Source organism: Xenopus tropicalis, chromosome 3, assembly GCF_000004195.4.
Source record: "Xenopus tropicalis strain Nigerian chromosome 3, UCB_Xtro_10.0, whole genome shotgun sequence".
NCBI classification, from domain to species: Eukaryota; Metazoa; Chordata; class Amphibia; order Anura; family Pipidae; genus Xenopus; species Xenopus tropicalis.
Genome location: NC_030679.2, coordinates 59620140 through 59760801, shown reverse-complemented (window position 1 = coordinate 59760801; position 140662 = coordinate 59620140). Strand labels below are relative to the sequence as shown.

At 37.4% G+C, this 140662-nt stretch overlaps 1 protein-coding gene across 1 annotated transcript; it reads left to right on the top strand.

Moving 5' to 3' along the window:
* Positions 1-74935: 74935 nt before the first annotated feature.
* On the top strand, positions 74936-138317 carry tspan8 (tetraspanin 8; the record flags this gene model as incomplete). Its single annotated transcript, NM_001011430.2, is given in 9 exon segments — positions 74936-75074; positions 112408-112520; positions 129441-129503; positions 129737-129868; positions 130747-130821; positions 131244-131339; positions 133198-133326; positions 134834-134917; positions 138034-138317. Coding segments are annotated over 8 exon segments (693 nt in total). The 3' UTR covers positions 138088-138317.
* Between the last annotated feature and the right edge of the window lie 2345 nt (positions 138318-140662).

The following is a 140662-nucleotide window of genomic DNA, read 5'->3' as shown; positions in this document are numbered from 1 at the left end:
GGAGATCACGGGCATCCAGTATGGTTTTACGGCTTTGACCCTTACGCACAGAGATTGTTCCAGATTCTCTGAATCTTCGAATGATGTTTTGCACAGTTGATGATGATAGATGCAAAATCTTTGCAATTGTTCGCTGGGTAACACCTTTCTGATATTGCTCCACTAACATTGTGGGAATTGGTGATCCTCTACCCATCTTGGCTTCTGAGAGACACTGCCACTCTGAGAAGCTCTTTTTATACCCAATCATGTTGCCAATTGACCTAATTAGTGTTATTTGGTCTTCCAGCTCTTCGTTATGCTCAAATTTACTTTTTCCAGCCTCTTATTGCTACTTGTCCCAAGTTTTTTGGGATTTGTTGACACCATGAAATTCTGAATCAACATATTTTTCCCTTAAAATGGTACATTTTCTCAGTTTAAACTTTTGTTCCATGATTTATGTTCTATTCTGAATAAAATATTAGAAGTTGGCACCTCCACATCATTGCCTTCAGTTTTTATTCACAATTTGTTTAGTGTCCCAACTTTTTTGGAATCTGGTTTGTAATTCCAATCATAAAAATTACATTCTCTATTAATAAAAACAGTGAAACCTCAATTTTGCATACTCTGATTTAAAGTTTTCCCTCATTTTATACTTTTTTTTTTTGGTCCTATCAATATATAATGCATAATGTATTTTGCTGATTTTACATTTTCCTGGATTTTATACCATTTTTTTTGGGCCCCCTGAACAATGTATGTCTTTATTAATAATTAATATTTTATCAGCATACATACATCAGACCAGAAGTATGGTGTGCCAGCCCCCAGAAAATATAGCAGAAAAATATCTCCTTTCTGTATTAAATTACATTTCTTGTAATTAAAAGAGAATAAGAATCCAGATTTACCATAATTAACATTTAGTTGCAGTAATACTAACAATCATAAAAATCTGTATGCACAAATGTCTATTACACCAAAATGGAAGGCGCATACCTCTCTAATCAAAATGTTTTGGGAAAACCAGATAAACCAAGTGGTTCACACATACAAACTTCTATATGTTAAGAGAGGGTGCCCTGTTTAATATAAAAAAAAATTGGTCACCCTGCCTGTACAAGCACATAATACAGCCCCAGTTTGCCCCAACACCTGCTAAACATGTGTGACCAAACGGTCTTCAGTTCTCCTCCCTCAGAGTTTAAAAAAAAAAAAAAAAAATTAAATCAATGAACAATTTATGTTTGTGTGACAGGAACTACCACCGGTGAGGTTGGCAGTAGGGAGCATTTCAAGTAAATCATGATGCAAGATGGATCAATGGCAGAAGCCAAGTAAAGTAAGCACAGTGATTTCATGAAAAAAAATGAATAATAATACTGAAATTACGTGAAATAAAGTGACAAGACCTAAGAAATAACCAGTGCTAAACAGGTAGGCAAGCTGAAGCAAGTCTTTAAGGTGGCCATACACGCACCAATATTATCATATGAAACCTACTAATGGTCGCAGGAAAGGTTGTAATCTAATGTGTATGGCCATCTTTAGGCAGGCAAAAGGACTGGGGTAGGTAGAGTTCAAGCATGTCAAAAGCAGGCCAGGATCAGAACAGGCAGAGTTCAATGCGCAGTCGGGAACAGGCAATGGTCAAAAGGCAGGCAGCTTTTAAGAAACAGATGTCCAGGAGTCAGGCCAGTCTTATCCAGAAAGCAATATAGTCAAAAGCACAGAATTGGGAGCAAGGAACTGGGGTGCAGCTACCAAACAGGAACAAATACAAGACTGGAGTCAGAACAAGAGAGGCACCGGGAGACACAAAGAGACAGACTTAATAAAGCCCACAATGATCAGAATATAGGCACCTGGCTTTAATGAGAATGAGGGTGGAGACAGAGAAAATAGCAGAGGTAGCAGGTGTCCATATGGACATTCAGAACAAGTGAAATCCAAATGCTGAATACCATGTAGGCACTGTTGGAATCCCTAAGAGTCCTGACATTGTGCTCCTTTATCATGGTAAGTGTAAAAAATATATACAGGTATATGTACATACAGATGTACATTCTGTGTATCAATATAATGGAAATTGAGACTAGTCATTAACTCTGATACAAGCACCAATATTTGCATTATACCAATGTTTTTAAGATAACCTGAAAGTAAAGTATTTATTTACTCTGTTTTTCAATAAAGTACTGGTTAAAAAACAAAAAATCTGTATTAGTAAAAGAGATTAAGCCCTGTATTCAGACCAAAATACTGAATCCTGCATATGCGCATGCTTGTAGCTAGCATACAGAATACTAGGCCCAGACCTTTGTGGCCTCACCACAAATCTGGGCCAGGGTGTGGGAGATTCAATATCTCCGATATGTCCTGTCCCCAGTGCTCCAGTGTGTCTGTAGGGATAAAAAATTTTAGAAGCGGCTGGGCGGCATGCCTCCCTGAGAAACATGCCGTCCTAGACCCAGGCCTTTGTGGCTTTCCCACAAAACCAGGCCTGGTAGCCAGTGCATAGGTATGGGCATCAAGGCCACCGTTCTAGTGCATGCACAAGAAGACACAAAACCTGCCTTAATAACAGCATCCACAAAATGGTGCCTTCCTGTTTTCTGTGATTGTAAATTACATGACTGAAGGAAACAAGATATAAATAATCGTATATATATAGTGTAAGCATTTGATCATGTAATATCAATATTGATCAAATTAAGTGGAATAAAAAACCGTAAAAAGTCTGTAGGCTTTTAAGGAATTATACATCTTAGACCAAGAATTTAATTGCAGGATGCCTAGTTAGATCTTTGATCTTTGATAGGGTGTTTATGATATTTAAGAAGGAAACATGCATTATCTTTTTATTCTTGAACAAGAGCATATATAAGGAAAAAGTTGATGCCATGTTTTGTCGCTGATAAATTTACATGAAAACAAAAATGACATTGTTTTATTCATTTTCAGTGAGGCCAAAAATCTCAACTGTTTTCATAAACTGGAAAAAAATAAAGTTGCTTAAAATGTTCAGTGGAAATGTCTATTGATTTCTAGATACATTCACAGCTTTAAAGGACAAGTCGACCCAAAATATAATTTTTTGCCTAATAAAAAGTTTTTGACTTATTTGTATATATAGTTGCTATTATTAGAAGTGTTCTTTTCTATTCTCTGCCCTGGTGCCTCTGGCATTTGAAACATTGTAACACAAACCAGCAGATTGACAGACCTGACTTGCTGGAAGAGCCTGGCACTTGCAACATAGTTTAAAGTAACAACCAGGAGTTCAGCAAATGCTGCTTTCAATAATCATTACATTTACAAATAACTTTTAAAGCACTAAAAAATGTCAATAAATTCACATTGGAAAGTTGCTTGGAATTATGTTGTCTTTCATCAGGCAAAAAATTATTTTTTCAGTTGACAGGCTATAATGTCTTAAACCTTAGTAACTCGCAGTATCGTAGTCTTCACCTTGCTTAAGGTATTACAGTTGTTACAGAGTAAGCCCCACCTTCTACCTGTATTGTAGGTTTTAATCTTGTAGATAAATAGAGATAATTGTTAGGTTGCTCGTAATGCTATTTTGTGGAGCTCCCAAGAAGTTTTTTCTTTTGTGTTTTGTTTGTGTTTTTATTTATAAAGCGCCATAAGGGTACGCAGCCCTGTACAATCTTACAAAATACAAAATTACACACAGGGAGGAAAATTGTTATAATAAATAAATACAATAAATATATATATAAATGCACAGGGAATAAGTGCCATGTGGTATGAGACACCGTAGGAAGGAGGTCCTTGCCCGTAGAGCTTACAAGTATTCTAAGTATTCAAGACTGATCCTTTCACAGTGTTGTTTCCCCTGGCTGCATATGTTTTATGTAGGTTGCATGTTTAAAGGGCTATCTCTCTAGGTTTCTTTTTACGGTAATTAGAAGCTTGTTACAAAGACGCCAGTAAGTGGGTGTGGTTGGTCTTTTAAAGATTTGGGGAGGATCCTTCTGATGGGGAGCAGAAGGGAGGGGCTATCCCGGTAAATACTGACATGAAGTGAGTCTAGTAAAGGAAGATCACGTAAGTATGAAACAATCTTCCCTTATCTCACATTTATGTAAAGAACACATTTATACATATACAATTATATAATTTTCCTTTCCCTGAACAAAACTTTTAGGATGTTCAAAAACAATTAAAAAATGTAAATGATTCAATTAAATTGTTAAAACACAATTTCTCAGATGAGTGCGTACTCCGAACACCAATGGAAGTGGTTAAGAAACAAAGCTTTATTTCACATCAATCCTGACGCATTTTGTGTCTTTCAACACGTAGTCATAGGCATTGAACTAAGCTACTACTACTGAGCTACTACCAGTACATGAAAATACAGATATAAACAGTGTTTGTGTATGTGCAATTTTAGAAATTGTCCTCGAAGAACAGTTTTTATACTCCTTGGCAGCCATGGCAAACCAGTTTGTTAAGGTGAATTAACTGTACATTGTGTCCTCTGGATCACCAACTAACATATTATGTATACTGTGTTATGTATATACTTTATATTAAGAAGCCCAAAGCTTAGAGAAGTGTTCTGGTTTTTCATTAATAATTTGCAGCAATATGTTTGAATTTTCCCTAACTTCTCTCATATGAATTTGATCTCTTTGGCACTTGCACTCTTATAAAGGTAAAAATTAATGATTCAATTTCAGGTTCAAATTGTTTTTGACCTTGACAGACATCTATCATATCATGCAACTTAAACTGTAATTTAAAGATGACATTTTAAAATTACTGTGAACCATTAATTATTCTGAAATGTAGAATTATTTATGTAATCTCCCTTATATATTTTGGAAGTTGCAATATATTGGAACAGCAATATGTTCCTAGTTACATACAGTTCTCCTGGTCACAGGTATGAGGGTATGAGGTGCAGACTCTAAAGCACTGCAGTGGTTCACAAATTATTTCACTGTCCATGGTGCTGGACAGCTGACATCTGAAACCTCCCCCATGATTGCTTAAGAGCCCTTGGTTAAGGATACTGTGAAAAAGTAATTAAGTAATACCAGAGTACCCCAAAACTCTGCAGTAATATAAGCAGCCCAGGCAGCTAAAATGTTGTAGCAACCTTACTCCATGGGTTTTTATTTTTGCCCTCAAAGACTTAAATATATTTTGCTTCTCTTTAAGCATCTGACACATTTCCTTTTTTTAAGAGATACTATATTTTATGTATAGAAGTAATGGTTAAGCACAGAGTACAGAAGCAGCCTGAGCTTTCCCACAGTGATATATAATTTAACTGCATAAGTTGTAGTGAACAACATGATATTTTTTACACATCTGTTTTAAAATTGTCATAAATAAATAATAATATTTGTAAATACCATATTATTAGTGTATAAAAAGTCATGGAAATGTTGGTTCACTTCACTTCTTTAATTTGAATTTTGTAATGTCCTAACAAAAGCAGAATCCCAGAGGCAGAGTGGCATATGTAGCTTTTCACATAGTGCACATTTGGATAGCTAGTGATGCCAAGCAAAGCTGTGTGGCAAGAACAAAGAGTAAAACAAAGACTAATCGAAAAGTAATACGTTAGATTTGGACAAGCAGCTAAAACTAATTCTAGAAAAACCAAAGGTCAAGACAGGCAACAACATTTCAAGTTCTAAATCAGACATAGGGCATACTCAGAAAGAGCAAGATCGGTAACAAAAGCCAGTCTTGGCATAGACGGATGCCAGATACGGGCTTTAATAGCTCTAATAGATCTATTGACACACATACCAAAACATAAATTTATGAAAAGTCATGAGTGAAGACAAATGCAAAAAGAAGGTAATGCGTTTTAATGTGCTAGTAGTGATTGAACTTCAGGGGTAAGTGACCTACGAAATCTGAGTCTTTAGGGGACTTTTTCTTGTCAGTAATGAACTCTTGCTCTTCATCTACTTTTTTGTTTTTGGGCTTTAGATGCTGGAAGTAATAGATGTACTGCATTACCCTTCATTTTAAAAACTGGGGCTGATTTCTTCCAGAAAGGGTCATGCAATAAAACTAATTTTCAAGTACTTTATAATGGCAGTTTTTGCTAATACCTTTAAGAGGGACTTGGCTGATTTCTTGAACAAGCATAGTATCCAAGTATTGTGATAATAATATCTACAGTTAGGGGCAGATTTATCAAATCACGAGTTCGAATCCCGAATGGGAAAAATTTGGATTGGAAACGAAAATTTCTGAAGATCGCAAATATCATGAAAATGCTTATGAAAAAATCGTATTAGTCACGATTAGATCGTATTGGCGATCCGAAAGTCACAAAATTTTCATACCGTACAATTGTAAACAGCAGTAAAACCTTTCCGTTTTTTTTGGGCAAGCGTACGAAAAAGTCGTGCGACGTACGACAAAATCGTGCGGACGCCCGAAAAATTTGGCAAAAATACGCTCGGAGCGTGTTAGTTCACTCTACAAAGAGAAGATTAGAGCTAGGCAGATCTTGTGTCGATATCACAACAACCGGACTGTTTGCTGTCTCCCTGGTGCGAGGGTTCAGCATGTGGATAATTGGATAGGTAAATTATTTGGTATGGCTTGGCATGACCCAGGTATATATCACAATAGTAATGGTAGATAGAGCACCCTGAAGAGTGTGTTCAGGAATCTAGGATAAAGTAAAGGTTTTCCAATATAATTTTTTTCAAATTTTACCTGTGCCATGTGCAACTTTGGGAAGACAGCAGTAGCTTAGGGAGCTAAATGTGGCTAAAGTCTTGGTTTCTAGAGCACTGAGCTAAGTTTTCCTTGGAATACAATTTATATAGATGTCAGTCATCGTATACAGGCCACATCAATTGTGGATTCTTTTGCATGCACTGTGCTTTTCCTTGTGTTTCAGTGCATGCACTTTGCTGTGATCATGTCTACATGGGGGTCCTTTGACATATTCTTGCACGCATTCTGATACATGCAAACAGAACAGAAATAGACGCCAGGGCCCTTAGTCCAGTGCAAGCAGATTGTCCTTCCACTGAATATTACCTTCTTTTGATTCGATAACCTGGCCTGACTTTGACCCTTCTGCTGATCCTTGTGGTTTAACTTTGTCTTTGTTTTCTTCTTATCCTGTCTGCTGCTTGCTTTGACCTGTGAGTATTTAATGGCCTTGTTTTCTACCGCACAATTTAGGCTTCCTGAATGATATTTTACACTGGAGCCTTAAACTTTTCCTATCTTGGCAGCTCTGCTATTCTACACCTAAGCTCACCTCAGAACTGGAATTAATTGCATGTACAGAAAATAATGATATACACGTAATTGGTATCACTGAGACCTGGTGGAACATAATGTGACAGAGCAGTGAATGTAGATGGTTACACCCTTTTTATGAGGGACACAAGGATTAAAGAAGGCAGAGGTGTTTGTCTTTTGTCAAGTCAAATTTGAATTTAAGGCATTCAAGGTAACTGGCAGAGCTAAAGGTTTTTTCAGTTATTAAGAGCTCAATATAACAAAAATTCGTAGTCTTTTAAAGGTTACAACTTTTGCGTATTTTCCGCGACTTTTACGTAAACAGAAAGATCAACAAAATCGTATTGTTGCGCAGAGTACAAAAGTTTCGGATTCATTAAAGCTTCGGTATTGTGACTTTCCTTGGGCCAGGTTGGAGCTGCATTGGTTGGAGTGCCATTGAGTCCTATGGGAGGCTTCCAAAACCATGCACAGAAGGATCAAAGTCGGAAAGGTTTCCTGCATTTTACAATCATTCATATACGAAAAAATTGTACTTTTTTGACCATTATACGATCAGATACGATTTTTTCGTATTTTCCAGTACGAACTTTTCTTACTTTAAAAAGCATGATACAAAAAAATTGTATTTGTTTTAAATAATTTATTTCTAGAATTTGAGTAAACTCGAGTCCACAGGTCTGAACTGAAAAAGTCCACATGAGAAAAGTCACAAAGATCCTACATTTTTTACTTGTTACATGAAAACGCCAAATTTTGTTGCACAAAAAAACAGTGCCAAATATCTAAAACCTCTAAAATTTCGAAAGATCTTTCAAGGAAAGGGAAGGGACATCTTCCATTGACTTTTACACAATCTTGACAACTTTTAGCTGGTGAATTGTTGGATTTGGATTTTTAGCTGTTTTGTTGCATAGTAAATCTCGATAAAATTGTGACTTATTTTCCCTTGACTTTTAGCAATAAAATAAAAAAAAAAAATCCGATGGTTAGTAAATGGCCTCCTTAGTGTCAGAGGGAGGTCCATTGGCTGATTAGAGTAGGGAAAAAGCATACATTTTGAACTGTTATTTTTTGTCTGTGCACACAACTCAGGAACCAGGTTATTAAATTGCTATGTTCTAAGCAACAAAACTATAGGCCTGTTAGATCATCAGTTGGACATCAGTGTTAGGAAAGCTTTTAGAAGGGTTAAAGGAGAACTAAACCCCCCTTTAAACCCCAGCCATCTTCAACTGGCCTCCGCTGGACCACCTCCCTGTACATTATATTCCATTCAAAACTGTTCCTATTTATGAATCTGTCATAAATATGCAAAGGGGTGCCCAGCTGAGTTCATAGGTACTCTGCTACCTGTCCAGATCCTCTTCTTTCACTCTGCTTACACAGAGTCTGCAGGAGCATGCACAATTGAAGCTGCTCCTGGACCTAGCTTCAACTGCCATTGCTCCTGCAGGCTCTGTGTCGGCAAGTTCTCAGAAGAGAATCCAAACAGGCAGAACATGGTGCCTGTGAACTCTGCTGCACACCTCTGCATGCTTATGACAGGTTTACAAAATTGGAACAGTTTTAAATGGAATATACTTTTGGGGAGGTAGCTGGGAGGGAGGCCTTTGAGGGGGGCTGAGGTTTGGGGGAGTCAGTTCTCCTTTAATAAGGGATAGGATACTTAAATACATTTTAAATAACAATGCTGTGAATTTGTGGCAGCAGGATTTTATGCATAATGGATCTTTCCAGATTGTAGGTATCACCTATCACCATACTAAATTGTGCTATTGAACTATACGTTTCATGTAGGATGCTGTTTTTTGCAATTTGACCAAATTGGAAAACTGGGTAGGACACTGGCAAATGAGGTTTAATTTTGATAAGGTTATGCACTTTGGTAGAGATAACATAAATAGAAGTTATAACTTAAATGGTAGTGGTATCCTTAACTGAGATGGATTTATGGATTTTTGTGCATAAAACGCTGTGGTAACTTAAGGCAGTGTCACCCAGTGGCTACTAAAGCAAGTATTGAATAAAAAAGGGAATTGGGATGAAAACACAATTTTACTTCTTTATAGGTCCCTGGTAATGCCTCATCTTAAGTGACAGACCTAGGGGTACTGGTGAATAATACATTTAGCTGTAGCAAGCAATGCAAGCCAGAGGCATCAAGGGCCAGCAAGGTTTTTAGCTGTATTGAAAAGGCTATATAGATTTGTGGAATGAGAAGGTAATTCTTCCACTTTTCATGGCACTGGTAAGGTCTTATCTTGAATATGCAGTGCAGTTTTGGTTTTCAGTGCTCCGATTGGGAAATTATTGAGATAGAAAACCCAAAGAAGAGAGACTAAGCTGTTTACACTTAAGATAAGGCACTTAGGAGGGTCCATAAGTATGTACAAATATATATGGGGACAATATAATACACTCTGATGCTTTAAAGCTTTATTAATCAGTAGATCCTACCAGCAGATATGAGGACATTCATTGACATTATAAGAAAGGAGGTTCCATCTTTACACGTGAAAAGGTATTTTACAGTGAGAGCTGTGAAATTGGGGAATTCTTTCTCTAATGTGGTTGTACTGGCATATACATTGGATAGCTTCTAAAGATGGTTTGATGTACCAAGAAAAAAAAGGTTTACCAACATTTATTTAGTTGATCCAGGGACTGGTCCATTTTCCATCTTAGGGGCACATTTACTAACCCACGAATGGGCCGAATGCGTCCGATTGCGTTTTTTTTGTAATGATCGGTATTTTGCGATTTTTTCGGAAAATTGTCGCGACTTTTTCATTACCAATACGATTTGCGCGAAAAAACGCGAGTTTTTCGTAGCCATTCCGAAAGTTGCGCAAAATCGCAATTTTTTCGTAGCATTAAAACTTGCGCGAAACGTTGTGCCTTTTAAGTTAATGCTACGAAAAACGGCGTGACTTTTCGCGCAAGTTTTAACGCTACGAAAAAATCGCCAGATTTTGCGCAACTTTCGGAATGGCTACGAAAAACTCACGTTTTTTCGCGCAATCGTATTGGTAACGAATTTCCGAAAAGTCGTAAAGTCGCCGAAAAAATCGCAAAAAATACGAAAAAGTCACAAAATGTTCGTTTTCCAATCGGAATTTTTCCAATTCGGATTCGAATTCGTGTCTTAGTAAATCAGCCCCTTAGAGTCAGTAAGGATTGTTTTCCTCTCTGAGGCAAATTAGAGAGGCCTCAGATGGATTTTTTCATCTTATTCTAGATCAACTAGCAGCTAGGCATGTTTCATGTAGACAAAGACTAAAGTAAATTGATTTGTGTCTTTTTAAAATTACATTATTACTATGTTACTGTGTTACTATGTTACATGTGTGTACATGTACTAACAGACATAAATTGGGCAAGAAAACAGAATAAGAATGGAGGGAGTGGCCAAACTATTCTGTTGGGGAAACTTTAAAAGTACGGGTTCTGGATGCTGTACAACATTTGCCTTATGCTGTGTGCACTACTGCTTCCTTTGACAGGATAATGGGATCTCTAAAGCTTATGAATAAAAAAAATCTTTTACTAGGATGGCTAGATCTGAGATCCAGCCATCTGTTTTCACTCATTTCTGTCGCAGCTTGCATCTTTGAGAATTTAGGGTTTTTTTTCCTACACTTTCTACTGAGATTTATGTGTACCGTAGATTAATAGGGTATACGATTCCCTTTAAACATCTGGATGTGAGAACAACACTGTGAATATAAGAATCCTAAACAGAAAATGTAATTAAAAACCTTAAGACATATACATTCTCATATTTTCAAACATTTCCCTTTAAAGGGCTACTAACAGAGAGTAGAAAACCTGCAAATTTAAATACTGTATGTACTGTTAACCTACACTTAATTCAGAAGTTTGAATATCCTTTGTATAAATAATCAACAGTTTGAATACCCTTTGTACAAATAATATCCTATTAAGCAGTAGAGGGAGCCACGCAGGACTGCAGAGCCCACTTTGCACAGCAGAGAATACAGCATTTAGCATTCAATGAGTTTAGCACTTTAAATGCTAAAACAACAATCAAATGTCATTCATGGTTTTCTAAACCTAACATTTGTATATAAAATAGTTAATGCCAAGTAATGTTTTTTTTAGGAAAATATGAATTAGGCTTGGAAATATCAGGCAGATAGAAATCAATTTGTTTACATACCATTATTCTAAACACATGTGAAACAAATAATTAGTGTTACATATTCATGACATTTACATTGATTTAGAGGCATATTTCACGACTAAGCTATGTGCTATTATAGTGCTTATTTATGAAAACTCAAATGGGTTAAATGAGATTGTATAAAGTTGTGAAAAAATTAGCTCACATTTATGACTTTTCATTAATTTTCAATGAGGCTGAAAACTCATGGGGAAAAAAACAGAAGAATGACTTTAAAACTGCTCTTTCAGGTGTTGCCATCCGCCAAATAAATTACAATTAGGAACACAAACTTGTAAATGCATAACAAGAAAAAACATATAAACAATTATAACCTGCTTGAACAATTTAAATAATGGGTGGGTAGAGGGGAAACATTTTTATTATAGAGCTGTGTCCCCACTCAGAGTTAGTCCCCACTGTGCACAAGGTACTGAGTTATGATAAGTTCAAGGGTTGCCATGGCCCAACACTAACCCACTGAGGGTGATTGCTGGGCAGATTGTCTCAGGGGCTCAGGGGTTGTATGTTTTAGATTTGCACATCTAAAGAGATGGGGGGGGGGGGAGAAATAAAAGGGAGAAAAGGAAGCACTAATATCCTGGAAAGTTTAACCTTAAGATGCTGGCATTTAGCCTGGTGATTTAATATTTAGGTTTAGGAGACCAAAGGAACAGACAGAGGTCCTTGATTACTAATTTGTGTGGCAACTGTTCTGCAGTAAGCAGAGTGATGAACAAGCACCCCTATATTTGTTCTTATTTGGTTTTAGCCTCTCTGTGGAGATATTTGATTTTTAAGAGGAAATTTAGGTAAGTACTATTTTGAACTAGCATTTGGTATTGGATGGGGGTATTTGTAACACATTACAAAATCAAAGAATGAGAGAACCATCAGCATGGTTTTGACATGTTCTGATATTGTCATGCTATAATTGATCCAATAGGCATAGTCTGGGCTCCTTTTGTATTGGAATGCCAACTGAATCATGGAGAATGTAAAGCAATATTTGCAGATTACCTGAAAAATGGCAATGTCCCCAAATGTTCTACATCTTTCACATCCTATATTCTAGCGATGACTGATTTTTGAAACAAGTCCACTTGGGGACAGGTAGGTCCTATACATGATATATACTTGTATGTTATTTGTTATGGGATCTTCTTAAGTGTCTTCCCAGTGCTTTGTAGGACATTGTAGGATTTTGACCTTTTTTGTTCTTTAGCCACTCCAGCCTGTATTTGGCACCAACCATTATCCACCTGACTGAACAATATATCAAGTTCCTATTAATGAATAGCAGTGCCATAGCACAATGCTACTACTATTACTCTTTTATTGTATGTATGCCTCATTACAAAAAATTGAGCAAGATGCCCCACGTCTTATTTTAGAATGGAGCTCAATAAGTTGTCCGTCACTCTCTATGTAGCATTGCCTGGAATAAGCAGCACTCTGTAGTGGAGGTGGCCAGCATGTGGGTGTCCTTTCAAAATGATTAGTAATCTAGGGAGCACATGGGAACACAAAACTCCGACATTGCACCTTGCCTCTCACAAGTTTTGCTTGCTTATCACTTGCTTGCTGTTTAGGATTGCAACCTGTACCTCCCTGAAGGTGCTCTATTTGGGTAATCTGCTTGAGACAGACATTAAGTACAGGGTTTGCTTCACTCTGTTCCTTGTCCAAGATGTTTGATTTCTGGCAGTATCCCTTTAATTTCACTTTAGGCTCCTCAAAGCCCAGGAATAAAATGATCTTTTTTGAAAACGTATTCACAGTTTTGTGGTAAACAACATGCTATGAAGAGACAGAAAAGCTACAGAAAAGTGTGTGCACTGTACATATAAATGTATATATATATATATATATATTTACTGCCATACAGAAGGTGCACTCCATAAAAGCATACATAACCTGGGTGCCAGTGTGATTCTACCCATTTTAAAAGTAGAGGTTTACTTAATCCAATTTTTTGGTCCCACACAAAAGCCATTTCAAAGAAACCACAACAGGGAATACTGTATTACAGTACCTACAATTGGGCATAGGCAGACACACATATGTCTTCTATATGCTGCACCTTTATAGGAGCCCCCTCACTCTACACCTCAGGTGAATCAAATTGTTGGTGCGAATGTGCAATCACCAGTGTTCCTGATGTGTTGGAAGGGCATGGGTTATGGTGGTTATGGCATTTGGTATATAATTGTGAAAACACACATTTTTTTACACATTAAACAGAAACATGTTACTGCCATCTTGACAACACTTTACCTGTTTTGTGGCATAGGCACTGTTCTGGAAAGTATAAACATTCAGCTCTGTCATGCACATTTGGATTTTTACTGTTCGATATTTATAACAAGGGCAGAATTCCTCCTCATAAATTTTATGGTCTCAAGCCAAATTATCCAAATACAGCTGCAAACTTACAAACCTTTTGATTTTATCGAACACATACGACACCTTTAATGAGAGCAAAACTCGGTTTAACTGAGTTGTCTTTTGAGAACGTTCAAGACAACAGATCTTTTCTCATGAGCATAATTCAACTTGCTTCTTTCTTGTCAAGATAAAACACATGATGCTGGATGGCGCATTCCAACTGATGATGTGTAGTTGACCTTATGGTGCTCTCAGATTCTTTCATTCTTTGTTTTTAAACTGCACTTAGATTCCTTCAGAACTGAATAAAAATGTTATGGAAGGCATAGTATCAACAAGTGTTTCTCCATAAACTGAATTTGAATGCTGGGACTTTATGTACTTTAGAGATATGATATTTATTGCTGCTCAGTGCCCACTGATTATGTTAAATTGGATGAGGCTCATTTACAAATATGGCCCTCATACATGACAGTAGCTGCTTCTTCTTTCACAAACAGCTCATTGAAATTATCATTGCATTGTATTCCAGTTGTTCTTGTTACTACAAAATAAAATTGTATATAACTAAATTTAATTATAATTTTATAAGGTTTTTAAAATTTAATGCACATTTTTAGGAAAGATAGCTTGGGGAAGAGAAGCATGCGGTGACATTTTTCCCAGTATGTATATATAAGCTGATATTATCATGTACCGACTGCGTGTAAATATGTTGTTACTATACCAATGTTTAAATCTAATGATATCCAATTAAACATTATTTTATGCATGTTCTGTGTCTGAAAGAACCTGAACAGTCCCAATACTGGCTAAGCTATGAGATGACATTTATTAGAACTATGAATTTAAAGGAACAGTAACACCAAAAAATTAAAACTTTTTAAAGTAAATGAAATATAATGCACTGTTGCCCTGCACTGGTAAAACTGGTGTGTTTGCTACAGTAACACTACTATAGTTTATTTAAATACCCTGCTGTGTAGCCATGGGGGCAGCCATTCAAGCTGGAAAAAATGAGAAAAGGCACAGGTTATATAGCAGATAACAGATAACCTTTGTATAATACAATAGTGTTTTATCTATTATCTGCTAAGTAACCTGTGCCTTTTCTCCTTTGAATGGCTGCCCCCATGGCTACACAGCAGTTTTATTTATATAAACCATAGTAGTGTTTCTGAGGCAAACACACCAGTTGTACCAGTGCAGGGCAACAGTACATTATATTGGAATTTCTTTTATACACTTGAATTTTTTTTATGTTACTGTTCCTTTAACACTGTATTTACCGCTAATCCTACAGAAGAGATAACAAAGGGAGTTTGCATTTACAGTAATTTGTTGTGATGAGTAGGAGTCTGGTTGGCTTTGAAACAGTTCAGGTACCTCCAGGTGATTTTGTCGGCAGCCTACATTCCTAAAATAAAAACACACAGAAGCAAAAGTGAGTATTAATTTTATTTCAATAAATTTAGATTAGTGTTGATGGACTAACAAAAATATTTAGACATGCTCATCACATCATAGTTTCCCTTTACCATAGCACACAATTGTACATACAAGTTAGTTTCTTGGTAGCTGTAGAATCTAAAATATTTGGAACTATATTCTACGAACATGATGTTATTATGATTCATTTATTCTTATATTGTTTTTGAAAACAGTTTCATGAAGGAAAAAGTAATTGCATGTTTACCTTACAACCATGACTGAGAATAAATTAGTGTAAGGCTGGTGCCAGACAGGTACCTTTTAATTCTATGAGAATGCACTCGTTGACTTCATCCACATCTGAAACAATAAGACAAATGCTGTGGGAAGAAGTAAATTGTTTGCTACTGGGAAAACACACTGGTGGTTAGTGATGGGCAGAATATATGAAGCTTATGCAGCACTGACTCCTTCATGGGTCCCAGCAGTCTGCATACTCTTCTAACTCCCCTACATATTGTTTGATTATCACAAACTAAATCTAAAGGTAAGGTCAGGCCTTGCCTCAGGACTTTGGCTAACACATATAAGTTGAGTATAATACTGATGTTGAATTTTGTTGGAAACACCCACAAGAAAACCCAGGATATCTTTGCTATATGCATCACATTGGATGCATACTAATACACAGAGATTCGCAGCAACCAAAACTGGCAATGCCTGCTTATGTTTGGCCCACAGTCAGCAATTACTCTGTTCTTCTTTGTTAAAGATTTGGGCCAATTCATTCCCATTTAGTTTACGCATTGAATTCTTGTTACTGTGGCCTTCATGCATCACTAAGTTTTAAACTACAGCACACCACATTTTCTCAACATGAACTGTGCCCTGCATCGCATTAATGCTGATTTATCTGGGCCCATTGTCAGATGTGATTGAAATCTCACAGTTTACACACAGATTTTCAAGCAAAGGCCCAATGTGAAACCAATTATCTTTGTGATACTATTGTTCCTGTGTTACATGAAAATAACGAATTGTGCACCACTGGATGCTTATTGTGAATCTAATTGCTGTTATTATTTATTAGCGCTGAAAATGACCAACAGAAACGGTGAATAAAATCTCATCTTGCCTTTAGTATAGGGCTCATGCTGAAAATATATTTACGCATGCAGTGCAATATAACTCTTCTGCAGTTTTACTGCTTATCATACTGTAATGTATGTTAAAATGTGGTTGTATAGTAAATAATTTGAACAGTCTAGGTATTTAGAAGCCTCTAAGGAGTTCTATGACCATATCATTTCACAAAAGCACAGGCCAAGGTAATTAGGCCCTCCGCTCTCTGCAGACTTCCTATATCAGTGTAATGTTTGGTACAGTAGCAATCTTATTCCTTTCAAACACAGGTTTATACTACAGACTGTTTTTAATTACATAAGATAAACATTTTAATATGTGACCCTCCATACTCAAAATCTCATTCATATTATTGTATTATTAATAATAATAGTAGTAGTAGTAGTAGTAGTAATTGTAATGCATATGAATTTATGTCCATTAAAACATAATATACATATTTAGTGAAGTGAAACATACAGTTTTGCTCATCACCAGTTATAACTGTTACCTGAATTACTATTACACATACATTTAGATCTGCAGATTTGCAATTAGCCCAAAATGTATGCTGATTGTGATTCAGACGCCCTCTCTGCGTTCCTTTGGGTACCATCACGGGGAAACCTCAAAACTGGGCTAACAGCAAAAACGAAATTGTGTTTGATTCTGAAAACATTGTATAATGTTTTGGATACAGGGAACTCTGAAAAAAAGCAACTGTGCTTAATTATTAGTTTTTAACAGGCAAACAGGGTCTTTCAATAAAAAAACAATCTTTATTCCAGTTGTGCCATATGATTTCGGCTCTTGTCTAGAGCCTTTCTCAAGATATATATATATTAAAGTAGCCGGAATTATGGATCCCACTCTGTAGTAATAGAGAAGGCATAACTCTGTCAGTGGCTAACACAGTATATTGTTAGAATAATTGTTAGAATCATAAAATAATTGTTATAATAATAATTTTTAATGGAAAGTTGAACATGTGAATTGCTCAAAGGTTAAAAATGAACGAAGACTCAAAAAAAGCACCAGGGCCAGATGGCCTAACATATAAATATTACAAGAGTTTTTTTAAACAACTATCTCCGAAAATGTGTAAATTATATAACAGCTATTTACAGGGCCACCCAATTCATAAAGAAACATTAAAATCATATATTACAGTCATACCCAAAGAGGGACGAGATCATACGAAATGCTCAAACTATAGGCCGATCTCCTTGCTAAACTCGGACTTAAAAATTTTTACTAAAATCCTAGCGAATAGATTAAACAGTATATTACCGAGGCTGATTCACAAAGATCAAGTAGGGTTTGTGAAGCAAAGACAGGCAGGAGATAATACTCGAAGGGTTATTGATCTAATAGATATATTAAACAAGGAATCAACAAAGGCATTGATACTGAGTGTCGATGCAGAAAAGGCATTTGATCGCCTAAACTGGACCTTTATGTTTTCGACTCTAGAGGTAATGGGCTTTACAGGGCCAATAGTTCAAGCTATTCAAGGTTTATACTCACAACCAACCGCCCTAGTAAAATCCGCAGGATTAACTTCTGGTCAATTTGTCATCAATAATGGTACAAGACAGGGTTGTCCTCTGTCGCCCTTATTGTTTGTCTTAAGCATTGATCCTTTGGCAGCTAGGATAAGAAATAACCCTGACATACACGGAGTACAGCTAAGGGACAAAAACTTTAAGGTATGTCTTTATGCGGATGATGTTCTGTTCACATTTACACGCCCCCTCACATCTCTCCCAAACTTACATCAGGAACTAAACTTATATGGATTATACTCAGGCTATAAGATTAACAGTGATAAAACTGAAGCACTCCCTTTAAATGTACCTCCCACCGCCCTGAAACTACTCAAACTGAATTATGATTATAAGTGGCGAACAGATTGTCTTAAATACCTGGGTATCCACATAACTCAGAGGTATGATACATTGTATAAAACAAACTATACACCATTATGGAGATCCTTGACAGCAGAGATAAATAAGTGGGGGAAAATGAACCTTTCGTGGTTCGGTAAGATGGCCACACTCAAAATGACGATCCTGCCCCGGTTACTATACTATTTTGAGACCTTACCAGTAGCGATTCCTAGGCCAGCCCTTCAAAGCTTCCAAAACCTATGCTACAGGTATATATGGAGTGGAAAGAGGCAAAGGATACGTAGACAAGTGTTACAACGACAACGTGCACAAGGGGGATTGAGTGTACCTGATTTTTATAACTACTACCTAGCAACGCAGATGAGACAGGTAACTCAATGGTCTTCCAAACCTGCGTATACTAAATGGATGGAAATAGAAATGTTAGCCCTAACACCAATACATCCAAGCTCACTGATATGGGCGCAGAAAACCATAACCCTTAGTAAAATTGCACCATCTACACTTTCATTTACTGTCAAAATATGGTCCAAATGTAAAAACAAACTAACCTCTCTGAATAGAATATCCCCACTTACCCCATTTCTATATAATGAGACATTTCCACTGGGTCTAGATACGCATTTTGTCCAGCTTTGGAAATCTTTATGTGAAAATCTCAGATCTCACCATATTTGAGAAGTTATGTACTAGGGTAGGCGAAAGGAAGGGACATATATCCCAAATATACAATATGCTTAATTCCTACCCAGTAGAACAAACACCCCACCCATACATGCAGCAATGGGAGAAAACCCTATCTACCTCCATCACCATAGAGCAATGGGACCAGATTTGGTCCAACGCAGCAAAGTCCTCTATATGTACCACCATAAAGGAAAATATTTATAAAATCTTGTTTGGGTGGTATCACACACCGGCCCTATTACATAAACTTTTCCCAGATGTCCCACCCAACTGCTGGAGATGTGATGCAGTACCTGCAATGCTGTATCACATTTTTTGGACATGTCCGAAAATCATTCCCCTATGGACCATGGTAAACCAAGTGATAATACGAACCCTATGCCTAGACCTACCAAATGATCCCCTGACTCATTTACTGGGTTGTCCAGTCCAAAATGTAGGTAAGAGAACACAAAAAATATTGAATTGTATATTTACAGCTACCAGATGTCTAATTGCCGCTCACTGGAAAAAAACCCTGCCTCCCTCCCTCCAAGATTTAGTTAACAAAATTGAGCAAGTCAGGAGGATGGAATACTTAACAGCTTTATCACACGGCAGGTCCCTGGCAGAAGAGGAGGATTGGTTTATGTGGAAGGCTTACTATGCTGAATTACAAGGCCAGGAGCGATAGATAGAAATAAATAAATAAATAAAAGAAATCTGAGACGTGGACATACTCAGGGATGGGTCTTGGGATCTGGAAACCAAGAGCATAGCAAACTGAAATGAAAACCAAAGCTAAAATCTAACTCAACTAAAAATAAAAAGGGGAAACTAAACTAAACTAAGTGTATACTATTCCTGAAAAGGAATAATAAAAGGTATCTCAAATAAATACATAAAGAATCTTGTACCACATATTGTTACCAAGTTTTCTAAAGATAAGAAAGTTTATTGGTTTAGCTATTCTTAAGAAAGCATAACTTTGTATTTAATTGAACATATATATGTATGCTTTATTTTCTGAAAACAATGCACCTGTGTTTAAAATGTGAAAAACAAATAAAAATACAGTTGAAAAAAAAAAAAATGAACGAAGACATGGGCCTACTGGAATACATAATTCAATATGTTTTGAAGTTAGTTCAGTTGAAGCAACTATTTTTGAAATTATCATGAGCAAGAACTTTGATGATAAAGTACTTACTTTAAACAAGTGTCTTAAATAGGGTTTCTATCTGGGGTCGGTATTACAATATTACTGGCAATGTACTTTCTGGTAAATTTTTAATCTCAAGTTGTTCCCCCAATCCCCTCTTGACTGCTCCCCTTCCATGCCCCCAAAACTGCCAACTCACCAAATCTTGCCTGGTTTGTTCATTTATAGCCCAGCCCCTCCCCCTCACATAATGGCACTGTCCACACTACATTACAACTCCTTCACCTTTTGGCTCCTGGAGAAGGTGGCAACCATCCATGGTGACAAATTATCTTAAATTTTGTAAAGGGATCACATTCAATACTGCATCCTGGAGAATGGCAATATAGTATTATATTATAATCATAGTAATCGGCATTGTTTTATGGAGGACAGATCATGTCCTTCCTCCTGACATGGCTTTATCTCATGCATTTCTCTTAAAAAGCAGTATTCCAGAAATGCTTCATGGTTGAAATTCTAGCTATTTTTCCAACAAAGCATTCTATCAAGATCAGTATGTAGCCTTTAAATTCCCTTCTTCTAGAGTTGAGATAAGTAAGCCAGCAAAAGAAGGGAAAACCAATCCACAGACTGATGTATGGCTCACAATTGCTATTGACAGTCTACCATAGACTACCAGATAGAGTTACTGTGGTGCGCAGCAGACTATAGATTAATGTCAAGTGAAAATAAGACTCTTTTACATAGTTTTAACTTAAAGTAATAAAAGAAGTAAATTGTGCATAATGAATTCTAAGGACTGCTAAGAGGTGGAACATTATTTTTCCACAAAAAAATTATTCAGTAAGATATTTAATTACATTAAAAATACAAAAAATTACTATAAAAATTGTTCTTCCACTGGTGGATGAGGTCACAAAATACTTTCAGAAAAACTATAAACAATTTATTACTATGTAAAAAAAAAATATTTGCGCAAATGGCTAATATTTCACATTGCCCGTATTTTTTCACTAATGACTTTTATTACATTCCCCCCCAATGATGCATAAACATTCCTGTGAGAAAGCCCACAATTTCTTCTGTTAATGAATCCTTTTAATAATATCACTTTAGCTTCAGCAAGTATTCTAAACAAAATAACCGAAATTTGCTTTAAAAACAATACATAAACATATATATATTCTTAAATATATATATGAATTTCTACTATACTATACAACACTATCAGAATGTGCTGAAATCAGGATATTGCCTTGCCCGCAACCACAATCCATCAGTAATGAAAGATAAAAGTTTTTGCAAGCATATGCTTAACTATGAAAATCAATCCATATGGCAATAAAATATTTTTAAGTCGCCCAAAATGTGAATTGACATATTTGAACATGTGTTTATAGTGTGGTGGCTGGAAACTTTTCTCTTTTTTCACGATCAGAAGCATCCATTGGCAGTTATTTAAAACAAAGACATTCAGAGCTTTAACCACTGAAAAACATAATTAAACATTAGTTCAGGTCATGAAGAAAATTAGAGTAACGAGTTTAATGTGTGGTACCTTGAGTGCTGCCTTAAGACATGCAGTATGAGAGTACAGGGAAAGATTTTGAGTTACATATTCTCTTCCTGAATTTGTGACATGGCTGAACAGGTAGATTTATCTGTCGGCTGTTTCCACTGTACATCTTATGCCTCCTTTTCTAATTGGTTTCCATATTTTTTAAATCGTCCTCTCCTTGCACCTTGCCCAACCTGGCTTCTAGCTATTCTGATCCTGCTCAAGCCTGTGATCATTTGCTGTTCTGGTGTTTTTTTACTCCTTCCTGTTTGCTTCCTTTCTCAACCTTGGCCTGACCCCGACTACAAATTGAATTCTCCTTGTCTGTACAGTATTGTATCTGTGTAGTGTTCATGTTCTCTGTCACCTCTGCCACAGGAAGCCCCAAAAAGGGTGTTAATTGTTATACAAAATTGTTTTACAAAAGAGTAGTTGTCACCAGCTGTCTTCCAGGGTTCCAGTTACAGATACTATAACATTATACTGTGAGAGAAATGGCAATAACATTATAAAATTCAGATAGCTACACCTCAAGAATATTTTACAGAAAATCAGGTCGAACTGCAACCCAAACAGTAAGAAGCACAAAATAGTTAGAAAGAGGTAATGCCTCGCCTGCACCTTCCACAATGAAGCAGCACCTGAGGGTCTAACAGGACTGGCCACATGGAATAATGGTAGAAGTGCTTTGACAATATGGCAGACACTTCGAACAAGGTATCGAAGATGTGAGACAAATCGGAATCAGGAACAGGCCAAAGGTCAGAGACAGGCAGGAGGTTACGAGGCAAGCAGCAAATCTGGGGAGCAGAGTTCAGCAAATAAGTTAAATAGAAGGGAAAGGGCTCAGTATCATGCTGGTAGGCAACTATTACTTTATGTGTCCATTATTCTGCTCCTTTCTCATCTGTTATTCCATTTTTATTTATTTAAGCTATTATTTTTGCTATTTTCCTTTTAACTATATGGTGCCAACATATTCCACAGGGCTTTACAGAGATTATAAATTATGTCTGTCATGCCAGAGCAGTATTTCTCTGGTATGTCCAGGGTTAAACCTGACAACATTTGGCTTTGGGTCCACACAGAGACCCTTAATGAAATATGCAACAAGGGACTGTGGGAAGGTGATACACTTATCTGGGTTAGAAGACAATTCAGAGCCAGACCATTTGGGCAGGGAAGCTGGGGCAATTAGTTTATTTTTATCTGTTGATCAAAGAAAGGGAATTGTGGACGTAAGAGAACAGCTATGAGAAATTATGAATTATAAAAAGGGATCCATATCTCCTTTGCTTTAGGGTTCACATCCTCATAAATCACATATGGGTTATGAGGAGGTCACATGCTTCCTAATGATACCAAACAGGGACAGCCTATACCCACCAGTTTGGAGAGATAGTTTCTGGGGGACTGGAACATGAGACACCCCTCATGTTTGGTTTCATCCTGATCACCCACATATGAATTACAGCAAGCCCATATTTTCATAATTATATTGGATACTGGCAAGTGCCAATATTATATGACAAGAAACTGGCCTGAGAATTGCAGCCCTCTACAGGGGGTCATAAATGACAAGTTCCTGGGCACTCCCCCCTCATGCATACAGTAATGAGGAAGGGTCCCAGCAGGGGATAAAAGGGCAAAAGACCCAGTGACTAACAGCTCATACCTGAGGTCCCAATTGAGTTGGGGTTGTGTGCCCAGGTTTCCAACTCTTGCCTCAGGAGGACACTAAGGAAATGTCCTAACTGGTAACGTAAATAGGGTTTCTCTGTGTTTTATTACCTTTTATTTTATTTACTGTTTGCAATGTAATGTGTATGTGTCTTTTTGGAATGTCTTTTTATATGCACTGGTTACTTTTGTAATATAAAATTTAATAAGTCTTGTCCTTTGGCTCTGAGAAGACCCCACGTAGCTTGTATGAATGCTTGGGCCTAAATGTATTAACTTCTTGTCTGTGTGTAGAGGGAAAGTTGTCTGTGTATATGCTAATTAACTAGTTGACTGCTAGCAGGAGAGTGTGTTTGACTGTTACTTAACCCTTTGGCTGCTAGAGTGCTTGTTAAATTAGTATAAGCTAACCCTAACTACAGTGAGATTAGGAAATATTAGGAAATAGTACCTGTTGTAGAGAGCAGGGAGATATTTAGATTAGGTTTCTATCGCCTGTTAATGATAGATGGTGGCAGCGAACAGTTAATTGGGGCAGTGGTGTGTTTGGGGGCATCTGACGTTAGTCTAACCTGCGTGAAAGGTGACTGAGTGTAACCCCTTGTTTCCCTGTCTTGGTGTCACATGCGTCTGAGAGTAGCGTGATCATGACAATGTCCCTCTCTGAGAAGTTATGAAAAAATCACTCAGTACATGAACTGTTTTCCCCTTCTCATCTTTTATTTGGTGTTCTACCTTTCTCATTATCTGTTCTTTCCTGCTATTCTTTCTTTTCCCCTTACTTTTTTTCCTACATTTTTACATCTTTTTTTCCTTCCGCTCTTTTTAACTTTATCCCCATTCATTTTTTCTCTTTGGTACCATGTTGCTCTTCTCTCTTACCATTGCTCGTTCTGTAGCCCCGAGGCAACATCTAGAAGATGCTCCCTTTCTGCTCTTTCTCTGTCCAGGTGTTTTCTCTGTTCCCTCTTCCCATTTGTCTTCTAGGGCAACAATGAGTAATAAATGATATATGCCTGCAAAGCCTTACCCAAGTTTGCCTGTTACAGTAATATCTCCTTAGCAACCGACAGGACTATGCACTTTTCCAAAAGCAGTGTACTGTCCAGTACCACTGAGCACTGCATTGGAGATGTATGCAGTACTACTGGCTTTGACAGGCATTGCAGGCTTGGAATGACTATTATTACTAACAATAAAAATGTGCAAAGGGGTATAGGATAAAAATTTGGGAGAATGTGTCACCTTTGGCATCCTCCCAATTTAGACTCTTAAGCTTTGTGTCCCTGTACCTTTTTAATCACTGCATAGTGTTATCTCATGCTTAAGTACCAGACACAACTCAAAATTGGCTTTTGCTGAGTGAATTGCACCAATTAAAAGCAGGGAGTTTAATTTAGGAACATAGTACTAAATGCTTAATTTACTGAAATGGGAAAAGAGTATATTAACCCACAGAACTACATTGCAAAAAAAAAGCAAACAGCCCATCTAGCCTTTTCCTTTAATATTTAATTTTTGTGTTTTGTTTGTAACATTTTGGTGTTGCATTTTTTGTTTGAGTTACATTTTCATAGATAAAAACCTAAATGAATATTCTATGTGAGGAGTATGAATGTTATTCTTATTAAATCAAAAGAATTTTAGCAACCCCATTAGACATTATTGTTCCACCATCTCAGCATATATCCAAAATGAGGGCAGTGGTTTGGTTTCCAAGACCCTAAGTTTGAACTTTGAAGCTTACATACTGTATATATCACACTTTTAATCATATATGTTATGTATACTACAATGGAAATGTAATTAGGAGTTCTAGACATTGTGGTTTTGTTTAAGTTTGATAAAATGACTTCCCACATGCAAACATTTTCTTGGCCTTCAGTTTTGCTCCTTTTGCAATGTACATAACAATGTAATATATTTATTGGTCTGAAGCAGACAGTAGCTATCATATAATTAATGTCATGACTCTGATATCATTCTAGGGTTGCTACATGCTCTTAAATTTTGTGTATGCATAAGTCTCATCTGAGTGAGCACTGCACTCTCCAGTAAATGTAAGCAATACTGTTATCCCATATCATCATATAACAGTAGTAAATACATTTATTGATGTCAGTTTAAAGTAAATACCCATAAACATCTCTGACTGATGATTTCATGTCAATACTTTTAGGCCTTATCTATTGCACAATTAAGGAAGTTTAAGTTTAGAGAATTCTTCAAATTCTCTACCACAGTTCTACAAAGTCAAGATGTTAAAACCCTATAGTCATTGGGAAGGGGTGATGGTGCAAATGCATATTTATTCTGTTTAATGGAACCCTTGAAGTCATAAAATTATCTCTTCCAATGCTACAATAGTCCTCATAGGTTTTGATGGGCTGCTTTTGATGCCTTAATAGGAAACTAATCTATTTAAAGGAAATTAAGTGGCTAATGCATAAGGTTAAATGTACCCATAAGAAGGCAAAACATTCCTGTTAATTTGGCTCCAAACGTATGACCCATGGCTCCATATGTTTTTAATTTTGGCAGTTCCTCTTCATGGTGTTGGTGGTATGACACATGTCATTGTTCCTTGGGTTCCTGTAGATGCTTACAAGGAATGCTCAAACATATATTAAACACATTACAGATCTAATAAATATCACCACCAGGGGCATAACTAAAGATTCTATGAGGATATGGAATTTGAGAGGATATGGAAGCATTCTCAGTGGCCTTAAGGTTGGTAAAGCATTACATTACATTATTCGTAGCCTAGCAATATGTACTGATTTATTCAATTATTTTCTTTAAGTAAAGATAAAAATTTCAGCCACAGACGTGATTTTTTGTGTATGATGATGATTGCTTAAGAGCAAACTATAATTTTGCTTTTGTTGTTAATGGGAAGAAGCCTGTAGTATCTCATGGCTCTCAAGTAGTGCAGAAAAAAATGCCTGGCGTGTAAGGTAAGTGGTAGGTGGTATGACCTGGCACCAAGGTGGCATGATTTAGCTGCACATAAACCCATCTTGGCTTTATATGCAACTAAAAATGGCAGATGGCAGAGAACTGTTCTGTTGCAGATATCCATGATTTATTACATTTTCAAAGTTTCTTTGTACAGAGAAATACCATAACAGTATATCAGTTTAGGTATTCTCCTAAAATACACACATTTAAATGAAGTGCCCTGTACATAAAATATTGTTTTGCAATGTTCCATAAACTTCTTGAAGTGTCTTCAGCCCCGGTTCTTATGTTTTTTTGGTGTTTAGAGTTTGGCAGTATGTTTTGTAGTAAGAATAATAAAAATGCACATTTTGTGTTATTTTTTATCCCACAGAGCCATATAAAAAGAGTAGCATTGCATAATATCTATCAAAAGAGGCACAGAATTCAGGGCTAACATGGTATTGTTGTACATGGTCTTATGTTGTGCCAAACATATTTTTTGTCTAGTGTTTTAATTGCAAAAAGCTATGGTTTGTTGTTTCGTAAGCTAGCAATCCAAACAGGGCTCCTTGTGAGGTAGATAATCATATGAGAAGTAAACAACCCCCTTTTGTTAGCATGACACCAATATGCTAAGGAATAACCTGCGCACTGGTAATCTAATTATCTACCTTGTTGCCAAAGTCTAAACCATACAGGTCCATACAAGCCCTATTCATTGAACTTATAAAGCCTTTGTACCATCAACGTCACTAACAGATACTTCTCAATATTTTCATCTACCAAATCTTTTTTAAACTTTTCCTAATCAGTTTTGTGGTAGAATTAAACCAGGCTTTCTTTATAGTACCTCCCCCTCCAGTGTTGTAAATGCTACATTCTCATTCCAGCAAATAGCTGCAACAGCAGCAATATAATAAGCAATATTATAATGTTTTGCAACACAAAAATGTGTCTTTTCTGAGAGATGAAAGATTATCAGAATAGCCTAGGAAAATTAAATGCAAAGATAAACATATTATGACATATAGCTTTGAACACTGCAATTAGTCCATAAAACATAGATTTTAATTTATGGGAGTACATATATATTTAGACAGTTATGTATAATCTATTTTGGATAAAAGAACTATATAATACATGTTAATTTGAACTACACTATTATTTTCCATGGCTTTTAAATTAGAATATTTAGACCATAACTTTTCATCAGCAGTCTTAACTAGTGCATACTTCAGCTTTGAAATATGTTTTTAAATATAACCATTGCATTTAAATAAGAGATTACTTTTAAAATGTAGTATTTTACTGTTTATTATTTATGCTAATGCTTTCAGCCTTTTTTGTTTTAAATAAACTGACTAAGCCATATCGAATCCAAAGAATGTGGCACAAGTCCTGAGATTTAGGAAGAGATTCACACTTTTGCAAGAAATTCAAATTGGATAGAGAATTTGGTGACTGATATATAGTATGATATACATTTTTACAACATGACAGCTTTGTAGGTCCACTGCTTGCTCTGGACACAAAGGCTGGGAAAGGTCTAGCCATCTAGCTTATGTCTATGGTATTATTTGCTCATGTGGCTTTAGCTGCAAGGCAAGAACAGCACTGCCGGATATTGTTTGCACCTTTTTTTACATGGATCAGTGCCTTTTTCACTGGAGCAAGGTACAGGTGTAACATCTGGGGCATCCTTTCCATACTACATATTAGGGCTTAAGTAAAGACTGTATCCCAAAGAACTGTGATCAGAAACTATGTGAAGTACATATCAGCTAATGATCTGGTTATGTGACCGATCAGCTCACACACAGGCCAAGAGTTGAATGATATGATCCACGTGTAGGGTAAGAGGCTTCAGTGGAATGGAGATGCTGGGCTTGTCCCTTCTAGTTAACTGATGCTCCTTTGTACTGACTTCATGTTTAGACCAACTTCAATTTGATGGGATTACTAGAAGACCCTAGTTATGCTACTTTTATTGGTCAGTTTAAGCAAAATAACCTCCTTAAATTAACATTTCAACTGCCCATCCATACCTCTTCATTTATAATCTCATTAAATTAACATTTTCACCCCTTTTGCTTTTAACTCAAGCAACGGCATTACTGCTGACCCCCCCTCCTTTGCTTGGTAGTATATACTATTATGTTTTATGGTTAATTTAACAGGCTACAAAGGCTAATGCCATTTTTTCAAACATATACTTTTCTGTTCATGTCTAATTGAGTTGTTACAAATGCTTAACATATTACTTTCAAAACATAAACAACCCCTCAAAAAAAAAAAAAGATTTGATTAGAAACAAGCAACATAGAACCTTTTGTGTAACCAACATTCACAGTCTCTGTGTTCAAACAGAGGAAAATATGATTCTAATCGAACACTGTTTACGTTCCTTGACGATGTATGCAGAAGGAAAGGAAACCTTTTCATTTGTTTGACTGGCACTGCAGTAGCCAAAACTAACAGAAACAAGCCTCTTGTAAACTTGGCAAACATGACATCAAAGGCTTGGAGTGAACATATATGTGCATTACTACAGCTTAACTACTAAAGTCATTTGTTTCACTAGATGGAAGCTTTGGGTTAAAAAGCAAAGACAGCCAAGTCTGTATCACATCCGCACACAGTATGGACAAAGGGAGTAAGACAAATCTCCATTTAGCCTTTTGTGGTAATGAGGATGATAATGATGACATTTACAAAGAGAATTTTTTAAAAATGATTGCTTTTATGCAGGTAAAATTACCTGTTGTGATTTTTTACAATAATGAACTCTTTAAGAGCTCCATCTTCATATGTAAAATTTAGGGATGCACTCAAACCACTTTTTTTTCTGTTCGGCCGAACCCTGAATCCTTTGTGAGAGATTTGGGTGAATACCGAACCGAATCCTAATTTGCATAAGCAAAATAGGTTACAGAAGGGTTAAATGTCGCACAGCGAAAAATTTTCCATTTCTGTGTTTACATGACCAGTCAGCGTGGATTCAGCCGAATCTAAATCCTGCCGAAAAAAGCCAAATCCTGAACCGAATCCTGGATTTGGTGCATCCCTAGTAAAATGTGACTCTCTAATAGAAACAGTCAGCTATGGCATGGCACTGAAATAGGATGTTCTTCTCTTAACAAAAGATAGGTAACTAGTATAGAAAGGGACAGCAATAAAGAAACACGTGCCAGTGCCATGTCTTCTTACAGCAGCACATTTCTTAACCCTACTTTCAAATATATATATGTCAGAAAATTCTTTTGTAAGTCTTTTGTAAAATTAAAAACTCTAAATTCCTAAATGACTGCCTGGCTTTCATCATTCCAAATCTGGATCACTTCTTGGACAAATTTGCAGAATGTTTTACCAAGAGCACTAGCTTGTTAATAAAAAACACTTAAAAAAGTATTCTTGCACAGGTAAACTGATGGGGCAGAGCAGATGATGCCGGCAACATTATCAAAAGTAAGCGTATATGTAGGGTTTCAGTAACTATCTTGATAATCTTACATTCAAAATTGATATTTTATGAATATATTTATTTTGCTAAAACAACCTACATTGGCCTCAATATCCAAAATACTGTAGTTTATTTAAGCCAAAGATTATATGCTGTTTCTGCAATTCTCATCCAAGTTTTAGGGTAGGAGAAAAAAAATTGTTATCAAACTGTAAAATCAACCTTGGCTAGTCACTGTGTGCCTGTATTAGAGCTAATTGTTGTAAATGCCAGTAACTAACACTAACTAACTAACACAAAGTTGCATGTACACTGTATGAAACACCCACTGATACACTATATCAGGTTTTATTTTCATTCAGCTTTTATTGTTTCCTTGTTCTCACACCATCCCAAATATCCACTGCCCAATATCCCTTCTAGGCCTTAACTGGAATTCGAAATAGGCTCTAGCATTAAAGTATCCATAGGCCCAAACAGCCCCCACCAACCCACTAAATAATGACCTATAGCATCTTACAGCAACTCCTCTGGCATTTGCTAGAATCCACAGATTGGACAGTTTGTGCCTGATCCCTTCTGACTTTCCTGTCTCTATGGGACATTGTATAAATTAAAGATACCGTAGAATATTGCTCTTTCACAAAAGTTTCTTACATTTAGGGCAATTGCAAGAGCTATATTTTTTCTCATTAAATGGTCTTTGTTAACACACAAGAGACATGTGCATGGCTCAGACAAGCAAACAGTAGCTGTTTGACAACTGACTGACTGCATGCAACTAAGGCAAAATCGAAATCACAAAGTAGTAGTGGAGTGTATACCTGAAGCATGGTATGGTGATGGTAGCATCTTTTTGTGGGGCTTCTTTTTATCAATAAGACTTTGGAATTTTGTTAGAATGAAGGAGGAACAGTGGACATTGCAAAATACAGGAAATTGCAACAAGCAAAAGGCTAAAGTAAGGCTAGAGTAGCTGAGCAACATGAATGTCATTGCCTTACAATTGCCTAGTTCAGGGATCCCCAACCTTTCAAAAATAAGCACCTGCTTTGAGGCCACTGAGAGCAACATCCAAGGGGTTGGAGAGCAACATGTTGCTCACGAGCCTCTGGTTGGGGATCACTGGCCTAGTTAAATGCCTGGTCTCAATCAAATTAATGGGGTTGGGGGGGGATTTTAATACAGTAAACTTGTCAGTACAGGTCCCCCTCCCCAGTGAACACAACTGTTTGCTTTAGAAGATGGATTTACAAACTATTTGTGCATTTTCAATTTGGATCTTTTAATAAAGAACTAGTTAAGCATCTAAATCCTTTTGCAATGCGCTTAACCCTGAATGTATATTTTATGAGACACTGCCCATGCATGCAAACTGTTGATTCTTAGCATGCTTATAGGAATATATAAAGAAAGAGGACTTTGGGGGGGGGGGTGAAGATACAATATTATTATTGTTATTTGCATAATCTAAACTTGAGTTCAGAACAGTTGCAATTTTTCTTATTGTGAGCTTTGTAACTAAGTTAAGAAATATTACCAAATGTTGAACATGCTCTACAGACCTGCTTCATTCTTTCTGTAACCTCTGGGGAGTCTGTGATGGATCATTTATTGTAGTGGCATACTTTAATGATCATGTATACATTAGGAAGACTTTCAAAAGCATTTCTCAGTTGACAGAGGCTTTTTCCTGTGATCACTGAAAGATGTTTTGAAGGGTTTATGTTTTCCTATTTTCCTGTGACTGACTTGCAGGAAACACCTTGCCAAGTGATAGTCTCTGAGACTCAAAAGAGGCTCAAGAGATTTTCTAACGCTGACTCTGAGATTTTAAAAGCTGCAGCAGTCATAACATCTATAAATGATGCATTTTTTATACCAGATATTTTCAATATGGCTGCAAAAAATAAATGCTGCTTTCCTCTTAAATGTCCCCACTTTAAGAATATTTTCTATTCACCTTTTAGCTGAAAGCTATAAAATTATGAATTTTCTTTTATGCAACTGCTACTTAATAATTTCCTACTATAATAACACTGAAGAGAAGGTGTTCCCTTCTGGTGGGAATCAAATCACCATACTGATATATTGCTTATTCTGTAGAAAAATAATCACATACAAGAGACATCTACATGGCTCAGACAAGCAAACAGTAGCTGTTTGACACAAACAGACTGACCCCAAGCAACTAAGGAAAATAATGGAAATCACAAAGTAGTAGTGGAGTGTATACCTGAAGCATGATATGGTGATGGTAGCATTTTTCTGTGGTTCTGCTTTTTATCAATAAGACTTTGGAATCTTGTTAGAACAAAGGAGGAAGACTGGACATTGCAGAATACAGGAAATTGCAACAATGAAGCTAAAGTAATGGGGAGGGGTATTTCCATACAGAAAACCCCTCAGTACAGCCCCCCTCTCCACTGGGCACCCCCTGTGAATGGAACTGTTTGCTTTAGAAGGTGGATCTACAAACTGTCTATGAAGATTCTCATTCATCCAGGTCATGATATACAGTATCTAGTAGAATTAAGTCTAAAACAACTGGACTTTTCTGAGTTTTTCTTGAAAACGTTTCACCACTCATCCGAGTGGCTTCTTCAGTTCAAATGACTGGTAGGGAATTCCCCGGTATTTAAACTCTTGATGGTAGTAGAGTCACAGACATCCAATCACAATGGTTCCATTGAACTTGTTCAGTTAGGTGTTAGCTGAAACTGACAGGTGTAAGAAGGTATGATCCAACCCACATATGTACAGCAGTCCTGAGGGGGTTAATTCCCCTTGGTAGTCTCACCTGGGAAATAATGGGTTGTTAGAGATCTGTTAGAAACCCATAGGGAGAGTGGGCAGCAGTGTGCTTCTTGTTTTTAAAAGAGAAGGACTCAGGAAAAAAGCTATTGTAACTCTTTGGAGTTATATTTTGTTTGTTTCCCGCCAGCCATGAATCCCAGTAGGGGACAGAGAGGAAATAACCTGTGTTATAGTTAGCGACTAAATATGGCAGCTTTTTGTTTTGTTTGATTTTCTTTATGCACCGGATATTACCTATACAAATAAAAAAAAACCCATCACAAAACTGTTTTTAGATTTGTATTTGGTAAGTTAAATTATTAAAAGGCAATAAGTAAATTATATTTCTTTTTAAAGCCTTCTATATATTGTTATTACCAACACCTGCCTTGTATTTTCATATCCACTGTGTTCTTTCTGTTAACAAAATCCTCATGTCAGTCTGCAAACCACTAATAGTATGGTATGGCCAACTAACTGGGAGTAAACTGATGTTGCCACTGGTAGCATAGTCAGTGAAAAGTAAAATAGCTAAAGAAAAAACTCCTTAGCTTGTACTTGTTTGTAGGCTATACAGAGAGAGAAAAAAGAATCTAATTTGCTAACAGTATTAGTACACAGTGCTTAGTAGCATAGCCACAACTTCCACACCAATACATGTTTGGAACCTGTTACCCAGAATTCTTGGGAATTGGGGTTTTTCTGTCATTTGGATCTCCATATTAATAAAACTTTAAGAAAAAATTTAAACATTAATTAAAACCAAACAGGATTGTTTTAATACCAATAAGGATTAATTACATCTTGCTTAGGGCCAAGTAAAAAGTATTGTTTTATTATTACAGAAAAAAAATGAAATAATAAAAAAAAAATTAGAATTATTTGTTTATAATAGAGCCTATGGGAGATGGCCTTTCTGTAATTCTTTCTGGATAACAAGTTTTCTGATAACGAATCCCATACACGTACACTTATCACAGCATGGCAGGCCATGACACCGAGTATATTAAGTATCCCAGTATCCCAAGTATTCTCCCTGACATGAGAGTTAATGGTTAAACCGTTGCTGATTAAACTAGACCCAATTATTCCCTATTACATTCATCTCTTCTATACCAGAGTGGGAACTTTATAATACATAAATAGATTTTTAAGGAACATGTCATGGTGTATCGTGTTCACTGTGTGCAAAACCTCAACCAAAAGTACTGCACCTATTGTTTTTGGTGGCAGATTACTGTAGTAAGAGCTTACTGTAGGGGGTTTTCATCACAATCGTGCAAACTCCTATTACTATTTGAGTATCAAAGGATAATTCAATGTCTTTAAAGTTTGGTTGACAACAGAACTGTCCCAAAAGCTGCAGAAATGTAGCATTCTAAATGAGTTTTGTCTGTTTGTATATCCTAGACTAAAGGAAAATTTACATTGCCATTAGATGTGTCTGGGAAGAGGTAATTAGAAAACAATACTAAGGCAACCCCCCCCCCCCCCACTGAAATTTTCATGACTAAAATAATAAGAGATAACTGTTGCTGTTTTCAAAACTTCAATACCAGATCATTATAGAGTTTCCAAAGAGGTTATGTTTATATAAAAGTACTGTTTCAGTGAATTGTGTAAATATAAGAAATGCACATGCAAAGGGAGAATATTCTTTGTATTTATAGTCTGCTCAACATAATTTAGGTTTACACATGCTTTTCCAATTCTGCTTGTTTTTCTACTTGTGACTTAATTGCAGTATGCCCCATTACTTTCAACTGTGCAATACAAGAGATTGTTTAAGGCTGCCAATGAGCCAAACATGTTGTACTCTTACAACAATGTTTAAATAGTTGACCCTAATTGGCTCAGCAGTCCTTAGAGAAGTGAAATAATTTGCCGTTACGAAACCTTGAATACACAGCATGTGTTATTCCAGTTGTTAAGAGAGAACAGTTTGTATCCTACAAAGTTATCCCATTGATACAGTTATAAATAACCACTATAGCTCAGGAATACAGACCGGTTTCCATTTTAGGATGCTCTGATATGTTTGCTTAGCTGAGGCTTATAGTACAGTGACCTTCACGTTGTCATTTACAAAAGTAATGTAATCAACAGACACAGAGAAAACGATAGATGTCTAATACTCTGTCATTGTTGCTTCTGTTTTTCTTGTGATATTTTATGAAAATATTTTGTGCTATTTAATTGATACTTGATTATCAATTGATATCTGAGACCATTATATACAGTAGTTATCTGCAAATTAAGGCTTTGCCAAAAAGCCTGTAAAGTTGTATATTTGTAAGCTTGTAATTGTTTTGCTAGTTTCCAGATACACTGGAATTCAACAGAGCTTGAATACTACTAAAATAATTGCCAAAGTCATCCCCAGTCTGGCCAGTCCTGCACTCAATTTTAACTGATTCATTACGAATTCTGCTGCTTCATTACACATTTAAAGAAGGGAATCAGTTTTACCTGAAACTTGCCGCTTTCAAAGTTAAAACCTCCAAAGGGTTGCCCTTTTATTGGCCCATTGGGATCACCTGACTGTAGCTGTAAAGCTACAACATGGAGCTGGCCACTGCTCCCATATAAACTGTAACAAAAAAAGGGAAAGTTGTGCTCAACCACTAAATTTAAACCATAAGGTGGGGGTGCAATGAGGTTGTGGCCACAAAATTCATATAGACAACAACAAAAGGTCCTCTGCACCCATTATCAATATATATATATATATATATATATATATATATATATATATATATATATATATATAGAGAGAGAGGACATTAAGACATTCTGTGCATTGAGCTACCAATATATGCCCTCCCCTTTAAGCAAAACAGGGATTGTTTGTCTGTATATAGCAATATACTTCAAGCTGGCCAACTACTCGTAATGTAGGACTGGCCAGACCGGGGATGACTTTGACATAGTTGACCAGCTTAAAGTATACTGCAATATACAGACAAACAATCCCTGTTTTGCTTAAAGGGGAGGGCATATCTTGGTAGCATAATGCACAGAATATCTTAATGTCCTATATATATTGATAATGTGTGAGTGCAGAGGATGTCTTGTTGTCGTTGTTGGTGTGTGTGTGTGTATATACTGTATATAACATAAATTTATGCAAGTGGAAGGTGCTATTTAAAGAGTAAGAGGGATGTTGCTACCATTGTATCCAAGGCAGCTTGGAACACTGAAGATGTTAAGTTCTGATAGCAGATATTTGTGCACATAGCTATAGATAAAATGTCAGGATTTGTCTTTCAAGTGGGTAGATTTAATCTCATACTCAGTCACATTTTTATCATTTAAAAAAACATGGAGTATACACTGTTTTGTGGAGGGCTATTCCAGTAAGTGGAGTAAACTGCTAGAGTAAATTAGTACAGGTATGGGACCTGTTATCCAGAATGCTTGGTGCCATGGGTTTTCTGAATAAAAAGTCTTTTTGTAATTTGAAACACCATACAATAAGTGGCAGATTTATCAAAATGTGAGTTTTGAGCTTAAAACAACCCACATTCTATTCATTCCTATGGGATTTTAGGAGCAAATTTATCAAATGGTGAACTCTCTTATTTCATTAAAATGGAGTCTAAGGTAGGTGACCTTTTCTTAATTTAGAGCTTTCTGAATAATTGGTTTTGGAGTTGGCACTCAAAGGCCCTGTGCTGAGGTTGAGTTCCATTATTTATATATGAATCATCCTTTGTAGGCAGCATTTAAATTGATACAACTTTGATTCATAAAGAAAATGTATTAACATGTGTACTGCCCTACCGCACCCAGTGACCAGTTGCTGATTGGCACCCTGCCCTTTATATTTGTAGGTTAGTATTTCATAGTTACATAGGGTCGAAAAAAGACCAGAGTCCATCAAGTTCAACTCTTTCAAGTAAACCCAGCACACACAAACCTATACTGACCTATCTATACACTCACATACATAAACTATATATACCAACATCAATACTAACTGTAGATTTTAGTATCACAATAGCCTTAGATACTATGCTTGTTCAAGAAATCATCCAGGCCCCTCTTAAAAATATTAACAGATTCTGCCATCACAACATCACTAGGAAGGGCATTCCCCAACCTCACTGTCTTCAGAGTGAAAACCCACCTACGCTGCTTCAAATCAAAGTTCCGTTTCTCTAATCTAAAGGGGTGTGCTGATCATTTTTATTCCAGCTCATTAATATCCTTCTTAAGGACTGGAGCCCAAAACTGCACTGCATACTATAAAGAGGCAAAATTATGTTTTCATCAGTCAATGCCCTTTTTTTTATACAAGACAGCACTTTATTTGCTTTAGTAGCCACAGAATGACACTTCCTGGAATTAGACAATTTGTTATCTATCCCAATTAAGGATCCTCCAACACACTACCATTTAGTGTATAACTCCTATTTATATTATTTCTGCCAAAGTGCATGACTTTGCACTTGTCAACACTGAACCTCATTTTCCATTTTGCTGCCCAGTTTTCCAATTTTCTCAAATCGCTCTGCAAAGTGGCAGCCTCCTGCATTTAAAGAGTAAGTAAACCTTTTTTTTTCTATGAGTAAAATTACTCTAAACAGCACCCAGAATTACTTACCTTTGTCCCAGCATTCTCTCTGACCTGTTTCCTCAGTCAGAAGGTATTCTTTATCGTTGCTTCCTCGTGCAGAGTGAAGCCCCGCCCCCACTTCCTGTTTAGGTCTCTCATTAAAAAAAACGGCTAATGCACAGACTGGCTCCTGCTGCCTCCAGGCGTGCACAGAAGGCTCTCCAATCCGACAACCTTGTCGAATTGAAGAGCGAACTGAACAGGAAGAGGGGGCGGGGCTTCACTTTGCACAAGGAAGCAACCAAAAAGAATACCTTCTGAGTGAGGAAACAGGTCAGAGAGAATGCTGGGACAAAGGTAAGTAATTCTGGGGGCTGTTTAGAGTAATTTTACTCATAAAAAAAAGGTTTACTTATTCTTTTACTTATAGTTTTGCACAAGTTAGTGTAGGTCATTAATAAACAAGTTAAAAAGCAAAGGACCAAGGACTGACCCCTGCGGTACTCCACTAAGAACACTGCGGTTTTTGAGGTAAGATAAACTTTACTATAATTGTTGTAAGGAATCAAGCTAGTTATTAAAACATACTTTGTTATATAGTAGAACTGTAATTGTGAGCAGGTTGTCTAATTAAGAATTTAACCATAGACCTGCCCTGGAGAATTTTAACTTTTTGCATGGCAGTTTTCCAGGGACAGACTGTTGATACTGATATTAATGGAGTTTCTTTCCATCTTTATATAGTGCTGCATCCCAGAGGCCGACAATTACAGCTGTAGTTGTAGTAGGGACTGTTGTTTCTCATCCTCTCACTTTAAATTCCTGCCAATCGTGTAATACTGTTGAGTGCCCTGCTCTTATTTTAAACAATCCTCTTTCCACTTACCATCATTGCCAATTACCCAAACTGATGGATATAGACAGTGAATGTTAAATAAGCAGCTGACATTATTAGCGGACACTTTAAGCCATATTTATACTATATTAGCACAGCAGGTCAGTACAATGTTAGAAATGGTTTTGATCTGGTAAAATGGAAACATCTTCAGTGTGTTATGCTTCTCTATGCTCTGATCATTTCTTTTGATGGGCTCTAGCTTGGTTTTTCATGCTCAATGCCAAGACCAAGGAGAAAGCACACTATTTCCTTTATTCTTTTTTAGCAAGACTCATGAGACCATAATATACTATACCTTTACTTGCCTTTGCTTCTTTATTTTTGTGGTTAAGTTATTTAATATGCTTGTTCTCCCAGTCTGTCAGTCATGCTTTTCAACTTCTACTTTAATTTTCCCTGTTCATTTCCCAGGGTGCTAAAGGCAGTGCAGAAATGAAGACTGATAAAAGAACTATAAAAGGTACTATACTGTGTCATCCCACTCCCACAGGTACTATACTGTGTCATCCCACTCCCACAGGTACTATACTGTGTCATCCCACTCCCACAGGTACTATACTGTATCATCTCACTCCCACAGATACTATACTGTGTCATCCCACTCCCACAGGTACTATACTGTGTCATCTCACTCCCACAGGTACTATACTGTGTCATCCCACTCCCACAGGTACTATACTGTGTCATCTCACTCCCACAGGTACTATACTGTGTCATCCCACTCCCACAGGTACTATACTGTATCATCCCACTCCCACAGGTACTATACTGTGTCATCCCACTCCCACAGGTACTATACTGTATCCTCCCACTCCCACAGGTACTATACTGTGTCATCCCACTCCCACAGGTACTATACTGTATCATCCCACTCCCACAGGTACTATACTGTATCATCCCACTCCCACAGGTACTATACTGTATCATCCCACTCCCACAGGTACTATACTGTATCATCCCACTCCTACAGGTACTATACTGTATCCTCCCACTCCCACAGGTACTATACTGTATATGTTCTAGCTGAAATTAAATTTATCCCCTGAACAAGCTAATTGTGCTTTTATATATTGGTTGTTTTTACACTTTTTTTTTATTTTTGTCACTGTTTTGTTTATTTCTAGTTACTTACAGTGGAGCCCTCATGAGACTGCATAACTGTCATACATAGTGCCAGGACCTGAATATCTGCCATTAATACCCACTGCTTCTCACGGCATATAATGTGCTGGTTTTGTAAATATAGACTGCATTTGACTGTATATAATGTGACTGGGATGTCAGTACCCACTGCCTTTCTCACTATAAAACTAACTAAAACACATTTAAGCTAACTGATTCCAAACACAAATGGATTAAGAACCCCTCACAGAAGCGCATGTACGAATACTTAACATTTTAGGGTGAAAAAAAGCCCTCCCACTTGCACTTTTGCACAATATCCCTGGAAGTCAGTGGGAACCACCAGAGGTAGTTTGGGGGTTCATTTTTACGCCAGCAGCGTATCTCACATTAACTTTTGGTCAGTCTATTTTAGTATGGCCAATCTTTAGCCTCCCCAATCAAAAAAGTCACCCTCCGTCTATGACCATTGCCATTGTTCCAAGTCCTCATAGTTTGGGAACCACTGGAATAAAGTATGCCCTAATGTAAAATATGAGAATATTACAAGTTCAATAACTATATAAAATTGCAGGCTTACAGGTTCTGGGTTATTTAAGCAGTAATATACAAAGATATTAAACTGAACACGTCAGGACCAAACAAGTGTGATAATTGATATTTGAAAAGAAATTATGCAATACTACTTTTCAGTCACAATGTGTCTCCAAAGAAGGTAACACACTGAAATGTTGAATTCCAATATGTCCTGATATGTGCAGTGATAAGTCACACTCATTACTATTTTCTCTCTATACCTCCTCACTTGGCAAAATAATCAGTTCTTTTGGCTTTCAGTACCACCTCTATGCTGACGATACTCAAATCTATCTTTCCTCTCCTGATCTCAACCCAGAGCTTCTAACTCGCGTCTCTTCCTGCCTGTCCGCTATCTCCACTTGGATGTCCCAACGTTACCTCAAATTAAACCTCTCTAAAACTGAACTGGTTCTCTTTCCCCCATCCAACGCCCACATTGTTCCCGAGGTATCTATAACGGTTAAAAATTCTACCATCACCCCATCTTCCCAGGCCCGGTGCCTTGGGGTTATCCTTGATTCTGCCCTGTCCTTCACACCTCATATCCAATCACTCATCAAATCATGTCACTTTCACCTAAGAAATATCTCCAAAATCCGATCATTTATCACCCAAGATGCTGCCAAAATTCTTATTCACTCTCTTATAATATCTCGCCTGGACTACTGTAACTCCCTATTAATTGGCCTTCCCCTCCAAAGACTGTCCCCTCTCCAGTCCATAATGAATACTGCTGCCAGGCTCACACACCTCTCCAACCGCTCCTCCTCTGCCGTGCCACTCTGCCAATCCCTGCACTGGCTTTCCCTACCATCCAGGATAAAATTCAAACTAATGACCCTCACATTTAAAGCAGTCCATAACTCTGTCCCACCCTACATCTCTGAACTCATCTCTAGATACCATCCAACCCGCTTGTTACGCTCCTCTACTGACCTGCTCCTCAACTCCTCTCTCATTCCCTCCTCACACACTCGCATTCAAGACTTTGCAAGGGCTGCCCCCCTTCTCTGGAATTCGCTCCCACAAACTGTCAGACTTTCTCCCAATCTCTCTGCCTTTAAGAGATCTCTAAAAACACATTTATTCAGAGAAGCTTACCCTAATCTAGTTTAGCAATACCCTGTGCCACACCTCTCACAACTCTGGTCATGCCCATTTCCACACCTTGTGTCTCAACCCTTTCTCCTTGTAGATTGTAAGCTCTTTTGGGCAGGGCCCTCTTCACCTCTTGTATCGGTAACTGATTGCTTTATATGTTACCCTGTATGTCCAATGTATGTAACCCACTTATTGTACAGCGCTGCGGAATATGTTGGCGCTTTATAAATAAATGTTAATGTAATGTAATTGTTGTATAAATGCTTATATAATACAGTATTAGTGATGGGCGAAATGTTTCGCCAGGCATGGATTTGCAGCGAACTTCCGCATTTCGCCATTGGCGGATTGTTTCGCGAAACAGATGAAAAAATTTGCCGCTCGTTCAAAAATTGTCGTCAAAAGAATAGCCACGCGCAACAATTTTTTTTTTTTTGACGCACAGCATTTTTGCCGCTTAGTGAAATTTTCGCTGTTTCGTGCGAATCGAAACCGGACAGATTCGCTCATCACTATACAGTACCAATTTGTATTCCTATTCCAGTTTTACATTAAGGGGCAGATTTATCAAAATATGAGTTAAGAGCTTAATACATAAAAACTCACCCATGTTCTATTCATTCCTTTGGGATTTTGAGAAGTGTATTTATCAATAGGTGAAAGTTAGAAATGTTGGCCTTTCTTTTAGATCAGATGTTGTAGATTTGTTTAGATTGAGGGAGCATTGTACAGCTGGGGTGATTTAGGACTGGATTTGCTCCTGTCAACAGCCAGTTACAAAAAAAACTACTCCTACTTTGCTATGCTATATTATATTACACTATTCTGTGTTTAGTTAGAATGCTAAGAAATAAATATTCTAACTAAACATAGCATAGCATAATCTAGCATAGCAATGTATCTTTTTAAACCCAAATGCTGACAGTTTAGGGCTGGTTTATTTAAAGGTGGAAGTTTCTTTTTTTATTGTTTGCACATAAGCAGTTAACAAAAATGTATTCTACTCTGTCTTACCTTGAGTTCCTATTTAACTTATGCTATAAAGATTAGCACTTCAATGAATTGATCTGGCGTTTTTTCTTTGCCTCTGAGACAAAGAGCTCATTGAGACCAAGCTAAAGTTTCACACTTATCTATTCCACGGCACGCTTATCATCCATAATATGTTACATTTTACTCCACTCCCTTTATTTTACCACTATACATTTATATTTCCTTTCAGTTTACAACAGGTCAAAGTAATAAGAGGCAAAAAAAAAATATTCTTGAAGACTGCTGAATTTGTGTGTATTTTATATGGAGAAAAATCAGTGATAGCCCATATAGCTAAAGCTGCTAATACTTTGGATGGAAAAAGTTGCAAGTGAAACTCACATTTTGTGCTGCCTGTTTTGTGTTTAAAAGAGTCCATAGTTTTAATAAATGCTATTGTGAAAACCCATTATACAGAGCTGTAGCTGAAAATAACTTTAACTAAGGTTCAATGTTGATAAGTGCAAAGTTATGCACTTTGGTAGAAATAATATAAACGCAAACTATCTACTGAATGGTAGTGTGTTGGGGGTTTCCTTAATGGAGAAGGATCTAGGGGTTTTTGTTGATAACAAGTTGTCTAATTCCAGGCAGTGTCATTCTGTGGCTACTACAGCAAATAAAGTGCTGTCTTGTATAAAAAAGGGCATTGACTCAAGGGAACATAATTTTGCCCCTTTATAGGTCCCTGGTAAGGCCTCACCTTGAGTATGCAGTGCAGTTTTGGGCTCCAGTCCTTAAGAAGGATATTAATGAGCTGGAGAAAGTGCAGAGACGTGCAACTAAACTGGTTAAGGGGATGGAAGATTTAAGCTATGAGGTGAGACTATCGAGGTTGGGGTTGTTTTCTCTGGAAAAGAGGCGCTTGCGAGGGGACATGATTACTCTGTACAAGTACATTAGAGGGGATTATAGGCAGTTGGGGGATGTTCTTTTTTCCCATAAAAACAATCAACGCACCAGAGGTCACCCCTTTAGATTAGAGGAAAGGAGCTTCCATTTGAAGCAGCGTAGGTGGTTTTTCACGGTGAGGGCAGTGAGGTTATGGAATGCCCTTCCTAGTGATGTGGTAATGGCAGATTCTGTTAATGCCTTTAAGAGGGGCCTGGATGAGTTCTTGATCAATCAGAATATCAAAGGCTATTGTGATACTAATATCTACAGTTAGTACTAGTGGTTGTATTTATAGTTTATGTATGTGAGTGTATAGATTGGTAGGTGTGGGTTGGGTGTGCTGGGTTTACTTGGATGGGTTGAATTTGATGGACACTGGTCTTTTTTCAACCCTATGTAACTATGTAACTATGTAACTATGTAAGAAATAATATCCTTGTTTCTCTTGTGAAATCCTTCCAATTAGAATATACCTGAAAGTTTAATAAGTCCAAAATGTATAAACAAATATAGAAAATGTTCTCATAAGAAACATAAGTACAAATACTGTGTTTCATATCTTACATTTCATTGTCTATCTCAAGATCCTTCCTATGGCAGTCCATGTTATCCAAGAACTGGTGACTATACCATTATATAGATAAGGCAGTGTTACACTTGATTCTTACTCTGCTAGCATAGATATACTATTGGAGGAAAGGCAGATCTGTCCACTCTTGTTTTGTATATGCACTGACAGGCACAGGATCAACATTCTAGTTAGGGTTGCCACCAAGCTAGTATTTGACTGGCCTAGCCAACAAATGGCCCGCTAGAGCCAGTGCCGTATTACAAATTTACAGGCATTATAAAATTCTAAATTTATTTTACACAGCTTTTTACACCTTTTTGTTTTTTGGCAAATTTTGTTTCACACAGCATAATAAATAGACCCCCTAGTGTGATATTCCATGAATACAGGGTTTATGTTGTTTGCAATAGGGGAAATGGAAATAATCAGGAAATTGATTTTTTTCCCTAAAGTTTAATTAAACACTGTTCCCCTGAAACAACTTATCGTAAGATTTAAAGAGTAAATGTTACCTATGATATTTGTTTAGTATATACATCTGAAATGTCCAACTGTAAAAGTTGAGGTCTGAGGGCATTGATAAGATTTACTGGATGGCCTTGTTAAAAGCAGGAATGCCCATCTCCTTTTTTTGTGCAGTGAGATGCCTTCAGGAGTATTGAGAGTATTCCTACAGCATTCCCTTTATGTATGCTGACCTATGATCAGTTTTAGTATATGTTTGCTATACTTATCATTCTTCAAGGGGGATAAAGGAGGTCCTACAATGATTTTGCTGTGTGACCCAGTTATGCCACTCACATTTCAGTACATACACCCTTTTCCTCTATTATAGACTAGAGTGACATGGGAAGGTACAGCTCGGGTTGTAACTGTTAGCTGCTGCTAATTTACCAACACAAATAATGATTGGCAATACTAGGCATGTATCTAATACATATATAATATGTAATGCATTTTGTTATTTTGCCTTTTTTTGTTCCTTTAAACTGGATTAGTCTGTCAAGATTTACATAGGGACTTTAAACAAAGCAGTTATTTTGACAAGTAGAAATTTTGACAAACCACTAAGGGGAAGATTTATTAAAATGTGAGTTTAGAGCTTAATACATAAAAACTCACCCATGTTCTGTTCATTCATGTGGTACTTTTAGAAGTGTATTTATCAAAAAAAAGGCAAGAAAAAATGTAGAACTCAACATTTGATAAGTACACTTAAAAATCCTATAGGAAGGAATAGAATGTAGTTTTTATGTATAAAGATCTAAACTCACATTTTGATAAATCTGCCCCTATGTTTTCCACTTTACTGAGTGGTAAACAAAGGTATTTGACACACATTCACACTAACCTGTATGCTCGGGCCAACTATGACATTGGTTCACACAACCGATTTCTGATACCACAGGTAACTTTGTGTGGATGCATATATTTACTACTTGCTAGGCCCCACCCACCTCCCTCTGTATTGTTTTTACAGTAAATTGTGCGCACAAAACACATATTTTATTAGTAATTAGTTAGTACTTAAAGGGAACAATATTTTACAGACACTTGTAACATGTCTCATAAATCACTTAGCACAGCGTTAAGCATTATTCCTTCTAAAAAAAAATAATTGGACTAGAGAAGGTGCCAAAATAGTAATTAAAATTCTACATGATTTTCATCAGGAATAAAAAACTGCAATACATATTAATTGTTTCCAATCACAATGTAATTAATAACCATAACAACATTTTAGCCAAATGTTCTGTAAGAGAAAATCAATAGTGTACTGATCAGTTATAGTTTCAGAAAACATTAAGGGGTCATTTACATAACCCAGGGGAACAGATGCTAAAGTGCTTAGGGGCGCAAGAGCCACAGTGCACCCCTTAGCGATCACTTAAAGGAATACTGTCATGGGAAAACATAAATTAAAATCAAATAATAGAGCTTCTCCAGCAATATCCTGCATTGAAAACCGATTTTTAAAAGCCTAAACAGATTTTGTTATATTTAATTTTGACATTTTACATGGGGCTAGCCATATTCTTCATTTCCCAGGGTGCCACAGCCATGTGACCTGTGCTCTGATAAACTTCAATATCAGAATAGTACTCAATAGTATGAAATCCAATTCTGGCTTGTTACATGGGAGTAGGAGAAACAATAGTCTAACTGAAAGCTCTTTTGTGTAGCGTTGGCTTCCTTCTGAAATCTCAGACTCAGGCACAATGCACTGAGATGGCTGCCTATACATCAATATTACAGCTAAAAAAATACATTTGTTGGTTCAAGAATAATATTTTAAATGGTAGAGTGAATTATTTGTAAACAGTGTGATTTAGAAATAAAAAATACACTATAACTTGTTTGAATGAGGCACAAATTGGGGGGGCACCTTCATGCCTCCCACTTCTCCCCAGTACAGCACTGACAAACATGGTCAGGTTTGTTGAAACTGAGTAAACAGACCTGCAGCAATAAAATAAGAGCAAAATGCATTGTGCGATGTGTAAAGAAAAATGGCAGTTTACTGCCTTCTTTGCACTTTACATAATTTTAAGGGTTTTTTTAAAAAAAAATTTTATATGAGCACATTGTCATGTTTCAGAGAATAATCTATGGAAAGTTATATTAAAACACAGAATTGTTTTCTGAAAATTAAGTAAGGTCTTGAGATTTGTGCTATCCACCAAGAGTTTCCCTTCTTTGGAAGACTAACAAGCCTTGAAGAAGGAGAATATAAAAAATAGAAAGATACTTCTAAAGAATCAATACAAAACTTATTGCAGTATAAACATCAGCGTCAAAGTACGAGTTCGAATCCTGAAATGGGTAAAATTCGGATTTGATACAATAATTTCTGATGTCGGAAATGTCACGAATATGCTTACGAAAAAAACGTCATGATAATATCGTATTGGCGATCCGAAAGTCACAAAATTTTTGTATCCGAACAATCGTAAACGGCAGGAAAACCTTTCTGACATTGATCCTTTAGTGCATTATTTTGGAAGCCTCCCATAGGGCTCAATGGCACTCTGCGGCTCCAACCTGGCCCAAGGAAAGTCTCCCATAAGACTCAATGGCACTCTGCAGCTCCAACCCGGCCCAAGGAAAGTCTCCCATAGGGCTCAATGGCACTCTGCAGCTCCAACCCGGCCCAAGGAAAGTCTCCCATAGGGCTCAATGGCACTCTGCAGCTCCAACCCGGCCCAAGGAAAGTCTCCCATAGGGCTCAATGGCACTCTGCAGCTCCAACCTGGCCCAAGGAAAGTCTCCCATAGGGCTCAATGGCACTCTGCAGCTCCAACCCGGCCCAAGGAAAGTCTCCCATAGGGCTCAATGGCACTCTGCAGCTCCAACCCGGCCCAAGGAAAGTCTCCCATAGGACTCAATGGCACTCTGCAGCTCCAACCAGGCCCAAGGAAAGTCACAATCCCGAAGCTTTAATGAATCTGAAACTTTTGTACAAATTGTCACGCTTTTTGACACAAAGTACGAAAAAGTTGCGCAAATTAATGAAAAAGTCGCAAAAAATACACACAGTACAAAAACTTGGAAAAAATACATTTTTTTTTTGTATTCGGAAGCGATTGTACTTTGATAAATGGGCCCCCATGTCTCTAAAATGATGTTTTTCTTTAAACACAAATATAATCATTATGAGCATGCCAGAATGAACCAAGATCTATCCATGTAAAATACACAGTTTAATATTGCTAGGTGCCATAGTATTAACCGTCCCCCTATTGTTTGTAATGGCAGGAAAATGCTGTGTTTTGAGACCTATTGTACTCCAGGAGATGTTAGAGCTTAAAAGAATACTTTCTTCAAGGTTCACAGACAAACATATGAAGTGTGTAAAACGAGCAAAGTAATTCACACCAAAGGAATCCTAATGTAAACATGTTCAATAAATACACTAGGCAACTGAACCTTTACTAATGCAAACATTTTACTTTAATCATAGTCTGTATACAGTGATGTTACAGTGGAATGGAGGGGCCCATCTTAGTCTTACAAGGCACATAATCCTGATTAATGCATTATTATTTATGGCTGAATTAAAGGTTTATTGGTTTACATTTATTAGTTAAAATTTATTGGTTTATTGGTTTAAATTAAAGGATTATTGGTTAATGGGGTTTGACCCACTTAAATCCCTTGTCAGGGCTCCAGAGTGTTTTTTCTGATCATCTGAGCAATCTCCCAAGCAGCCATAGTGTCAGTAGCACCACATCTTTAACCTAACAAAGTTTTAACCATTTAGGAATCATGACTGCCTTTCATAATAGCACGCTAACCCAAAACCGGAGTGGATTTAATGAAAAATCTAAAATTGTATGAAGCTAATGTACAATTTTAACATTGTTAAGAGACAAGTGATGGCTAACTGGGCAAGTAGATATATATGCTTCACTTATTTTTTGTGTATATCTTAAAATATCCTTCTTCCTTGGTTTATATGAGTAAAATTTTGATGCCTTTTTACACTAGGAAGATAATACAATGTTGACTTCCTCCATTATATGTTATTACAAACTCCAGAGGACCACAGAATTCCATTATAAGAATAATGGAATAAGTGGTTATCTGCTTTTTATCTGAAAAGGCAGGAGGATACCCAGATACTTCCTTCTTAAAAACATGAGGTTCTTAGGGATCGTATTGTAGCATACAAGGATTGGCTGAGCTAGAAAAAGGTATTGTATTGTAATGCAAAGCAATAAATATCCAGTGGGCTTAAACGATCTGCGCGCATGAATAGAAGAATGAATGGATGAATAGTAAAGGAATCCAAACCAGAAAAACAGATCTCTGGCATAGGAAAAATGAAAACTTACTCTTTGAATACAATATCTAGTAAAATTAAGTCTAAAGCAACTGGACTTTTCTGAGTTTTTTCTTGAAAACATTCCACCACTCATCCATGTGGCTTCTTCAGTTCAAATGAATGGTAGGGAACTGAATTGAAGAAGCTACTCGGATGAGTGGTGAAATGTTTTCAAGAAAAGTCCAGTTGCTTTAGACTTAATTCTACCAGATACTGTATATCATGACCTGGACGAATGAGAATATTCATAGACATACTCTTGGAATCTAGCTGTAGAGCAACTGTTTGCCTGGCCTGTGTTTTTGTAGTGGATGGAAATATACCAAATTATGATGCATCATTCTGTATGTGGCAAATGCTTTGGTGTCAAAGTGCTGCAACTGATCTCACCATTACAGGCATTAAATCCCTTTTCACACTGGAAACTTAATAAAACACTCGAGCATTCATCCCATATAATATAGTGTGGGTATCTCCTCACACACACATGAAGAAATAGACCTAGCCTATAGTAGCTTGCTGTGCAGTCCCTGGATAACCTTTACCAATTGGACAGGCCATCTATAGTTCAGAGTTATAAATAACCTTTATGTGGAAATCGTGGCTGCTGCTATTATTTTGTGGCAACAAAATACAATTTTATTCTAACATGCTTTCCTCCTTTTTGTTTTTTTTAGTGAACAATCCTATTAATCCCTCATGCACAGCTGTATTGTATTGTATATTCTATAACCAGTATAGCAGGCAAAAAAAGCCATCTATTATCTACTGTTAGCATTGAGAGAAGTATTTGGAAACCCATAACCATGTAAAGAGTTTGAAATGATAATATTTCTTTCTTGGAGCACTGATTTTTAACTCATTTGCCTCAAGTCATATAGAGGTGGCAGCATAATTTACACAGTATCTGAGAGAGGAAGCCACCCGTGACATGTGGTATCATTGACAGTAATACAATTGTATTCTTTTAATTGAACTGTGGGAAAAACCACCTACTAAGAAATGCCATTTCCCTGAATAAGAGCATCAAAGCCCCCTCCTTCACTACAACAGGCTGTCTTCTTCTATGATGCTTTTTTTCATTCCAAACAAAGCAATCTTTGTAGGTTGTGGCCTATTATAAATGCTCTTGTAGGGGCTTGTTCATGTGAGTTTAACATTTCTAGTGATTCTCTGGATATGGCTTTAAAACACATCTGTCTTCCGGGTCGAGTACAAAGATTTAATCCTCTTCCACTTATGACTGTCTACAATGGAAAAGAAACGTATTGTAAGAATCATGAGAAATATTTCAGCACCTCTATTTGACTGTTACTTTGACCTCTCCCATAACATCCCACAGGTTTACAACACATTATGGATTGTGGATTTTATTCCTCAGTCAAAACTATTTAGAATTATAATACACAAAGATCAAGTCAAACAGATTGTGTTCTTACAAAAGGAGATCAGAGGAAGTTCGTATGATTTTTGAGATTTTTTCCGCAGAAAAAAGAGCAAATATCAGTGAGCTGCTCCCACAACTAAGGCTTTGCTATGTTTACTACACTTATTTTAGCTTCTAATATATTAACTTTTAGAGAGATTAAACTTTTTCTTTAGACCCAAAAGCAACAAAGACCTTGGTGTGTGTTCAAAAACACAGGCAGCAACTATTTCATATGAAAAACTAATGGCATTACAATAGCCAAAATGCATTTCATATGTAAATGCTTTTTTTGGATTTCATGTAAAATCAAGCTCATCTTATATATTACAGGTATACTTTATATATATATATATATATATATATATATAGCTTTTAAAGAATTGCCTGTATTATGGAATTTATTTATTTCAATAATACTGTGTATGTTTTGACTATGAAGACAAATGATTAAAATGATGACATAATGGTTTGCTGAATCATCCCAGTGCTGTGGTGTAGCCACGGCCGGTCACTGGTGCAGGGCCCTGCCCCCTGCCCCCCCCGTCAGACCCACCCTCTGGAATTGCACCAGCACTCTCCTGACATGGGCACCAAAAACTTTCCCCTGCTCTGCTGCCCATGATGTACTTTATTGCAGCTCCAGCAGGCCCCAAAGGGGTGTGCTTCAAGGGGGCTATAAAATAAGTTTATGTAAATCGGTAGAGAAGTCGATATATTGGCAGTCCTTATTAGGTACTACAAGATAAAATAAAGCCTCTTAGCAACTATGACACAAAAGGAATCTGCCCTTTCTTTCATGCATCTGCTATATTGAGTACTGACAGTACCCCAGGGTACAGATGGCATATTGAGAGCAATGCAGGGTAATGTCTACACATCTATCTATTTCAGCTTTTATTTTTTTGCCAAACTAGCACCCATCTTGATTCTAGTCCAGTACAAGGTAACTAGCCCCTGCTGCACAGTTGCATGCAATGGAGTCCACACTGTAACTAAATGTATGAGCATCATGTAGCGTGCCAGCACAAATAAATAAATACGTTAAATTAAATAAAAAGTATGGGGTTGCAAGTAAGCTGCAATACAAGATAATTTACAATTGACATAAGTACCAAAAATAATGTATGCTGCATAACTAATTTGTGGTATTTTAGACAGAGTGGAGACATGATATAAGCTCACTATAAGAAGCCATGAATGAATGTAGCCTTAAGTATATATTTCTGTGCAATAGCATTTTGTGTGAAAGCATACTGATGCTATTATCAGAAAAATGTAAATCCCGCAAAATAACAGCAGCGTATGTGTGTGCCTACCGAGATCTGTAGTGAATCTATGTTGTTTTTTTGTGTGTTTCATTATTGCTGTTATACCTTGCTATAAATATATTGAGCTACATAATATTTAAGTGTTTTGTAGTTCATCTCTTCAGATGAAATGACTGGAATAATGGTACAAACCAGAGAAATAACAATAGACAACAGACCAAGCATCTATTGGGGAGCCCAATAATATACAGAGTCTGGAGTGGGTCTCTTGATGTGCAATGAAAATATTTGTGAGATTAAACAAAGTAACCCCTATAAAGATTTTGCCATGTAGTTTAGCACTGTGGATTTATTCACTTAGTAACCGCTATCTTTTCTGGACTTCACCATGAGAAATGTAGAATAATAGCACCAAAAGAAGTTTTGCCACTTTATGATGTGTAAGGCAGCTGCCTAAAGTAGCCTCCCAGACATAAAAGCCACAGAAAGGAATGCAATAGAAGTTATTGAACAAATATTAAAATATTTTAAAATTAAAAAAGGTATTAAGCAGCCCTTACAGTTTCAGTGCATTTTTATATTAATGACAATTCCCCTTCAATTTCTTATAGCAAAATTTAAATGCATGTGGCACTCTACTCTTTGCGTAGTCCTTTAATGCTACCTGCGATAGGCTTTATGGAGTCAGCACAAACATTCCACAGTGGTGGCACAAAAGATTCTACAGTTCCGGTTTTATCTTTGATCAATGCTGTGCCATGTGTTTACTGGCACTGCTCAAAAGATCCCAGCCCAATGTTTACAATGAGCAGTATCTGTGCACAGTATAACAAGAGGTGCACAAAAAATCCCTGAGAGGTAAAGTCTGGTGCACAGATATGATAATCTGTGCCCCATTGAGTTTGTCAGAATGACGAGTCTTAACAAGTTTGAAGGAGGACTGGCAAGCATGTTATTTCTAATGAGAGTCCCAAGTAGAAAATCCGTTGTACTGAAAGAAAAGCTGCCATATAATGCTGGTGATGACACGAGTTAATACAGCAATATTGAAGACAGTTGGGGCAGTCGGCTTTATTACGGTTTATTATTACAGAAAAAATATCATTTGGTATTATGCTTCCCATTATTAGTAGTAGCTGATGTTTTATAACTGAAACTTTTCCTATAATAACTGAGTCTGGGCAAGCAGAGGTCACAAGTGCGCTCAAATAAAGGGGTATTAAAATAGTCATCTAATATTTGTTTGGAAGGATTTACAGTTATTTGACTTGGAATGAGAAAAAAGTCTGACCATTCTTATTTCCTTTAGTTCCCTATTTGACAAGCACATTTTCTGGATTTTTTTAAAAAAATCTGAGTATTAGTTGTAAACCCCCTAAAAGGAGCTTGTTTGAAGAAGGGATACATGTGTTTATAGGCTGCTGAAAAAAGTGTCAAGTCAATGAGAATCATATTAGCCATCTGGCAGGAGGTCTCCTTACTGACAGTGCCACAAGATACTCTTGGAATCTTCCCAGAATTTGAGACTGGAACAGCAGGACAACCATTATATATTCATGTTTACTTAATATAATCTTGAGCCTGCCGCATCTCTGTAAGGTCTCAAATGCTGCTATATCTTTCTTAATCCATTGCTGAAAGCTGTGGCTGGTGTTGTTGGCCTTTCATCTTGCGGACATCTGTTTGGTAGTTGTCATCACAAGTGTTTTCCATACCCCTGCAAATAATATAATTGTCTAGAATAGTGTGTGTAGACTGCCAGATCCCAACCGCTCCCAGTCTAAATGAGTGGCCACAGGAGTGTATAGTACATTTTCAAATTACAATCTCACGCTGAAAAATTGTATTAAAAAATGTTAATATAGGATCTTTAGTTAAAATTAAGTGCATGAGCTTTACATATGTTACATGCAATAACCTTTTCAAAGAGCATAACTAAATGTATCTTTTTAATCACTGCAGCATATGATTTGGGTGGCTGTTTTCATTGCCTGTTTTTTAGGGTTTAGCCAATGTGTTTCATATCATGCGACAATATAGTAGGCAGTGCAGTATGCCCGGTGCATACTCTACATTTAAAGGATTACACTTCAAACAGGAATGATTTAAAGGCAATCACATAGACCCATACGCCCACACAATTGGATACATACACAGTTTAACATACACCAAAAAGTATAGGTTCACAGCTCCCCCTGCTGGCATATTGGCATAGCAAAACAGATGAACCTTTCCCCTATGTATTTCATACAACAAACATACGCAGTGTAACATGCAGTTATAGATTTTATAAACATAGCTGACTTTTGTAAATGCAAGAAATGGCAAGCTGCAGATTCTCACAGATTGCTTGTCAAGCTCGGTGCGCTGCTTCTCCCATCCAGAATCCACATCTCCAATGCACACTGAAAATTCTTTATGAGGATTAATGTATTTTGGTCTTAATGCTAAACAGAACATATTCAATAATAGCAACCTTCAGCAATCTGATAGAAGGAGGTCGAGAATAATGAATTTTCCCATTCAAACATACTGATCTAGCGTGGCCCCGAGTGGGTCAAACACATTGGGCATATAGCCCTTGCTTATGGGCAGCCAATCTAAATCTCTGTTTATCTGTCATTTTATAAGTCACACATCTTGTGTGACCTTGGATATGCCATGACTAATGCTAAATATTTTTGAAAGCATGTGATGTACGCCCAAAATCATATTTATTTCCAGACAATTTTGCATTATAAATCATACTTTCTCTGAAAGACAGCGCATTCTACTGATATTAATCTAATGAAGCTATGCTATTTATTATGCTGTGTGTGTATAAAAAATGCTTTGCACAAAATGCTTTTGTAAAAAAGAACTTCTGGGTGCTGATGTCTGTATGTGGGGCAGGGACTTAGGCTACATCCTTGATTGAATTCTCTTCTCAGAATAATTCTTCACTTTCCATAATGTCCTCACAATGTATATAGTATAATAAAGTATAATACAGGTATGGGATGCAGGCCCAGATTTGTAGGAAGGTCACAAGGGCCTGGGTCTAGCGTGGCAAAGTTTTAGGGGCGGCATTCTTTCTGTAAGTTGTATTGATATGGAGGGTAGCACATACTCATGGGGAGGGTTAGAATGCGATCAGAAGCTGGCCTAAGGGCGCATAAACTTGAAATCTGGCCTGGATGGGATATAGCACCCAGAAACCCATTATCAAAAAAGCTCCAAAATATGAATGGTAGTGACATTTCCTACAGAGTCCATTTTAAGCAAAACTTTCAAATTTGTTCCTTTCTTTCTATAATAATAAAACGGTACTAAACGGGAACTGAACTGGGGCTCATTTACTGGTGGAGCTGATACACTTAATTGTGCTGTATTGTTTTGTTGTTCAAAGAGAGCAGGCCACTGTAAGCTTCTGCTCCAGGAACAACAGAGGGTTAACAGAAGAATAAATGCATGCTTTCATATATAATCTCTATTGAATTCCACCACATAATTTATTAAGGCAGAATTATGTTGGTAGTATAATAATCTTCTTAAACATTATTGCATCATTTTGTTACACTAGTGGTCATAAATAAACACAGTCTCAAAGAGAAAAAAAGTAGCACAAGTTTTGCAATGATCCCCCCCCCCCCAACTAATAAATCCACCTCAAAGTGTAATGTTTTGGGGGCCTAGCTCCCCTCTGATGAACAGAATGTGTCATTCTCCCTTTATTTGATTACAAGTATTATCTATTTCATATACCGTCTATTTGGAATTATTCTTAACATGAGGATTGGTATTGATAAGTGTGCCTTTATACTTTCCTATACACAGGTCAACATATAAGTTTGGAACATGAAGCGTTATTTAAGTCTCATATCTTCATCTCCACTGGAAAAAAAACATGAAGTGTTGGAATCTGCTCATATCACCATGGTTTTCTCTGTTTTCATTTCTGTGTATATTAGATTTACAGTTGAATTGCATAAAGCTGTGATCCACAGCATCACAAAGGTCTGCAAACTGCCAGTAAATGACTTCATTTGCTGGCACTTAGAACAGCCAAGGGCAATACCCCATTGTGTCTAAATGATGAACATATTCCATAAGCAATGCTCTTCTACCATGTATTTTTAAGAAATCAGAGTCCCCCTATCTCCCTGAGATTTCTTATGAAAGGTTCATAACAAATTATTTTTGGTTAAGCTTGTGCATTGCATTTTAAGGAGTTTTTGTCTTATGGAGAGAAGTTTTAAATAGATTTACATGTTACTGAGGGTGAATTAAAAAATACTATAGTCAAGGGGCATGTGCTTACACAAAAAAAGAAAATAGGTTTAGACACCACAGCCAAATACTAACTTAAATAAGGAACAGAGGTGCAGGTTAGGAAAAAATATATATTGAGAAATAAATATTGCCCCACTCTGCCAAAAACAAGCGGAAAATTGGGCTAAAAACCAGTTTATATGCACACTTAATTCAATAAAAAAATAAATCTTTATTGGACATATAAAAATTATATATTATAAACTTGGTTAAAAACAAATAAAACCAAAAATGTCCCCCAGCAAGCCATCAAGCAACCTGTGCCACCCCAAACACAATTATAACATGCATAAAGCCGGGACTGGAACCTAATCAGTGTCGGACTGAGATGGCAGGGGCCCACCAGAAAACCGTGGACAATGGGCCCACTCTCAAAATATTAATTCCTCCTCTCCTCCCTCAAACTCTTTATTATTCTAGTCACTTTTCTCTACATACTATACTCTATTCTTCCATCTATCAAGCTTTCTTGTTCCGATACAGAAATACAGAATGACCATGAAATAGGCAAAATAGTTAGAAGCAAGAGGGCCCACCGGGAGTTTTCCTTGTATCCTGGTGGGCCAGTCCGACACTGAACCTAATGGTTCACAGACACACAGCCGCATCCAGAAGCATCTCAATATTTAATAATTATAACCCAAACAGTCCACCAAAAGTACTGAACAAACTATAACATAAAAATGACTCAAATATTTAGAGCGCCAGTCAGTCAGAAAAACTACCAGTACACTGAGTAAGGAGTCTAAGGGCAGGGTGCACAGGCTTGGGGTATAGGAAGTGGTATGTGCTTATAGCACCAATTATATTATTAGAAGACTCAATGTAAAAAAAAGATTGGAGAAAGCTGATACAGGTTTCACTGTACCATCACAAGCATGGCACAGTGAGCACTTACTAGCTGCCTGAGGGAGGGCTTATTGTACAACTCAAAAACACAGAGCAGCATGAAATAAATGAAAGGGCTTGGTCAATGCATTTGAAAAGACATGTATGGCATAATTTGTAAAATATGGAGCAATGGGCAAACACCAGACACACAGCTCTCTGGCTTTGTCCTTTTCCCATTACCCCACTGCTTGCACCCTTGCACCCCACTGTTTCCCTGCAGTGCCTCCTAGTTTCTGTGTTATTCAGGTGTGCAAGCTAGGGTGGCTGGGACCATAAGGTACTAGGAAGTCTTGTATTTACCTCATGGTTATGGCAGGCATTATCTACAGGGCTTCCATGTGCTTTACAGCACTGTGCTCTGAACCTAGCACTCCAGTTTTTACAAGAGGTCAGAGGATGAGTCCTAAGGTGTACATTTTTGCTCCCCTTAGCGATGTGATGGCCCAACTTAAGACAATAGCTTGCCTTCCTCTAGAGAATTAACCCTTTACTGCCTTTTCTGATTTTTTTTATATTCTTTAAAATCCCTAAAAATCTACAGTAAACGTTTAAACAAATTATAGCAGTTTATTCAGGTTGGCATATCTGCATCTGCAAGGCATAACTTTTCACAAAACACAACTTTATTCATGTAGGAAAATATTTTTATGAAAAATATGTATAACCCTCTGTGCAGAAAAAATAATTTTGTAAACCAATTCCAGTACAGAAAAATGAATCATATTTCCACACCAGATTAATTTTCTATAATAATTTCTATTACATTTCTAAAATCCCACCAGATTCACAAAGGCTATTAATGAAGTGTGTTTTTCTCATGTTACCTTTCAGTTTCCTCCCTCTAGCTTTATGTTGTACTATAAGTTAGCCATGTTTCATTTACATAACTTTATATATTTTAATATTTCTCTCCTAGCACCCCTCTCATTTTGTTGTTCTAAACTGTACATGTACTTTGGAACCCTTCATGATACTCTTTATTTAGAGCATGAATCAACATCTTTAGGCAGGTTCTATATAATCATTGACTTTCTGTCAATTTCCCAAACTGAACTCAGTATTCAAGCTAAGGTCAGTGGCAGGATAACTACCTTTTTCTATTGCTCATTTTTCTTATACAATGTGGTATTAGTTTTGCTCTGCTTACTGCATTCCTAATTGCTTTCTTACTTTAATATCATCTGAAATACCTTTCTTTTGTGTAAATTACCACTGTCTGTATTAAGCTTTGGAATTTCTGTGCCATATATTAATTATTTTAGACATTGTTTCATTAAACATGGATCCCCAAACCTTGTTTAAACCTTATTTGAATTCCTGACTTGGTGGCAAGTTTTGGTTGCAAGATTTACTACCAAATAAAGCCTCATGATAGTGTGTAAAGAGGCTACCTATTAGCCAATCTTAGCCCTTATTTGGCACCTCCATGAACTGTTATGGTACCATTGTGGCTTTCCAAGTCTTTTTACATTTAAATGTGGCTCACGAGTAAGAAAGTTTGGGGACCCCTGGTTTAGTGGTTAATTCATGCTGCCATGGATTGTGTATGTTACCCAGGCATATAGTTGCTATGATGATGCTTTTTGTCCTTCTTAAAAAGAAATAATACATTGGCTAATTCCCAGTTGTTACAATCAATACCAGACGACAGTGATCCATTTCAAGGCTTCTATAATACCCTTGGATGTATAACACCAGTGTCTGTAGATTGCAGAATTTGAAGAGCTCTGTCATCATTTCCTTTCTCTCTTAGGAAAGAGTGTTTTTTTTGGTTATTCTTGTCTACTGAAAAGTATTAACATTTCCCCAATAGTTAGTATAAGATCTGAAATACTGTAGCTTCCTCTGGAGTTGGGTCCCTTACTGCTTAAGAGATATCTTAAACAGAACTTTCAAAATGTATCTGCATATTAAAAATATACTAGCTAGTATATTCCATGTTGAGTTTAATTAAATATCACATAACAATTGCGCTACACTTAATAGACCTCTCAGTTATTTGTTTTACAATTAGCATGTCCAGATCGTCTTTCTGTCTTAGAAAGCTATAGGTAACTCCTATCTAAAAGACAATTATACCAGTGGTTTCTACAATTTCCCATGAAGTCTTCCCTTTCTAATCTTACAATTATGTTTTTTTTCTGAACAATGGATAACCAGGAATAGATATATTCCAATTGTGGTTTTCATTGTAACACATTTCAGTAACAGCCACAAAATCTAAAATATAACTTACTAGAAGTTTAGGGAGTTTATTATGAGAACTGTAGGCATCTGTAAACTTTGCTCATACTTCTGAGGCAGCCTAGGTGTTCTCTGCAATAAAAAAAAATCAGAATTTTGCATCTTAAAGTTACAAGGAGCAGGTTTTTGCCACCACTGGTAACTTGAGGGATGCTGCCAGTTTCTCAACTCACCTCATAACAGTAGTGCCCCTATATTGCTGCAGAAATAAAAATTTTGCTTCATATTTGCACTATCCCATTGACTCTTTGTTACAAGGCAGTCTAACGTCATAATTTCCTTAAACAGGAAAGACCCCTGAAAATAACACGGATGCTCTTTACCAACCAAAAAAAAGTCTCCAGTGAACAAACTGACCTAATTGAAACAAGCCCCAAACTTATGAAAGAGAACACACAATGGAAATGTTGTTAATATGCTGTTTTAAAATTTTTACAAGCACACAATGTTGTGTAAAGAATCACATTGTCTAGATAAATGATTCTTTTTCTGTGTGTATTGAATAGTCTTGATGATAAAAACCACATCAAAATTTAATTTTGCCAATATATTTGTTCAATCAAAACCAATAAAATAATAGCTTTTGTAGAACACAATGAAATCTGTAGAAATGTAGCCATTAAGATTTATTTCCATGTCGCTATTTATTTCCTCAGACCATGTTTTTCCAATGCCAAAAAAACCAAGCAAACAAATTATGCCTATATGATCTTTTAACTGCCGTAAAGAGACTTTGGAATTGAACTTTGTATGTTTCACTATGTGAGATTACCAAGCAAAAAAATGTTCCATTGGCACATATATTTAGGACTCTGTTGACCCCTTTGCATACTTTGTGAACCTGTGGTGGCCTTAGGTCATATCTTTATTGGAACATAAGGCGACATTGTAACAAAAATAAATGTTGAGGGTTTTTTTTTTACCAAGAAAATCTGTTTTTAAAACTAAATAATTATTGCACTGGCATGGTCCAGCTTTATAATTATCAACAGACTCAAAAGAAAGTCAAAACATAATTTAATTGAATGCACATTAGACTTTACCTATAAAGCAAATGATGAGCAGAAGCTCAATGCTTAAAGAAAAAAGGAAGAATATCTTAAACTGCAACATTCTTGTTGCAACAAACTTAATGCAGCATCAGAGTATATATATATATATATTTCAGTGTAGACTAAGTGGCTAATTTAATTATTGTTTTCCCTGCATGCAAGTTGCATTCCAGAGAAACATCACATGACTTTTCTCTGTTCACCAACCTTATTTTCTCACTAACTTCATTTTCTGCCGACAGTAGCCAGTAAGTTGAAATGAACAGGTGATGGGTGGGGGTTTTGTTCCAAATTCATTATATTAGTATTGTAGAAACTGCTAATAGTTTGAAAAGCTAGAACAAAAATGTATGCAAACTACAAAAGTGCTCAGATTAATTTGCTTCAGAGTTCTACATCTTCTTTAGTCAGCTGTAGTTCTGATGTTAGGAACATAATAGCATCAAGAAAATACTATTTCTCTGGACTCCATATCAGAACTCACCAGGATATCCCTGCCCCCATGCCCCATCAAAAGGAATGTCCCCAAAGCTTTAAAAGCTACCCGAGCCCCTTTATGGCAACTTTGTTACGAGTTTTAAGACACCCATTGAAGAAGGCATTGGGACATACTGATATGGAGTGCCTTCAGAAAAGGCAAATCACAGCAAGTATGAAACAATTTTCCCTTTTAATTGGCTAGAGTGAGACTCCCTTTTTCAATAAGTGGACATATTTGCTAGAGCCTCATCATTGAACAGGCACGAATTGGCATGAACCCTGCAATGGAAAAAACTGAGACAAAGCACTTGCAGAGTTGCATGAACAAGGCAGATTCAGAGTATACTACATGGGACATACCTATATGTAAGCTATTCCCATTGAATAGATTACTCAACAATATTGTATTGTGTTGTATGTGTTGAAACATAACAAAAAAGGAGGCACGCCATATTTCAACATAATTGTTGCCTTCTTCAAGTATACAAGTACAATGTGAACTGCATTGTATAGCTGGATTTTTATTTGTACTAAATAAATGGAGCTTAACAGTAGGTATAGACATGAAAATGCATGAAATGCTATTAGTTACAGTCACTGTGTGATGATCCTTGTGTAAATTCACATTTATAATCTTATGTATCAGCACATCTACTGAGCACTAGCTCACAACTCTGATTTATTGTAAATAACATGCATAGTGTTATTTAGTCTTGCCAGTTTCTTTGCCATTTAATTTGCTTCCTAAAAAGGTGCCAGAAATTCTTATTAATGTGATTAACCTGAATGTTTGAATGTGGGTGGTCCATTTTAGTTAAAGTGCACAGAATCAGCATTGACGTGAAGTGTGGCTGCTTTACTCTCCAGCTTTCTGGAAAGGACCTTGGGGCAAATTGAGTAGGTGGCAGCAAAATCTCTATATTTAGCTTGGAATGAAACAGTAGGCATTAGTATACTATAAAAACAATAGGCAATGACTTAACTTATAAAAGGACAAAATAGAAAGTATCCTAAAGAAACATTCTTGTTTGTGATTGTTTCATTCTGCAAGCACAGGCAGGGCAACGAGGATTAGTTTCTCCTATGGTGGTAAATCTCTTAACATTGTTATTTGATCTTGCTGCTCAACTGAACTAGATCACAAGTCTATTATATTAGCAGAATCATCCACCAATATCAACCTCACCTTTTCAGGGTACCCAATGAACCAAATAAAATAAAAATGTGTTTAACCCTCGAAGACTAGTTATATCTGCAACTGTTTTTTTGGGAAGCTAGTCTGTGTGTAAGAAATAAAAATGGTATATGTAAGAAGAGAAACTTTGCACTACAGCCTTATTTCAGGGTGCACAATGTGTATATAGGAGTATAAAGTAAAAAGTCAAAGACACATGGGATACTGGCACACCTGTTTATATTGATAAAATGTAACCTTTATTAATCTTAAGTTAAAATTCACAACCACTAAAATCTAGGAAAGAAAAGAAAAGAAGGAAAAGTTAAAAAATCCAATACACACACCCTATTACCTACTTCAAAATTAGATTGGCTGACTTATAAATTGTATCACTTTGATATTGTTAATTTGTTACCAACATATGTTTTACTTGGATCAGTGTTCTATATAAGTAACATATGTAACAATTGTTACTGTGAGCTGGTTGATTACACAAAGTAGCAAACGTAGCTTAACCAAACATAGTGTCAAATGTGCAACATCGTGGAAGGGAAGAAATCGGGATTCTGACACTGAGTTATACCTCAGTGATCCAATAAGTATATTTATTTGCCTTTTTCTGTTTTTCTCTTTTTTCTTTGCAGCATTTTGGGGTCAGTAATGGTTATAACTGATTTATATTCTTACACAGTCATTTGCCATCCCAGTGATAATATGTACCAATAAATTAGTGATTACTAAATTTAGCGTGTATTTACTATTCTTTCTGTGTATATCTCATACGTCTTGTATTTAAAGACTCCGCAGAGCAACTTACGCTTCAAAATCAATTATCTGCTTTAGGCACCTCTATGTATACTCAAAATCATTCAACCGGATTACTATCTTTGATCAGTCGCTGTTGTCAATAATATGTAACGCTAACCCTTTTTAAGAATTCGAAGCTGTCCCACTAAATTTATTATTCACCACCTGCAAAGTATACTGTGCACTTAAGCGTTACACTTGTTTATTATTCACCGCTTACAAAATATACTCTGTACTCTCTTGTGCAGAGAGCGAGTCTAAATAGCCTGCCCATTCGCAGCTCTTACAGAATCACCACTGTCCCGCTATTAATAATCCTCTAGCGGTAACATCTCCTCCCAAACAGCGATAGCGAATGGCATCACATTTACTCATCCGCTATGAGTAAATATTAATACGTTATACTTGTAGATAACCACTTACAAAATATACTGCAGAATCCCTATAATTACTTTTCAGTAGATTGTATCATAACTATCTACGATTCGCTGTTGTTGGAACTCTAGTACGTCACTGATGGGTATCACATTCTGCTGTCAGCCATCCCTAAGATTAACAACATGAGAAACAACATAAGAAATAAAGATGGTCAACTGTTAACAACCTGCCTGCATACCGTACTGCATCACTGATACAACACCATACCTAAAACTACAGTTTAAAAAGGAGCATAACTTAACAGCGCTCTGCCCACCTCAATCCACCTCAGACTCACCTGGTTGAGCTGGAGCCACAGGTAGCACAGCCAGGAGGTGTGGCTTTTGAAATCAGAATGAAGTGATGCAATTGGATGCATGCACCAATTGCATCGCATCCACGCCATTCATTTTTCTCAGTTTCTGGGACCAGGCCCCTGACATTAGACAGGTCCTAGGCTAGTGCCTAGGGTACCTAATTGCAATCCATCCCTGTACACCCATTAATCATAGCAATTGTTTTCAACTGAGCTTAACAGCAAAAAGAACATTTTGATGGACCCCATTTTCTATGGGAAAGCTGTTGGTCCTGTTACATAGGTTTCCTTGAAAACTTGCCATATAACATGGTAGTCAGTGACTCTTATAAACCATAACGCTCTCTTACTGTTACAAACATTTGCTTCTATAACAACTGCTGCCATTGTCCTGCACCTCCCAGCTTTCCTACTGTACCTGATTTTTTGTTATAAGTGTCTGAAAAGCAAAAACAAACTTAAGGGCAGTGGCTGCCGGGGAGGCTAGTCACCCCACAATAAATTTTCGTTAGCGCGGCAGACTAATCCCCCCTGAATGCCATCCCCTGAATGCCATCCCACCGTCAATTTACATTCTTGCTGGTGGGATGGCGTGTCAAGGAGATTAGTCGCCCGTGGTAACGAAGATTTAACATGGGCGACTAATCTCCATGTGTGCCACTGCCCTAAAGCTGGATAAAATGGCAGTTTAAAAAAATTGCATCCTCTAAATCTCAGTTTTACTATAATATTGTTATTGTAATTTAATGGTAGGGTCTTCACTTAATAATATTGTGCTGGGGTCAGGTTTGTATAATGTAAATTTAAGAACCTTGCAAATTGTTAATGATTTACCTACAATAACCTTAAGATGCTTTCAAAAAATACAGCGCGCCTTGCTTTTCTAAAAGTTGTTTTTTTCTCCTTATATATATCTTGCAGAACCTTATTGTTTTCATTTCTTGCCCCGAAACACTATAGGTTCATATAAAAAAAAATTCTGGAGTGCTACAGGATGCCCCATAGTGTATATTTAAAATTCACTTGCATTTGTGGTCTTGCTGTACCTCGCGCCATAGGTGCAGTGTGGGAGGGCGCAAAGCAGCCATGTCCTTACCATAGAGATAAAAACAGAATTGTTTGTACCTTGTGCCTGCTGGGGACCCCTAACGTTTGCATCTGAATGTAGCACTGCCAAATGCCTTCATATTTCTGCATATGGTTAGCGGTTAGCTACACCTAAATCTATTAAGTAGTTAAGTTCAGTGAATAGGACCAATTAGATCTGTGACCACAAGGAACCCACTGATGGAAAACACAGAACTTGTGCTGATTGTTCGGATACTTATAAAGCATTCCAAGCAGTTAGGATTTTATAATATTTATTAAACACTTTTCCTGGCAGCCTGTTTGTCAGAATGTATTTGATTGCTTTGCACAGTCGGACACCATTCTATTTCAATGTAGTTGTAGAGCTCATTGGCAGCACAGAACTTTAAAACCCTGTCAAATCCCTAACCCTGAAAACTGCTGAACACTAGATTATATTTAATGCAGTGCAGGTTAGTAGGGGATTACTAGTTCAGAAAAACTATTTTCTGCACTGGAATTAGTAGAAAGCATTTAAACGGGACCAGTCACCCAGACTTAGAAAGCTGTATAACAAAAGTCCTTTTTACATTAAACCTGAAACTGTTGAAAATGTATTTAGTATTCTCAGCTGTCAATCATATATTGCCTGCTCTGCCTCTACTTTTGCTTTCCATTCTGCACATCCTAGATGTCAGTGCACATCACATTTCCCCTCTCTCCTTACCACCTACAATTGGGTAGCCAGTGCATGGGCATCCGATCCCCCGTTTTGAGATGGCACCTGCCTGCTTGCTGTGATTGTGAATCCAAGACTGAAGGATTTTAGTAATTTATATTGTAATTAAATTATTTCTTAGGGTGACACTTCCACTTTAAGCATTGCTAATGCTTGGTAAAAAAATTTTGATTTATAATACTGTATGTAAGTATATATCTTAAATCTACTTAAATCTGCTAGAATTTATAAAGCTGTAGAGTGAAGGGAATAATTTCTCACATACCATTTATATGTATTTGTTTTATACATGCTTTATACAAATAGGTGCCTTTCAAAGAGAAAGCAGCCTCCATTCATTAAGACAGTTGCCTTAACTCTGTTAAGTTCCTTCTCCTGCACGAGGTTCAAGCACATAAAGGAAATACAGTATTTTGGAATTCATCACTTGTGGCAGTAATAGTATTCTTTTCTTGTATTCATTTCATATCAACAAATTGTACAGTACTATTTAACCATCCTCCTGATGGTCATTGCACTATGGTAGAAATACGCCCTTCACTCTTGAATCAACACTATTGCTGGTTTCTTCTAAATATGAGATTCTCATAGCGAGCTGTTTATTGAGCTGTAATACTTTTTTGCGATAAATTTTTGCACCCGTTTCATTTGCCGCGAATCCATGCCTGGGGAAAAATTTCGTTCACCACTAGTGGTTGGAGCAAGTTTGTGTAAGTCCCTGTCAAATTAAATATAATTTATGAAGTCTACATTCTCTGACTCATGTGGTTTCTAAGACAAACAGAGGAGTGCCATGGGGCGAGCACATGGCCAGAGTCATTGAACAAGCGATTGTACACATATTGCTTTGATGTGCTACTAGGACCAAGAGCAGCTGTTCGGTAACTGCAAACAAGGCTATTCTATCAACACCCAAAGGATTTTTGATGCCGCCATATTGATTATGAATATTTCTGCCACGTTCCCCAGAAGTTCTCACAAATACTGCATCACTCAGCAGGCTTCAGACTAAAACAAATGGAAAAATAAATGGATTGGCTGCTATACAAATATTTATGTCTATCTGTGACCTTTAGGCATCTTTGCAGGACTTTCCTTTTGACATTGTGACATTGTGCAGTATATGGATACTGTCCAAGTCCAAAACCTGTATAATCAAAAGAACCCAAAAGCAAAAAAAAACAAACCTATTACAGATTTGTTAGCAAGCCTTTATTCCTGCATCCATTATTTGCATGATAAGGTAGTTTAGGGGAACAGGTTCTTTGCACCTGTGCCAAATCCTATCTACCCATGCCTAGAGGCTCATTCTCAAACATGGCTGCTAACACTGAACATAGACTTCCAAAAAAAAAAAAAAAAGGTTTGTATAGTGCATACTGAATGTCTACCATGTTTAGCTCTGCATGGTTTAACTAAATGATTACAGTGTCACATTCCAACAAACATGAAAAAAGCATCTGCTTGGCCAAGTCAACTGGTTTAATAGATGCCATTGCCTGTAGTAGTGTAATTGTGTTGTGTGGAATCAGATGCTGGTGCAACATTGAAGGGTAAATGCAGGGGAGATTCTACACATCTTACGATGTCACCCCTTCACCTCCCTGAACTTAACTTTCTTTCCAGCACTAGTGGGGGTCCAGAGGCGCCAGCTCACGAGCACAAGGAGCGCTTTGTGTGTGTATATATATATATATATATATATATATATACATAAACATATAAATATTAATGCATAAATGCATTGGTCAATGGGCATTTTTTCAATACAACTTTTTTGTGCCAAAACCTCCTCAATTATTACAGTAATAAAGGCTTTTGTCAATGACATTTTTGATCATTTTTACATTCTTCCTATCTCAAGATCAGACTGATCTTAGATCTTAGTTTAAGATGAACATTCCTAAATACAAACATGCAAACTGCTTGTGACTTGTTTTGCAGAAACCTTAACCAAACTATAAATTCAAATATCAACAAGTTTTGTATTAGAACATCAGAAATACTTGCTGCACAAAATTGAAAAAGCTCTTTTTTTTTGTATGGGACCTATTATCCATAACACTCGGGACCTAAGGTTTTCTGGAAAAGGGATCTCTTTGTATTTTGGCTTTCCATACCTTAAAGAAGAACTACACCCTAAAAATGAATATGGCTAGAAATGCCATATTTTATATATGAACTTATTGCACCAGTCTAAAATTTCAGTATCTCTATAGTAGCAACAATCCAGACCTTAACATTTGTCACAGGAGCTCCATCTTGGATTTTGTTAAGTCACATGCTCACTGGGCTCTGGGCGGATGTTGAAGAGCTAAGCTTAGGGATGGTTGCAAATTATCAAGCAGAAAATTAGGTTTGTCTGTCATATAAGCTAATGCTACAGGGCTGATTATTAAATTTTGATGCTAATAGCACTGGTTGCAGAGCTGATGTGAATCTGAATAAATTACTAATCAGACTGTGACATAAATATGACATGACATATATATTCTGTATATACAGTATATTTTAAGTCAGTCCCTAAGCTCAGTAACTGACAGTAGCACAGGGCATGTGCAGTGAATCAGCAGAAAAGAATATGGGGGGCTACTGGGGCATCTTTTGTGGACACAGATCTTCTCTGCTAAAGGGCTGTGGTTGCCTTTGGATGGTACAGAAGCCCAAAACATAATAAACAACATTTTTAGCCTACTACTTTTGTTGAGCTTTAGTTCTAATTTAAGTATGATAAAAAAAAACATTTTAACATTAATTAAACTCAAGGATTACTTTGTAAAATTTAGCAAAATTAATTTTGTAAAATTTTTGATTATATAAGAGTCTATGGTAGATGGCCCTCCTGTAATTCAAAGCTTTCTGGATAACGGGTTTTTTCGATAACAGGTCCCATACCTGTATATATTAGCCACTTGTCTAGCCTTGTAGTGTACACTTCAGTGTATATGCAATGTATATTATTTGCATTGACTCTTTATGTAAACAAACTCACTAACATTTACTCTTAATTGTTAAGTATCCTAATATATACTGTACAACATATCTATTTCTGTATGTGTGATAAAATGCACGTCTTTATATGTATGGAATGAATCAAAAATGTGTAGTGTCTATATCTGCAGCATATATTCTGAGACTGGGGCAAACTATGATTCATTTTGCAAGTCTGTGTCATGTCAAATTGGTAATGACAGCAAGAACACCCACGATTCCCACAGCTTCTCTGTGCTTCAGAAACACGTATGTTATGGAATAACAGAAATAATGGAAATGTGACATTTCTGCTCCAGAGTCTTTTTATTGGCGAAAGTTCTCCTTTTCTCCAAACGTTCAGTTTGTTCTGTTCTTTCATATTTTATTGAATTCAAAAAATCTGACAAATAAAATATGACATCGGACATAGCAATAACACATGGTTTATGTAGAACTCACAAGGTATCTTAGCTACTATTTGTCTTGCAGTCTGCTGATTAAGCTCTATCAAAGTTCTCTTGCCAATAAAATTAGTAGTTGTTCTTGCTCACATATTGCCAAAACTTTTTCATAGCTTTTGTTGTAAAATAACAAAGTAGATGTTTATGAACGTTGGCAGGTAAACAGGATTCCAATGTAATCCCAAAAGCCGCCGAGAGATCAGAATGTGCATTTTTTATTTATCAGTTCAATATTGCTTGTTAAATATAGATTTGTAAAACCTGACTTCAGCAAGATTGAGCAAATGACACTACATGTTCCAGCATACCACTGTTATAATTTATAGGTAACCCAAAATGATATCATGTTCTTAAGTTGATCAGAGCTGAAATCAGTTATCCAGTTTATGAATTTATTACATTTGTCAGTGCAAATATGAAGTTTGGGCACTTATTTTGTACATCTGCTGGAAGCTACCATGTTTTTATGATTTAATTGCGGCACGGTCTCAGGCAGCACGTGTACAGTTTCTCCTGGCAAATAGGAGCCTTGGAAAGTTTTTTGTGATGAGTTAGCTCTTTGGGACAGCACTGGGCAATGATTTAAGGTCTTGGCTCTTCCAGTCATCCTAGGGGCCAAGATGTCTTAAGTATCAAAGTCTATAGCAATCTGGAAGCCATAAAGAAAGCAAAGACAAAAGTGAAGACAAAGAAGAGAGTGATATGTTCTGCTTCCTTAAAGCTTAGTCATGTTCTGAGAAACCTGCATCAAACCTTGAAGATACATGTATTGTAGGTTTAGGAGAATGGATTATAACAATCAGTATGGAGTTTATTTTACACAGGTTTTATTAAATATTTAGAATTATTTCTGACTTCTGATCTTAGCAAATACATTTTCCTTACAGAGTTGCTATACTGTCTTTTTTATTTTTGCCTCTGTGGTGGTATTAGTGGCTCATCTTGCAGTTTAAGGCTTGTCTATGCTGTCATTATGTCTTTGTCATTCCAGACACAAGCTGTCATGTTGCTTTACATTGGCTTCCTTTTGAGTTTTAATTCCATTACAGGGGTTAAAATGGGCATGGTAGTCAACAGTGTGAAAGAATGTGGCACCCGCCACATTTTAAATATATATAAAACCTCTGGTTTTATATATATATATATATATATATATATATATATATATATATATATATATATATATATATATATATATAATATGGTCTGTATATAGAGTAAGGAACCAATACAACATAAGCTTTTTAAATCAGTTTCTCTTTACATACTTTTCACATATCTTAGCTTCTTTTGACTTTGTCTTGGGTATCAGTCATTGAACTAGTAAACTTAAATATCTTGCTTTTAGGTAGAAGGATCAGGAATACCTGGAATTACAGAACCTCAGCCAGTAGAAACCTGGCAATGATTTTTAGATAAAGATATCATGGGAATGCAGGTGTGTTTATATTATACATATAGAATATGTATAATATCTCACAGAAATAAGTGACAGGCAAAAGAAAAATGACTTATCTAAATTGACTAAACATTTACCTCTCTTGTGAGACAGTTTTTTGCAGCCTGTTTATTAACTGTTCTGTGCTCACCTTAATGTCACAATTGCTGTTCATTGCCACCTTTGAAAATACATATTCATGACCTGGCATGAAATTCTGGCAAAAAAAAACACTTTCTTTTAAAAATGCTTTTTTTAAAAAAAAAAATCTTGAATGCTTTCTAGGAAATATGTAGTTTTTTAAGTGCAGCCTATTTTAGGTGCAGTGGTTCCACTAAGGAATTACAAAAAATAAGCTGATGAAACAAATCACATTCAAATGTAATTCTTGAACTAAAGAGTAAATTGTTCCACACAGGAACATTACACACAAAACAAGAGAGAGATCCATTTATCTTTAAAAGATTAGTGTCCCATGTTTGCAGTGATTTATATTAAACACATGTTTGCTTTGGTTTTCTACAGAATTACCTTGTTTCATGGTTGAGTTTCCATGGAATGGACATTTTTGTAGATGACATTCCTGTTTTACTGAGAAAAACTGATTTTACGGCTAACTCCAAATAGAGAAGTTATAGGAAACAAATCCCAAAAAGAGAGCTTGGTATGATGGTTTCAAGGGTGGACACCAATGGCCAATTTAAGTTGCATTTCTGTTATGTTGGAAGTCTGTGCATTGCTGGCAACAATAAATGGATACATACAGAACATATCTGTCATTTCTGCATTCAACACTATCCTCTTCCCATTACTACTGACCTACATTGGTCTTTACCGTGCCCTTTGTTACATACATACATATATACACTGCATTGTCTTGTACAGGTACAGAATCTCTTATCCAGAACTCTCTGAAACTAGTGGTTTTCTGGATCCATAACTTGGATCATCATACCTCAAGTGGATTAATGCAACTTAGTTACCATCAAGTACAAGCTACTGATTTATTATTACAGAAAAAAGAACCTAACTTTTTTATTATTTTATTTGTTTAAAATTAACCCTATGAGATATGGTCTGGAGATATGAGCTTTCTGGATAACAGTTTCCCAGTAAGAAATCCTATATCTGTATAAATAAAGTATATACTGTATTTTTCTTGACATACCAATGCTATATGTGCACTTTACAGTTTTTCATCACAAATATTTTCACTTTTTTTGCTTGCATTTTTTTTCACACTATTTGCTAATGTATATTTTATTTCATCAACTGTCTTTTTATACATTAAAGCATTTGCCTCCTTGGAGATGGCATAAATCATTCTATCCTATGGGAAGATTGTTGCTGTTTTCTTAAGCCATTCCATAAATAGGCTGCTTGAAAATGTCTCTAGTGATGAATGAACCTGCAGCATTTTGCTTCACTAAATAAAAATTGCAAAATAACACTGAAATTCATTGGCAAAAGCAAAATTACATCGTGGTTGAGGTGTTTTAGCATTACAATTTGAAAGACGAGCTGCAAAATAATTTTACCCTGAAAACAGTACGTGGCAAAATTCTATCATGGATTTGAGGAACTTTGAATTGTTCTATAAAACTGTACCAGGAGAACAAGTTCACTCTTCTTTAAACTTAACCAATAAATAAATCCTTTAGCAATATGCATTTTTTGTTAATAGACATCTACTGAAAAGTTGTGCTGAGGAATGATATATTATTAGCAAATTGCATGATAATTTCTTTGTGCACAGAGACATAGTATGAAGTTAGATGTCCCAGACTATTCTGAAAGATTCCAAAACATCATATGGCTTTACTGGCGCACTGTGACTGACTTCATAAAAGTAACAAAGAGTGCAGACACCGTGGGACCCAACAACTTCTCAGCATTCTTAGATGACTAATTGTGTTCTTGCTATTTTACTCGGGATGTGAAATCATTATATTCCCCCATTTGTCAGCCTCCACATCCCAACCAGATATTTACAGAATATTATAGCTCATAATGCCACTATTCATCCAGTTCATGAATTTTGTTTGCTTAGTTTTATATTGGAATCTGTCTGGTCTGAGTGGAAACATTTTAAAGCTAGTAAGATTAGGATTCTAAATCCAGTCTCTGGTAATGTATTGACTGACATAGCTACTTCACAGTACTTGTGTACTCTATTTGCCATTAAAATTCCTTTAAAGAAAATGCATTGATGGACCTATATTTCAGTCTAACTCACTGTGCTGCTATGATTCTTTTAACCCAGGGGTGGGCAAACTTTTTGGCTCACGGGCCACATTTACTTACCCCCGGGCCAGGGCGGGCAGGGCCAGGCCAGCGTTACGCCCCCTTCGTCTGTTTAATTCCGGCCCGCCAATGACACCAAGTCTCGAGTGATGAGACTTGGCGTCGTCGGCGGGCCGGATTAAAAAGGCCAAGGGGCCGGATGTGGCCCGCGGGCTGTAGTTTGCCCACCCCTGTTTTAACCCTATATATTATGATTTGCTTTAAAAAAGTGTCAGAATGGACCATTGGTGGATGGAGAAGTGCGGAGATGGGCAACAACATTAATATTAGTTAAGCAGCAATTCTGCTGTTAAAATATTATTTCTTTTTTCTAAAGAAAGAATAAAGGGAGGGGGGGGCATTTTAAGATTTAGGTAATGTCAGTTGAAGTGTTTTCTCCACCTGCATAGTTCTGACAGTGGGGAAACAGGCAGTTGTCTCTTCATATGTTAATAGGCTGTAGCAGCAGTGACAGGGAATTTCCATTAATTCATGGGAGGATACAAACACCTCATCTAATATTAACCTTAGGGGGACATTTAGTTAAAATTTATTTTTAAAAATTCCTTGAAGAATTTCCAACAGGTTACATTTTACTACAGTTGTGTAGTAAATCTGCACATTTATCAAAGACTTTTGGGCTTTTCTCAATGTGCAAATTCATCTGAAGCAATCAATATCAATTCTTTGCCAAGGGTGATAGAGTTCAGCTATGCTTTTCACTTATTTTAGCAAAATGCAGGTTCATAGAGGACTTACCAATTTGGCAAAAATAATTTCCCAATTTACTGCAATAATAGTAATTCATAAATATATGAATAATCTGTAATGTGAGAGGCATTTAGGTGGGTTCTATTATCTGGAAACCCTTTATTCAGGAAGCTCCAAAATATGTCACTGCAGTTCCATACATTTTTGACTGTTTTATGTTTGTAATAAAAAAAGAAAGCTGGGTTCTTTTACAAACAGGAAGACGCAAAGGGCAAAGAGTATGTAAGGCTGGAGTGCTGGGTCTATGAAAGGTCTGCACCTTACTCTCTCTAGCCCCTTACCTCTCCTGGTACTACCATTTGCATTTTAAATTATTTACAAACTAGAGGGGTTTTTAGGGGAATGCCCATAAGCCACTCTTTTATCCGTTTTATATGCAGAGCAGCTCAACTCTGAGTGAGCAGAAAAGTAGAAAAATAAAGAACGTGCTGCAAAACATAAATTTAACCATGGCAATGTGCCATGGACGCCTCACTCTATTTTTAGTTGATGAACACATATTCGGACATATCTTTACACTGTTCTTCAGTCAACAATCAACAATTCTACGTTAACCCTAAAACATGCTTTTGTTTGCTTTTTTCTTAGCTGATACACATTTTTCTCATAAATGCCCGTTTGTGTAAAAACTAATGCGCTATCCTTGATCTGTTGTATGAAATGCAAGCCAAACCTGGAAAGATTAGTATCATTCAGTGGTTGATCAAGTTTCTGATACTAGCCAATTAAATGTTTTGGAGACAGAATAGGAAATGAACTGGCAAGGGGAAAGGTTATAGTATAGGGTGAGTTGTAAAAAAAAAAATTAAGGAGTAGAGGAACAAAAGTGAAGATCAGGAGGGAGGGGGGTAGGAAGAAGTGAAAAAATGCAGTTACACTTGGCAAATTTTAAAATGAGAAGAAAAGGTACTGTAGGTAAGAGGAAAAAATCAAGAAAAATAAAAATAAGAATGGAGTACTGGTTTTTGAATATTAACCATCATTGCAACATTTTCTGTATAATGTAATGGTCAAGGGAACATGTACCCAGTAGTGATAAGCAAATTTTTTCACCGGCTATGGATTTGCTGCGAAATGCTGTATTTTTCATTGTTTTCCTGAAACTGCTGCAAAAATTTGGCAAAATAAATTATGACAAAAAATTTCAGAGGAAGGAAAAAGTTACCATTGCATCAAATACATCACCAAAAAAAGTTGCGACTGCACCCAAAAAGATTTGGTCACAACAAAATAAACACAGTCATATAAAAAAAAAGTCACGATCATGTCAAAAAAGTCGCACGCATCAAAATTGTTCTAGGTAACAGTCAAAGAACATTTATATGAGTTTGCGTTGCCATTGCCTTTTGTTTCTGGGGAGGGGGAGCACTGCATTGTATTCTGGTGTCTTAGTACAACTTTGGAGGATTTCTATAAATGATTGTGTTTAAAGAAAGCTGCATGTAAAATTAACCATTTGTAATAGTCCCAATGTCCCAAACAAAGTGATCCCAAATATATCCAACTGAATAACTGTCACTTAATATAGTTATAATTGTAAAGATGTTCTGAGAAATATGCTTGTTATGTTTATTATTAAAGGGACATTCATTGTTCCTGAGAAACAGCTTCAGTATTTAGTTGAATCCATTGCTCCATTGTTCTGTCATTCCTGCAAACTAATTATACCTGTCGTACAATGTATTTTATCTGTTTTTAAGCAATATATATATAATTTGCTGCTTAATGCCATACACTAATTTTATAGCTTGGCAATTCATCAAACTCCTTAATTCATGTTCTAATACTTCTTCTTTGGCACTGGAAATATTTATGGCAATGTTTATCACTGAAATCAAATGACATTATACTCTTTGATTAGGATTCCAGAGTAAGATCAAAGCCACCAGAGAAAGATGTGCCTTAGAACTTGGAAAGAGTGAATGACTGGTATCAGCCAGAAATGCATATTGTTCCAAAGCTTTAGCATTCCATTTATTAGGGGATTTACCCTGTCTAATGAAAGCGGCCGAATGACTTCAAGCATTCCACTTGCCATTAAAAGAAAAGCCAGTTCCAAGCTTTCTACCAGCTGTGGAGTTGCAGGATTTTAGAATGGTTATATTTGTATGTTGCTCTTTACTACTTACAAGTGAAGGGCAATGTCATTGTGTTTCTTATGTCAAAACAAACAGCGTGCACTTTATCCCAGGTTTCACTAGGGTATATGTTTCACTTTCATGATTGTGCTAGTTTGTACATAATACCATATATGCCTCTGCTGTAGTTTTGTTCTACTTTTACTACAAATTTGCAATGTTTCTTTTCCATTATTAGAAATGATAAAGAAACTCCTTTATTTTAAAGCATAGTAAACTGCTGACTTTACCTTTAGACATAACATGGCATTTAGAATGGTCAAGGGCTATAGGAAGGTTGACTAGAAAATGTGGCTCAAGTATAAGTGACATATTACACTGTATAATACAATCATTTTGATTAAGTATGCTTAATAAGATATGGGACCTGCTATGCAGAATGCTTGAGACCTGGGGCTTTCCAGATAAGGGGTCTTTTCATAATTTGAATCTCTAGTCCACTAAAAGTCATTTAAAAAAAAATAACTGAATAGGATTGTTTTGCCTCCAATAAGGGTTGTTTATATATATTTTTTTTAATTGATTTTAACTGTTAAAAGGTAGAAGGAAGAGAGAAAGGGGAAGAAGGGGAGGGGGATGCTGGAAAGTCTCAATCTTCAATCAGTGGAAGTCGCAGGGGAATCAAGCCATGGAGTCCAAATACCTTCAAACTTGTTTGTACAACCTCTGGCTAAGTAGGTAAGCTTATACAGTTGCAATTGGGAGTTGACCAGGGTGATCCATTTGCCAAGTGTTGGTGGAGTGGAGCCCATCCAGTGCATAGCTACCGTCATAAAAGAAGAGCAACCTCATGAGGCATCTAATGTATGTTCTGGGTACCAGGGAGTCCAATAAGCCTAGCAAACGTTGTTGGGTTTTATACTTTGGGAAGTGACAATTCTGTAGCCATAAAGTGTATAACCTGTTTCCAGAATTTCTGTAAAACGGTTGCTTATATTTTAGTTGGGATGAAGTTAAAGATACTGTTTTATTAATAGAGAAAAGGGAAATCAATTAAAAGAATTATTTGATTCAAATGGAGTCTATGGCATATGGTCTTTTGAAACTTTCTGGATTACAGGTTTCTGGGTAATAGATGCCATACCTGTATAAGCTTATGCAAAGACAAATAATTAAAAATCTTTTAATATGGAGCATAAAGCATAAAAAAAAGTTGGCACAGTATATACAGATGAAGCGCTGGGTTTCCCAAAACTTAATTAGTTACAAGATAACACAGGCTATCCTGTTTGTGTTATCTCGTGCCATCTCCCTGCTGTGTCAGGAGAAAAAAAGTCTTCTTAGGCTGTTATTCTGTTTTCAGACAGCAGGTGGTGCCTGGAAAGGGAACATGCACAGTAGGGCGTCCACTTTGACACCAGGCTTCATCTATTTGTCTCTGGAATGTAGGAAGCGCTAAAGCTGGCCATACACGTGGCGATCTGACGATGTTTCGTGCGACCATCGGCCGCACGAAACATCGTCAGATCCGCCACACACCATTCAGGGCTGAATCAGCAGGTAAGGAGGTAGAAACAATAGGATTTCTACCTCCTTCTGCCGATTCAGCGCTGAAGGGAGATTTTGGTCAGGTGCCTTCTATGGCGCCCGATCAAAATTTTTAAACTGGTCCGATCGGCGAGTCGGCCGATATCAGCAGCTTCCTGCGAAATCGGTCGACTCGCCGACATACCATACACGCACCGAATATCTTACGAAACGAGATTTCGTACGATATTATCGGTGCGTGTATGGCCACCTTAAGAGTGATTAAGATTACCCCCTGGTAAAAGCAAATAGAGCACTAGTCTCTGCTGCGGGTAATTACAAACTGGGCTGTTTCTGGGCAAATCCAGTTGGTACAACGTATATCAGGCACATAATCGTATGTATGTATAACTTTATTTATAGAGCGCCACAAGGGTACGCAGCGCTGTACAATCTTACAATATACACAATTACACACAGGGAGGACAAGTGTTATAATAAATAAATACAATAAATATATATAAATGCACAGGGAATAAGTGCCACAATGGGGTAGTGAAGCATAAGAGATTTAAACCAATCAGATGCAGTATTTCCTTAGGCACAAGTTTCAGATAAAAACATTGAGGGTATTGCTCTCATTTAAGCCCCCAGATCTATGTGCGTTCATGAGAAAGATCCACTCACTCTCCTTTCTCAACAAAGCTGTTTCTAAATCTCCGTCTCTAATCCCCATGGAGATATGTGATAAACCCATAGCTCTCAATTCCACGACAATTCCATTGTCATCTTCACTTACTCACTGAGCTACAAGAGCACATGTATGGTATGGGTTTTATTTTAATATATAACGCTGCATACTGATATTTATACAGAACAAAACAAGGACATTTTTTGGGTGTTATGCCTTAAAATCCAAAATTTTATTGAAATTTATAGTTTAAAATAAGTATCAATTACCACTTATAATTCATAAAAACAATAATCAAAACAGAAACAATTAATAGCATTCCAATTGGCTAATTAATTTCAGTGCAGAGTAGAGTGGTAAGAAAGGTGATTAATTCATTAGTGGATGGACTATGTACATTGTATGCAGTATATGCATTAAGTGCTTCAGTGCAGAGATTCTCAAATTCATTAATTGATGGGAGTTGGGGCCAATTGTGGCCATATATTATGCATATCACCTATTAACTAATTCATTGGAGGTTCTCTTTTTAAGAATTCAATTGTCCGGTCCAAATCACGGACATCAATTCAATTTCTGGTAAGTATTATAAATAGAAAATCAATATGAGCGTTGTTATTGTCTCAGCAGGGCTCACAACCAATAAATAGGTGAAATAAATAAATAATTAAATAAATAGATAGACGGGTAGCAATATTGTTAACTCAAAACACATGGTAATGTACTCCGCGTTCATATCTGCACACGGAAGAGGAATCAATCAGGACGTCCTCCCTCACGAAAGTACTACCATCTAGGCTGAGCAGTATCAAGCTCGCACTGATTCCTCAGCATTCATGGCTGTGATGAGTCATGCCACCCTCTCGTCACTCTGTTACAGTTATAGCGATAAAAATCCTACCCATCAAACCCCCCACGCACATTAACTCAACAAGCAGCTCATCAGGAGCCACCACCACCTGGACAGATCAGTCCTGTCCCCTTCGTGAAACCCACTTGCCTCCCTTATACCCTCACAACCCGCACCCGCCCAACGCGTTTCATCACGTTACCCCGTGACTTCTTCAGGGGATATCATAACTGATTATTACTATCATAACTGATTATCACTATCATTACTGATATTTATATATGCACAATATGAGGAACCAGAGAACACATATTGGTGTTTCTCCTATAGCTTTTAACTTTCACCAGTAATTCAAAGGCTGCATCCATATGAATAGATCATTACACTTCTGCACATTTAAATAATCTGTGACTGTCTGTACATTGTTCTAGTCTCCAGAGCTAACACTTCATTAGCATAGAAGCACAATGTGAAACTGAAGATCAAAAGCATTCTAGTTTTGGGGTTTACAATGTGTACTGAGTGACTAAGCTCACTAGTAATAATAAAAAAACAACAAAACACAAATACAAGAGTATTGTAGAAATGATACCTATATTGGCTAACAATAAAAATACATTGCAAGCTTTCGGAGCTCTAAGGCCCCTTCATCAGGCAAGGGGCCTTAGAGCTCCGAAAGCTTGCAATGTATTTTTATTGTTAGCCAATATAGGTATCATTTCTACAATACTCTTGTATTTGTGTTTTGTTGTTTTTTTATTATTATTTTTGACACTGTACTACAGTTTTTGTTTTGTGATTAAGCTCACTAGGAACATCTAGTGGTGACCTTTTCATTGCAGTTTGGGTTAACTAAATTAGTTATCTTGTGATTTCACAACTGGTTGTAACCAGACACCTTATGGGATGCCCAGGCCTTCATCTGTACTGTACAATGTATAATGTTATATTACTATAGAGAAGGAAGGTTCAGTGGTATAAATGACACTGGGATGAGCAGGGAGTGTTGCGTCACCATTGCTTTTAATGTATAGGAACTGTCCTGTGCTTAGATTGATAGTTCTATTATCCTTTTTTTCTGGGCAACTTAAAAAACTGTGTCCAGCTTAAATCATATTATTGCTGTATTCATTATATAGGTGATATATTTTAGAATGCTGGGGAAATTTGTGTTCTAGTAATACAATGGTGAAGAAGATTATGAAGTCAAATTAGTTTAGTTGAACAGTGAGATTTTAACATGTAGCAAAATCAAATTTTGATTGAGAACCAACAGCTTGCTTTTCAAAACATAATACTGCCCCTGTAATAGATATCTATGAGCCAGCAGCCATATGCCAGGGTTTAATGGGGTTAACAGATCACAACGGAGCCTGCAAGTCTACCAATTGCCCCCTGGATTAATCTTCCCTAGTGTAGAGAGACCCTCTAGGTATCTCACCTAGATTTATGAGAGCACCGATTCAGAGCAAGATTAGAGAGTCAGGTGTGTTGAGCAGATTTCCTTAAATGGAAAGACACTGAAAAAGCCTTTACTAAACTGGGAAGTAAAATTTAAAGAGATGGAACACAGCTGCACATTGATGTCTGGGGACATTCTGAAAGCAGAAAATGTAATGGCATGGAGCCCAAGCAGTCATGCCACATTGATTTGTCATTACATCATTGCAAGCAACGCAAAGTACTTCAAAACTGTACCGTACCATCATAGGGTTTTTTGAGTAATCTGATATCCTTAACTTTTATGGTTCATAACTTGATAGATGAGCATACTGTACAATACTGGTAAGTTTTGCTGTAACCTTATGAGAAAGAAAGTTCTGTTTAGAAATCAGATACTGATTAGCAGGCTTTCTAAGTAAACACACCATGATTAAAAGCATTTTAGTGTGCAAGGCGCAGAGTATCTTGTTTCAAGTGTGTTGTGGCACAAAATTACAAATTTTCATTTTGGGAAAATTTTTAATCGGATCTGTTACACAACCCCATGAGACAAAACAACTTGAAAGGAAAAACAGAAACTAAATTGTGTTGCAAGTCTCATTACTTCTGAAGGGTGGCCATTTTCTACAATTCAATGTATCCTCCTGTAGAAATGAAAGTATAGTAAAATATGGCTTTATTCTGCTCATGCTGTGCCTACACATCAACTGATTTGCAGCTTACGAATTGTAAATATTCTAAAGTTCCTTGAATGCTCTTGTTTTGCTATATGGACAGCATTTTACCTTAGGGAGGCACCTGGGCTACTGTTCTGTTGTGCATCATGCTGTTTACATTTTTATTGATTGATAGATACATCTAGTAATTAGGATAAATAACCTGTTTATACCAGAATAATATCATATCTATAATTATGATTAGGAGGTAAGGTAAAATAGAGTAAAATGATTTAAGGTGAGATTAGAGTATAACATACATAGGCATATATTTCAAATATATAGTGTTTATACTGTATGTAGATATTCTTTAGTAGTGTTCCTTTATGGTTACATCACTTGTTCCTTGTTTCTTCTTTTCCTTTTTCTTCTTTAGTTTAACTGGGGAAAAGGTTCTTAGTTATATCCCTTTGGCACCCATGTCAAACAGACCTTGGCTACTAAAGGTGGAAAAAATCAGTTAGGGAAAGAAAATGAGAAAGAAAGCAAATAGAAATCAGAATCAAAAAGAAAAAAAATAAACTCTCTTTTTTATAATTTATATATATCTGCCTGACAAATTTCAAGCACTTCACCATTTGTCACTCTCTTTGCCTTTCTAAAGGCATCATTCTTTCCAGGCATTCATTCATAAAATTTCCAGCCAGACACACACAAGGTTTTTTTCCTGCCAACGATAGGATGTGCCCAATAAATACAGATGGAGCATAATGTATTGTATGTAATTCCATGGTATGAAGAATGGTGTCTCTCTCTCTCTCTCACTCCGTTTTAGATAACAGTTTAATGCCAAACTTGAGTAATCGACCATAATCATCCATAGCCCTGCTCCATCTGCCTTTTGGTAGATACCAGTAATCAAAATCATAGGTAATTATAATCATCCATAGCCCTCATTCATCTGAATACTGCTAATGCCAGTAATCATAAGTAGTCATAATCAGCTATAGCCCTGCTCTATTTGCATACTTTTACATGCCAGCAATCAAAATAATAAGTCATAAACAGCTATAGCCCTGCTCCATCTGCATACTAGTTTTAATGATATGGGAAGTGATGCTTCAAAGTTAACCATCATTCTGTTTTGCTAATGAAAGCATAATTGTGGCAAAAGTAACATACAAGGTATTTCTGATCCCTGTGGTTTTGCCTTTATAATCTGCATGAAACTCCAGAAATGTTACTTACAATGAGGTAGCTTTCACTGCTGACTTGAAATAGTTGTTTCTTTCTTAAAAAAAAAAAAAGACCTGGCTGTTTACTTGGACTCCAGTCTGCAAATGTTTGAGTGATAAGATTGCAAATAAACAGAAATTTGACTGAAAAATATTCAGTGTAGTCTATTAAAGTTTCTTCAATTCTCTGATTACCAGTGCTTTTGCTGATATAATGTCTTGTAATGTGAAATCATTCAGAACTGTGAAGATAAGTAGTATTTGATCCTCTGGAAAATTTCCACTGTTCTTGCATTTAATATTAATTTCATGTTTCCTCTTTATCATATACGGAAGAGTTGAAACACTTTCTGTATATTAGGGGTGAATTCTCAATAATGCTTCAAAGAAGGAAAAACAATTTTTATAATAAATTATTGTTCAAGCAGTAAATGCTTTAATCCATTTGTGTTTTTCCATCATGTTAGCAATAAATTAAGCATGGCGCAATGTTACCACAGCTGTCACTGACTGCGCGAGTAATGCTGCAAAGAGAAAGCAGAGCCTCTAATGCAGTCTTGTTATATGTAAAATATCTGTTCTTTGGTTTTACTATTTATTTAGTATTTTATCTAGTTGGATACCTACACCTACAGCATTCTCTTGTACCAGCCCACATGTAAGGTTACTTACTGGGTCTGTGGTGCACTGGTGTGCATGTACAAGTGCATGCCACTTTTGGATTCAGCATCATATAGGAAGCAAAACCTATTTTGCAATCCAATGTGCAGCAATTTTGATGTGCGCATGATGGCGCAAGAGTGTAGCCATGTAACTGTTTGGTGCCCTTTCTCTGAGACCTAAGAAGACCCAAACAATCTTTAGGATTTTATCATTCCTGTTATATTTAAAGCAGCCTTTATGCCTGACTAATGACTTTAATGCTTTGCTTACCTACCTTGAACGAGATCTGATTGACCATTTTTCTGCCTAATTCCTGTACTTTGTTACTCAGCCCTCTGGCCTCTCTCAAATGCTGTGCTTCCTGCTCCCAACTTCAAGCAAGAGCCCAGCTAGTGTGAGGTGCTTGTGGGTCTTGACTCATCTGATTTCTTTGACTTGACACCATCTCAAAAGTATTAGACTGCTTACATTTGATAACCTACCAAAGTGTTTGCTAAGGTTTTAGTTAAGGAAAGAATCCAAATAGCCCAAGGCCATAACGCTTAATACTAAATCACAACACTGGGGTATCTGGCAGCTTCTACAGTGTTTTCTCTGGCCACTGTCAATTCTCCATCTGTTACTATTTGCCTTTTTAACCCTCAGGCTCCATGAAAAGTTGTTAGTGTTTTTAAACAGAACATTTTTCAACAATCACATTGATGTGAGGCAGGAAGTGAACTTTAAAGGGCAGCAGGGAGCTTCTTGATCATACCTACACTGAGCAGACTTTTGGAACTCACTCCCTGAGGGCCACACCAATATTTTACTGTGATAGTTTAGGGCTGCTCATCAGACTATCTACTGACTACCTACAACTTGCCAAAAAAACATGCTATACAGTTTTCATTGTGCTCTATCACAGTCTTTGTATGGAGAACCTTAATGGCCTTTCCACAGAGAGACCCTCCTCTCTACACTGTGTTGTCATAACACATTAGTCTTGAAATAGGTTTTTTGAGGTTTTTTGTGGAGGAAAGTTTATGGCCAGTCCAGTCCTAAGGTCAGCTTGTTGAGAGGGTTCATATTGTGTAGGTTGGCTGATTTTCTCTATATGTAAAAGGACTGAAGGACATGCCGTGCAGGACAATTTTTGTTTGGAGTGCATCATTCTTGCTGATTTGCAAATTTTTCGGTGTTTCGCGAATCTTTCAAAAGACTTGCAAAACAGTGAAAATGAGCAAACTGGCAAAAATTGCGAAAAAAAGTTGTAATGCGCAGCATGTCCTTCAATCTCTCGAGTCACTCGATTAGTTTTTACAATATTATAAGCTTAAAAATTACTATGCAGCACAAGAGTAACTTGCAGTCAGCAAGGAAGAGGAAGCAAAATACAATTATTTAAACTGAGCATTTTATGCAGTGGTCTAAACTACAATACAAATATAAAAAGAAATGTATGTATATCTTTATTTATAAAGTGCTACATGAATACGCTGCACTGTACCATATTATAATATAAACAATTACACACACGGAGGACAAGTGTTTTAATAAATACAATAAAATACACAGCGTACCATGTGGTATGAGACACAGTAGGAAGGAGGTCCCTGTCCCATAGAGCTTACAATCTAAGTAATTGATCATCAAATAAATATGCACTTCTTCTTTATGAGAAGCAGCTTCTCATTTTCTTTGTATCTGAACTGAAGGCATTTATTAGTCGAGCTGGTATTACATCATATACATGACCCTTCGATGCAACCTCTAATGCAATATTAATCATTCCTTTGTGTGCCATCAACATAGCTTATATCAGTTTAGACAGGCAGCATACTGTGAAGTGCTTATTATTTATTTTTGTTTTTACTATGAATGATCTTACGTTAGGTTTACTGGCTTGACTGGTGATAAGAAAGATGTGTGCTATATTATCCAGTCCAAGCAACAAGACATTTTAATGAGGTGCTGACTGGTTAAGAGAAACAATATTTTGCCCTCATTAATATGCCCATGCAAGGGCAGAGATTGGCTGTTCTCTTGATTAAACTAGCAGCCTACTGGCCCATGTATGGGCACAAAACAATGTCCTCCAGGACCAGTCAGCATATTACTGAAGATTAGCCAGATATGGCAGTGATAAGGAATATTCTATGCATTCTACATAGGTTTCCCTTGCTCTACAAGCCTTATCTCACTTCATATGAAATATGCATATCATGTATTTCAGGAAAAATACACTTTCAACATAGACAATTCATGATTTTTATTTGTTAATTAAAATGAGAAGTAAAGCTTAACAAATACATATTATATATATATATATATATATATATATATAAATATCTGCCTAACAGGAATCTGTTGTACAGTATATTACATGCAAAAATTTCTTAAATACACATCATATGTCAGTTGTAATCCTTTCAAAGCCAATTCAGTATTATAATATGCTTTTTAATCTGTGGTGCCTGGAAATATATAATATGTACATGGCATAATGTATAGGAATTGTGAAATCCTTTAGAACCGGTATCAAAATGGTCCTGTTAAATGCGAAAGTCAATATCTACTTCGTCTTCATTTATTTTAAGAAAAAAAAATCCATCTGCTTAACTCCTTTGAATAGTTAGTATAGAAGTATGAAGCACTGCGCACAATAGCCTGAGGGTAAACAAATGCTAAACCACCATCCGTTTCAGTTATTAATCAGTAGGATCCAATATAACAGTTAAAGGGTGATTTATGTATGTTTTAAATACAGAATCCTAACTCTTAGGGAAAATTAGTAGGTCTAAAGGCTCATTTTTTGTGACAAAATACCATAAAGAGATTCAGTGTAGCGTGACTCTAATATTTACTCAGTCATTTATTAAACTAAAATTCAGAAACAAATGATCATAAAACAGTGTTGTTTTTCTTGTAATGCTTGGAACCTAGAATTTCCTAGGGCATTTTCCCTAAACTGGATTATCATACATATACCCCTATATGTAAGAAAATGCCATAGCAACCAAAGGGATGCTTTTAAATATTGCTATAGATCACTGCTCCTTTTTTTTTTCTTTTTTTTTTTTTAAATTATAAATAAAAAAATTAACATTTTATATTTTACCACCAGCATGGATTTATGCAGCTTAGTTACTGTCAAGTACAAATTACTGTTAATTATTTATTATTGTTATTATTATTATTATAAAGAAAGGCAGTCAAAAAATACAAATCATTTGTTTAAATAGAACTTTATTGATCACATACCTGTGTTTTAAAAGGCAATATTATTGCAGCTACTTGTGTACCAGTTGGTAAGGGTCTCAATTGTGGTTTTGGTTCTTCCTCTTTGGTGTTCTTATGCATGTGTCCTATAGGTTTGGCTGTGGGCCTTCCTAGTGGTATTACATGCATTTTGAAGCTGACACATTTGAGACTCCTTGTTTCTGGTTGTTTTTTCAAGCATTTTATCTTAGGGCCCTTGTGCAAAACCCCTTTTAAGAGCCGGAAGTGAGCAAGCAATCTGTGGAGGACTACAGTTGTTATACTTTTGTAAGCTTATGGTAAAATTGGTACTTGTACAATCGTAAGCTACACTAAACTTTACCTGCAATGAGACTATTTCTCTTAGGCACGAGCCTTCGCATATGTTAGAAGCCAGGGAGTTTTGCAAGGTGCTAGTGTTTCTTTAACTTAACCAGGAACTGTTTATTGAATGGGTCCCACATAGGAGTACACAAACGAAGAGAGCTCCAAACACTCCGAACTCAGGAATTCTTCACTTAGAACAAATCTTTATTGATCCATTAAAAACCAAGCGCCTAACGCGTTTCGTGCGCATGCGCACTTAATCATAGGCTTAAGCACGTACTGATAGGAAGGTTTAAATAGCGTGTAACAATGCTTAACGATGATTGACAAGCAAAATACATCAAAGTGAAAAAAAACAAACCCAAACCCACCCTACAGGTAAAAACTTAATGAAAGAAATCTTAATGGAAACAAAAAAGACCAAAATCATATGATACAAACAGTAAGCAAAAAGTTTCATAGAAATAATCAGATCAATCCATTAATGAATCTAATTATAAATATAAATATATCAAGTTGATTCAATTATAAAATTAATATTGTATAATAAATGCCAATCGATGAAACTAAGCACAATAAATACATTTATAAAATATTTATAAATATACCAGGTCAATTCATTCATAAAATTACTAAATGTAGCAAATACTACTAAGTCAAACAGAAAAAATATTCATGACACTAAACATAGCAGCTAACGTCAAAAACAGAATTAAGACCATACGGCTGCTGTGTATTAAGGATAAATATCCATTTAACTTCAGAGCGTAAGAGACTCGCATACATGTCAGTGTGTCTCTCATCCGGGATAATCCTATCTATTGCTTGTATCTGTAGAAATGATACATCTGATTTGCAACAATGTGTGAAATGTCTAGCTAATTGACTGTTACTATCACTCGCAACAATATGTCTGATATGTTCCCGCATCCTACTTTTCAGAGAGCGGGTTGTGCAACCAGCATACTATGCTCCACACTTAGAGCAAGTTAAAAGATAAACAACATACCGTGTGTTGCAATTAACATAAAAATACATGTCATATGATTTTTTACAAGTCACACATCTGCGGGCACCGAAATGGTAAGTCCCCTTAGTAGTCAACCAAGTCATTTTTTTCAAGGGCTGTGATCTCCATGAAGTAGGAGATAATAAATTACCTAAAGTAGGAGCTCTCCGTGCTACCACTTTGTAACCATCTTGCAAGACTGACACCAGATCAGGATCGTTATAAAGAACAGGAATAAATTCATTTATTATCTGCCTGATTTTATAGAACTGATTGCTGAAAGCAGTTATAAAAGTGGGTAAGCATTCAGCACGTTTAGTATCAATTCCACTAGGATCCCTATAGTTCTTAAGCAAACTTGACCTGTCAGTACGCAGGGCCTTAATAAAAGCTTGGGATAACGACTTCATATTATACCCTCGGTTCAAAAATCTGTCTCGCAAAAGAATAGACTGCTCTAGAAAAGCACGATCTGTACAGCAATTCCTTTGCAGGCGATAAAATTGTCCCAGAGGAATTTCCCTGAACATATGGCCTGGATGGCAAGAATGAGCTCTTAGCAGAGAGTTCCCAGCACATGCTTTCCTGAACACAGTGGTTTCAACAAGAGAACCCGTAGCAACAAGTTTTAAATCAAGAAATGATATAGTGGTTCTATTGAACTTGCTGGTGAGCTTCAAATTCAAATTATTATTATTCAAATCACTCACAAAATGCAAAAATTCAGATTCAGACCCCCGCCAAATAAACAAAACATCATCAACATAACGTTTATAAAAAACAATATTGTGTAAGTGAATAGAGCTACCCCCATAATGTGGGACTCCTCCCACCAACCCATATATAGGTTGGCGTAGGTGGGCGCAAACTTTGCACCCATTGACGTCTCACACTTCTGGAGGTAAAATACCCCATCGAAAAGAAAAAAATTGTGAGAAAGCAAATAATTGATAGAATCCAAAATAAAATTCTTTGTAACAAGATCATATACACTATATTTATCCAAGTGGTAAGAAATTGCAAGTAGCCCTTTATCATGGGGAATACATGAATACAAAGAGGTTACATCAATTGTGCCCCAAGAAAAGGTATCATGCCATCTCAAATCATTTAATAACTGCAAAACATGTTTCATGTCCAAAACAAAAGAAATCAACCGCTTAACCAAAGGTTGCAAATAAAAATCAATAAACCTGGATAGCCTTTCATTAAGAGAAGCTATACCGGATACAATGGGTCATCCTAACGGCGGGCATTCAGATTTATGAACCTTAGGCAAGTGATGGAACAAAGTTACCCTAGGGGAGGTAGGTATTAGGTAATCCCTTATTTTTCAGTGAATAAACCACATAGGAGTAATAACAAAAAAAAATAACCAGTGCAGGATTCTCTCTTGATAAAGATCAGGCATATACTAACTATACATGGTCATACGACTATACGCCCACAGGGTTACAATTGGTTGCTTTCGGGCCTCTCCCAAGTTAAACTCACACAGTTTTCTAACTAGCCCTGAGTCTGTACACTTAAGGGGCTATTAATTATGCTGTGTAAAAGACAAAATTCACTATATTGCCTGGCTTCACTATGTAAAAACAGTACTTATGAAACTTACAAAAAATATTGGCGTAAAATCTGAGGTTCGGACGCTAAGTTTACCATTTACACCAGCAACAGTACACCCTAGGATATTAATCTCACTGCAATCCTTATTGGCAAAGCTGCTCACTTGCTAGCCCTAACACCTAGGGGCATATTTATTATACTGTGTAAAAAAACGGCGAGAAAATTTGCCACACATCACCAGGCTTAGGCGTGTAAAAGCCAGTGTAAAATATACAGTGATTTTCTCTGTTTATTTTACACCGTTTTTCCGGTGAATTCATTTTACACAGCATAATAAAAATGCCCCCTAGTGTGACCTATGACAGAATATAACCTGATCTTTCTAGACCCAAACTTTGGCCTAGGTTTCACTTTATCTTACCCACCTGCCCATGGTAGAATCTAAACAAAATGCACCCTGAATACATGGCTGCTCAGCTTTATATACTATTACACAGTGCCATGTGGCCAAAATGTAGAACTACAATGGTTATACTTTGACCCAGTCAAGGGACTTTCTTTTCCTTTTATATTAATGACTTTAATTCATTTTGAGTGAGAAAAAAATTAGAAAATGTATTTGGAGCGAGAAAAGGCACATATGAAAAAAAATGCATTTTGCAAATTTTTCAGCAAAGCAAAATGGGACTGATTCACTCATCACTAGCCCTAGTATGTACTCAAATATGAAATCACATATATATATATATAGTTTGGATATATTTTTTGGATATATTTATATGGTAAGGGGAAGTGGCTATTCCCTAATTGAATGCTTGCTCTCCCAACCCCGCCCCTTTAAGGATAGCCTTGCAGTTAAGAAGGTGTTTATAAGATGAATGGTTTCTTTGGAATAGGTCATGCTAAATAAAGAGAAAAGCAGGTATGGTCTTTCTCCCACAAAAGAAAATGTACTCTCTCTTTTTCGCTGGGTTAGGACTGACGCAAGGACACTGCCTTGACAGGGCGTGTCAGCTTATGCATACTTTGTACAAACCGAGGTGTCTCTTTTCACTAAATGCAGACAATTTTCCTTCAGTGTGTGCAAGATTAGTTTTTAATAGCTATAATAGCTATATAATGGAGTGCCGGGGTCATTCGTATAGTATATAATACAAGCCACTCACCTACATGCACCCAATTAGTTTTGATTGAATCATGGAATGAGCTGCATTTTTTGTATATATATATATATATATATATATATATATATAATATACTGTGTGTGTGTGTGTGTGTGTGTGTATATATATATATATATCCTAATAATACAGTGCAGTCACTCAAGTAAAGGAATACAACATTATATCTATCTATCATCTATATTTCCAGTGAGGTTTAGTGCTCTGATCATATCCATCCTAATGCCCACATCACAGTGACATGTTTAGTTGTTAAAGAGGAAAACTAAAGAGCAAATGGCTAAACACTTCAGAACAGAATATTGTAAGGTCTAGTATCTTTACAAGGATGAGTTATTCATGACAGTGTTGAACATCCAACAGTGATTAAACTTTTTCAGTACATTTTCCAGACATTCTAGCGCAGATTTATGGAGCCATTATTTCCATTTCATAGCAAATTAAATAAAAGAAAATTAAAGACCTTGCGCTGCAGTCAGGAATTGGCAGGACCACATGCATCTGTCTTTTTACTGCTCTTATCAACCTGCAACTTCTGCTTTTTATTAAGAAGGAAAGAAAAACACAAGCATTTTCAGATGTGGGTGCTTTCAAACCAAATGTAAATCTTTGTCTAGATGCATGGAAATTATATTTGCTTTCTGTAATCAATATTTGGTGTGGTTAAACCATATGTTGAACGTATTTTATGGAATAAACAGTATTTTAGGAATTAGTATGTCTAATCTAATTGGTCCCTAATGTCTTACTTATTCACTACTGAGTTTTTTACTCCGATAACATACCCAGACTCTCATGGTTACCTGATGGCCATATACTTTTTTACTGGATTTAATGAAAATGGCCTGTGGAAAATACAACCTCTGTATTTATATTTGAATGTATGGTAAGGCAGCTGCCTATCTTATAAGCAGGTAAAATATATCTGAAATTGGCCACTTAAAATAAAGGTGCAACATAGATTCTATTTACATGCTTTGAGTTCTCTGGTTAACAATTACAACAGCAGCTGTTCTGAAAAGTGATGCCCACCTTCAGACTTTCTGTTTAGCACTTTCTATGTGATTAAAGCCAGATTAAATGCCTTTGCTGTTGATTAGATAGGATTTAAAGGAGAACTAAATCCTAAAAACAAACATGGGTTGAAATGCTGTATTTTATACACTGAACTTACAGCACCAGTCTAAGGGTGAAGACACACAGAGCTACTAGTAGCAGCTACTTGTTGTGGCTACTAAGATAGACAATGCTGATCATTTACTGATAATTGTCTCTACATGTGTTTTAGCAGAGGCGGTTCTCAGTATTGTCTATGGCAGGGTATTTTCTGGCGCTTAGTAGCTGTGAAAAAGCAGCTGCAACTAGTAGCTCAGTGTGTCTTCATCCTAAAGTTGCAGAATCTCTTAGGGCTCTGGCACACGGGGAGATTAGTCGCCCGCGACAGATCTCCTTTGTCACAGGCGACTAATCTCCCCGAACTACCATCCCACCGGCGAACATGTAAGTCGCCGGTGAGATGGTACACGCTGCGCAGGCGATTTCGGCAAATCGCCAAAGTTGCCTCGCGAGGCATTTTCGGCGATTTGCCGAAATCGCGCCGCCGCGTGTGCCATCCCACCAGCTACTTACATGTTCGCGGGTGGGATGGCAACTGATGGCAACTCGGGGAGATTAGTTGCCCGCGAACAGGGAGATTTGTCGCGGGTGACTAATCTCCCCGTGTGCCAGAGCCCTTAAACAGAAATGACTCCTTTAAAGCTAAGAACACTGGGTCAACAGCTTGGATTTTGTTAGAAGTGTCAGTGACACTCACATGCTCAGTGTGCAATGAAGTTCACCTGTCATATAAGCTGATGCTACAGGGCTGATTATTACATTCTAATGCAAATTATACTGGTTTCTGAGCCATGTAATGAGAATCTGAAATCACTTCTAATCAATCTTGTATTGTGATTATATATTATACATACAGTATATTGAGTCTGTCCCTAAGCTAAAGTTGCAGCAACCCAAAGCAATTATTATTATTATTTGCTGCTTAGAATTATTTATTTTCCACTGACAAAGCTGACTGGATTGTTGTGACCTGTATTGAATACGCCCCTGATTTTACTATAATTTAAATAAAATTTGCTAATTTTAGAGATCCATTACCTCATTCGCCCCTTAGGACTAAACCAAGGCTCACTTGTGCCCCTTTTCTGCAGGCTGCTCTTTCTACATCCAGTTTAAGCAGAATTGCACCCAAGGCACAAGGTAGCCCCGTTCTTAAAGTGGACCTGTCACCCAGACATAAAAAGTTGTATAATAAAAGCCTTTATTATTATATTAAACAAGAAACCCAAAATTATTTTTTTATTACATACCCATTATAAAAGCATTTAAAAATCCCAGCTGTCAGTCATATATTGCCTGCCCCGCCTCTATGCCTTAGACAGTTACTTTCACTTCACTAAATTCAGAACTTCTTAGATGTTGCTGCACTGCTCATATTCCCCCTCCCTCCTCACCATGTAATTGTGTAACCAGTGCACGGATATGGGTATCAGGTCCCCCCATACTGGCACAGAAACAAGATTTTGAGCAGGATGCAATGCCTCCTTTGATAACAGTGTCCACAAAATGGTGCCTGCCTGCTTGCTGCAATTGTGAATTCCAAGGCTGAAGAAAATAAGATTAAAAGAATTTATACAGTGTAAGTAAAGTTTATTTTGCTTGACAAACACAATAGAAAACTATTTGGAATTATTTCTTAAGGTGTTTAACTAAGGTGTTTAACTCCTGCTTCTAACTCTCCTGCTTGTTGTGCCTAATGGCAGGCAATACACTAGCTTGCACATCTGAATGAGATCCTTTCATTGAAATAATACTTTCATTCTTTGCAAACTGTGATCTTCTTATGCCATTGGTGCCTGCAGAAAGCAGTCCTAGTCACTGGCTTTAACTCACAGGAATCATTTTATATGGATGTTACTTGTCTCTAGACAGGCAGTGCTGGTTTCAATTTCTGATTTCTCCCCAGAGAGAGGATTTATATGTGTTACACAGATGTTAATTAATACCTGAAAGTGCCTGGCACAGATTTTTTTCTTTTGATGTTTAAACTGAATAAACACTATTTAAAATGTTTATGACTCTTTTTGCCTCACTTAAACTGTTTTAAGACATTGTTACCTTCACAAATCAAAACAATTTGATTTTTTCTTTTAGTTCACAGGTCCTGATCCTAGTGAAGTAAGTGAATTGAAGTTCTAGTAATGCTAAGGGGCTGATTTACTAATCCACAAACGGTCCGAAGGCGTCCAAATGCGTTTTTTTCGTAATGATCGGTATTTTTCGTAAATTGTTGCGACTTTTTCGTAGCCGTTGCGACTGTTTCGCAAAATGTCGCGACTTTTTCGTAGCGTTACGACTTGCGCGAATTGTCGCGACTTTTTCGTAGCCTTCACGCCGAGTACGAAAGTTTCAGATTCATTCAAGCTTCAGTATCGTGACTTTTCTTGGGCCAGGTTGGAGCTGCAGAGTGCCATTGAGTCCTATGGGAGGCTCAATACGAAAAAGTCGTGACAAGATACGAGCAAATCATAACGGCTACGAAAAAGTTGCGACAATTCGCACAAGTTGTAATGGTTACGAAAAAGTCGCGACAATTTACGAAAAGCCGTAACGGCGACGAAAAAATCGAAAAAAATACGAAAAAGTCGCAAAATGTTTTGTTTTCCAATCTGAATTTTTCCCATTCGAATTCAGATTCGTGGGTTAGTATCATTATTTTCAGCTTAATGGTGTTTAACTAGTTTTAATATGTACTCACTGAGTATCTGCATTCTAATGAGTCCCCAGAAACCTTCCCCCCAACAAGCATAGATTAGAATGGCAAACAAAGGTAAAACAGCTTCCCTTAATATCATACCAAACTTATTGGCTCCCTCTGCTGGTAAAAATAAAAATGCATAACCCTGTGCAAGAAGTAGTGTGCAAGAGCAGGGAGTTCTGTAATTAAAGCCTTCCTTTCCTTGAGCAGTTGATAGGTACTGTACCCCTGATACGCTTTATGCCCACAAGCATTCCATTTAATACCCAATGAATAGCACCCTGGAAAGGGTGAATGCCCATGGGATGCCTGTGTGGTGGCCCCTGCAGTGCATCTGCACTAAAGAGAAAGGATGATATACAATCCCAAATCATTAAGTTTTTCTACCCCTTTGCTGCAGAAAACTGGATAATCTTCTCTTTTCACCTGATTTAGTCTTACATATAAATAAATAATATAACCATTATTTGAAGAGTACCATGTAGTGTATTATTATACTTTGTAGGTTTGGAATCAATAGAATCTAAAAACACAGATGCAGAAGGGGTATATATATTTTTTTTATTATTATGTATGTGTATGGAAGTAATAAGCCCAGTAACTTTCTGAAGAGGTCCAGCCTCAAGAATTTCCACAACTGAGATGAATAATGTGGCAGCAGGTCTCAGACAATAAGCTGAATGAACTGGAGGCTCTCCTAAATGTATATTGTAGACATTCTTAAGGCCACACACGATTCCAGTAAAGCTTTGCCAAGGCATTTGATAATAATTTAAAAGATATTCAAATGGATAAAACATTGGAAGGAACTGTAAAGCTTTATACACTGTACCCATTGTTGAACACAGATATACATTTACCTATTCTTTATATTTATGCAAAAATATGCTTTATGGCATTAACTCATTGATGTCTGATACCCACTATATCATTAAAATTTTATATAGACATGCAATGATAGAAACACAAAGGGCCTGATTCACTAAAGGGCGATAAAAATTATCGCACGCTTTTTCGCGTTAAAAAACGCAAAATAACTTGCGCGCGATTCACCATAGTATTATCGCGTGCGAAAAATCGCCATTTTCGCATGGGGTATTTCTCGCACTAGTTTTACCGTTTTGCGTTAATTTCCGCGCTGAAAAGAATACGATCGCATGATTCACTATAACTTTTGCGCGCTAAATATCGCATTCGGCTATACGAAAATTAACACCTACTACAGGCAGGCGAAAAATTATACAAAAGTACAGTAAATGATTTTTTGCAATAAAATATGGACTTACAGTGTTATTTATTCAAGTTTGTGTTTCCCCCAGAGTGACGCAGCCGCCAGTTTGCAGCGAAATGTTCATTTTTAATACAGTAATTTTCCGCAAGTATTGGCGTGTATGGCTAACATGGCGTGCGTTCATTTGCGCAACTATTTCTATTTGGCTAGAAGTGATGAAATGTTTCGCCAGGCATGGATTCGCAGCGAATTTTTGGACGTGCGTTGAATTTTTTCGCGGCGGATTTTTTCATGCGTTTCGCAAAACAATCCGCCAATGGCAAAACGCATGAAAAAATTCGCCACGCAAAAATTCACCGCACATCCAAAAATTGATACAAGTGTCAAAAAATAATAGTCACGGGCAACAATTTTTTTGTCTGATACCCACTATATCATTAAAATTTTATATAGACATGCAATGATAGAAACACAAAGGGCCTGATTCACTAAAGGGCGATAAAAATTATCGCACGCTTTTTCGCGTTAAAAAACGCAAAATAACTTGCGCGCGATTCACCATAGTATTATCGCGTGCGAAAAATCGCCATTTTCGCATGGGGTATTTCTCGCACTAGTTTTACCGTTTTGCGTTAATTTCCGCGCTGAAAAGAATACGATCGCATGATTCACTATAACTTTTGCGCGCTAAATATCGCATTCGGCTATACGAAAATTAACACCTACTACAGGCAGGCGAAAAATTATACAAAAGTACAGTAAATGATTTTTTGCAATAAAATATGGACTTACAGTGTTATTTATTCAAGTTTGTGTTTCCCCCAGAGTGACGCAGCCGCCAGTTTGCAGCGAAATGTTCATTTTTAATACAGTAATTTTCCGCAAGTATTGGCGTGTATGGCTAACATGGCGTGCGTTCATTTGCGCAACTATTTCTATTTGGCTAGAAGTGATGAAATGTTTCGCCAGGCATGGATTCGCAGCGAATTTTTGGACGTGCGTTGAATTTTTTCGCGGCGGATTTTTTCATGCGTTTCGCAAAACAATCCGCCAATGGCAAAACGCATGAAAAAATTCGCCACGCAAAAATTCACCGCACATCCAAAAATTGATACAAGTGTCAAAAAATAATAGTCACGGGCAACAATTTTTTTGCCCGCACAACATTTTTGCCGTTTCGTGGATCTTTCGAAAGATTTGCTAATTTTTCACTAAAGAAACCAGAACACATTTGCTCATCACTAGTGGCTACTATTTATAAGCATCTACTATTTATATGTGGCTAATATTTATATACACCATTTATATGCTTCGACAATTTTTATACACTATTTCTATGCTACCATTCATATTCGGCGATTATTCGCGTAATTTAGCGCATGTACAGGCAAATACCGCATTGAAATAGTCTTTCGCGAGTTAAATAACGCTTGCAATATCGCGCGTAAAAAAGCGCGAGTATGCTTATAGTGAATCGTGCGAAAAATCGCCAAAATTAAGCAGCGGTAAAAATTTTAGCGCACAATAAGAATAGCGCACGTTTTATCGCCCTTTAGTGAATCAGGCCCAAAGACTGATATATACAAATCATGGTCTATATCTACAATATGCAGACTATTAGGCAATATGAAATAATCAGTCGGGTTGGGTTCGGGGGTTCTAATAGGGGTGCTGTTTGAACCATTCTGTCTCATTTTAGGTGGGCAACCTTTGCAGCATTAGAACGGTTGAGAAACACTGCTTTATCTATCTATCTATCTATGTATATATATATATATACTTATTGTACAGCGCTGCGGAATATGTTGGTGCTTTATAAATAAATGTTAATGTAATAAAAATGTAATATACATATATATTTATTAATAATGTGATGACTCTCTTCATGCACATCACTTAAAAATCTATAATGTCACTTCCTGTCATGGGCTGGAATGTGAGGGTATTTCAAGTTTATGGTTTGACTTGTATGGTTTCCTTAGAAAAGGCAAAGACATTTTTTTGCACATATTTTCACCCTACTCTGCACTTTTATTTAGCCTACAAAAACAAAGTGCAGAGACCTGTATTCCCCCCTATGAATATGGTGCTGGCTGCATTTACCTGAACTTAATTCATGAGTGGTGGGTGTGTTACATATGTGTTTTTTCCTCCCACCCCCTAACGTGTATATGATTTAGACACACAAGTTAGGGAGCACCAGCCAGTGCCAAAGACAGAGTACGGCAGAGCACAGCCAGACCCCAGGCACAAGGGCATTGGTGCCTTTTACTGCCCTAGCACTTGCAAGACATTGTAAACGGCCCCTTAAATGTTGTTATTACTTCTTTTTAAGATAGCATTAAAATATAGCATTATTGTATTGGTACCTGGTGATTGTTTTTTATGTTGCAAAATACAGAAGCTGCTTCTTTGGGTTGTGTTGTTAAAAAAAACATTTGAAGATTATAGAAAGCCTGGAATGGTACTGCCGTGCCATATACAATAGTAAAACAAATTAAGCAAAAGTGCAAGAATCTCCTACATACTTTGAGAATCCTTAAAAAAGATCAAACAGCATCATTTTATCTTAGTGTAGAACGTATAATTAAAACAGAGATTTGAATATATTTCAGACTTGATTAATTGCATAATTACAGTGCCAGCAGTACTATACCATAACTTGTTATGATATGGGGCAGAAACAATCCCCAGCAATAATCTCTATGCTCTTTAATTTAAAGTGATACTGACATTAAAAAATTACCCTAGAAATATCAATGTACATTAAAAGGTACCTATAAGTCCTGTTGATCATTTTGATAGGGCTGCTTTTGTAAGTAATTGTTACATGAAGTTCCTAAACCTGACTGTTTTGCCAACCTGACTGTCCCTTTTTAACCTGTCAGTTATAGCTTCTAATGCTAACGGACTCCTGCTGGACAAATATGGCAGCCCCCTCATAAGGGAACATGGGGGATCAGATAGGGAATGTAAAAGCATTGGAGAAATACTTTTATGGCAAAATTATGAATAGCATGCAAAGACAATATTAAGATAGATGGCATTTACAGTATGTTTAGGCTGCTTAATATATTGCCATGTTCATGTTTTTATAAAATAATCACAATTTTTTTTACAGTACAGCACTGAACACATCCTACATTGCAAGTATGTCTTGACTAAACACCATTTTACTTTGTACAGTATCTTTTAATCTAAATATTAGTAATGGTCTTTCAGGCATAACAATTACAACAAATACCAAACAAGAAGAAGAAGAGAAAAAATGAACCCCCCTTTCAGTAACCATTTGTGTCAATTTTGACGTAATGATTGTTTACTGCACACAATAAATGGTGTTAGGACTTTAAATAACTCATCTTTATTATTTTATAACAACTTCCAAACATTGGTTTAGTCCTCTTGTTTTTAGATAATACACTAGGGGGCCCATTTACTTACTCACGAACTGGCCGAATGCGTCCGATTGCGTTTTTTTCGTAATGATCGGTATTTTACGATTTTTCGGATAATTGTCGCGACTTTTTCGTTGCCATTCCGAATGTTGCGCAAAATCTGGCGATTTTTTCGTAGCGTTAATACTTGCGCGAAAATTCGCGACTTTTTCGCAGCTTTCGTGCCGAGTACGAAAGATTCGGATTCATTCAAGCTTCAGGATGGTGACTTTCCTTGGGCCAGGTTGGAGCTGCAGGGTGCCATTGAGTCCTATGGGAGGCTTCCAAAATCATGCTAAGTCTGAAAGTTTCGCCCGCCGCTTACGAGCGCTCAATACGAAAAAGTCGCGACAAGATACGAGCGCATCGTAATGGCTACGAAAAACTCGCGTTTTTTCGCGCAAATCGTATTGGTAACGAAAAAGTCGCGACAATTTCCGCAAAGTCGTAAAGGCACCGAAAATTCGCAAAAAATACTAAAAAGTCGCAAAATGTTCGTTTTCCAATCGGAATTTTCCCAATTCGGATTCGAATTCGTGTCTTAGTAAATGTGCCCCTAGATGTAACATTTTTTCCAGTTGCTTTGTATTTTGTATTTTTGATAGTTTTTCAAAAATTAATATTTTAGGCTAGCTTGTCAAAAATCCAGGCTCAGGCTCTAAACTATTACAGTATGCTACATTTCCCTGCAGCATGTAATGTAAGATGTTAGCAACTATTGTATCAATTGTAACAGCTTGGCACTAGGGATGAGTGAAAAAATCTGTGAGTTTGCCCGCAGCTAGGTTGTTTGTAAATTTGCCTTGACTATTTGCCTAGGGAGCGCAAACAGGAGATGCAATCAATGTGCCATTAGTTTGTGAAACTCTCAGATTTTGTAAACTCACAGGCAAAGCAAACCTGCCGATATCTGCTCATCCCTACTTGGCACTAATAAAATGTAGGGATTATGCGCTATAGGGCTGGAGATAAGATATGCTTCAAATTCGGACAGTTTGTAGAACAAGTGAAAGTAAAAAATGAAACTTTAAAATTTTATATTAAAGAAAAAATTGTTGAAAAGAAAAAAAAGGTTAAAAAAAAAGTTATTATTTCTGCTGAACAACTTTGCCTGGCTGCTATCTTTGGAGAATTTAGAACAGGGATCCCAAACCTTTTGTATCCATGCGCTACACTCAAATGTAAAAACTGTTGGTGAGCCTCACAAGCATGAAAAAAATTCTTTGGGGATGTCAAATAAGGGCTGTGATTGACTATTAGGTAGCCCCATGTGGGCTACTAGCCTGCTGGATGCTCTGCTTGGAGTAAAACAGTGTTTCAATGCCTACAAAATTTGCTTTCAAGCCAGAAATGTAAAAATAGGCACCTACTTTGATTCCACTGGGAACAACATCAAAGGGGATGGGAAGTGACATGTTGCTCACAAGCCACTGGTTGGGGATTACTGATTTAGAAGGTGCTTGATATTAGGTATCATTATTTACTACAACTTCCATTTCACACGATGAACATATTTTAAAAGTAGTTTGTGTGTGATGTTTCTAACAAAGTGATATTTAGTTTAATCATTACTTGTACTTGTGGTTGTAAGATGCTGCCATAATTATGGTACAGATTCATTTTGGATTTTCTTGTTTAGTATGTGTTATTTAAACCCCATCTCCCATTTTTTCTCTGATTCAGTATATAAATATGTGCATTTATGGTATTACCCCAGGATATCAGTTACTCTATAGCATACAGCAACACAGGAGAAATCATTTTGACTCCCAAACTCTCATATTAGTAATGGCTGAACAAAATCTATAGTTCCAAACTTCATGTATGCCATACAGACATGATGCAAAGGTCATATAACAAACAGATCCAATGAAAATAACTTTTCAGTCATGCACCGCACAGTTCATCTGATAAATGACTTGGTGAAAAGGAAATTGTATTATGGAGAGAGATTTTTGCATTTTTGTGGTAAAATGTCTTTGTGGCAGCCCACCTACTGCAGCTGTAGTGGAACTTTTATCTGTTAAACATTTGTTTTCACTCCTTTTCCAATGGTTATGGTTTAGTATATATAGAACGGTGTGCATTGTATTTTCAATATTCTGAGAACCCATGCACTGGCACATGATATTGTGATTTCCACTTTGGGACGGGTAATCCCTCTGTTCACTGCCTACTGTTCCAGCATAGAGCCTTTCTGATACACCCCATCCAACATAAATATGTAGAAGATGCTATATCTGGAAATAAGGCTGGCACAATTTATCCAGCCACACCTAATTAGTTACAGAAGTAGCAAGGCCCAGCTCTCATACATTATCCCCCTCAAATCTTTCCTTTGAGAAGACGCACACAAAAAAGGGTGGCACAACTCAAACTGTCACTCACAGATGCAATGTATCTATTAGTAAGTTAAAACTTTGTTTTGAAATTATTTACACATTTTTCTATGATTTAACTACATACAGTATATTATATTATTCTAAAGTTTTTACAGCATAGTCATTTGCATAGGAACGTAGCCAACTGATAATGCCTGTCTGTTAAATAAAATATCAGGATATTATGGCACAGTCCATTCTGCTAGGAACTGTATAATACAGTTTTACATATGCTACAGAGTAAAGAATTTTCTTTACAAGTACTGAGAAGATAACAAACATAAACTTGAAATCAAATATTTAAATTTCAAATATATTAGAATCAATATAATAAATATTTACAAGCTTGCAGTGATAAGTATATAACTTATATAACTTATATGGCAGATGCACTAAGCACTAAAAAATTATAGGGTGTATTTATTAACATGGAAGGCAACACTGCCCCCCCCCTCCCCCAGTACAGGGTCTATGCTGAAGAGAAGCATAGGCAGAGGGATAACTCTCTTCAGCTACATTTTTTTGTTAACTATTTATATGGCAAAGATTGTTCTATTAATGTAAACTGTTACATTTGTGAATGCCCAACCGATACCTGGCCAAAAATCAGCCAGATGTTAATCAGGCAGTTTTGATTTTCCCACACATTGATGTGGTCATCGATGTGACTGCCTGCATAGTGCCAATTTTTATCCGATTGAACATTGTGTCCATGGTGTAGAAAAATGTCTTTTTGGGGCCTTTATTTTGCACTTTGCACATTGCTTTTGGTTTGGCATGTGGGTGCTATAGGTCCTACGTTCAATGGTACTGAAAGTGTTACATCTTTAGCACATGAATAAATATTTAGCAACGTGAAGGTTTCAGTTAGCAGAGTTTCACAGAAAAGCCAGAACATGTATACATGAACATTATAGAGCAAGGTTAAGAATGCTTTGGACTAAGTGTTTCTTTATCTTAATAAAAAACACATGGTATCTGAAAAGTGTCAAGAAATGTTTTTCTGGCAGAATCCCAGTGGCAAAGTTTCCCTTCCTTTATTGCCAGATCTTTCCTTTTTACCACTACTAATTGAATGCTTTTGATACAGATTAATTATAGAAGACATTTTATACTTTATAGACCATATTTTTCAAAGCTGTTCCATGCATCCATAAGTAAATCTGGCACAGCTGTTTATGATATTGAAAGATTGATAGGTTTTTTTTCTTCCAATTGGTTTATGCCAAAATACTTTAAATACATTCTATCTGATGCTTCACCTTTGCCTGGCAGGCTTGAATTATTTGTCAGCCAGAAGGATATATGAATTAGGCTGTTTTACTAAATATGGTAGCACACTATTCACTAATTGCTGTTTCTATTAAACCTGCCCTGCATGGTAAAAGGAGTAACCAAACAGCAATATACTATTCCAGATTTATTTATGGACACAAGCATAAGTGCTAAATTTAAAAAGGTACTTGGTTATGCATGTTCCTTGCAATAGCCAGTTCACCCTGCTCTGATACAGTAAGTCCAAGATGCATTGATACAAGAGAACTTTGAGCTCTGCACTGAGTGTAAAACACATGGCAATGTGTATGTATGTCTGTGCCATACATTTTTATGCATCTTCTATGCATGTTTTTTCAGGAGTATTCCTATGGATGACTGTGTTCAGCAGTGAATAACAGATCTAGATTGTGAAACTGCTACACACTCTATCACTAAACCCTTTACACCTTTCCAATTGTCCTTATACACCCTGTTTGATATGGATTCATTTATCTTGCTTAAAGTAACGTATTAAGGAAATAGGCTCTAAGCAGTGTTTAACTTTTTCTACTGCCTTTATATTCATTTACTTGTGCTTGGTGGTTAAATAATATACAACAACATTCTGCCTCCTTGTTAACACCTGCAAGGAACATCCCTCTGGTGCCTTATAGCTTTCAGAAAGCCAAGGCCCCAGGCTAAGTGGCATATGGGAGGCATGGGAGTCGAAGCATTGGCCAAGAGGAAGCTCTGGTTGGAAAATCTGACACCAAAGCTTCTAAACTAAGTGAATGAGCTGAACAGGTGCAGAAAGAGCATCCCTCCCACCCACCCTTAAGGAGGATAGGTATTTAAGTTAAAACATGTTTATGGGGCAGTAAAGCATCCTAAGTTTAAAAGAGTGTTCACAAATACAAGGTATATTTAGGAGATATCAATAAAAATGTGGTTTTATGCAGGATCCATTGCATGCCCACCAAGTCATCAAGGTTTGCAAATTAGGAGTAATCTGTCTATTTGAATGGTCTCAATGTTGCAAAAGTTATATGTGAACAATTTGCAATTTAATGCTAAATTGTGTTCAGTAAATGCTGTGGCAAGTTCAATCCCATACCTTTGTATTTCATGTATTATTTGCTTAATTACTAACAAGTCAGGCCATTCCTTGGTCATGTTGCTTTGGATCAAGTCCTGTCAGCAAACCTTCACAAACCCAATAGTCAGACCTCTTTTATTAAAGGGCAAATCATGGAAATTATTATATCAAGTCCATGTCAGATTACCAACAGGACCCAGTCTACTGCAATCATACTTTAGGTTGCCATCTGGCTGGTATTTTACCTATCTTACAAGTAAACAAAATGTTTGTTGACAATGTTTTTATTAGGGAAGAAAGATAAAATTTTAGGAATGCAATATTTTTTGGCCAGAAAAGGTTGCAATTGTCCTTACTTGCTTGCATTATATGGAGCAATTTTTCACGCACAAGTAACGTAGGGGTTAAATTGGACTACTGCAGTTGCCCCTAGCAACCAATCAAATCTGTGCTTTATTTCTTGACTTGTAGTAGACAGATCCAAGCTATTTGCTGATAAGTTGCATCTAGCAACTACACTGGTGCAAATGAAAGAATAATACACATCAAGCAGCTCCAATGTCAGTAAATTAGTCTCCTGTGTTTCTGAAGCGAAAAAAAATTAGCAATTACTAATAACCTTTAAAAATGTTTGATTTGCCATATCTGTGAAATTGGACTGAAAAAGCCGTTTTCCTGTGTGTAATATAATAATATAAAGTCAGGACAATCTGAACCAACAGCATATATTGCATAATAGATCCACCACATGAATGACAAAGGGGTAGGGATTTTTCTTTTTAGCCGAGATCCCTGCCAAGTTTTGGGTTTTTATGATTATACTGGTCATCTGAGAACGACTTTACATATTTGTGTGTAGTGCGCAGTTTGGTTCAAAATATTTGTTTTGGCAAGAAAACTGGATCAAAGAAAATACTACATTCAACTGGGACACCAGATTTCAGAAACCCACTGATCATATAACCACAAATAACAACCACATGAGAAGCATATTAGAGTATATTAAAAATATAAGTTAATTAAGAAGGTAAACCATGTATCCATGTAAATTATATAGTGTAACTTTGTTTTTAATATACTAGATGCATCCAAGCTAACAAACAATGTGACAACAATAATTTTCCTATATATATATATCATAATATTTATGTTTTTGAAACAAAAATATTCCAGTAAATGGCAATTGCTTCACTTGGGCATTCAGCAGCCTGGCTGCTTGGCTGCTAAACAGTTAAACCTTTCAATATATTTATAAAGTGAAATTACTTTTTTACTTTGGGATATTTCTTTATCATTCCAAGATTTCTATGTTTTATCACATTGTTTAAGGTTTGGCTGGACTGTTAGGTTTCCACAATCCTTTGGCAATGTTGTTGTTTCTGGATAAATATATTTAATTGCACCATTTGGCCTAAATTTAGAAAATGACATTTTCTGGCTGATTCCATTGCCCACCATTACACTAACATTTTTTCTGGATGCTATAAACCTTTCCTCTTGTGTCTAATATATATATATATATATATATATATATATATATATATATATATATATCAAAATAAAACAGCCAGCACCAAGGGTCTTTGTATTTCAAAAAATCTCTTGTGTATTATAATTGCATGTACAACCGACGTTTCAGTCCCTTTTGGGACCTTTTTCAAAAGGGACCGAAACGTCGGTTTTACATGCAATTATAATACACAAGAGATTTTTTGAAATACAAAGACCCTTGGTGCTGGCTGTTTTATTTTGATATTTATATGATATCCCGTGCACAGGGGCAGCTGCAGAGCAGCAGATTTTGGAGTGTGGTGCTGTCGTGTGGACTGTTTTATATATATATATATATATATATATATATATATATGTATATACATACATGAGGAATTAAATATATATTTGATTTTACGTCTATATTGGTTTGGATGCCATCAAAATGATATTTACTCCACTTTGAGATGCTACTGCACTCACAACCTTCATTGTTCTTTGCTTTTTTCCATAACACGCCTTAGGGTATAGGCACATTCACAAGCGCAGTGAGCAAACTGCACAATCACAATCTTTTTCCCAACAATGCAGTCTTTTTCCCCCAGAAATTGCAAGGGTGCAATGTTATTGGTGCAATATTAATACTAATACATCAGGTCAGTTAGTTACCATACCTAGAATTATTTTCTTAACAGCCTTGCAAGTCCTAATAGCTATACTATTTATTTCCTGCCCACTGGTTCATACTTCTCTTTGCCTTGGGCAGACTATTGCATGCTATAGGCCAATAAATGAATCGTTTGCTTGGTAGAACTTGGGTAGGGCATTGCTTTCATTTATATATATATTATCAAATATTGAGTTTAGAAAATGTTGCCTGTGTGATTTCCTCCACTTATATTTATTATTAATATGCTGTTGACCAACCCCTTTTTTTTAAAAGCAATTTGCAATATTGTATTATTATTTATATTTAGTAGCTGTCACTTTAACCACACGTGACACCAAAACTAAGTACATATTTAAAGCAGGACCATAAAACATTTAAGATAATTTTAAGGTTTTGAGATCCACTGCTACCTATTCTAAGCAAAGTGCATCGCTATGGTACTGCACACAGTTTCTACATGTTTGTTGTAAGAAGTATGAAGTGTAAACCGTGTTCTTCAGAGATCTTAGAATCATATTGGCATGTAATATTCTGTCCCAGAATAATAATTTACATTTACAGATAATTTAATACTTGCATGTTTCTTAATAGAAAACAAAACCGTATTTTGGGAAAAGAACACTAGGGCTTATTTATCAGTTTTCTAATTTGTGAATTCGAGTTTATTTTTCGAAATCAATTAAACTCGCACTAATAAAAAAAACCTTGAAAACTCGAATATCCGAGTTTTAAATATTTTTAACATAAATCATAACTAAAAATTTTTTTTAGTAGATACTGCATTTTGCCACTAGGAAAAATATGAATTGGGAACTAACAGTAAAGTTGCTCCAGATATGTCTGAAACTAGCTCTCTATGCATTTATGTCACTCCCATCTAGATAACCTACAATATATAGTTTATTGTAAATGAAGGTAAATACATATAGCACTTAAATAATATATCATTTATATACTGTATATGAGGGCTTATTTTGGGTGTCCACTTTAGAGTAACACGTGTCAAATCAAATTCAACCTTCTGTCCAAGTAAATCCATCTTCTAGGTCAGGGGTCCCCAACCACCGGGCCGGGGACCAGTGCCGGGCCGTGGGCTGTGCTGAACCGGGCCACCTCTGGTCCCAATTACCTGTGATCCCAACTCTGTGATGTATTACACAGCCATGACAACAGCTATGCGAAGCCCAGACAAGGACGCAACAAGGACGAAAGTACCACTTGGGAGGGAGTAAGGAGAGCAAGGGCACTGGGTGCATCTAGTTGCAGGGAAACAAGCTCAGGTCTCCCACTGATTTTGTATTATGATGAGCTGTATCATATTTGCATAATATAAAATGTAATAATTACATTTACATTATACATGTAATAATTAAATTATATACTATGCACTATTTGCACTCCCACCCCTGGGCCTTGGAAAAATTGTCTTGCTTGAAACCGGTCCGTGGCGCAAAAAAGGTTGGGGACCACTGTTCTAGGTCATCAGTCCATCATTTTTCAGTTGAAAGTATTCTTTCTGTAGAATATTCAGTTGAAAGTATTCTGTCTGTAGTATATTCAGTTGAAAGTATTCTTTCTATAGAGATATTTTAAAAACCTATTTTATTTTAATATACTGCAAAGTTGGAAGTGAATTTACATAACAGAACATTAACAGAGCTCCAGACTCATAGTTGGCAACAATTAAGAGAACTTTTCGCTTGGGATATTCGTTTCATGTACAACAGCTCTACCTAGTGAACAAACTAGGGAATCATTTTAGATGCTTTAAAGTTCAGGGATGTTTCTCATGCTCTTAGCTTGTTCTTCTTGTTTATCTTTTCCACTGGTATGCACTGATATTTTCACGTTTCAAAATTAAGGCAGCAAATACACCTCAGTAAACTGTTTTGTGCAATTTGTGCAACATATTTATGCATATTGCCAGCACAGATCATACGCAGCCTACACCAGACTGTGAAAAGAATATACTTTGCTAGACAATAGAATGCTAGACAAAAGTAGTCATCATATGCTTGTAATAGTATCTTTTTTGTTTTAAACAATAAACAAAGGGTTTAGCCCATTATAGGGCTCCTGTATAAGACTGGAGGTAGAGCTGTGCTATTAAAATACAGAAGTGCACCAAACCTCTTACTATTCTTAGTATCTCCAGTTCCACTGTCCTATGCCACATATGCCAGTGCCCTTTGATCATGTCAGCGAAGGAAGGAAGTATAGCTGTGGCTCCAGCCACACACACATTAGAACTGCATTTGTTATTTCTGTTAAGACATCTATACTGAGCATGCAAACAGTGCCCCTAGGAGCATTATTGAGGAAAAGTAAAGAAACAATATTTTTCCAAATGCTTTTATATGGCTACTGGTGACTAACATATTATCATGGTTGTAAAGTGCACTGGCCTATAGCAACCACATGTTTATTTGCATTAGTTTCACTTATACTAAGCTTTAGAATGTTAATGTTTTCTCTAGTAATACACCTTTGAACTTCCTGAATGTTCTGAAACATACATATATGGCTAGGTTTAATTGCATGAGAAACTCTTTATGGCAGTTTTCATTGGATTCCACAAGATTAATCTATAGATATGACATGAGTCTAGCCAGTAATGCCTCCCAAAAGATGGTAGCCCATACAATCATCAGTCAACCCACATGTTCAACAAAAATGGTAGATGGAATGTTCCAATCTAATGTTTGAATGTTTCTCCAATCTAAACACATCTGTATGTTGGCTGGTTACTGTATATTGTAAGTTAGATAGGTTAGTCTATACTGCTTTACACTGAAGTTGCCTATTCTTGGTTTCATGGGTAAAAATGATCTTTGACATTATGTCCTTGGTAATCATAATAAGTCGCTCAGGGCAAAGCTGTTTATCTTGTTGTATTACATGGGTACTCTTCTTTTACCAGCACACTAATAAAAAAGCCATTAGTTTGTGTAGTTTTGCAGTCAGTGCCCAGATTCCCATCCCTAATAATAACTATATATTTAGCCAGAGTAAGGATCCCCAAGTGATGAAAACTGTGTATGGTTTTGTTAAATCCTCTTCAAATACATTTCCTACAAAAAGACATGTTTCGTTTGGAGAAAACCAAAGGATTTCTTCAACCTACAGTTTTGTTTATCCTGTGGGAGTTATTAAGTGATTGCTCTTTATGGTTATTCAAATTTAGAGTCCATTTTTTGAGAACCAGGTAAACCCAGTTTCCCACAATGTTTCCATATTCAAAGACAACTGTGCCCCTATATATAATGATAACCAAATCAAACCATAAACACCTGAATGAGGTCTAATGTTCTCTGTGGCTTCAATATTTAATTATACACAGGTCAAAACTTATAGGAAAGAAGGTTAGTAATGCTAATGGTCATTAGGTACTTACTATTTCCTGGGGGTATGTTTATCTGCAAGTATGTTCAGAATGAAGTCATCCTGCCAAAGAAGAACCTAGAACAATGTTTTCTGCTGACTCAACTGAGTGGGCTTCTTACCTTCTATACCTATAGATATTTCAAGGTGTGTGAGTTTGATTTTCATCTACCTCTCAGCAACACACAATTCATTCTGCCCTGTGGGTGGTTTGCAATACTGGAGACCACTAACCTGTGCCTGGGAAACATAATAATGAGTCTCTGTATTACTGTACTCATTAAGAACTCTTTAGGTAATGTACACACAGGTGTTTTGTTCTTATCATCTTTTCCCCCTGCCTGAATGTGCTTTGGCTTCCATCCAGCGCAGGTGGGCCAGAGAGAGAATGGAGTGAATAAAGTCCCAGGATTGATGCATTACCAAACATTGTTTGGACTGTCTTTCTGTGTAAGCACAGGTACCACTAACATCCTAATCTATTTTTATTCATCAAATGTTGCTGATACCCCCCTGGTCCCAACATGCAGCTTATATGGGTTGAAGTGGCAGAAACTCCTATGTGTACATATACATAATTCAGGGTCTTTCAACCATCTCAAAAATGTTTCCATATTCTGTTTTTCTAGTGTTGAGAAGCAGATTGTATTGGAATAAAACATCCACATCTGTTAAGTATACAAACAATAGACTTTTTTTTTTACAGCATATTGAAATGTTACTTATTGAAATGAAATGATATATTGGCTATGATTTTAGCTGTGTTTATTTTACTATTGATGTTTCACTGCTGAAACGCACAAAAAGGTTTATTGTTATTATAACGTCCAAAGTGGATTCCATAATTGCATAATGCACATAATAACAATAAAGAAGAAAATATCATCCCAAAGAAATCTAAACACATTCTATTGGTATTACACTCATTGAAAAATTATAGTTTTTTGCTACGAGAAATTAAATTCTTTCCCTAAGCCAAAAACATTTCCTTTATTTTTTACTTGAGAATATTTGGAAAAATAGAAAGGAAACATTGTAGGAGCCTCAACTCAAACCTCAATGTTTCCAGAAAATTGAGAGGACTGTATTTTATAAAAGCTTTGGTGTGTTTGCAGGCTGTAAGGGGACATTACTTTGAACATTACTTTAGGCAGTTGTAATGATTACCATGTAATTTATTTCCACAAAAGAATTTTGAAGACACTTCTGCTTCACATTGCAGTGAACAAGGAGAACCCTCCCCAGTGATCCCCCCTAAGATGGCAGCAATATGAAACCCTGTACCATTGTCCTTTTTCATTAAAAGCAAGGCCACACAGCTGCCAACACAACACAAGTGTATAGTGTGAATAAGTGTCCTATAAACCAGTGTCCTATAAACCAGTAGTGACAAGGCTCTATCGGACAGCACATACTTTCATGATTTAGCTCCAAAGTATAGTGTGACTACTACAGAGTAAAGGTTATAATGGTAATCAGTAGTCATTCATTTGTCTCCCAAAAAAGAAAGCAAATTTAGGGTATAGTGAGACTAGGAAAATTGCTGCCTGGAAAGTTTTAGTACCTGTTAGTAAGTAGGTGAAACAGTGAAGTTATGCAATTTCTAGGTGTATCTGTGATTTTCCTGCTGTCTCATACTAATTGCATTTAGTCTCTTACTGCAACATTTTTTAGTCACTTCTGCTTTTCCGTTCTGCCTCTTATAAAAAATGCCCTCATGTTGCTACAGCCGTTTACTAGTTATGAGCAAATCTGTCCCGTTTCGCTTCGCCTTAAAATTTGCGCGTTTGGCATCTTTTTTTTTGCCACACGCCTTATTTTTGGTCACCCACATCTTTTTTTGAATCACAGCAATTTTTTTCGTGGGAGTTTTCATGGAAGTTTCGCTAAACAATTCTCCAGTGACAAAATGCAGAAATTTGCTGCGAATCCATGCCTGGCGAAAAAATTCACTCATCACTACCATTGACCCTGACAAACAGAAATCAGTTGGATTTCAAGAAAGCGTATTTATTTTTGCATATCTTTCCTGAAGGTATATTATTTTTTATCCAAGTCAACATCATCAATTCCCAAGAAGTGGTCCAAGAGCCTGATTTCCAAGAGGTGGCCTAGGAGCCATGTATAGTTCCTCTATAGTTCCTCTATAGTTGTGGCCCTCTTGATTGAGGGCCCTTGAGGAAATGTATTTCTGATGGCTGTGCAGATATTGCATAGGTGGTACATAAATGTTTTTATGAATGTAGATACCATAAAAATAATTGATATTATCTCATTGGCTTAGAATTCAATGAGTTTCAATTCAATTGCTTTGACAGCTCACCATGCAGAATGTTATGGTGGCATACACGTCGCAATCCGCTTGTTTGCAGGGGTTGCCAAACGAGTGGATGTTCCCCCAATATCAGGCTAATTTCATTGAATACAAATTGAATAGAAACAGCGGGCATAGGCAACCGAGGACCGAATCAACAAACCAATGCAGTCCCCCAATCCGACAGAAAATCAAACCTGCCTGATCGAGATCTTGCCCATACGGGGGTGCCCTACACGGCCAGATAAGCTGCTGAATTAGTCTGAAGGACCTAAATCGGCAGCTGAAATCTGCCCATGTATCGCCACAACCAGAAAAATCAGATCTTTTGTTTTCTAACTTGTAGGTGACTGTTTAAATCTAATTGTTGATTGGTTGATATGGGCAACATCACCAGTGATGTTGGCTTACGCACTATAATAAATATGCTCCTAAGGTTCATCTAAGTACTCCAAGGTGTAAGTGAAGGCCCCTTAGTGTTCACTTACAGAACACTTTTGCCCCTGGGATAGATACACTCTGTACTTGTGTTTGCCTGTCTATAAGTGCAATCTGCATACAGCAGGTATGTCGGGCCTTTGCCAGCCTACCACTAATGTACATGCAGCTTCTTCTATTTTTTTGCCAGTTTTGGCTAAAAACTGGAAAAATAAATATATATGTATATAAAGAAAAAAGACACGTTACTGTATATACAGTATCTCTCTATCAATATATATATATATATATATATATATATATATATATATATATATATAGTAAGAAAGAGATACTGAATATATATGTAATGTGTCTCTTTTTTTTTTCTTTTTTTTTACAGTTCTGACTCTAAAGTACCATTTATTTCCACCCTCAACTAGAATACACAACTGAATAGTTAATCCAGAAAAAATCAATTGAAAAACTAAGGAAACCAACCAACAGTGCAAAAGGGTGGAACCTGGTAACTGTTATCAAAATGTAAACAGGGTGTTGTTGATTGCATTCGTGTTTTTACAGTCTATGGTTTTATGATTACAATGTCATATCCACTAACATAATAGGTCCTGCACATAAAAGCAGATACGCTGCCTTGTCACACAGGCTTACTCCTTGTATTTCTCTGTGCCAAGGTTCCTTTCCTACATGTACTGCACATACAATGATTACAATAATAACTCTAATAAGATTTAAGGATTTTTAACCTAATTTTACATGTCCAGTTTATGTTGTTATTTAATTGATTTTGTACTGTAGCACTGATTATAAAGAAACATGAGACAAGGTAAAGTATGCCATAGAATGTGCTTTCCAGATGGTAAAGGAGCTGCCCAACCCTAATGGAATGAGACAAAATGACAGGTATTACTACTAATTAACGCCAGATTTTACGCCATTATATCTTCCAGCGGCAAAACCCGGTGATGTGTGTGGCGAATTTTGTCACTGTTTTTTTTTTACACACTGTAATTAACAGGCCCCTTAGTGACATGGAACAGTATACATGTACTTCTTCACACTCTGCAAAAACGCAAATGTTTTCAATAAACACAATTATAAAGAAACACAATTATAAAGAATAATTAATAGAAAGGGGAAAATGGCTAGGGTTTATGCAGATGTGTGTAACACTAAATATATAATTATTATAAATGTGATGTGATTTGCATATGTTTGCTTCACTTGTAAGTTTTGAGTGGGTTTTCCATCATCCCTGCTTCCCTTATTATCTCGCTATAATACTCACTGATCCCAAAAGCAAACAAGGGGATGAGAGTGGTAAAAGCCAAAAAAGAGTCAACAGAGTATAAAACCTTAAACAACTACCTACACCCTTTTATCATGGGGACAGAAAGGCCCCCAAAAGTCTTCTGCAGCTGTTAAATTGTTGCAAAGAGCACTAGGGCACCTTTTTCAGAAGTGTTACAGCAAAAAGAGGTGCCACTGTGTTGCATAGGATTACTGACAGACAGCAGATAAGAGCTGTCTGGCAACAGGATAAATATTGGAACATGCATGATTCTAATGGAAAAGGGTGTAAGATATTACGAAGAATAATAAAGGCAGGAAGGTATGTGCAGAAATATGGCACAAACCTGGGTTACTTCCATGTACATGGAAACCAATAAACAAATATTTCTGTTATCAGTGAGCTATGCAGCAACACATCTCTTTTGCATTTGCAATTATAGGACCTTTCATGGGAGTCTCAGCACAACTGTACTATTTGAATCTAAAACAATTATGTGTTAATAGAAACAGCAAATTAAATATTATACACTTTTAAGTTCTGTTATCTTTTATGTTCCTGACTAAAGTATTCCATTATCTAGGAGCAGAACTGAATTTCAGCTTTAGTTTCTTTTTAAAGATATTCCAGAAACTGTTGCACATCATTATAACTAACAGACTTTGTTCTCAAACTGGGCTGGCATACAAGGTATGTGTCTCTTATCTGTAACACTGATAAGCTCTACTCGTAATTAGTGAGTAAGTCGTTTGTAACAGTCGGAGACAGTTATAATTGGCGTATATTCAATATTATAGTTAATGTTTAGCACAAGGCTTTATTTGCATAGCTGCATGCCTCTGAATGAAACAAGTTAGACATCAATATATGTGCTTCATGTTTTAGAGCTACAACACCTATTCAAGAAGCTCTTCAGTTCTCACATCCTCCACACCAAAATGGCCGGGGTTAGCAAGTGTCTCAAATATTCCATGTTCGCTTTCAACTTTTTATTTTGGGTAAGTGACCAGTTTTCATGGCATATTTATGTTGTTTTTTTTATTGATTTATTAACAATGAAATGATATGGGCAGTCAAGCCTGCCCCACATAAATACAGCTGCCAAATGCAGGAAGTGTTGTATTCCTAGGAAACACAGACCTGGACTTGACTCCAGGTGCAAAAAGAAAAAAAAATGGCAGTTTGTGCTTTTTTTTTTTTTTGCAGTTTGCACCGCGCAAAGGCAACCCTTGGTGCTCCAGCCATTACAGAATTGCATTTCTATTTTTCCCTAGTGCTTCTACTTTTAGGCATGTGCATGCCATCTGGGATTCTGCTTATTCAGACTGATATGCAATTATAAATACGTTCTGATGGTTACAGGCTTATCTGTATTATAAGATAGATAGATATCAGTCATATAGATAGAAACAGACATGTTACTCCGTGTTTTCTACACAGTTAAAGAAAAGGGTTGCTGCAAAACAAAAACCCACAATGACACCAAAGGTGTCCCAAGATGCCCTCCCAGTATGCACACACAGAGCAACACACTGCTCAGATGATGAGTGTAAGATCCAAGCATTCTATGACTTTTCCTTACCACAGATCATTAGAGTAGATAATGGCTCTGAATAATACCGTTTTCATGTGTTACATTAAACAGAGCAAAGACAGAGCAACTGAAGAATGGCTTCATTTTAAACTTGTTTGGGTTGTGTAAAAACAAACACAATTAGTTTTACCATGGATAGGAACATAAACCAAACAAATATGTTTTTCTTAAATTAAAAGAAAATGTAGAACACATTTTTCAACATTTCTCGGTTTCCTTTTCAACACATGCAAATATTGCCCCTTTTATTCTCTATTTACATGTTACCCTATGAAAGGTGAATTTGAGCCCCAAAATGTGTGTTTGGTTACTGTCATGCAAATGATTGGGAAATTAACCCTGACGTGCGGCTTCTGTTGATGGATTTTTCTGTATTCTAATGGCGATGCAATTCCAGATGGGACCAGGATAATTAGAACTATTTTTAGAGAACAGCAAGTTCTGCAGAAGCATACATAAAGAAAAAAATAATTCACACAGAGGAGATCTCTTCCCAATTCTAAAACATATTACGTGGCAAGGCGTTATAAGCATATAAGTCAGATACCTTTGGCTAACAACCCAAAATGACTCTGTTTACTCTTTTCCCACCCAGTTTCAACACCCTTTACTAAGAACCAAGTGTCTTAAATAGCCTATGATTCATGTATTGTTCATAACCATTTAAAGTGATAAAATGTCTCCTTACTTTATAAAATATATTTTTTTCACTCACTTGAAAGTTTAGCAAATTATCTTGGATTATATTGACATTAGGATTATGGAGAGAAAGAATAAGTGTTGGCCCACATACATTTAATGTCCTCAAAGTGCATGATACGGTCAATTGTCTGGAATGGACCAGGACATATTATGGTGAGAGATTGCTTTTGTTGGCTGCAATTTTTTTGTGGCGCTCAGAACCAGACAGCATAACATATCATATCAGCCTCCGCCTGAATGCAGTTCATTCTCCAAATGAAATTAGTGTAGTAGTTTAGTGATGTGTTGTGAGTCTGTCCATTATCTGGAGTGACTGAAAGCAGAGCACCTTCTTATTTGTATGTATGTATGTATGTATGTATATCTTTATTTATAAAGCTCTACTTATGTACGCAGTGCTGTACAGTGGAGGGAGGGTAACTTACAGACACAATTAGGCAAATATAAGTGCTGTAGGTCACGGTGGGTGACATTACAATATAAGTGCCAGTTCCCAGATCAGGTGCTCCAAAAGGTAGTCTTTTAGTTTGGTTTTAAAAAGACTGAGGGAGGATTCTCTCCGGAGGAAATCAGGGAGCGCATTCCAAATGTAAGGGGCAGCAAGGCAGAAAGGTTTAACCCTTTAAGTGCCAAGGGACGTAGATTCTACGTCCCAGGTACCAAGGGACCAAAGTGCCATGGGACGTAGAATCTACGTCCAATGGCACTGTCGGGTTTACAAGCGCTGCGCTCGCTTTTAAAGCAGCGCAGCGCTTGTAAACCCCTCAGATCCCCCTAGGCAACGAGCAGAGCAGCACATACATACCGATCCGGGTCCCCCAGCCGCACCGATCGCGTCGCCAGCCAATGACAGCAGTGGACACGCGTTGATGACGTGTCCACTGCTGTCCCTTTAAATAGCGCCGCCTACTGTCGGCTCCCTCACTCCTGCTGCGCACTTTGGACAAGATGGAGCTCCCCTGCTGCCTTCCTGCTGGATTGATCGCCCCTGATCGCCCCTGATCGTCTGCCTGCCTTGGGTAAGCTGAACTACAACTCTCTACCACTGTTTATTTTGCTTATTTCTATCTCAACTGTCTAAAAATTTTTTTTTTTTTTTTTTTTTGCATTTTTTCTTCTATCTTTGTCATTATTACACTTTTGTACACATACACACTTATTTACAACTTTCCCAAGCACACACAGACACTTACACACACACTTACACTTACACTTTTTTTTTTTTTTTTTTTTTTTTTTCTTTCTTTCTTTTCTTTTCTTTCTGTCTTTGCTTTCTTTAGCAGTCTTTTTTTTTACTAAAACTTTATTTCTGATCTTGCTCTATAATTATCTGATTTATTTGGTTGCATTTTAGTGTTTTTTTGGCATTTTCATAATTGATTTCTGTTTTTGAATTATTCTATTGCACTGTAACTTTTTGTATTGCTATTGGGTGCTGAATTTGCAGTGACGTTGGTGGATCCAGGGCTCTGACCACCGATTTCATTGCAATTATTGTTCTTCTGTTGGTTTAGGTGGTTTTATTGGATTTTACGGTGTTTTATCTTTGCATTGTTCTTTATTGTGTGTTTAGTGCCCCCAAAAAGGTTGCTTTTGCAGTGACATTGGTGGATCCAGGGCTCTTACCGATTTCATTGCAACTATTGTTCTTTGATTGCTTTTAGTGGTTTTATTCCATTTGATTTCAGTTGTTCTAGAAAGGTCCAGAGGTGCTAAGATTGTTCTGGTAGTTTCTATTGCCAAGGGTTAGGCTGATGCCACACGAGGCGTAGGGCTGATTTTTTCAGCAAGTGGAAAAACGCTTGCCAAAAATTCAGCCCTACGCCTGCTACTTGTTCCTGCACCCGAATGAATGGGATACGCTCGGGTGCAGGCACGTGTAGCCGATATACGCATGAAAACGCGAGACTTTGCATTCTCACGCGTTTTCATGCGTATATCGGCTACATGTGCCTGCACCCGAGCGTATCCCATTCATTCGGGTGCAGGCAAAAAAAAAAGGGGTGCATAGAGTGCAGCCCCAATATTATGCATTTTCAGGTTTGGCGGCCATGTACTTATGTGCAACCAGACATAGGTATCGTTTTATTCAGGGGAACTTGCAGATTGATGGTTAGTAAGTTTTTGGTAGTTGCCATGGAGATTTTGGGGAGAAATCTAGGTTTTTTATCTGGTTTTTCCTTGATTTCTGACCAAAATCTAGGTTTGTATCTGGTTTTTCCTTGATTTCTGACCAAAGCGCTGACTTCTGCAAGGGACTGCGGCCACAATTTTCCATGTAGAAAGAGAAGAGTGGCGTCTCTGAATAGCTGAAGGTGTGCACTTTTCGTAAATATATAGATTGTGGGGGTTATCTCACAGGTAGGGGGGGTTAACACTGAAAAACTGCAGGTAGTGCACATAGAGCGCAGCCCCCAAAATTTCAACTGAAATTGCCCTTATGCATTGCCCCTGTTTGGGGGCATTTGGTGGCCACGTCTTTATGTGCACCCATACATATGGGGTATCGTTTTATTCAGGGGAACTTGCAGATTGATGGTTAGTAAGTTTTTGGTAGTTGCCATGGAGATTTTGGGGAGAAATCTAGGTTTGTATCTGGTTTTTCCTTGATTTCTGACCAAAGCGCTAACTTCTGCAAGGGACTGCGGCCACAATTTTCCATGTAGAAAGAGGAGAGTGGCGTCTCTGAATAGCTGAAGGTGTGCACTTTTCAGAAATATATAGTTTGCGGGGGTTATTTCACAGGTATGGGGGTGTTTAGACTAAATAACTGCAGATAGAGCACAGCCCCCCCTTATGCATTGCCCCTGTTTGGGGGCATTTGGTGGCCACGTCTTTATGTGCACCCATACATATGGGGTATCGTTTTATTCAGGGGAACTTGCAAATTGAGGTTTAGTAAGTTTTTGGTAGTTGCCATGGAGATTTTGGGGAGAAATCTAGGTTTTTTATCTGGTTTTTCCTTGATTTCTGACCAAAATCTAGGTTTGTATCTGGTTTTTCCTTGATTTCTGACCAAAGCGCTGACTTCTGCAAGGGACTGCGGCCACAATTTTCCATGTAGAAAGAGAAGAGTGGCGTCTCTGAATAGCTGAAGGTGTGCACTTTTCGTAAATATATAGATTGTGGGGGTTATCTCACAGGTAGGGGGGGTTAACACTGAAAAACTGCAGGTAGTGCACATAGAGCGCAGCCCCCAAAATTTCAACTGAAATTGCCCTTATGCATTGCCCCTGTTTGGGGGCATTTGGTGGCCACGTCTTTATGTGCACCCATACATATGGGGTATCGTTTTATTCAGGGGAACTTGCAGATTGATGGTTAGTAAGTTTTTGGTAGTTGCCATGGAGATTTTGGGGAGAAATCTAGGTTTGTATCTGGTTTTTCCTTGATTTCTGACCAAAGCGCTAACTTCTGCAAGGGACTGCGGCCACAATTTTCCATGTAGAAAGAGGAGAGTGGCGTCTCTGAATAGCTGAAGGTGTGCACTTTTCAGAAATATATAGTTTGCGGGGGTTATTTCACAGGTATGGGGGTGTTTAGACTAAATAACTGCAGATAGAGCACAGCCCCCCCTTATGCATTGCCCCTGTTTGGGGGCATTTGGTGGCCACGTCTTTATGTGCACCCATACATATGGGGTATCGTTTTATTCAGGGGAACTTGCAAATTGAGGTTTAGTAAGTTTTTGGTAGTTGCCATGGAGATTTTGGGGAGAAATCTAGGTTTTTATCTGGTTTTTCCTTGATTTCTGACCAAAATCTAGTGTTGTATCTGGTTTTTCCTTGATTTCTGACCAAAGCGCTGACTTCTGCAAGGGACTGCGGCCACAATTTTCCATGTAGAAAGAGAAGAGTGGTGTCTCTGAATAGCTGAAGGTGTGCACTTTTCGTAAATATATAGATTGTGGGGGTATCTCACAGGTAGGGGGGGTTATCACTGAAAAACTGCAGGTAGTGCACATAGAGCGCAGCCCCCAAAATTTCAACTGAAATTCCCCTTATGCATTGCCCCTGTTTTGGGGCATTTGGTGGCCACGTCTTTATGTGCACCCATACATATGGGGTATCGTTTTATTCAGGGGAACTTGCAGATTGATGGTTAGTAAGTTTTTGGTAGTTGCCATGGAGATTTTGGGGAGAAATCTAGGTTTGTATCTGGTTTTTCCTTGATTTCTGACCAAAGCGCTAACTTCTGCAAGGGACTGCGGCCACAATTTTCCATGTAGAAAGAGGAGAGTGGCGTCTCTGAATAGCTGAAGGTGTGCACTTTTCAGAAATATATAGTTTGCGGGGGTTATTTCACAGGTAGGGGGGGTTAACACTGAAAAACTGCAGGTAGTGCACATAGAGCGCAGCCCCCAAAATTTCAACTGAAATTGCCCTTATGCATTGCCCCTGTTTTGGGGCATTTGGTGGCCACGTCTTTATGTGCACCCATACATATGGGGTATCGTTTTATTCAGGGGAACTTGCAAATTGAGGTTTAGTAAGTTTTTGGTAGTTGCCATGGAGATTTTGGGGAGAAATCTAGGTTTTTATCTGGTTTTTCCTTGATTTCTGACCAAAATCTAGGGTTGTATCTGGTTTTTCCTTGATTTCTGACCAAAGCGCTGACTTCTGCAAGGGACTGCGGCCACAATTTTCCATGTAGAAAGAGAAGAGTGGTGTCTCTGAATAGCTGAAGGTGTGCACTTTTCGTAAATATATAGATTGTGGGGGTATCTCACAGGTAGGGGGGGTTATCACTGAAAAACTGCAGGTAGTGCACATAGAGCGCAGCCCCCAAAATTTCAACTGAAATTGCCCTTATGCATTGCCCCTGTTTTGGGGCATTTGGTGGCCACGTCTTTATGTGCACCCATACATATGGGGTATCGTTTTATTCAGGGGAACTTGCAGATTGATGGTTAGTAAGTTTTTGGTAGTTGCCATGGAGATTTTGGGGAGAAATCTAGGTTTGTATCTAGTTTTTCCTTGATTTCTGACCAAAGCGCTAACTTCTGCAAGGGACTGCGGCCACAATTTTCCATGTAGAAAGAGAAGAGTGGTGTCTCTGAATAGCTGAAGGTGTGCACTTTTCGTAAATATATAGATTGTGGGGGTTATCTCACAGGTAGGGGGGGTTAACACTGAAAAACTGCAGGTAGTGCACATAGAGCGCAGCCCCCAAAATTTCAACTGAAATTGCCCTTATGCATTGCCCCTGTTTTGGGGCATTTGGTGGCCACGTCTTTATGTGCACCCATACATATGGGGTATCGTTTTATTCAGGGGAACTTGCAGATTGATGGTTAGTAAGTTTTTGGTAGTTGCCATGGAGATTTTGGGGAGAAATCTAGGTTTGTATCTAGTTTTTCCTTGATTTCTGACCAAAGCGCTAACTTCTGCAAGGGACTGCGGCCACAATTTTCCATGTAGAAAGAGAAGAGTGGTGTCTCTGAATAGCTGAAGGTGTGCACTTTTCGTAAATATATAGATTGTGGGGGTTATCTCACAGGTAGGGGGGGTTAACACTGAAAAACTGCAGGTAGTGCACATAGAGCGCAGCCCCCAAAATTTCAACTGAAATTGCCCTTATGCATTGCCCCTGTTTTGGGGCATTTGGTGGCCACGTCTTTATGTGCACCCATACATATGGGGTATCGTTTTATTCAGGGGAACTTGCAGATTGATGGTTAGTAAGTTTTTGGTAGTTGCCATGGAGATTTTGGGGAGAAATCTAGGTTTGTATCTAGTTTTTCCTTGATTTCTGACCAAAGCGCTGACTTCTGCAAGGGACTGCGGCCACAATTTTCCATGTAGAAAGAGAAGAGTGGTGTCTCTGAATAGCTGAAGGTGTGCACTTTTCAGAAATATATAGTTTGTGGGGGTTATTTCACAGGTAGGGGGGGTTAACACTGAAAAACTGCAGGAAGTGCACATAGAGCGCAGCCCCCACATTTTTAGCTGTAATTGCCCTTGTGCATTGCCCCTGCTTTGGAGTGTTTGGTGCCCATGTCTTTATGTGCACCCATACATATGGGGCATCATTTTATTCAGGAGAAGTTTGTCTTTCAAATATGCCTTTGTTAGAAAATTTTTATGAGATTTTTTTTTGTCAAATCCACATTTGATCATGCGTCCAAGTTTACGTTTTAGAAAAAAAAAAAAATGTCATAAAAAGTTCCAAATTTCACAATGCACTGACAAAAGGTATTTGGCTTTTGAGTGAAAACTACATTGCACCTAGAAACCTGAAGGTCTGTAGTTTCTAAAGATACCAAACATGAGGGGATATTTTAGATTTACATATAAGTTATGCTGCATTAACTGTTACAAGCGCTTTTCTGCTTTGTTCTGGTGTGATATTGTACTAAGTATTGCCTTAGTTTGGGGGTTACTTCTGGACAGGAACTGTGGGGTACCACCACATATTTGGTATCGTTGGAATTGGGAGTATCAGGGCTTTTACAAACAATAAAAAAAAGTGAGTAAAATTAACTTTTCTATGGAAAAAAACCTCAAAATATACAGAAATTTTTCATAATTTTATTTTTTTTTTACATATTTCACCCAAAATACACATCATATCTCCAGAAAAGTTATAAAATTTGGTATGTATGTCGAAGCCCAATTAGTGACGAAAAAAACGATATATAATTTCCCTAGTTTCGTGGAGGTTTTCCTACCAAAAAACATTGTTAAAGTGAATGAGTACAAAATGCTTAAAAAACGTCTGGCACTGGGGGGAACCGAAATGACGAATTCGGCTGGCACTTAAAGGGTTAAGGCGGGAAACAGCAGTAGAAGTGGGGGGGCGCAAACAATCGGTTGCTCTTTGAGGAACGGAGGAGTCGGCCAGGAATGTACGGAGACACAAGAGAAGAAATGTAGTGAGGAACAGAGGAATGGAGGGCTTTGAAGGTTAAGAGAAAGAGTTTGTAAGATATTCTTTGTTTAATAAGAAGCCACGATAAGGACTTTAGCAGGGGAAGGGCCTGAACTCTCCTGGATGACAGGGGGAGAATTCTGGCAGAAGTATTTAATATAGACTGTAGGGGGGAGAGATTGGAGTTAGGGAGGCTGGTTAGTAGCAGGTTACAGTAGTCAAGGCGGGATAGGATGCATGAGCAGCCTAGCTTTTGCAGTAGAAAGAAAAGGACGGATTTTGGCAATATTGCTTAAGAAAAAGTGACAGTTTTTGACAGTGGTGTTAATATGGTCAGAGAATGAGAGACAGGAGTCAAAGATCACCCCCAAACAACGCACCAAATCGACAGAGTTGATGAGGGTGCCATCAATAGAGATAGAAAAGGGGGGGGGGGTAGGACCAGGCTTAGGCGGAAAGATCATTAGTTCAGTTTTTGTTAGGTTCAGTTTGAGGTGGTTTTGGTTCATCCAATTGGAGATAGCTAGGATAGCTATATTGATATATAGTGGGACAGTTAAATGATACAGGTATGGGATCCATTTTCCCAAAACTCATTATCTAGAAAGCTCCAAATTATGAGAAGACCATCTGTCATAGTCATTTTTATGAAATAATTAAAATTTTTAAAAATGATTTCCTTTTTCCTGGTTAATATAAAATAGTACCTTGTACTTGATCCTAACTAAGATATAATTAATCCTTACTAAATGCAAACCAGTCCTACTGGGTTTATTTCATGTTTAAATAATTTTTTAGTAGACTTAAGGTATGCAGATCCGAATTACAAAATATTCAAAGTCCTGAGAATTCTGGATAACAGGACCATACCTGCACTGCACATTTACTGACCAGATTATATTAATATTTAATACTAATTCAATACTAAGAAGTCATAAAAATTGCTTGGAGGGCTGCATCCACCCCACAGCATTCTAGTTGGATAACTCCCCATAAACATACTGGTAAATTACATGTAAATAACTGAGGTCACTTTTAATTAATTTATCAATGTTAACATTGGAAATCTACATTTTATTAAATTATTACTGTTGACCCTAATTAAAACTCATCAGCTAAAGGAGAATATAAAGCAATGCTTAAATGAATTTCTGTAATACCAAAGGTCAGATTGCAATATGTGCCTTACTTTCCTTTCTCTGGGTGTAACATAATTCATTTGTCTGTCACAACACGTTCAGTTCACATATAAAAATTTAAATATTGTAAAACAATTGCTTATATTCTTCATAGGTCAGCTTCCATTGACTTCTACATGAACTCACAAGCTTTTAGGTGCTGAAGTTTTACATTTGAGTTTCACTTTTTTTAAAAGATAACTATTGGATGTTTAAATTTTGGAAGCTCAAATTCAGAGTTTTGGCTAAAAAAAGTATTTCAACCTCAATAAAAGGATAAGCAAAAGGCTTAATCAGTGGGGGAGCCAATTTGTTGGGCACCTCCTAGTGACTGCGAACTCCAACCTGGGACCCCTCTTCAAAGAAAAATGCACAGGCCTGGGGCAGGAGCAGGCCAAGCCAACTGGGCACCCTAGGTAACCTGGCTGGCCACCTTGTCCCTGCACCCCCCCCAAATGTGCGCATGCACAAAGAAGCACGGGGGGGAAGCAACACAATTACAAGTGGCAGGGGCAAGGGAGTGAGGACTAGGGGGTAGGAAGGAAAGGTACCTGTCTGGCGCTCATCCCTTGCTGTGCCCTAGGCAGGTGCCTCTTCTGCCTTCTCCTAGTTCCAGTCGGGGCCTGGGGTACCATCTCATCACCTGACCCAGGGCTCCCTTGCAGGGCTGTGGAAAGGTGTCATACTTACTAGCGTATAGGACTAGTTGAAACCAGACCATTTGAGCAAGGAAGCTGGGACAATTGGTTTCTTTGATCTGTTGATCAATAAAGGGAGTGTGGACCTAGAGCCAGGGCCGCCATCAGAAATCACGGGGCCCCTCACAACAAAATTTTCTGGGCCCCACCCACCCAAGCCCCCAATGGCCCCTCCCTCCCACACCCCCAATGGCCCCTCCCATCAACACAAGGGACACACAGGCATTGGTAGCGAGGGCCCACTAAAGCCTTGGTAGCCAGGGCCCCCCTAAAACATTTGTGGCCAAGGATTACGTTTTGCATTAGTGCCAGTGCCACTAAAACATTGCTAGCCTGCCCAGGGCCCCCTAAAACATTGGTGGTCCTCCCCCAGTGTCCCCCATACAATGGCCCGCTCTCCGCTGCTTCTTGCCGCTCCCCCCCACCCCCCAGAATCCTCCTGCTTCTTCCAGGGTCCCCCAAGCATCCTGCTGCTTCCTTCAGGGGCCCCCCCAAGCATCCTCCACTTTCCCCCAGGGCCCCCCCAAACATCCTCCACCTTCCCCCAGGCCCCCCCCCAAACATCCTCCACCTTCCCCCAGGGCCCCCCCAAGCATCTTCCACATTCCCCCAGGGCCCCCCCAAACATCCTCCACCTTCCCCCAGGCCCCCCCCAAACATCCTCCACCTTCCCCCAGGCCCACCCCAAACATCCTCCACCTTCCCCCAGGCCCCCCCTAAACATCCTCCACCTTCCCCCAGGCCCCCCCCAAACATCCTCCACCTTCCCCCAGGCCCCCCCAAACATCCTACACCTTCCCCCAGGCCCCCCCCAAACATCCTACACCTTCCCCCAGGGCCCCCCCAAGCATCTTCCGCCTTCCCCCAGGGCCCCCCCAAGCATCTTCCACATTCCCCCAGGCCCCCCCCAAACATCCTCCACCTTCCCCCAGGCCCCCCCCAAACATCCTCCACCTTCCCCCAGGCCCCCCCCAAACATCCTCCACCTTCCCCCAGGCCCCCCCCAAACATCCTCCACCTTCCCCCAGGCCCCCCCCCAAACATCCTCCCAGCCCCCCAATTCCCTCCCCAGGCCCCCCCCCAAACATCCTCCACCTTCCCCCAGGCCCCCCCAAACATCCTCCACCTTCCCCCAGGCCCCCCCAAACATCCTCCACCTTCCCCCAGGCCCCCCCAAACATCCTACACCTTCCCCCAGGCCCCCCCCAAACATCCTACACCTTCCCCCAGGGCCCCCCCAAGCATCTTCCGCCTTCCCCCAGGGCCCCCCCAAGCATCTTCCACATACCCCCAGGCCCCCCCCAAACATCCTCCACCTTCCCCCAGGCCCCCCCCAAACATCCTCCACCTTCCCCCAGGCCCCCCCCCAAACATCCTCCACCTTCCCCCAGGCCCCCCCAAACATCCTCCACCTTCCCCCAGGCCCCCCCCCAAACATCCTCCACCTTTCCCCAGGCCCCCCAAACATCCTCCACCTTTCCCCCAGGCCCCCCAAACATACTCCACCTTCCCCCAGGCCCCCCCAAACATCCTCCACCTTCCCCCAGGCCCCCCCCAAACATCCTCCACCTTCCCCCAGGCCCCCCCAAACATCCTCCACCTTCCCCCAGGCCCCCCCAAACATCCTCCACCTTCCCCCAGGCCCCCCCCAAACATCCTCCACCTTTCCCCAGGCCCCCCCAAACATCCTCCACCTTTCCCCCAGGCCCCCCAAACATCCTCCACCTTCCCCCAGGCCCCCCCAAACATCCTCCACCTTCCCCCAGGCCCCCCCCAAACATCCTCCACCTTCCCCCAGGCCCCCCCAAACATCCTCCACCTTCCCCCAGGCCCCCCCAAACATCCTCCACCTTCCCCCAGGCCCCCCCCAAACATCCTCCACCTTCCCCCAGGCCCCCCCAAACATCCTCCACCTTCCCCCAGGCCCCCCCAAACATCCTACACCTTCCCCCAGGCCCCCCCCAAACATCCTACACCTTCCCCCAGGGCCGCCCCAAGAATCCTCCAGTCCCCCCCCCCCCCGCTGCCAGCATCTTTTGTCCGGGGCCCGGGCGTTTAAAGGGGGCCCGGCCGGGCTCTGTTACTGTTACTGCTGGTATCCGCTGTTATGTCCCGAACTCGCCGCTACATGTGCGCTTTTATAAGGTTGCGCCCCGTGCGTACTGACGTCACACGCACGGGGCGCAACCTTATAAAAGCGCATACGCAGCAGGGAGTTCGGGACATAACAGCGGATACCAGCAATAACAGTTACAGAGCCCGGCCGGGCCCCCTTTAAACGCCCGGGCCCGGGACAACTGTCCCCCCTGTGCCCCCCTGATGGCGGCCCTGCCTAGAGCTGCAGGGGGAAGCAGCTATGAGGAAAATATGTATTATGGGAAAGGATCCATATCATCTTTGCAATAAGGTTCACATTCTCATAAATCATATATTGGTTATGAGGAGATCACATGCATTTGTGTATTGTGAAATAGGGACATATTCATATTAGGTTTCTATTGCCTGGTAATGAAAGATGATGGCAGGATATAGATTTTCAGGGGGCTGGTATGTTTGGGGCATTTGATGTCTAATTTGTGTGTAAGGTGGCTGAGTGTAACCCCTTGTAGCCAAGTCCCTGAGTCACATGTGGCTGGTCGTTTTTGTGACGGGCATGTGCAGTAGAGTAAAATCAGAAAAAGGGAATTTTTAAGTGAACTGTGCACAGCCAAGGGCAGCAGAGAGGATCCCAAGCACAGTCATTTTTTTTCCAGTGGCAAATTTTTGCACCTGTCTCATGAGACATTCTGCCAATGGCAAAACATGGAAATTTGCCTCAAATCCATGCCTGGCAAAATTTTTCACTCATCACTACTTATACGATGCATCTATCTAACATCTATGAGGGTCAGTGAGGTTCTTCTGAATTCTGAAGCTGCCTCTACAAGCAATAATGTGAGGCACATAACTGAACCCCAGTCTTGTTACACACAACTGCTGCTCAACCCCCCCCCCCCCCGACAGACAGGTTCCCTTTTACCCTGCAAAATATATGGTTTTCAAAATTGTAAATTAAATACAGGTCCTTTTCAAAAAATTAGCATATTGTGATAAAGTTCATTATTTTCTGTAATGTACTGATAAACATTAGACTTTCATATATTTTAGATTCATTACACACAACTGAAGTAGTTCAAGCCTTTTCTTGTTTTAATATTGATGATTGTGGCATACAGCTCATGAAAACCCAAAATTCCTATCTAAAAAAATTAGCATATTTCATCCGCCCAATAAAAGAAAAGTGTTTTTAATACAAAAAAAGTCAACCTTCAAATAATTATGTTCAGTTATGCACTCAATACTTGGTCGGGAATCCTTTTGCAGAAATGACTGCTTCAATGTGGCGTGGCATGGAGGCAATCAGCCTGTGGCACTGCTCAGGTGTTATGGAGGCCCAGGATGCTTCAATAGCGGCCTTAAGCTCATCCAGAGTGTTGGGTCTTGTGTCTCTCAACTTTCTCTTCACAATATCCCACAGATTCTCTATGGGGTTCAGGTCAGGAGAGTTGGCAGGCCAATTGAGCACAGTAATACCATGGTCAGTAAACCATTTACCAGTGGTTTTGGCACTGTGAGCAGGTGCCAGGTCGTGCTGAAAAATGAAATCTTCATCTCCATAAAGCTTTTCAGCAGATGGAAGCATGAAGTGCTCCAAAATCTCCTGATAGCTAGCTGCATTGACCCTGCCCTTGATAAAACACAGTGGACCAACACCAGCAGCTGACATGGCACCCCAGACCATCACTGACTGTGGGTACTTGACACTGGACTTCAGGCATTTTGGCATTTCCCTCTCCCCAGTCTTCCTCCAGACTCTGGCACCTTGATTTCCGAATGACATACTTTGGACCACTGAGCAACAGTCCAGTGCTGCTTCTCTGTAGCCCAGGTCAGGCGCTTCTGCCGCTGTTTCTGGTTCAAAAGTGGCTTGACCTGGGGAATGCAGCACCTGTAGCCCATTTCCTGCACGCGCCTGTACACGGTGGCTCTGGATGTTTCTACTCCAGACTCAGTCCACTGCTTCCGCAGGTCCCCCAAGGTCAGGAATCGGTCCTTCTCCACAATCTTCCTCAGGGCCCAGTCACCTCTTCTCGTTGTGCAGCGTTTTCTGCCACACTTTTTCCTTCCCACAGACTTCCCACTGAGGTGCCTTGATACAGCACTCTGGGAACAGCCTATTTGTTCAGAAATTTCTTTCTGTGTCTTACCCTCTTGCTTGAGGGTGTCAATGATGGCCTTCTGGACAGCAGTCAGGTCGGCAGTCTTACCCATGATTGCGGTTTTGAGTAATGAACCAGGCTGGGAGTTTTTAAAAGCCTCAGGAATCTTTTGCAGGTTTTTAGAGTTAATTTGTTGATTCAGATGATTAGGTTAATAGCTCATTTAGAGAACCTTTTCATGATATGCTAATTTTTTGAGATAGGAATTTTGGGTTTTCATGAGCTGTATGCCACAATCATCAATATTAAAACAAGAAAAGGCTTGAACTACTTCAGTTGTGTGTAATGAATCTAAAATATATGAAAGTCTAATGTTTATCAGTACATTACAGAAAATAATGAACTTTATCACAATATGCTAATTTTTTGAAAAGGACCTGTATACTACATTATTATATCAAATGAGGAACTGGAAAACACATTGATACTATGTAACAATACATCATGGACTGCAAGTGAAACTACCTCTGTAATAAATGTAGATAAGCATAAATAATAATCACTAAGATATTTACAGCCTGATGTCCCAGGTAGCCAGGCAACCAGTTAACAAAAAAAAAAAAATTAAATTCCATGTTTATCTTTATGTAGAGAAAAGACGCATATTAGGATAGTTACATAGATGTAACTATCCATAGAAGAATAATAGTCCAGCCACTCCTAATGAACTCTCTTGCATATCAACACATACCTTGGTATGTTATCACACCCTGATTTGTATGATAATTTCTCTGCAAAAAATTTACCTTTACCAAAGGGACAAGGGGCCCCTACAAGCCTGAGAGACATGGAGAAATGCCTGTTATGTGCTAGACTGAAACATGCACGGCAAGGTAAGGAGCCTTGTGTGTCACACCCAGAGGAAAGTGCAGGAGCATGATGTGTACTTAATGCTAACAGACACACCCGGAATACTATGTTGTCAATGACATGACCCAGGCATAACCCATTGCATTCTCACACTGATCTTCTCTATCCAATAAAATGCGTGACGCTATCATCTTGGAATTTTAAAACATAGTAAACCTTGCAAATATTGTAAACATGTATAACATTAAAACACATGAGCCCTTCCTTACCTGAAACAATATCCTCCAGTCGTAAAGCATCCTGACCCAGAGGATATGCTGCCAAACTGTAAGTATCAAAGAGCCTTACCTGGAGTGCCCGCCATCAACCTATTAAGTAATTTTCCCTCGGAATACATCCAGAATAATGGCCACCCACCTTAGGGGTTAAACCATCCCACCAAGATAAGTCAAATATTTTCCCTGCAGATTGACAAGGGCCCGCCATTGCTGTGACGAATATCCTTCATGACAAAAGGTGACCCTCCTGCTTTCTTATTCTTCCATTAACTAACTATAAACTCGTGTACCCCTTGGCCACATGTGTGACAACTAAGAAATTAACAAATAAGACCATAAAACCCACCCTTTTCTAGGGAGGGCGGGAGGTAAACTTTACTGACTTCTGGCTACCGTAAAATGGTGGCCAGGCAGCCTTTCCTCAAACTAAGATGACCCTCTAATCCAACCCCCCGTCCCCCGTCTATTATCCCTCCCCTTTACTTCAACCACCTATTGGGCTTCTGCGAGGGCTAGGCCTGGGTCATGTTGCCCCCTCCTTCAATCTCTGCTGCTATCCGTGGGCTTTCTGGAGGTGGTGTGATGCTAGCACATAAGGCTGCTTACAGGAACAGTGAAAATTTCAGGTTTTATATATTTATTATAGACTTGCAAATATTGCGCCTGTAAAATTAAAGTCAGTGTCTTATATATATTTGATTGTTAACAGGACTAAGAAAAACTTTAATTAAAACTCTAATTTTATTTATACTTCTATAAAATTACAAAATTAATTTGCCAGATGTGTTAGCATAACATGCAAGATGCCAGGTCTGAGTAGGAACTATTAGTACTTTTATTTTGTATAGGAACAAATTTGCCTTTGCGCAAATTTTATATGGGCAGTGCGAACGTGGAAACTGTTTAGCAACCACTTCCGACTCAGGAAGAACGTTTGAGAATTTTTTGTTTGCTTCAGTGCGCAGCATTTGTAATAAAAATTCTTAATGAAAAAGTTATTCCAAAAGTTGCTCCAAAAGATTACACCACCTTCATGCCTGCAATGCAATAACAGTCTAATGACCAATATTACATTGTGAAATGCAAAATTTTATTGTTGTTTGTAATAAAATGGAGTGTATAGTTTATATCAGGGATCCCCAACCTTTCATACTCGTAAGCCACATTCTAATGGAAAAGGTGTTTGGGAGCAACACAAGCATCGAAAAAGTTCCTGGGGGTGCAAATAAGAGCTATAATTGGCTAATTTTTAGCCCCTATGTGGACTGGGAGCCTATAGAAGGTTCTGTTGGGCAATTACACTGGGTTTTATGCAACCAAAACTTGCCCCCAAGCCAGAAATTGAAAAATAAGCACCTACTTTAAGGCCCCTGGCAGCAACATCCATGGGGTTGGAGAGCAACATGTTACTCATATGCTTCATATGCTGCGGGAATATTGTTATTTGCTGTGAACTTACATACATAGATATATATTTTAACAATTGTGCTACTTTTGAAAATTTTACAATGTTTGTGTTTATTTTCTAGCTTTGTGGCTGTGTAATATTAGGTGTCTCCATATGGGTCAGAGTCAGTAAAAGTGTACAACAAGTAAGTATTGTCTCACTAGCTGATTTTAAAACATTTTCATTATTGAATTATTTTAGGAAACTATCACATTTTCATAGCAAGACCTGTACAGAACTTTCTGCTTAGAACCATAGCTTAGTGGCACCCTTCCCCTTACTTCCCAGCACAGTATATTACAATCTATATTGTTTTCTAAGATAACTAGTATTTTTAAAGCAAAAACAAGTATCCCCTCTTCTCTTTATCTGTTTCAGGAACTGAACATAGATGGAGGAAGCTTGCTTTCAGCAGTTGATCTCATGATTGCAGTGGGTGCAATTATCATGGTCCTCGGATTTTTTGGATGCTGTGGGGCCATAAGAGAAAGTCGGTGCTTGCTGCTTCTGGTTTGTGTTTGCATTAAATTTTAAGCCAAGATACTATATTTTTGCTTTTCAATCATATAATTACTATTTGGAAAAAATATGCACTTCATGTAGTTACAAACATTTCCCCATCTCTCTAGAATCTCCTTTATGCCCTTGTTTAGACCTGTTACCCCTCTGTTAAAACAGTTGAGTTTTTGCTCAAGTGAATCTCTCTCCAACCTTTCCCATTCTTAATTCATTTTGTTCCAAGACCCCCTCTTTTACTTCACAACCTTTTACCACCTTCTTTATTTAGACTTTCTTCCCTCCAGTACATTATATTAACCTTTCCTTTTCTGGTAACAATCCTAGCCAAGTCTTGATTACCTACATTACATTTCCAATACTATTTTTCTTTTCATCCTCTGTACAGTACCTTACCCAATGCCTTTAATTCACCTTTCTGTTCCCTAATTAACTCTCCCCAGTCCCTTCACTCAGATTTCTCTCTCTCCCCCAGCCTTTCTTGCCTTCAGAATTCCCAGCCCCTCCTTTTAAAATAATACCTCACCCACTCTTTACAAAGCACATTTCCTTTGAATTTCCCACCATCTTCATGTCATATTGTACTTATCTCAAGACCTTTTTCTCTCTCAAAATGTATTCCCACTAGAACCTCCATAACGTATTTTATTGTACCTCTCTTGCATCTCTGTTAATTCACATTTTCTACCCTCCTTTATTTCTTTCCAGTTTCTTCCATAGTATATCTTTTTATGATTTCCTTATATTAAATATTAAATAATTTAATAATATATATGATATTATTTTACCTTCAACCCATGAGACTTTATTTCTTCTCAAGCGAAGTTACTTAAAATGAATAAAGATAACATTTTCTCCTGATTTCTTTACAGTTTTTTATTGGATTATTTCTTATTCTGGCTCTTCAAATCACTGCTGGAGTTTTAGGAGCTGTTTATAAACCAAAGGTATGGTCATTATGGATTAATTAAGCATTAGTGATGAGCAAATTTTTTCGGCAGGTATGGATTCACAGCAAATTTTCACATTTCGACATTTACGAATTGTTTCACAAAACTTTGGTGAAAATTAGCTGCAGAAAAATTTGTTGCGCATCAAAAAGTCGTGGCCACTTCAAATTGGGCGCGTCAGAAATGGGCGCAGTCACTGCAAAAATTGGGTGCGGTCACAGCAAAATGGACGTGGGCGACAAAAGATAGACGCGGGCAGCAAAAAAGTTGTGTGACAAATACGTTTAATTGATTTTTCACTTTTCACAAATTTTATGGCGAAGCAAAACAGGACAGATTCCGCTCATCACTATTAAGCATCTGCTGCTTGTTTTGGTTTATATTTGTAATAAAAGTAACCTTTGATTTATATTTTTTAGATTGAGGCTCAATTAAATCAAACTTTCTACAAACTTCTCCCATTATCTGGTCAAGATGAGAGTTTTAAGACCAGTTTTGAAAATATACAGAAAGAGGTAATCTAATGTACTTTGCCGAAATGATAAGATCCACGTATCTGCTAAAGATTTGTTGATGCTAAAATATGGTTGGAGAAATTATACCGTTATGTATGCTTTTTTCTGTAATATTTATTTTCACTTCTGCTGTTATTTTTTTGGTTTCTAATACATACATGTAATCTTTAACACTCATACATTGATTTAAACTCATACTGATTTAAAAGTAGTAGTACAGGTATGGGATCTGTTATTTCGAAACCCATTATCCAGAAAGCTTAAAATTACAGGAAGGCAATCTCCCATAGACTCCATTATAATCAAATAATTCAAATAGTTAAAAAAATATTTTTTTTTCAGTAATAATAAAACAGTACCTTGTACTTGATCCCAACTAAAATATAATGAATCCTTACTGGAGGCAAAACATTCCTATTGGGTTTAATTACTGTTTGAACAATTTACTAGTAGACATAAGGCATGGTGATCCAAATTATGGAAAGTTCCCTTATCTGGAAAACCCCAGGTCACAGGAGAGCGTAGATTCATTTTTAACCTCAAACGCTATAAAGGTTTGCAGGAATTGACTGGATAACCAGGAGTAAGGAGCATGGATGTCCTTCCTTATGGAAAATAACATTGCATGTTGAGTAAGCACTGGATGATAAAATGAGCTAAGGAACGAAACAGGAAAGGAGGAAGAATATAGAAGAGATGGCTATGGGGAAATGATGCTGATAAAAAAGAAATCAGGGAAGGGTCAAGGAGAGAAAAAGGGAAGTAATTAGATGGTGGGGGAGCAAATGCAGTTGCTGAGGAAGGGGTACCAATAAAGATGTAAGATATTTTAACATTTTTCCAGCTGACCCGATTACTTTTAAAGGTGATCTATCACAAAAATGAAAATTAACTGTAAGCTTCATCTTACTGCAATAAGAAACTTTCTAAATATAATCAATTAAAAATTCTGTTCTTTTTCTGAAATAATCAAGGTACTCTTCGCTATATCTCTCTCAGCATCTGTCTCTCTTTATTCTTCTCTCTTTATGCAGTAAAAGTGAAGTTTTGATTGACAGTTAAGTCTAATACAGCCTTTGGGGCATTGCACCCTTTACCTTAAAATAGTATTCAAGCTCATTTTTTCAAAATAACCGGCTTTGGCAAATATCCTGTTTCTCCATAGGCAGGATTTTGCCAAAGTCTTTTGTTTTGTTTGTGCTGGAGTCAGTTATTTGAGTAAGCTCACACATCTGCTAGGAAAGGAAGCCCCCCTGATATATGTTTAAGACCTACCTGTTAATCAAATTTGACACTGACTTCTGCATGAAGAGAGACTGCAAAAAGACAGGTTGCAAGAGAGGAAGAGTGAAGAGTAACTTAATTATTTCAGAAGTGGTACAGAATTTTAATTGAAAACTCCTTGAAAAAGTGTGCCCCACAATAGGTACCCCTTTCTCCTTCTCAACAGCAACAAGCATTCTCCTATAGTCTTTCTCCGTACCTGTGGAAGCATGCAAACTGAAAAGCAGTCTGGTCCTCACTTCCAGTGCACATTCTCTGAATTGGTAATCACTGATGACCTGATGGGGGAAAGAGAAAAGCCACAGCCTTGTGGTGCATTAATACTGAAAGGATGAGGCTGGAAAGTAGAGTGCCAATACTATTTTAATATTTGATGGAAGAGCTGAGAGACAAATACAATTAAACCATCAGTTATGAAAAAAAAAAGAAAAAAAGTAACTGATTCATTCTATTTAATCTGCAGAAAATGATTATTATCATAACTGTTTTTATGTAATATGCAGAATAGATTCTAGTGGTTACTGATTACATGATTAACCTTTGTGGTTTATATTTATATAATCATCATTTATAGAGTCAATGCTGTGGTCTAGTAAATGGCTATACTGACTGGGGTGCCAATGTTCCTGCCTCTTGCATCTGTCCTACAACAAGTCGCACTAATAATTGCATCTATTTTGCTGGAAAGAATTACTATAAAGAGGTAAGTACTTGGCATACATCAGTTATCTTATGCAATTAGTTTCACTGAAAAAGAAAATGTACCAAGGCATATATTTGTGAATAGACAGACAAGACATCCTGCTCTATATAAAGAGAAATCTACATATATTGGAGGTATAGCAGCCTAGCAGAGTATAGCTCAGAGATAGAATACATACTCAGTATACTATAAACCCATACAGCATCTGTTTTCAGCACAGATACATCTCCAATTCAACATAATTCACTTAAGAAAGAGTGCAATTTTGAGTATCTTAGTGCTCTAGCATGAATAAATAACACTCCATGTCTCTATAACATAGACTTCTAGAAGAGTTACAAGAAAACACTTTAAAACTTTAGTCATTAAAGGTGATCTAAACACTATTGCTTACATATTATGCTTGGATCATTCAGGGTTTATTCTTAAAGAAATTGCTTAGTAAAACTCTTTCCCTGTTCCCCCTGTGGCTACCTTAAAATGCTATATAATCCTCATTTGAAAATGTCACCTGGTGTGTGTAAATCTGGCTCTATGTTCTTTGTCCTTGCAATTGGATTTTAAAGCATTAAGTACTACTAAAAAGCAGTATGTCCTCCTTTCTGATGTTTGATTACAGTGTAATATCACAAACTCACAACTTATACAATCTCTATATGGAACAGCAAGATGAACAACAATGTGCTGGCAAGCAGCACCCTCATTGGTGAATTCTCTTTCTTTTTTTGTTTTAAACTCCATTATTGTCTTAGTAATATCATCAGAAAAGAACAGTTTCAGTGTTTCAATCTTTTACAAGATACTTACAGTATAGTCGCATAGATTATCACATTTATATAATAAAGGTAAAATGAAATTGATGGAGGATTAGGGTCCCTCCATTGCTTAGGTATCAAGGAGCGTGCTGCTAACCTTAATTGAAGGAGTAAACTGTGTTTAATGTATTTCTCCTTAAGTGGAGAATGTAATAGTATAATTGATGTTGGGGTTAAATCAATTTGGTTACCAGTGATCTCTTGGCATATTTTACTGAACTCATTCCAGAATGGTTTTATCTTTTGACAACTAAACCAGATATGTGACAGTGTGGTGAATTTTCTTTCATCATTAAATTTATCATCAGTAGAATTTTCATTGTTGACTTCTATTGCATCTGTTATTATAGAAAGAAAAGGAATTCTGTTCCACTTACCTTGTGGGGGCCCAAGTACCAATTTTGATATTGTAGTGTGTGTTTAAATAAGACTTATAACAGACCAACAAGTGGTATTCCTGAGTGTCCCCTGTGGTTTACACTCAGCTCATAATCTGTTTGTCAAACTCCCCAATCACTACAAAAATGCAAAGCTGCTAAGTTTCCTATGCTTAAAGAAAAGGGCCACATAGCTCTTCTAATGCATTCTTAGGCATGAGACCCTACTTGGGATATCTGGATGCAAGATTTTGTTTTCACATTATACTGCAGTAACAATCTTACAATTAGAACTAACATAAATATTTCCCATAGACATGTTTAGGTGTCATCTCTGACTTCTTCAAGAATCACCTTGTAATAATCATTGGAATAGCCTTTGGGCTGGCAGCAGTGGAGGTAAAGTATTGTTCTAGATTCATTTAATTTAAAAGGTTTAGAAATCATTACCTTATTTAAATAAATACAATTTAGTTAGTGATGGTACAGGTTATCCCTCTCCATGGATAATATGTAGGGGATTGAATCTTTATGTTGCAGATACTGGTCTATATTTTGCCAAACAAAATTTAAATAGTCAAAGGAAAAATTTACTCTTTGAAAAATCCCTTTGCTGATCCAATTCGCAGTTCTTCAAAGCTGGATCCTCAAATTAATAAACAACACAGATCAGGGCAGAGGGCTACAAGGGAATAAGGGAAAAAACGACCATCTGGTATATTACAATCAAAATACTCAAACACCCTTGTGTTCAAACTTTAAAGTGAGCCATGAAACCACAAAAAAAAAAAACTTTTCCAAGTGCCAGTGCTTTCATCAAACTACATATTATTGTACTCTGTGTTCCTTTAGTGCAAATGTGCCAACTTCCCGTTCCCCAGTGGGTGGCAACTTACTAGAAGTAGGCTTTATGTGCATATATCGGAGATGCTTCTCAAATAACCTCCTGTTTTCTGTCTGTAATCAAGAAGCAGGGGCAGTGCCCATAGTGTAACTCAATTTATTAAAAAGCAACTTAAAGGAACAGTAACACCAAAAAATGAAAGTGTATAAAAGTAATTACAATATAATGTACTGTTGCCCTGCACTGGTACAACTGGGGTGTTTGCCTCAGAAAGACTACTATAGTTTATATAAGTAAGCTGCTGTGTAGCCATGGGGGCAGCCATTCAAAGGAGAAAAGGCACAGGTTACTTAGCAGATAACAGATAAACCCCCATTATATGGGGCTTATCTACTAGTTATCTGCTATGTAACCTGTGCCTTTTCTCCTTTTTTCCAGCTTGAATGGCTGCCCCCATGGCTACACAGCAGCTTATTTATATAGTAGCTTTTCTGAAGCAAAAACACCAGTTTTTTTTGCAGAGCAACAGCACATTATATTTTAATTACTTTAAAACACTTTAATTTTTTGATGTTACTGTTCCTTTAAAAGTCATGCACTTACATAAACTTTTGATCAGCGCATATAACAAGCTTAAAAGTCACCCGGATCCCTCAAAAAAGAGTCCCTCCCTCAGTGTGCAAGTTGGATTGCGAGAGTAGGGGGTTTTGCTGGTGTCTCCTCTCTCCTTTGCGTTCCACCTTGTGGTCCACGTTCGCCTGATGCATTTCGCTGTGACCAGCTTCCTCAGAGGTGTACTCCATGTCCCTCCTTCTTTAACTTCCTTAGCATCCCAGTTGCCATGGGAATGTGCCTCCCTCAACTTACTTTCTATTCACAGTTCCACCACTGGGGATTTTCACTTTTCTATAGTTCTATAGTTCTCATGTATAATTTCCCATTATTTCCCATTTTGATTTTAATACACTAGAATACACTTATTCCCTTGTAGCCTTTTTCACTAATCTGTGTTGTCTATATTTTGCCAAGTTGGCACAATTGGGATAGTTAATAAAAGCCCATAGTTTATAGTGTTATAATAATCAGATCAGTACAGCAGTACTCCTATATCTGAAAGAATCAGCATAACCAGTCTCTTGCTAAAATAATGCATTTCTACTTTTTCCCAATCATTTTAGCACCATTTAATTGGTGACTTCTTACTGTAATGAAGAACAGAATAGCTTCTCAAACTTATTAAAATAACACAAATAAATAAGGCTACTTGTGTGAAATAAATGCCTTTTTGCTCATGGTAGTCTACTTATACATAGGTATACATAGGCTTAGGGACACATTTCCTAATCCACAAATGTTCCGAATGCGTCCAAATGCGTTTTTTTCGTAATGATCAGTATTTTTGCGGCTTTTTCGTTGCCATCGCAACTTTTTCGTATTTTGCATGTTTTTTTGCGACTTTTTCATTGCCGTCGCGAAAAAATCCTATTTGTACGAAAGTTTCGTATTCATTCAAGCTTCGGTATGGTGACTTTCCTTGGGCCAGGTTGAAGCTGCAGAGTGCCATTTATTCCAAAATCATGCAAAGTCAGAAAGGTTTTCCCGCCGTTTACGATCGTTCAATATGAAAAAGTCGCGACGGCGCCGAAAAAGTCGCGAAAAAAATGAAACGTTGCGACGGCAACGTAAAAGTTGCGATATTTTCGTTTCCAATCCAAATTTTTCCCATTCGGGATTCGAATTCGTGTTTTGGTAAATCTGCCCCATAGGGTATATTTCTATTTGCTCATAGTAGTCTGCTTATACATAGGCATAGGGTATATTTCTATTTGCTCATAGTAGTCTGCTTATACATAGGCATAGGGTATATTTCTATTTGCTCATAGTAGTCTACTTATACATAGGCATAGGGTATATTTCTATTTGCTCATAGTAGTCTACTTATACATAGGGTATATTCCACACTTAAAGGAAACCTATACCCCCAAAAAATGTAGGTCTCTATAAAATATATTGCATAAACCAGCTGATATGTAAAACCCTGCTTCATCTAAATAAACAATTTTCATAAAAATATACTTTTTTAGTAGTATGTGCTACTGGGTAATCCTAAATAGAAAATTGCCATTTTAAGAATTAAGGGCCATCTCCTGGGACACAAACAAGCCAAGACACACATACATGCCAGGCCACATCAGCCAATTAATGGCTTCCACACTACTTCCTGTTACAGTTAGAGCTGCATTATTTCCTGTCAGGTGATCTCTGAGGAAGCACACAGCCCATTACAAAATGGTAGATCAATGGATGGGACGTAATTGGGCAATATTTACTGATATATATTCCAATTTGGTGAGATTCTTTAATAGGTCATGTAACATAATATAATACTGTTGGTTAAGTATTCATTCTGGGGGTATAGTTTTCCTTTAATAACCAGTGCTGGTGTGTAAAAATGACATTAACCCACAGAGCCTTTAATGGCATCTGAGCCTTGTTAGAAAGTATGGGAGTGGGAATGGCAGGGAAACTAATGAGAACCTTATTCCAGGCATATATTTCTATGTTTCTAGTTTTCTATGTTTATATTCTAAAGTATATTAACATTCTTTCAGTATTTTTCATCAAAAGAAATTGTTTACGAAATTCTTTTTCCTCTCTCTTCATTTTACAGATTTTTGGTCTTGTTTTCTCTATGATATTGTACTGCCAAATAGGGAAGAAATAAATGAATCCAATTTGAAAACTTGCCCCTGGAAAACCCCGATCAGGCGGTTATGGCTCCACCCTGCCTTAAGATGTCATGAAACACCCACTGGATGCTCATTATGTAAACATATGTTAATGAACATATATTTTATGTAAACTAAAGTTTATACTGAATTGATGTTTTACTACTGCATTTGTAGCGCTATATGGTTTATACAAATAAATTTTCATTTTTATTACTAGGGTAAACTATACTTTGTGTGCATGTATGTGCTGCAGTTACTCGAATGGGTATTGTTCTGTAAGTTCTTTTTTCTTACACATCTGATGAAAACACAATGAGATCATAATACCATATACAAGTGTAAATATAATTGGGTGTGATATTAAAAAAAGACCTTCATTTCAATCAGTTACACATATTGGATTTATGCGGTTATTATACTTGGGGGCACATTTACTAATCCACGAATCCGAATCACGAATAGGAAAAAATCGTATTGGAAACAAAAATTTCGGAAGATCGCATATATCACGAAAATGCTTACGAAAAAATCGTATTAGTCACGATAATATCGTATTGGGGATCCGAAAGTCCCGAAATTTTCGTACCGAACAATTGTAAACAGTGGTAAAACCTTTCCGATTTTTTCGTGCAAACGTCCGAAAAAGTTGTGCGCCATACGAAAAAGTCGTGCGCCGTACGAAAAAGTTGTGCGGATGCTCGAAAAAATCGGCGAAAATACGCTCGGAGCGTTCGTGCTTTTGTAAATGTGCCCCCTGGTATGGAATTCGAGTGTGCAGAAAACCTCCTTATTATATTACTCATAATAATAACAATAACGGAAAGGTGTATATTTAACAAGAATTAAATATTTACTAAGTGACTTTGCATACAGGATGCAGTGCTGGTCTTTAACCAGACAACTGGTCTTAAGGTAGGGGTGGCAGTAGGAGTATTGCATAGTATTCTTATAAAAATACGCAAATCTAACGCCAGTGCGGGATTAACTGTAACAAATAAGCAGCGTGATTGGTAAATCTGCTATTTTATCTAAGGCTATTTTACCAGGCATGGTGATTCAATGCAAATATTATTTACTCTGGCAATACACATGTAGCTATGCAAACAAGCGTTGTAGCCAAGGCATATTATTCTAAAATCAGGCACCTTTTTTTTTCCTTCCTAGTGTACATGCTAACAGATGTGTGGCGCTGCACACAGTTTTAATCTTTCTAAAAAACTCAAACTAAATTAAATTCTTTCAGATCAAAAAAATAAACATTTTACAAAACCATGATCCAATTTTTCACATTCTTAGTGACTCGTTGCGAAAATACTAGTTTATGCTTTAAGTTTTTCCACTAATCCTGCACTGGCGTTCCTTTATTTAACCCCCGCTGCTCACATAAGTGATTTATTAAGCTGAGAAATTTAATTGAAGTTAAATTAATGGTAAAAAATGTCAAATATAGTTCATAAGTGCGGAAATAAATTCCCACACCACACAAGTACTGACAATCTGGTTTCTTGCTAGATCAAAACACTTGCCTTTTTATGGATTTGGCCTATAGCTATGAATATTTTTTTCAAACACTTCTTTTTTTATAAAGACGTGTTTCAAAGGCTGAAAAAAATGTTCATTTGTAAAATTTCTGGGTTTTTTTTGTGATTAAAGAAACCTAATTTTCCAAGTAAACATAGACAATGTAGAATTTCTTATATTTATTAAAATGTTTATTTTGTATATTTAAGTTGTGTATAGTTATTACAGATTATTTTCTAATATAATACTACTAAATACTACTACAGATACTACTACTTATAATAATTCAAATTATGCAGAGACACACTATTAGCACATAGTAGCAAAAGTGTCAGGATACACTGAGCATGGTATCTATCCGCTTGTTTCTTACTAAAATAAAACTGGATATGATATAAAAGAACACCTGTATAGGGGTAGGCACATTTTTGGCATTCTCATACAAAATATTCCTCCCTGAATTGAACGGAGCTTTTAGCAGCTGCTTTGTTGATTTGCCAAAGAGCTTAAGGTTCATTGCTGCTAACCTAAACAGACTTATTTACACACTTGCACTTATACATTAACCAGTTCATCAGATCCAGAGCTGCTTATAAAGTTCACAAGAAACTGCATTATGGGGTGGGGGCGGGTTTATGAAATATTGTCAAATAAGTATTATTTTCAGAAAGGGTCTGATAACATTTTGGCTCTAATAAAGCACAAAAGACACATCAGTCTTAATTGTTCTTTGGTAACCACTTTAGCACCATAGAGACCAATATGCTTTTTAATAGCAGAAATACATACATTAAGATATTTATATATATATATATATATATATATATCAGCAACCAACAGTATTAAGTATCATCAACAGCAGAAATATCCGGTGCATATAGAATACAAAAAGCACTATGATGTTATGGAGTATCACAGCACAGGAGTACTTCTGAAATGTTTAAGCTTATTTGTATTTGTGTGGGTCATCTTCCGTTTTTGCATATAAGCTGTTGTGCTTTAGTAATTTATTGCTCATAGCCATGTTAAAGCTACACTCTTTCAATA